This window comes from Copadichromis virginalis, linkage group LG15 (assembly GCF_057382275.1).
Source record: "Copadichromis virginalis isolate Kocher_CV1m ecotype Utaka linkage group LG15, C_Virginalis_male_GT1.1, whole genome shotgun sequence".
Classification (NCBI taxonomy): Eukaryota; Metazoa; Chordata; class Actinopteri; order Cichliformes; family Cichlidae; genus Copadichromis; species Copadichromis virginalis.
Window position 1 is genome coordinate 6,135,659 of NC_140632.1, and position 136,399 is coordinate 6,272,057.

Consider the following 136,399-nt stretch of genomic DNA (forward strand, 5'->3'; position numbering starts at 1 on the left):
TCAATGGGGATGTGGCGTACAACACTAGAGGCCAACTCCAAGCCCATAGCACAAGTCACCATCAAGTGCGGGATCTACCAAGGAGATGCTCTGTCCCCACTGCTGTTCTGCATAGGCCTGAACCCCCTCAGTGAGATCATTAACAAGACTGGCTACGGATACCGACTACAGAACGGAGCAGTTGTCAGCCACCTCCTGTACATGGATGACATCAAGCTGTATGCCAAGAGTGAACGAGACATCGATTCACTGATCCACACTACCAGGCTATACAGCAATGACATTGGAATGTCGTTCGGACTGGAGAAGTGTAGTCGGATGGTAACAAAGAGAGGGAAGGTAGTCAGAACTGAGGGGATTGAACTACCAGAAGGCAACATTGCAGACATAGAGGACAGTTACAAGTACTTGGGGATCCCACAGGCGAATGGGAACCATGAAGAGGCCGCTAGAAAAGCTGCAACCACCAAGTACCTGCAGAGGGTCAGGCAAGTCCTGAGGAGTCAGCTGAATGGTAAGAACAAGATCCGGGCCATCAACACGTACGCCCTGCCCGTGATCAGGTACCCTGCTGGGGTAATAGGCTGGCCAAAGGAGGAGATAGAAGCCACTGACATAAAGACAAGAATATATATGTGTAATACGTAGCTGGAGCAAGCTCCCAGGCCTCAGGACCTGAGCTTGAAGGATTGACCGCCCGCAGGGGCGAGTGGGGAATTTATATATATATATATTAAATTCATATATTTAATGTGTTCTGTATGTATCTACAACGTAGGAAGTAGTAAAAAATAAAGAAAAAACATTAAATTAGAAGGTGTGTTTCTCTTTAGCCTGCCCTTGGCCCTTGGAAGCACACTATAAAGACAAAGGCTTGTTTTGAGTGAGGCTTGATCAAGCACATTTTTAGCGTTGAACTGAAGAACAATGAGGCTCTGCAGCTGGAGTCAGGGGTGGGAGGCCAGCCAGGTGGAGCTCCAGTGCCAAGAAGTTTTTTTCCTAAGCTTTCCATGTCAGGCAGATTAAAACTATCCGTGGATAAAAACGCCCCCCGAGGGAGACATGTAAATGCGAGTCCCACCGGAAAAATACACTTTTACACTTCTACCAAAGCACTGTAGGCAGTGTTCAACATGGAGGAGAGATAAGTGACCGGTAAAAGCCCCTGTGACGTTGCCAGTGAGGTGGGGAAGGCTTTTTTTTTTTCTTTTTGAGATTCAAATCCAAACTGACATCATGTTGCTCCTGCCTGTTTGAACTGGTAGATAAAGAAGATAAACTGACACATTTTAAACAATACAATAACGTTTTCTTCCTGCACCTGTCAGCCAGGAACTGGTGCGCATACACACACAGCACAACAATACAAGGACAGAACATTGTGAATACAAAGAGTAGCTTATATCCAACAAATGAAAAACCGCAGCACACAATTAATTTCAGTGGACTGCCCTAACATGTGTGTTCTGTGCAGTTCATTCATTTTGATTTTTTAGCATAAAGCTCCGAACATTACATGTAAAACATGGAGTGGAAGTAAAGCGAATGAATTTGAGTGTGTTGACTTTTAACAACAAGTACCTTGGATCCTTTATAAAATGTATATATTATTATTAGATTATCGATCTTGGAAAGAGATGAGAATACCATCATGTAAATGTTTGTATCGTTAATACGTAGCTGGAGCTAGCCTTCGGTTGGCTTGGCATAAATACTAGAATTAAAGGTATAAGGAAAGGGCAACATCGCCTCAGGACAAGAAGGTCCTGGTTTTGGGTTCTTTCCAGGTACTCCAGTTTCCGCCCACAGTCCCACAGCACGTTAGGTTAATGGCTGACTTAACTGACCGTAGTACCGGTTGTACCCAGCCTCCTGCTGGGGTACGGGATAGGCTCATGCCCAACCATAGCCATGAGTTGGATAAGTGGAGCAAAATGGATGGGTGGTGGTATAGTGTACAGTCTAATGTAAAGCGTCTTAGATCCTCCCCTCAAACCTGGTTAAATGACTCTATATATACGAGATTTACGTCTTATCTGTCATCAATTTGAGAGGAGGTGGAAAAAAGATAAGCTTCGGGTATCCCTCTACATTTTACGTAGCTGTCGTACTATATATCAGGACGCTTTTTTGTCCGACATCATTGCGACTAATAGCCATAACCCCCGGGCCCTGTTTAAAATGTTCAATTCTGCCATCAATCCTTGCCCTGATAAACTAGACTTTGCCTCCCCAGCTCTCTGTGAGCAATTTTTCAATTATTTTATGAGGAAAATCTCACTTCTAAAAACCCCACTCTCTCATCTGTTGTGGTGAATCCTCTTCCTCCTGGTGGATCTCCGTCCAACTTCTACCAGTTTGAACCAATCTCACTTTCTGCTTTTAAAAGTTTAATTAATCGAGAAGTTCGAACTCTGCTCGGCTCACCGAGGTGACCGTAGTGCGAAGAGTGAAAAAGAGCCACAATCGTGCCTATCCCTGAGATCTCCACTACAGCTCAGATGGTGAGGTGGGTGGGCATGGTTGGGGTGGGGGTTGTGTTTGTGAAAAGATTTCGTATTAATTCAAAATTAAAGTTCATCCCCTCACTCGCTAGATCTATTTGTTTAATCCAAAGTTTGCATATGTATTGCATATGAACACTGAACATTTTCAGAATGCACTAAAAGAAACGATTTTGAGTGTCTTATTATCAGTAGTTATTATATATTATTAGGCATGGATTTTAGTGCTCGTATTTGAATGATCTTTAATTGCTTTGATATTCCTGGTTTAATCTGCTTTACACTGGTGTAATTACCTCAGTCTTTTATTGTCTGAAAGCAGTCAAGACTCAGAGTTTCTGTTTGTGCTTTAGTGTTTGTGAGATTTGACCCGGCCAATAATAATTTATAAATTTGTGTATTTTCGCAGTGCATTTAGGAAGGTGGGGTTATTATTTCAGAGTCCCCTGTCTTCATGCTAAGTTAAGCTGCTGCTGATCAGCCTTAAGAGTGGTGCTGTCTCTTCCATGAAGAAAATTATTATGACTATTGGGGAAAACGTTGAATTATACCTCAAATCTACTTTAGAGTGTTTGGAAAGTGTGGGAATTCTGTTTTAATGTCTCAGAAACAAAAAAAACAAATGTGTGCAGGTGTGTGGGTGTAAGTGTGTATGTGTGTGCGCACTGCAGGAGGTAAAGGGGTTAACGCCCCTCCTCTCCCACTGAAGCACAAGATTCTCACACCCAAAACATTCAGCTGATCTTAAGCATCTGCCATCTGCTTAGATAACAGAAATACAGTCTTTATATAAAAAACACATTTGACTGAATTCATACATTACAATACGTGAGTCCACAACATACACAGAAGGGGAGGCACAATCGTCACAGCCCTGCTGCTATCATGGGCAATTAACGGTCCACAGCTCTAGCTCACAGGGTTTTTGCGGTTTCAAATCTTTCCCCTACTTAGGTGGAGTGGGGGGGGGGGGGGGGGGGGGGGGGGTGATGGTGTTCCTCCTGCTTTATGGGGCCTATTTAAAAGCCCAGAGGTGCCACTCCTGGTCACTCCCAGGTTTTCTTCTTGAATTGGCTCCTGGCTGTTTTACACCTCCAGGAGGGACTATTATCCTGTCAAGGGGCTACTTCTCACAGCAGTGCGATGCTTCACCCCGTGAAAATCACACCCTTCTGCTTTTTTTGTTTTTTGGGGTTTTTTTTTTTGGTCTGTACCACATGGAGTTCACACACGGGTCTGACTTGAATTTACTGAGTCGCCATGAAAAGGCCCTACAAAAATAAGGCCTAAAAAGAGGAAACAGAAGTGAAAGGTGGCGATGACTTGTGAGTGGCCTAGGCATTAATCTGATAGGCAGTTAGACAGTTATTGGTGTATTAACATTTATAATGTCACACTTTAAAAAAAAAATTCACACTGTAATAGGTAGACACTTTACTGATGCCACAAGGGTTATTATAGTAATTATAGTGTTACAGCTGCAGGATAAAAAGAATACAATTACTGCAATAACAATATATTGATTGTCATTCTGTTGATGAGGTAACCTTGAAAAACAGTTCTGAAAACAGGTCTGGTATGCCAACAGTGATATTTCAGACTTCAGTGGTAAACGTGACCTACTGTTCCTAAGAGATGAAGGTGCAAGTAGATATGAGGAAGTGAAAATACTTTTAGGAAAAGGGTGTAGATCTTTATTTTACACACACACACACACACACACACACACACACACACACACACACACACACACACACACACACACACACACACACACACACACACAGTCCATCTTATACACATATACAACTGTTGCCTTATAGGCTTTTGTTTTCTCACAGAGATTATATTCAAAAGCAGTTCATGGAAAAAAAAAACGATGAGCCAACAAAGAACAGGACATGGTGTACATTTGAATCACTTGTAGAAACTGATGCGTGGACCCAAAAGTTTGTGAGTAGTGCTGCCCCCTAGTGGTAAAACTAAACAACTAAAACTTTTAAAGATGAGCAAATGCTACCAATATCTATGTAATTAATGAATATTGGTTTGTTATATTCTATTAATTATTTTTTTTGGGGGGGGGGGGGGGCAAAAACAAATACACAAAAGAGTGTGCTAATGGCGCCAAAATACACAAACTTGTATCATTTGTGGAATTCTAAGTGTATAAAAAAACTATAAGGTTAAATATTATTTTTATGATCTTACATTACAAGTTACATTTCAAGTTAAAGAATTTGACTTTTTAGGTTTAAACAAGTAGTCAAGACCAGTGTTTTATTTATTTTAAATTAATCATGTAACACAGTACAACATTATGACACCATTATCCTTGAAAGCAAAACATTAAGAAATGCAATGTATATAAAATACACCTAAGATGTATTAACACAAACAAGGAAGAGGCTAAAAGAAAAACATGGTGAATGACCTCAGGTGTTCCTGTATGACATGTGCTTCATTGGCACTTTGAAAGAATCTCCTGACAGCTTTTGTAGACTTTCACCAAGCAGTTCAGCCTTGGCTTTGAACTCTAAAGGGAAAAAAATAGAGTTAATTAAAAACAGGTTCCTATGAATGACACCACATCAACAGCCCTGCAGGTAATCAAGTCACTAAACAGGCTCTTGAGATATGTTCATCCTCACCTGAAACAATGGCACAACACTTGACACTGCATCGGGCTCTGAGGGGTCCTTCAACAGTACACAGAGGTAGTAGATGATCTGATGCTGAAATAAAAGCATTAGACGTTAATCCAATCTTCCGTGGCAAACTGTAGAATAACTACATGAGAAAATGTCAACATGTCACACAAGTACAGAGGCACAGGTTCACCAACACACCATGTAAATAGCTTCATTGATGACAATATCCTTGATCTTGCTCATCTCAATGAAAGTGGTTATCTCGCGGCCCGAGGCATAGCTGGAGGACACCTGGATGCCTAAGGAGCCAATGACGAGAAGGGACTCGTGGTCTACCTTCACAAAGTGGATGTGAAGCATCATGCCAACAAGGGTGACAAGAATAGCGCCAGACAGAACGGCAGTGTTCTGCAAGAGAGGAAAAGTATTAAATTAAAAATAATCATTGTAAATTAAATTTTTTTTGCATGATGCCAATTTGCAGGATACTAATGGTGTGGCATCCAGTCTATTCTGAGTCCAACAGAAGAGGAAGAGGAAATGCTGATAGAGAGATATCCTAGTGAATGGATCAGCAAACAATGGCCGATGCACCTGAAAAGTGACTTTTATCACCCACTCCCGGAAAGAAACCACGCTCAGTTGGAAAGAACAGAAATGATGTGAAACAAAACAACAGTAAACATCCAACTACTTTTTCATCACTGGAAAAGTCTCAAAGTGTATATATATTTATTCTTATTCTTACTCTTCCTACATTTATTGTTGTTATTTTGCGCTGAATGGAACTGGAGCCTCGTCATCTTGTCTCTCTATATACTGTACTGTAAATAGCAGAGATGACAATAAAGTTTACTTTAAATGATCACACTGGACGCTCACGTAACAAGCACAGCTTTGAACACAAAGAACCCAGAGCCATTTAAAAAAAAATGCTGCAAAATTACTGCACTAACTAAAAAAGTGCATCGTCTCGATCTTAGACCGGGCGACTAGATTGAGACTTTCTTGTAAAATACTGGCCCCTTGTGGTGGGAATTAGTGTTCAATTTTACAAATTCTGATTACAGCAAGTATCTTAAAGAAAGAAAGAAAGAAAGAAAGAAAGAACTGTATTCTGCCTTCTTTTTGCTGCTCCGTTTAGGGGTCATCATCACTGGACCCACTTCAGTTTGCCTACCAGCCTGGCATTGGAGCGGATGATGCCGTCATTCACCTCCTACATCGTTCCCTCGCTCACCTGGAGACCGCTGGAAGCACTGTGAGAATCATGTTCTTTGATTTCTCCAGTGCCTTCAACACCATTCTTCCCTCGGTTCTAAAGGACAAGCTGGTGAACTCTGGAGTGGACCATCACCTCACTACCTGGATCCTGGACTACCTCACCGACCGACCACAGTATGTGAGGACTCAGGGCTGTGTGTCGGACAGGGTCGTCTGCAGTACGGGGGCCCCACAGGGAACGGTTCTGGCTCCGTTCCTCTTCACCATCTACAGACTTCTCCCACAATTCCACCCAGTGCTTCCTGCAGAAGTTCTCTGATGACTCTGCAATAGTCGGCCTCATCACTGATGGGGACGACAAGGAGTACAGAGGTCTGACCCAAGACTTTGTGGACTGGTGCCAGCTGAACTACCTCCAGATCAACGCCAGTAAAACCAAGGAACTGGTGGTAGACTTCCGCAGGCACAAGCATTCTCCACTGCAACCACTGAACATCCAAGGTATGGACATTGAGGCTGTGGACAGCTACAGGTACCTTGGTGTTCATCTGAACAATAGACTGGACTGGACTCATAACTCAGACGCCCTCTACAGGAAAGGGCAGAGCAGGTTGTACCTGCTGCGGAGACTCAGGTCATTTGGAGTGGAGGGCCCACTCCTGAAGAAATTCTATGACTCTGTTGTGGCTTCTGCTATCTTTTATGGCGTGGTCTGCTGGGGCGGCAGCATCTCTGCTGGGGACAGGAAGAGACTGAACAGGGTGATCCGAAGGGCCAGCTCTGTTCTAGGATGCCCTCTGGACCCAGTGGAGGTGGTGAGTGACAGGAGAACGGCGCCTAAGCTGTCATCCCTGATGGACAACATCTCCCACCCCATGCAGCAGACTGTGACAGCACTGAGCAGCTCCTTCAGTGGGAGACTGCGGCACCCACAGTGTGGGACGGAGAGATTTCGCAGGTCTTTCCTCCCCACTGCTGTCAGACTCCATAATAAAGACTTTAACTGATCAAGCACACACATCCATACATATGCAATAATACTAAGTGCAATAATCCTTTCTGTCATCGTTGTATTTTTACTCAGTTGTATATAGTATTTGTATTCTATTTTTATCTTATTGTATATTTATTTTATTTTATTCTACTGTATATAGTATTTTATTTTATTCTATTCTGTACAGTTGTGTACTGTATTTATTCTTATTGTATTCTAATTTTTGCCTCATAACTCTTGCACTGTCCACTTCCTGCTGTGACAAAACAAATTTCCCACGTGTGGGACTAATAAAGGTTATCTTATCTTATCTTATCTTATCTTATCTATCAAACCCTATCCCGCCTATGTCACACCAATCCTCTTCATGTAAATCCATTAATCTTCTCTATGGTCTTCCTCATTTCCTCCTGCCTGCCAGCTCCATATTCAACATCCTTTATCTGATATATATGGTGGTGGTGGTGGTTACCACTGTTCTCTTACAGCAAGAGGGTACCACCACCCTCCATCTGGAGGGGGCCTTACTGTGTGGAGTATGAATGTTCTCCCCATATCAGCGTGGGTTCTCTCCGGGTACTCAGACTTCCTCCCACAGTCCAAAAACATGCAATTAGTTGGGTTAGGTTAATTGGTGATTCTAAATTGCTCAGAGGTGTGAATATGAGAGCGAGTGGTTGTCTGTCTGTCTGTGTTAGCCCTACGACAGACTGCGGACCTATCCAGCACCCCCTGCGGCACTGAATTGGAAAAGTGGAAGCGAATGAATGGATTGATTGATGGATGCGTCCGGGTCATGGTAGTCAAGGTAGCTTGGAAATATCACAGTGTCTCTGTAAACATCAGTCTATGGACACTCCTGCCACTGGTGTCAAGCCAGCCTCCAATTCGAGACTTGCAGTCAAGCCAGCCTCCAGTTTGTTTTACGTTCCCTGTGTATTCAAAGTATTACGGGAATGGATGTGGAAACCGGATTTCAAAATAAAAGCCAACTTCGAGTGAATTAACAGATATGTTAAGAACATAATAACATATAATTTAGGCTTTTTTTTTTTTTTTTTACAAACTCTAATGTTAGATCTATATGACACAGCCTTGTACCCTAATTGTGCCCTGTCACTATCAAGGCCATCTTATTTTGGATTTCAAAGTAAAAGCCCTGTGAATCTTCATTTTTGAACTACTCTTTCAATGACTTAATAATGCTCTTAAAAGCAAAAGTCGTATTTCCAAATACTATTTGAACTTTATATCAACACTTTCCAACCACAGTCTTTTTACAGTGATACCATATCAATATCAAGTCAGTCTGATTTTGCCTTTCATAGTAATGGCCCTTTGAAATTGTCCATAATTGACTTAATCTTCTAACGATTCAAAATGCTCTAAAATGAAAAATTCTTGTTTCCACAGGGTAATTCCACCTTAGATCAACAGTATACAGCCCCACAGTGATACCATATCAATATCAAGTCATTCTGATTATGCCTTCCAAAATAAAAGCCTTTTTAAATTGTCCATAATTGACCTAACTTTCAGTGATTTCAAAATGTTTTAAAATGGAAATTTCCTGTTTCCACAGGGTAATTCCACTCCAGATCAACAGTATACAACCTCACGATGTTACCATATCAATATCAAGACATTCTGATATTGCTTTAACAAATAAAAGCATTTTCAAACTGCCCATATCTGAGTTGCTCCTGGAACAATTTCAAAATGCTCTAAAATGGCACATTCCTGTTTCCACAGGGTAATTCCACTTTAGATCAACAGTATACAGCCCCACAGTGATACCATATCAATATCAAGTCATTCTGATTTTGCTCTCAAAAATAAAAGCCTTTTCAAATTGTCCATAATTGACCTAACTTTCAGTGATTTCAAAATGCTCTAAAAAGAAAAATTCCTGTTTCCACAGGGTAATTCCACCTTAGATCAACAGTATACAGCCCCACAGTGATACCATATCAATATCAAGTCATTCTGATTATGCCTTCCAAAATAAAAGCCTTTTTAAATTGTCCATAATTGACCTAACTTTCAGTGATTTCAAAATGTTTTAAAATGGAAATTTCCTGTTTCCACAGGGCAATTCCACTTTAGATCAACAGTATACAGCCCCACAGTGATACCATATCAATATCAAGTCATTCTGATTATGCCTTCCAAAATAAAAGACTTTTCAAATTGCCAAGATACGACCTACTCTTTTAAAGATTTCAAAATGCTCTAAAAGTGAAAATTGCTGTTTCCACAGGATAATTTCACTTTAGGTCAACAGTATACAACCTCACGATGTTACCATATCAATTTCAAGTCATTCTGATTATGCCTTCCAAAATAATGGCCTGTTGAAAATGCCCATAATTTACCTAACTTTCAGTGATTTCAGAATGCTCTAAAAAGGAAGATTTCAGTTTCCACAGGGTAATTCCACTTTAGATCAACAGTATACAACCTCACGATGTTACCATGTCAATTTCAAGTCAGTCTGATTTTGCTTTTCAAAATAAAAGCTTTTTCAATTTGCCCATATATGACTTACTCTTGGAGCGAATTCAAAATGCTCTAAGATGGAAAATTGCTGTTTTCACAGCATAATTCCACTTTAGATCAATAGTATCCAACCCCACAGTGATACCATATCAATATCAAATCGGTCTGATGTTGCCTTCCAAAATAAAAGACTTTTCAAATTGCCGATATACGACCTACTCTTTTAAAGAATTCAGAACGCTCTAAAAATGAAACTTGCTCTTTCCACAGGATGAATCCATGTTAGATCAAAAGTGTACATCCACACCATGGTACTACTTCAATTTCAAGTCATTCTGATTTTGCCTTCCAAAATAATGGCCTGTTGAAAATGCCAATAACTTACCTAACTTTCAGTGATTTCGGAATGCTCTAAAAAGGAAATTTTCTGTTTCCACAGAATAATTTCACTTTAAATCAACAGTATACAACCCCACAGAGATACGATGTTAAGATCAAGTCACTCTGATTTTGCCTTCCAAAATAAAAGTATTTTCAAATTGCCCGTAGACGACCTACTCGTTTAACGATTTCAAAATGCTCTTAAATTGAAAGATGCTGTTTCCACAGGATAATTCCACTTTAGATCAACAGTATCCAACCCGACAGTAAAACCATGTAAATTTCATGTTGGTCTGATTTCGCCTTTCAAATTAATGGCCCGTCGAATTTGTCCATATGTGATATACTCTTTCAATTATTTCAGAATGTTTTAAAAATGAAAATTGCTGTTTCAACACATATTGGGTTTTCATTTTGAAAAGCAAAATCAGACTCAATTGATTATGACAGAATTGAATCATAAAGATGATGTAAAAGGAAGCTGAAATTGCCACTAGGTTGTAATTGATAGTACGTTTATATTTTAAGTCTGTGGAAAGATGTCATGGTTGGTTTGCAAGCTGTTTTGTAATTTCTTTATTTAGAATGACATCTTTCCACAGACTTAAAATATAAACGTACTATCAATTACAACCTAGTGGCAATTTCAGCTTCCTTTTACATCATCTTTATGATTCAATTCTGTCATAATCAATTGAGTCTGATTTTGCTTTTCAAAATGAAAACCCAATATGTGTTGAAACAGCAATTTTCATTTTTAAAACATTCTGAAATAATTGAAAGAGTATATCACATATGGACAAATTCGACGGGCCATTAATTTGAAAGGCGAAATCAGACCAACATGAAATTTACATGGTTTTACTGTCGGGTTGGATACTGTTGATCTAAAGTGGAATTATCCTGTGGAAACAGCATCTTTCAATTTAAGAGCATTTTGAAATCGTTAAACGAGTAGGTCGTCTACGGGCAATTTGAAAAGTCTTTTATTTTGGAAGGCATAATCAGAATGACTTGATATTGATATGGTAACATCGTGAGGTTGTATACTGTTGACCTAAAGTGAAATTATCCTGTGGAAACAGCAAAATTCTTTTTAAGAACATTTTGAAATCGTTAAAAAAGTAGGTCGTATATATGCTCAATTTGAAAGGGCATTTATTTTGGAAGGCATAATCAGAATGACTTGATATTGATATGGTATCACTGTGGGGCTGTATACTGTTGATCTAAGGTGGAATTACCCTGTGGAAACAGGAATTTTCCATTTTAGAGCATTTTGAAATTGTTCCAGGATCAAGTCAGATATGGGCAGTTTGAAAATGCTTTTATTTTTGAAAGCAAAATCAGAATGACTTGATATTGATATGGTAACATCGTGAGGTTGTATACTGTTGACCTAAAGTGAAATTATCCTGTGGAAACAGCAATTTTCACTTTTAGAGCATTTTGAAATCTTTAAAAGAGTAGGTCGTATCTTGGCAATTTAAAAAGTCTTTTATTTTGGAAGGCATAATCAGAATGACTTGATATTAATATGGTATCACTGTGGGGCTGTATACTGTTGATCTAAAGTGGAATTACCCTGTGGAAACAGGAAATTTCCATTTTAGAGCATTTTGAAATCACTGAAAGTTAGGTCAATTATGGACAATTTAAAAAGTATTTTATTTTGGAAGGCATAATCAGAATGACTTGATATTGATATGGTATCACTGTGGGGCTGTATACTGTTGATCTAAGGTGGAATTACCCTGTGGAAACAGGAATTTTCCATTTTAGAGCATTTTGAAATTGTTCCAGGATCAAGTCAGATATGGGCAGTTTGAAAATGCTTTTATTTTTGAAAGCAAAATCAGAATGACTTGATATTGATATGGTAACATCGTGAGGTTGTATACTGTTGAACTAAAGTGAAATTATCCTGCGGAAACAGCAAAATTCTGTTTAAGAACATTTTGAAATCGTCAAAAAAGTAGGCCGTATATGCTCAATTTGAAAGGGCATTTATTTTGGAAGGCATAATCAGAATGACTTGATATTGATATGGTATCACTGTGGGGCTGTATACTGTTGATCTAAGGTGGAATTACCCTGTGGAAACAGGAAATTTCCATTTTAGAGCATTTTGAAATCACTGAAAGTTAGGTCAATTGTGGACAATTTGAAAAGGCTTTTACTTTGGAAGGCAAAATCAGAATGACTTGACATTGATATGGTATCACTGTGGGGCTGTATACCGTTGATCTAAAGTGGAATTACCCTGTGGAAACAGGAAATTTCCATTTTAGAGCATTTTGAAATCACTGAAAGTTAGGTCAATTGTGGACAATTTGAAAAGGCTTTTACTTTGGAAGGCAAAATCAGAATGACTTGATATTGATATGGTATCACTGTGGGGCTGTATACTGTTGATCTAAAGTGGAATTACCCTGTGGAAACAGGAAATTTCCATTTTAGAGCATTTTGAAATCACTGAAAGTTAGGTCAATTATGGACAATTTAAAAAGGCTTTTATTTTGGAAGGCATAATCAGAATGACTTGATATTGATATGGTATCACTGTGGGGCTGTATACTGTTGATCTAAGGTGGAATTACCCTGTGGAAACAGGAATTTTCCTTTTTAGAGCATTTTGAAATCACTGAAAGTTAGGTCAATTATGGACAATTTGAAAAGGCTTTTATTTTTGAGAGCAAAATCAGAATGACTTGATATTGATATGGTATCACTGTGGGGCTGTATACTGTTGATCTAAAGTGGAATTACCCTGTGGAAACAGGAATGTGCCATTTTAGAGCATTTTGAAATTGTTCCAGGAGCAACTCAGATATGGGCAGTTTGAAAATGCTTTTATTTTTTAAAGCAATATCAGAATGTTTTGATATTTATATGGCAACATCGTGAGGTTGTATACTGTTGATCTGGAGTGGAATTACCCTGTGGAAACAGGAAATTTCCATTTTAAAACATTTTGAAATCACTGAAAGTTAGGTCAATTATGGACAATTTAAAAAGGCTTTTATTTTGGAAGGCATAATCAGAATGACTTGATATTGATATGGTATCACTGTGGGGCTGTATACTGTTGATCTAAGGTGGAATTACCCTGTGGAAACAGCAATTTTCACTTTTAGAGCATTTTGAATCGTTAGAAGATTAAGTCAATTATGGACAATTTCAAAGGGCCATTACTATGAAAGGCAAAATCAGACTGACTTGATATTGATATGGTATCACTGTAAAAAGACTGTGGTTGGAAAGTGTTGATATAAAGTTCAAATAGTATTTGGAAATACGACTTTTGCTTTTAAGAGCATTATTAAGTCATTGAAAGAGTAGTTCAAAAATGAAGATTCACAGGGCTTTTACTTTGAAATCCAAAATAAGATGGCCTTGATAGTGACAGGGCACAATTAGGGTACAAGGCTGTGTCATATAGATCTAACATTAGAGTTTGTAAAAAAAAAAAGCCTAGATTATATGTTATTATGTTCTTAACATATCTGTTAATTCACTCGAAGTTGGCTTTTATTTTGAAATCCGGTTTCCACATCCATTCCCGTAATACTTTGAATACACAGGGAACGTAAAACAAACTGGAGGCTGGCTTGACTGCAAGTCTCGAATTGGAGGCTGGCTTGACACAAGTCTCCTGCCTGACCGTCATCATCGCAAACAAGAAGGGGCTCAGAGCAGATCCCTGATGCAATCCCACTCCACCTTGAAGCCACCTACGGCTCCTACTGCACACCTCACCACTGTCTCGCTGTCCTCAGAAACTTTGCACCTCAACCCCACAGTGAGAAGGATTTGTCAGTAAATCTGCATCACTTTGGTCTCGCCTTCATCATCTTACCTGGGTGAAGAAGAACACTGCATATGCCAGAAGCCACACGGAGCAGGTGTATACCATCACTTTGCCCATGGACACTTTTGGGGAGCTGATAATGAACTCCCTGCAAAAGCTGGAGTGACTCTGACAGTCCAGAGAGATTGGTTTACCGCTAATGTCAGTGAAGGCTTCGTCTTCCATGACGACTGAACAGCGAAACGAGGTGAATGAGCATAAAAGACGAGTGATGACCTTTGTATGGTGTCAACGCGGTTACCCTGTCAAGTTAGCATCGAGCTAGCATTAGTTGTTAACTGCAAATAGACAGGGTCAGCAGCACATTAAGACAGGCGGTGATAAATTTATAATGATGACGAAAAAAGAAAGCTCCTTAAAGTAATATGCTTTAAATGAATTAAAAGGGAAAAATAGCTAAAGAGCTGAATTAAAGAGTCAACTACAACTGTAGTGGTGCCACAATCCATCCCCACTCATGTGGCTGCACTGTTTTTCTACACCGGGGTGTCCAGAAAGGGTGGGGGGGCTCTCGCATACACAAAAGCAAAAGACCGCGAAAAAACTCGTTCATAAAACAACTAAATGTACTTTAATGCATAGAACAACTTGTAAGTGTAACATTTATTATTCTTCGTTTGATATCAACGAGATGCGTGTCAGTTTCAGCTTCTGTCTCCGTCTCAGCTTGTGCCTACGGCCCACGCTGGTGTAGAACAAAAGCAGACCCTATAGTCGCTGGAAAAAGCAAAGCATTCTGGGCAACGATTGATTTTTCGTCGATATCTCCGTCAATAACTCAAGCTGGTCCACAGCTTTCGTCAAACAGTCTGTAAAAGTCAAATACGGGGTATACGTTGGTGTATGTGCCATAAACAGGTTACAAACAGCTCGTCTTTAGTAAGCGCTTTTCCATGTCACTTGCAAGGCCTTCGTTTCCCAAAATGCTTTGTGCTTCCGTGACTTTTGACCTCTGGATAAAAACAAGCCGATCAGCTGATGTAAAAGCAGCAACATCTACAGGGGTCTGACACAATAACAGCTTGCTAACTTTGCCCCCCCCTCCAGCGTCAGCTCTCCGTGGCATTCGGCGGTATGGTGTTAGGTAGTGTACGTCTCCACTTTTAGACTGTGTCGATTCAGCAGGTTATTTAACGAGACAGCCGTCGGACTGGTAGCAACTGTTAGGTCAGTTGACTCAAAAGAAGGTTGTTTGTTTCAGGAGTGTCTCTTTGTGTGAATGCTGTTAGCTAATGACTCTTTACTACTGAGTTTGAATGCCTGTTTTTAGGCATTTTTAATGTATAGAACAGTGTGGGATACTCTCATGTAGAAAGTTAGCGTTACCAGAACAAGAAAACAGATGCCGGCCAGCTATTGTTAGCTACAGAGCTGTTGTGTCAAAAGGTAAACAAACTAGTCCGAGTTTTGTGTGTTTAATTTTGCTGTTTTAATAAACTGAATATCCCCATTAAAAAGTAAGGAGAGAGAAAAGGGGCATGGATTGCTATCGTTTTGTTGACAGTACTGCTCATGAGTGAATTTGTTTTTGGTTTTTTTTCAGTATTTCAACAAAACAGGTTATCTGACATCTGGTTATATAGATTCACAAGACGGTGCCATAACCTTGTGCCCTCTCCTGCAGTGCTTTTGCCGTCCCAATTACCCACAGTAATCCTTTATACTTGTTTTCACACCAGGGGATTCCTGACCTCACAGGTTTGAGATGAGTGGTCAAGGTCCAGCTGTAAACAAAGGAATGAGCACCATCCTGGTCTGTCAGGAGAGCTATGCCTGTGGGGGCTCGGACGAGGCTGTGTTTGAATGCGATGAGTGTGGCAGCTTGCAGTGTGCCCGCTGTGAACTGGAGCTACATCGGCAGGAGCGCATGAGGAATCACGACCGGGTTCGGGTCGCCTCGGGCCACGTTCCTTTCTGTGACTCCTGCAAAGGGGATGGCAGCTGCTCTGGGAGACTCAGAGCGGTGGTCCGCTGCCAGGGCTGTAAGATCAACCTGTGTTTGGATTGCCAAAAACGCACCCACGGGGGAGTCAACAAGAGGAAACACCCTCTGGTATCTTACCCACCTGCCAAAGCTCCTCAAGAGAACAGTGTCAGTGCTGGGGAGAGTGAAATGGAAATCCTCAAATCTAAACTGGAGAAGGTGCGCAGCTTCCTGCTAGTGGATGAGAAGGAGGAAATGCAGGTAAGCACTTGTTGAGGTACTCGGCGTTTGATGGTGTTTTATTAATGATGCGTTACAACGATTGAGCTGATCTTGTCTGCATTCTCAGGTGAAGGATGAGGAGGACTTTGTCAGCAGACTGGGTTGTAGTCCAGATGAGCTCCTCAAGGTGGTCTCCATTTTTGGGAACACTGGTGAGGGAAAATCCTACACCCTGAACCATACGTTCTTTCTTGGGAGAGAAGTGTTCAAGACGTCTCCCACTCAGGAGTCCTGCACTGTGGGTGTTTGGGCAGCTATGGACCCTCTGCATCGGCTTGTAGTCATCGATACAGAGGGACTGCTTGGAGCTGGTATGAAATTATTGATTTACTTAATATTATGAAACAAACGGGGGTAGAAGCAGGCAGGCATTCATGATTCTTTTTTTTTCTTTTTTTTAAACTCATCAGGGGCTAATCAGGGTCAGAGAACTCGGCTGCTCCTCAAGGTCCTGGCTATCTCTGATGTGGTAATCTACCGGACACACGCTGACCGTCTCCATGACGATCTCTTCAAGTTCCTTGGTGATGCATCAGATGCCTACCTGAAACATTTCACTAGAGAATTAAAGGCAACTACCAATCGCTGTGGTCTTGATGTACCGTTGTCCACCCTGGGCCCCGCGGTGATCATCTTCCACGAGACTGTCCACACCAATCTACTAGGATCAGGTACATCAAAGAAGTTTGTCTCATCTCAGTGTTTTTCAAAGATAAGCACACAAACCACTGCCTCAATACTTTGTCTCCATCTGTATGTGTACCCCGAATTTAGACGCGCCCTCAGAATCTGCTGAGCGCCTTATCCAGGAGCGTTTCAGGAAGCTGGGCTTATTTCCGGAAGCATTCAGCTCCATCCAGTACCGTGGGACTCGAACCTACAACCCTCCCACGGACTTCAGTGGTTTGCTCCGCAGCCTGGAGCAGCAGCTGGACAACAATACGACACGCTCGCCACGATCTGCCAGTGTCATCTTCAAGGCCCTGCAGGTAGCTGTGCTTACATTTAAGTATGTTTTGGCATAGCCAATGGAAATGTTTATACCTTTCCCATCTCCACCTGGGGCCTTCTTTCAGGCCCTGAGTGAGCGCTTCAGTGGGGAGATTCCAGATGAACATATGACCAGTAACTCCTTCTTTCCAGATGAATACTTTACCTGCTCCAGCATCTGCCTCAGTTGTGGGTGCGTGTCCCTGCTTTGCTAAAAAAAATATCAAAATTACTTTAAATCAGATTTCTACAGCATCATCACTGCCAGTACCTTTTACTTTTACTTATTTATAAAACTTGCTGACTTGCTGGGCACCAACTTTCAGGTCAGGCTGTAAGAGGAGCATGAATCACCTAAAGGAAGGTCTTGACCATGAAGCCAAACATCGCTGCCGGTACTCTGCACAGTACGACAACCGCATCTACACATGCAAGGCAAGTACAAATATACATCTACGCCACATTTGAAGTATACCTGCTTGACAAGGTTCTGAGCAACTGTGCTGAACTTCTCAGGCCTGCTACGAAAGGGGAAAGGAAGTCATAGTGGTTCCCAAAACGACGGCCTCGTCTGACTCGCCGTGGTTTGGCTTGGCCATCTACGCTTGGTCAGGGTGAGTCCTGCGAGTATAGAATGATTTTTCATAAATATCTTCATATGTCCCTTTAAAGTTTATGAAAAATTGAGCACAGTTGATATAACAAGTGTGTGGCACCTCTGGAATCTTTCCTCCCTGTGTTGAAACTGAGATGGTTTTGTCTTTTTACAGGTATGTCATTGAGTGTCCCAACTGTTCAGTGATCTACAGAAGCAGGCAGTACTGGTATGGAAACCAGGACCCAGTGGAAACAGTGGTCAGAACAGAAATCCAGCACATCTGGCCTGGGGTAAGGCCACGGTGAATTCACTTAAACCACTGAAATCTTAAAGCTCAGTTTTTGTTTTCTTTGAGTCATATGAATTTGGCCACTATGAGGCGAGTGGCTTATACTTTATGTAAATATCCAGAAAAGTAACGTCGCATGTTCTCCTGGATCATGTTGATCTAAGCATAATTAGTCACAAGTCTGAATATAGCAGTGCAAACGCCAGCTGGTAAGGCAGGCATTGTATTTCTGTCAGCACTGTTGTCAGTATTTAGTGATAATTGTGAGGGACGCTTGTATAAACACAACTTCTATGGCGTACTGTAATTATGTGTTTTTACACCGTTCTTTGCAGTCTGATGGCTTTTTGAAAGACAACAACAACGCTGCTCAGAGGTTGTTGGACGGAGTCAAATACATTTCTCAGTCTGTGTCTGAACTCAGCGTCAAGCCTGCCAAAGCGGTCACTTCCTGGCTCACTGACCAAATTGCTCCTGCCTACTGGAAACCCAATTCCCTCATCCTGGTATGCAACCAATATTTAGCTAACTATATATAAGGAATCACAGGCCCAGAATGTGTAGTTGTGAATGAAACATCACTTGTGTAACTAAAACATTTTCTTGGTGATAGCCCATGTTACTGTTATGTTACTGTTATGTTACTGTTATGTTACTGTTATGCCGATAAATCGCATTACTTATTATTGTGCCGTAGAAATGTCATAAATGTGGGGAGGAGTTCCAGCCCAACGACACCAAGCACCACTGCCGTGCCTGCGGAGAGGGCTTCTGTGACGCCTGCTCCTCCAAAACCCGGCCGGTCCCTGAGAGGGGCTGGGGTCTTGCGCCTGTTAGGGTCTGTGATGCGTGTTTCCACAACAGAGGAATTCCAACTGGTACACAAATGAGTCTCTCTGTGGGAGTTTAAGAGTGCGGTATTGTTTGCCGGGCTGGTTCAGGCGGTTTTAATGTTCACAACATGATATGATTTGATGTGTGCATGTTGTAGAGTTGCTGGACGCTGCGTTGGAGGAGGAGGGAGGCACCCTGATAGCGAGGAAGGTTGGAGAGGCTGTCCAGAACACTTTGGGGGCTGTAGTTGGTGCCATCGATATACCTCTTGGTAAGCATAGGATCTAAAAAATAATATAGCGAGCAAGAGAAACAACTTTAAAAAAAAAAAAGAGTGAGAGAAATAAAAACTTTTTTTCCAGGCCTAGTGAAGGACGCAGCTCGGCCGGCCTACTGGGTGCCAGATCAGGACATCCACTCTTGTTGCGAGTGCCAAAGGGAGTTCTCACCACGTCTCTCCATCCACCACTGTCGCGCCTGTGGGCAGGGCGTGTGCGATGACTGCTCCCAGGAGCGGCGCCCCGTGCCGTCCCGTGGATGGGACCACCCCGTGAGGGTCTGCAACGGCTGCAACCAGAAAACAGGGGAACTCTAGCAGGACTCAATGGAGCAATTAAAGATGCCAGCGTTTGTGGAAACTGGAATCTGCGACATCTTGAGTCTAACAGGTTTCATTGGGGGTATTTTTGTTTTTCTGGATGCCTCTAGACTGTACAGGTGGGACTCGTTTATTATTTGTTAGTGCTGGCCTCATGTAACATCAGTCCATCGATCGCTTTTCTCTTTAATATGCCTATAATTTACACTGTGAAGACAGGCCAGAGCAAGGCTTGAATATTATAAGGACAGGAGAGAAAAAGAACAGAGAGATGATCAAAGTGAGTTTTGTACAAGCTTGCTTACAAATGACTTCAGGTAAATTTCCATGTTGCTCTGTAGATCCGTTCAGATTTGTATTCTTGTACACTAATCCCTGCACACCCTCTACGTGATATGCTAGTACCATTAGCTCCCTTTTGCCTGGTTTGGAGCTACATATTTAAGCCTTTTAAAAAATACAAGTACTGACCTGTTTTTTTTCTTTTTCATAGCATTTCCAGGTAATCATGTCTTATTAGTTCTAAAATGGTTTGTGCAGGTGACCTGGATGTAATATTTAGGACCAGCTTTAGATAGAACACCTCAAAAGTCATCAACCACATTGAATTCTGATCCCTTTCTTTTGAAATACTGAGGTAGATTACCTCTAATTCACCCCTGCTAGAGCTACTTTTCTTTCGTTTTGGCTTCACAGGGACTATATTAGATCATTATATCGGAAGCCACTGATGTACTGTAGCAGCAAGATGCATTCCAACATATATAATTCGTAATTACTACTTAAATAGTCCCATTGATTATTTGTGGTTGTTTGTGAATTTGAATGGGCAGATTTAAAACAAACAAAAACAAGAACAGCCTTAATAATGCTGTCCATGTTAACTGTTTGAATTCTACTTAGTATGCACAGTACATATATGGGAAAAATGTTTACTTTAATAGGGAATTTTTTTTTTAATTGCCTCATTTTATTTTTAAATGTCATAACTGCGTATCAGGACAAATCTGACTAAGGTGGGATTCAATGCAACAGAAACTGCTTTATAGTGGCTGGATCACAGTAGGGACTTAACACAGTTGAGGTTTCAAACCATGTTTGGGGCTGGCCCCTCAAAACAGAGATCATTAGTAAGAGTAGTCTTTTACTGTCAGCTCAGGCTGCGTCGCTCTTCTTTGTCAGCAACTATCAAGGTTGCTTGTATTTCAACAGGACTGTACAGAGTATCTGACTCGATTACTATTAAATGAAGATGACACTTGATGCATTCAGGCTTTCTAATGAATATCTTGGTATTATGAGATTTGACTGTGTAAGATTTTTTTTTGTTTGTTTCTTGTTAACGAACTGGAAGAGTTGGTTTGCTTGTGATCAATCAGATAAGCTGAAATAACAGACTTCAACATGAATAATAGATTTATCCTGTCTCAAACAGAGATCAATGACTATAGATATCACATGGAACCAATCAATACCTTGTATTTATGTATGCTCATACATATGTATTAAACAGTGGAATCTTAAGGTGTCTGTGTATGGGTTGAATACAATGCAGTGGGATAAGGTTTTTAATAAACTTTACTGGGAATCAACAAAGACTATAAAACATGTTGATTTAGTAAACAAAAAGTATCATCATTTTCAAATTTCAATCCCAGCACCCTTATTTCCAGTAACAATCAAGGTTAGCTGTGTTTAAAATAAGTGCACTTCTTCTGTAAAAAGAACAGTAAGGAAAACCGAACTGTACCGGTGTGCACATGTGAATGCAGCACTTCCATTTCCTTTTGGCACAAAAACACGATCATGTGTATGATGAGGCAACTCCCATGAAATTTAAAAGCAGTTCTTTGAGGTCACCACTTCAGTCTAAATTTAGTGTAAATGGTTGTCACATAACATCTTTACCCAGCCACACTCTCAAATACACAGTGATACAGCTGGCCTCAGCACTCCTCATTCTTGGTAGTCAGTGTTGTATGGGAAGTAATAGAGGTCGTGTTTGACAGCCATGAGCAGCCCGGGGAGGCCCCTGCTGCCACCCAGGTTAGATGAAAACACAACACTTGGGATCAAGTCGTTTGCGGCCGGGTGGGGTGATGGGATGGTTCTCAATAGATGACCGTCCTTAAGGCTCCATAACCTTGTGTAGCAATCCTGACCCACTGTAGAAAGGATGGTAAACATTGAAACTGCACGCAAAAAAGGTTTATACCAGTGAGAGTATTGAGTGTTGAGAGTGTTTTATCCTCTCCTACCTGCTAGCAAAAGCCCTTCACACTCATTGACATGGATGGGAAGGTAGGCATGCTCGTTATGATGACCTTTGTACTCCTGCACTGGCTTTGTGCCTCGCACATCCCACAGCTTAATCTGCAAAGAAATTAGAAAACACACAAAGGCTCAACAGAACTATCCTTGAATTATTACCTTTTTCAAATTATTCCTTTCTGATATTTTCTACCACAGTTTGTCAGTATGGCCTGATGGTTCTGTGTTTACCAAGTCTTTCCGCATGAGGCTAAAACATAAGTAAAATACCTGTAATTAAGAACCTGAAAGTATTATCTGCTGTAAAAAAAAAAGAAAAAGAAAATTAAAGAGTCAAGTCAAGAACCTGACCTGGCCCAGCATGTCAGCAGCCAGCAGGTAGTTCTCATCCTGCAGGACGCGTACAGAGGTGATGGCTGACTCTTGATGGAAGCGACTGGCCTTCCAGCTGTGATCTCTGCGGCCGCGCTGTCGGAGGTCGATGCTGAAGATCTCCCCCGATCTGCAACCGTTAAACAGGACAGGAACCTGTGGACGGAAAGGTGTTCTTTTGCTTGGTGTTCTTACAGAGTGCTTCAACAACTTTAAAGTTACAAATGCCTCACCCTAAGGGCAAACTGCTGAGCCAGGACATCACTGCCGACGCTGTACGTCTGTGTTCTGCCCGTCTCTGCATCCTTCACAATCACTCTACGAGACAGGCCTGTCAACACACACATAAACATGATTATTTTAGATGTGTAATTTTCTCCTTTCTATAACGACAAAAATGTTTAGCTGCACTACTAACCAGTGCTGAACGTCTTGTCAAACTGGGGGTTGAGGCACCAAGCACAAGACCAGGCTGAGGATATCTTAAAGCTGCACAGCATCCCAGGCTGATCTGAAGGAGTACAAGAAGTAAGAGGAGAAGGGTGTTGAGGGTAATGGGGAGGTACACAACAACAGCAAAACTGCTTTCAAAACATATTTCAAAATAAAAGTCTTCTAGAATAATAATTCCAAGACTGAAGAAGCTTCTTTGAATAGTATGTTTTACCATACTGCTACCTGGGTCCTTCACAAATGAACTACAGAAGGGCAATGTGACTGCTGCATATTGCGCAAGAACCCTGACAAACCTGGGTTGGAGTTGCTGAAGAGGGAAGCAGGAAGTAAACTCACGCAGCCAGGGGTGTCTGCTACTCCCACCAGACACAGCCTGATAGTTACTTCAGTCAAGGACATACAAGTTTCACCAAAACAGTGAAGAGATGACACGCTGGGACACAGGTGTGCACTTTATAGAGCTAAAATGTTACCATTTTGATGATAGTCACCAAGTGTATTCTTTTAGAAACAACAGCAGTATGAATCCACAAATAATGCAAATGAAAAGGACAACTTATAAGTGATCTTTGTTGCCAGGTTAAGCCCTTTATTTGAAGGTTAAGTGAACTAGAGTTAGAGCTCTAATTAAACTGTGGAAGGATACAACACATGAGAATCGGGGTAATTTACCGAAGCCCAGCAGATGGAATTGACCTGAAACATGTTAACCAGATCAGAGTGATTAATATTATTTAAACAGACCAAATGTTTGTAGACACATCATAAAAACAGGCTCCAAGATTAATGTGAGTTAATTAATTTTTATTTCCTGCAGTGTACTAAATAGAAACTACAAAAATGCAAACATATTCTTTGTATTCAGGGAGGGTCTTTTATCTCCAAAGAAATGCTCCTACCTTCCGATTAGTGAAGTAGAGGTTATCACACATTTCCACAGACAGAGACCCCTTGCTGCTGCTGCTGAAGTTCATGATGCCATACTTGCAGCCGCCATGAGAGACATCGTTGACTGTGAACACTCGCTCACACGCCGAATCCCCCTGAAAAAGAAATGGCAACAAAGAAACAAAGCATATGCACATCATCAAGTACAGATAGAGGCCATATTTAAAGGTAACCTACTGTGTTCATTTCCAGCAATTAAGAAAAAAAAAAGGACTCTAACGTCAATGTTTAACATTCAAAACAATCTTTTTTGTTGTTGTTGTTTTTTTTAAATCATACACAGGGCCTTGGTGGACCCAAATCATCCTCTGGATGAAGCAAACTGTTCTTACTCCCTCTCCCTCCCTTGAAACCAACTATAACAAACATTTATTCTATTGAAACATGTGTTTTGCACTGTGTTTGTGTGTGTTCTCACCACTATGAGTCTGAAGTTGTCGGTGTTTGAGATGCTGTTGTCTGTGCTCTGGATCTCTAGTTTGTGGCGTCTCATTTCACTGACCTTCACCTCATGGACGAGCCTGGAGACAAACAGTAAATGGCCTGTATTTGTATAGCGCTTTACTTAGTCCCTAAGGACCCCAAAGCGCTCTACACTACATTCAGTCATTCTCCCATTCACACACACAACAGTAACCATAGTAACAGACTAGCACTGTCTGCAGACAATCTACTAACCCAGGATAATTGATACACTTTTCTCTTAGCTTTCTGACAGTGTCTCTGTAGTAATTTATGTATTTATTTAGACAGTTTGCCTGCAGGATAAAAAGAACTAGAAACTTCCTCATATGCATTTCATTACTTTTTGTTTTTCCATTTATTCATATCATTCCCAGTGATGCAGAGTATTTTCTTTGACTGCATTTATGCATGTTTCTCCATCTTTTTATTACCATTTAAAATAACTTGTCTAAATAGATTAGCATCATTATTAGTGGCCAGCAAAGCTCAGAAGAAAAGTCACTCTACACATGCAGAACTGATTAGCGTTAAAGTTTCTCTTTGTTTCCCATAATCCGTTACAGCTGTGGCTAGGACACGGGAAAAACAGTGTTATGTTGAGTTTTGCGTGCCTGCAGGGCTGTGACACAGTACCTGCAATAGGAGTGCTCAGGTAATACACCTAGATGTCGTTTCTGAAGTAGCAGCGAAGTGTTTAGTCCTCTTCTTGGTGCTTTCTGTAAATGACAAGGAAAATGTGCGTACATGTTTACGACCAAGGTTTCTTTCTTTACAACTTCTTAAACATTTATGTCCCGGATTGCAGAAAAGCATGTGCTTCTGCTAAGATCAACTATGATCTCAAGTGTTTTATTCCTACACAGTTTGCAGTTGTGCTCTAATGCTGTACTGTGATGATGTCATTACAGCTGCTGCCATAGCCATAATCCTTTAGTACACTGCAGGAGGTTTATGGTAAGCTTTCATCTAGAGGGCATAACTTTAGCATATCAGATGACTGTGTCTGTCTACAGCAACAGGAAAAAGCTTAATGGAATCTTAAAGAATAAATATGATAAAAATGCTAAAAGACAAAGAAGATTAAAAAGATTTGCCTACCACCCTTGATGACAGACTTACTTTTCTTGTGTTTTCATCTTCTGCCAACATCTTGTTCCTCTCCTTCTCTCTTTCTTTTTGTTGTAGTTGCTCTCTGGTTAGTGGGTTACAGTTGTTGTGCCCGGGCAACAGCCGGAAGTAACGGTTTTTCTCTGGGTCAAAATAGAAACCTGGCAGCTCTGGCAGGAGAAAAGGAGGCAAAAATTAGGCTTGTGCATCTTTCATTGCATCTATTTGATTTTCCAAGTGTACAACAAGAATTTTCCTGTCAATATCCTTCTACTTTAAGTGCTCCTGGACAAGACACTGCATGTAAAACTACTGTTTATGTACATATGTGTTCAATTTAAGTGTTGTGCTCTTCTGATACCTTTAATAATAAGAAATGGGGGCTTCCAACGCAAACGTGTACTTTCAATGCTGTACGTTACTGACCTGGTGCAGCACTGCTGGCGTTAGAAGAAGACGAGGAAGGCAAGGAAGAAGAGGAATGTGAGGCAGGTTGGTTAGCATGGTGCTTCTGAGATGGTCTGTGTGAGGGCCCTGCATCATCACGTTCATACCTTTGAACAGGAAACGCACACACACAACAATGATACTGACATACTGATCACTGTCATTACAAACACTGTATTCTAGTATGGCACATGCTCCATACTTTAACGTGATATAAGTGTCATTTAACGTAGCTACCACTGCTGTCGGTTTCCTCGGTGCCATCCACGGCGCTGACCAGCACCTTGTCGCGTGTGCGGTCGCTGTCCTTCTCGCCAGTTCCACTTCCTCATTTCTTATGGTTCGGTCTAGAAGTAAAATGGTCCTGACGGCGTGTTGCTTTTCATTCACTTCTCTGTGTTTGGCAGTCCAGGTGTTTACAGGCAGATTACCATCAACACCGTTGGGCTAACGTTAGCTGCACATCTTTCTACACACGCTTTGACACGTTTGCTGGACATTCACCATCGATTAAAGTAAACGACGTATTTATAGGTCGATAAACAAACTTTGAGTTGATACTGTGCTTGGTTTACCTTCTTAATAACATGGCACTAACGTGAAAGTAAGTAGTCACTAGCTAGCTAACTCCCGTGTAGTAACGTCCAGCCACGCCATCCCCGCCTCCACACGGCGTTCATTGGTCCATTGAGAACAATAATGTCTGACGTTCTAGACAGCTATTGGTGAGTTTCTCCGCGAGTAGAAAATTACTTTTATTTCACTGGATTCTCGGAAAAAGTTGGATATTGAAATACAAAATAAAGTGACTGTTTGACATATATACGCCCTTAACACTATATAATTTAAAGCGGCACTTACTTTAAATTACAAAAAAAAAATAAAAAAATTAATGTTTGACATGTCGTTGGATTTATTTTCCAGCCGTTAAAACCTCAACACCCCCCCCCCCCCCAAATAAATAAATAAATAAATAAAAATAAAAAAACATTAGAAGTGAGACTGTAATAGTATCCCATGCTACATAGCATTCATGTTGTGGTTTTCAATGATAAGGCTAAATCAAGTTAATTTCATGGTGTTATCACAATCTGGGGTCTGGGGCATTCATTTTGACAGATTTATCTGAAGCCACGCCTAAAGTCCTGATGCTGGTGTTGTATTGGCAGGGAGCACAGCGCACAGGACCGCATTGGCTGTTTTTTTCTTCTTTTTTCTTTTTTTCATAAGGGTCCCAAACTACACCGAGATTTGGAATATTACGTTATAGTCCTACAGGAAGATGGCGACTGTCATTCATAATCCTTTGAAATCGTAAGTACATTTCTTTTTTGTTATTATTATTTTAACGAAATTACTGCATCGTGTAAGATGAATGTAACGAGCTATTATGACTGTATGGGGATTACACGCGCTTTTAAATAAGTCTAACATTTAACACCTTTAGTATATACTTGGGCAGTCTCCGTATCTTCAGGTACCGTTGCCTAGTTGCTGTATTGTGCAATACGAATATAAAAGCATGCACTTATGCACGGTGTGCGAACGGAAAACATCACCAGTCCGCGCGCAAATGACTACATTCAGTTTCATTTATGCATAAAGTTGCGGACATTCCACTTTTAAAAATAAATAGAATTAAAAAAAACCTCGTCTGTCAGAAGTTTGCCTGCGCTCCTTGTCGGGGATATTTGTGTAGTTAATATAATGCATGTACTGACACAAAGCTCCCACTGCGCGACTCGTGCTTGTCTGAGCCTGACAAGCTCACGCACAGCAGGTTATTACATTAACTTTAATTTGTGTGCGTGGAGTAATAAACTGCTTAAAGCCGATCTTGGCGGTTTGAAAATGCATTTGTAGAAAAATAATGTATATGAGCATGGGTTTAAAAAAAGGTTAATGGGATGTGATCCTAAGTAGAGTAAAGATTTAGGGGATAAAACCAACTTTCATTATATCACAGAATGCATGTCCCCCCCGCCCCTGCTGCTGGCTGACGGCAGATGTTTACCACTGGTCATGTGGAATGCGCAGTGTTTGACAGTTTCTTGTGCAAGAGGCAAGTGTTTTATTAATTTGAACGGAATGCTGCTGCGGGTCCCTTAAAATAGATTCTGAAATGATGCTCTTATTTTGTAGAGCTCTTTATTGTTGTTGTTTTTGTTGTTGTTGACAACCAGAAACATGTCATACATGGTTACTGTGTGGAGGAGGGGGGGGGGGGGGGGGGGGGACTTAATGCTTCTGTGTTGTACCGAAACAGATTAGGCTGTAGGGAATGAAGGTATATGTGTTTGCTTTTGTGTGCATGTAGAGCAGCAGATTAGAGAGCGTCCCAGTATTTCAGTGTTTCGCTGGGTCCATCTGTTAACGGAGGTACACGTAAAAAAAAAAAAAAAGAAAAAGAAAAAGACAGGCTGATGCTGGGGCAGAGGGAGGGAGGGAGTCCCATCTGCCCTTTGCATGCAGCAGGGCTTTCTCAGATAGACACCCCCCACCAATCTAATATCTGCAAAAAAGGGAAAGCGATATGCATATGGACACAGGACCCCACCTACCACAACAGACATACTAGTATAAGCTCAGAGCAAAATATGAGAGGCAACTGTAATGAAAAGTGTATGTGAAGTGTAATGTGTTGGAATGTAAGACCCAATATCAAGTAACATGTGAGTTACAACCTTGGGAAGTAAAGTCGCGGTCTACGTTTTAGACAGAGTCTACTGTGTTTGAAACAAAAGGCCTTACTTCTGAGTCGTACTCAGGATGTGGCACGTTAATAATGCGCGCTCAGTGAGGACGTGGTAATAATCTAGCCTGCTCTCTTGTCAGTGCCCAGCTCTGACAGATGAATTATAACCATAAGGAACATGGCAGTAAATATGTCTGGCTTTGTGGACTCGCTCGCTCATGTTTAGCAATGCATATTTTCCTCGACTGACTCAAATTCTCATTTTCAAAAAGACTTTTGGTAATTGAATCCTGGGAGGCCGGGTGGGATAATGAGAAGCCGACATGAGAAGTATTCAAATAAGCGCTGCGATTCATATGTAGAGATGTGCATATCGCGCCTGTTACTTTCTTTCATTAGAGTTGGATTTGTAAATAAAAACCAAAGAGCTCAGGTGGGATGTGGATTGGTTGTGTTTGCACAAGGATTGAGAGAACTTGAACTCAGATTAGAGGAAATGTAAGAGAGATGTAGGGTTGTCAGTGTGTTTGGGGTCGTGGATTTTTATTGTGGGGTTTTTGGTTTTTTTTGCATGTCTGCGTAGACGTGCGCCCCTCCCCCAGTTCTTGTGAGAGGGAGCGTGAGTGAGTGATGGAGGTGGGTGGAGGGGTGTCTGTCTGGCTGCATTTAGTCCTGCTGCATACATTTATACTACACTCTGAGCGCTGGGTTGAACCCTGGCCTTTGTCTATCCGAGCTCAGGGAATGGGAATAGAATGGTTTCCAGGCACAGACAATTAAATGGACAGGAACATTTTTTTTTAAATGGAAACCTCCAAGCAGTGATCAATGCTTTATCTTTTTTTCCATGTTCTGCACATGGAAACATTTTTCTCTCTCTATGGGTATATGTGAGACTTTGGAGAGCTGAGAGATAAGCATGTGGTATCCTTTACAATACAAAATAGAATCTTTTATGTTGGACAAACATTTTATCCTCCACATTTCCTCCAGTAATGCTCATGCTGAGTTGAAATGACGTATGGGTCAAGCCATGTCTACACCTTCCACTCCTTCACCTCTCCTGACTTCTGGTGTCTCTGGTCCTCCACCCATCCCTCAGCAAAACAACAGCAAGAGCATCTAATTCAGGGTTTCCCCCCTTCTGCAACACCCTTTCCTCTTCAGCTGTTTGCCCTGCCTCTCTCCTTCTTCCCTCCACCTCAGACTGCACTTTGCACCTTTCCCTTTTACTCCCTTTGTGTGTCTGTTTGCGTACAGGCAGGAGTGTGTGAGTGTGTGTGCATGAATGTGCTCGTGTGTACGGTCATTTGTGTGTTTGGGAGAAAAATGAGTGTGACAGGATTTGAAAGGGAACACGTGTGCCCCAGGACATATCGAATCCCCACCCTGTACCCCGCCACCCCCTTTCCCTCCCATTCTGCCTCCTTGGCCCCTCCTCCTCCGTCTCCCTTCTCTATGCTTCACACTGCTCGACCTACAAAGTGCTACACAAAGAAGCCGATCAGTACCCACATGCTGTTGCCCCGCTTCACACATCCCCCTAGGGCTCCTACTTACTCCTATACTGGATTTGATCTCCTCTGACCATCTTTTGCTCAATATGTGGTTAACCTCCAGCATTCCCTAATGCTATTAACTTTCCTTCGAGATGCTGTGTATATGTTGTACTGTCCAGCACAGTCTATTAGAAAGATGCATCTGTGTAATGTTACAGAGATCATCCTAATTACTGTATTGTGAAAGCATTGCCCATACAGCTTTCCATTACCTCTGACTTGCGTCCAGGCACACAACATTTAAACAGTTCTGCATGTTAATGTCAGATAAGGTCTGAAACTCTGAATTTACTGAGTGAGCAGATTGTTGGTAACTTATGAGCCTCATCAGTCGATGACCTCGCTCTGTAACATTACATCAGGGGTCGGCAACCTTTCTGATGATGAGTGCCATCTAAAATCTCCTCAGAAGTCAATGTGCCATATGATTGCATTAGCAATAAATTTAATAACGCTCTATATTAACAGTTACAGACTATATAGAAAAACTTTATAGAATGATATTTGTTCGCAGATGTTTGCAGCTATCAGCAAAAAGTTATCAGCTATTTTGAAACAAAAAAAAGACACTTTTTTTTATCCATAACAAGAATTCAAATGAACTGTAAAACAGAAAATGCAAATGCTATTTATGGTCTCCTCACAACAATGATAAGAAAAATAACATGTGTATCTCTGTTAATACAGAGACACACATGTTAATGTGATCTATCCTCTCCCACTCAGAGGCACAGGTCCCCGAGTGTCCAGCATTCAGATGGCTACCTGAGGACACTCTTCGTGTGAGAGAAAATCTGCTCACACAGATATGTAGAGCCAAATACTGTCAATAAGGCCTCTGTAATTTTCTAAAGACAGTTAAACTTGTCAGGTAGTGATGTCCAGCAGGTGAAAATGCAAGCTCCATGAACACGCACAGCTGTGGATTCCAGTATTGTTGGTATATGTATGATTTCTATACATTTTACGTCAGATAAAAACTTTGGTTGTAAGATTTAGATAATTATTTAATAAAAACCAGACACTTTAAATGAGAATAAGAAAGAAAAGTATTTCTTTGTGCCCCACTTTCCCTGTTTGTGCCCTACCTGGAGCCCTGGCAAAACTTTTCTAGACCCGCCCCTGCACAGTTACCAGCTGTCAGCTAAATAGAAAAGGATCCTGGTGTTATTTGTCTCTCAGAAACAGTTCATAACTTCCCTTCAACTCATTCATGTCACCTAAAAGGTAAACCTGTTTCTCCATCACCTGTCCAGCTCTGATGATTCAGTAAGGACATCTCCTGGTTTCATCTTCATGTTTCCCTCTCACCACATATCCAAACCGATATCATGACCAGAAGCTTTACGGCTGTGGCTCCAACAAACATCAGCTGATACTAGAAATTAATATTAAATCAATTCTAACAACAGCTGATCAAGCTTAAACGTGCTGCTGAAAAGACACAGAATAACTCCAGCTTTGTGTCTTTTCTTTCATTCTAGCTGAAGTCCAGGACAAACTGTGTTCCTTTTCAGCTCAATACGAAATGCGTAATATTTTCTCTGAATATGTGACGATTCTGTTTTTTACAGGACGGTTGGCAACTCTACTAACTAACCTTATGAATAAAATAAAGTTCACTATCAGTAACATCATAGCACCCACCCAGGTGTATAGAAACTCCGTCATGCTAGCTAGCACACAGTACGAGTTATTGTAACTGACTGTAAAGTCAGCACAACGAAAATAAACTACACCTAAACTTGGTGTATATCTGACCCAGATAGACTGCAGGTCATAACTTCTTACCCAAAGTTCAGTTCACCTGACACTCGGACCTGCCTCCCATTTCCCCTCATCCACTTGCTGGCCTCTGGGAGCTGCGCCATAGCCACCACCAAACAACTGAGTTATTTTTACACACCGGCCAGCATCTGGCCAATCCACCACCTTTCATTGTTTATACCATTACCGTTACATCTTGCCTGATGGCCAGTCCAGCTTGTGCCATCAGTTAACCCTTGGCGTGTCAGCTGTGGCAGGCGTGCAGGGTTGCCGACCCCTGCTTTACATGGTCTGCCACTTCATGCTGTGGTTGAGTTGCTGTGTTCCTTAACACTTCCACTTTGCAATGTTACATGCTACTACAGCACCACGCTCAGATTCAGTAAACTCTTTATTCTTTCAGTAATGTTTGTGGATAGGTGTGTGATTTTATACCTGTGGCAACTGGACTGAAAATGCCAGAAATCAAAGATTAAAAGGTGTAGCCCAATACTTTTGTCCATATAGTGTGTACTAAAAACCTGGCCTTGATGGCCTTGATGACTGATATCCGCCCAGTTTATAAACTAGTGTGATAAAGAGCTGCCTACATCTCAAAATTCCAAATAACTGTAGTGAAAGAGCAACAGTTTAATCTGCTATGCATTCACACCTGCAAACATGCCTGCCCCCAGACACACAAACGCTCCGTCCAAAAGCAGGCTCAGACAGTTTAATATGCTGTAATTAGGGTCTCATTTTGTGGTTAAGAATTGGAACTATATTAGTCGGTGCTTGCTGGAGTTCACCTACAAAAATAATTTTTGCATGTTAGCAGATGCAATAATTTCTCATATTTGTGTTCAGAAGAAAATCAGCCCATTAATTTTACCATCCATTTTCTTCCACCTGTCCAAAACAGAATTGCGGGAAGGGGGCCTATCCCAGCTGTCATAGGGCAAGAGGTGGGGTACACCCTGGACAGACTGTCAGTCTATGGCACATGACACTTTTCTTATTTTATGTGACCATTCATAATGTCGTTTTGTGAGTTTATTTATTGCAAAAAATTGTTAAACTAAGCACTAAAGTGCTTTTAACTTTTACAAGCCAGTATAACTCACCCTTGTTAAATTAATGCAACTTAACAATTAAGCTTAAAGTTGAATCAGATGACCCTGAACCATCCCATAGTTATGCTGCAGGGGCATAGGCCTAGGCTGTTGGGGGCTTCCCATGATGCACTGAGCACTTCTTCTTCGCTTATCTGTTTTCACTCTCTGTGTGTTTATATACCACTACTGCATTTAATCATTAGTTATTATTAAACTCTTGCTCTGTTTCTCATAGTGTGTCTTTTGTCCTGTCTCTCTGCTGTCTTCTCTTTCCCCTCACCACCAAGTGGTCGCGGCAGATGGTTGCCCATCCCTGAGCCATGAGTTTCTTCCTGTTAAAAGGGAGTTTTTCCTTCTCGCTGTCACCAAGTGCTTCCTCATAGGTGGTCGTGTGATTGTTGTTGTGAATTGGCACCATATAAATAAAATAGAATAGAATTTATTTTTTCAAGTCAACAGGTTTGGATAATAAGTAAAGGCAGTTTATCACACATGGGAACGAAAGTGTTAAATGTTCACATTTGAGAACACAGGTCAAAATTTTGGGGGCCAATTTTTTTTCTTTTTGTGTTAAAAATGCAAAGACTATTAAAAACAAAGCAAATAATCGGCTGTGAGATACAGTAGCACATTATAGCAAACTGAGATGGGATCAAAACACCAAGAAAACAGAGAGTCTTGAGAGATTAACACAAATGTGAAGAGACGGATGACAGTGATTTATTTTGCTGTTGATGAGTTCTTTCAGTGGCTAAATATTCAATTCACCGAGGAGGAAGAGAAAGTGACAGATACGAGTAAGACTGATGAAGAGAAATGACAGGAGATATCCAAACACAAAGACTGATTAATGGAGCCTCCACTCCCCTTGGCTAAGGACTGAGTACCACATTAAATATTCATAACGTTCATTAGCCCTTTTTGGACTTCCTTCTCTAGCATGTGTGCGTGTCAGACCCTGTTTGCTCGCCTTGAGCTGAATGCAAATGAAATTAGCCCCTCAACTGTTCAATGATGTCTCCCTTTAACTGTGATACATCATTAATGGGTACCTGTGAGGGCAATAGCCCCTGATGTCCAAACACAGAACAAAGGATGGGATTGAAATGTTCTTTACCTCTGTAAGCTTTTACCGATAGACCTACCTGCGCCTATAGGTATAGAATGAAATAGTGATCCAAGACCAATGAAACCTATACTGACTGTTGTATACACAGCTCTTTTGTGCCAGCATGGAATGAGCTGAAACAGTCGTAGTGGTGCACACAGACACAAAAACACACTTAACAACTGCAGATTCCATCAGTATCCAGGAAGCTGGTGTCCAAGAGGAATGCGTTCCCTGACATGCAAAACTCGCCTTACATAAGCTCCATCACTGCACTCAGCCATACAGTTAACTCACGGTTGGAGCACAGAGCAATTGAGGATAGTCAAATCAAGTTTGGGTAAGAATGTCTCAGGACACGCAAGCCGCAGACAGAAGTCTCGGAGGCATCCTCATACACTATTTACTCTCACGTAATGAATACAACACACAGACAAATGCACAGCAGGCAAACGAGCTGTGCACGAACACTCACTTACGTAAGAGTTTATGAAGCCGCCCGGGGAGGTTATGCAGACGCTTTGTTGTCGGAAACGGGACAGAAACGTACAGGCAATATGGGATGACACGGGGGAGGGAAAAAAATGAGGGAGGAAGGATGAGGAGAAATACCCGTAGGCACACACACACACACACACACACACACACACACACACACACACACACACACACACACACACACACACACAATTCAATCTAGCCAACTGATAGTGACAGCAGAGATAACACTTTACCTCTGGGAACATGAGTTATGTGACAGGAAGTCTCTTCTGGAGATTTGGATTTGAGTGGATCACTGTGACTGCTGGTCTCATACTGTAAAAACACGTGTCACAAAAAGCACCAGCTGCATCCCTCATTTCTGGAGGTCTCTGCACAAAAACCTTAGTCAACATGAAGAGAATTATTCCTGATATAAACGAATTCCAGTCCACAGTCACCAGCAGATTTGAGTTAGAGAAATCTATAACACAAACAGCAGTTTGACTTATATTTGTGGACTTATGGGTATCACTTGTTGGACTGTTTATTGCCTGGTAGCAATCTTGGAGTTTCTGCTGGCTGCCTGTTTCTGAAAGGAGCTGCTTCTCTCTGACATTAATCCAAAGTCATTTTTGTAGCACTGTGGATTAGATTAAATATACTTTTGATAACAATTAATTCTCTGTCAGTGCGCCCCAGGGTGGCTGTGGCTACAATGTAGCTTGCCATCACCAGTGTGTGAATGTGTGTGTGAATGGGTGGATGACTGGATGTGTAAAGCGCTTTGGGGTCCTTAGGGACTAGTAAAGCGCTATATAAATACAGGCCATTTTACAATTCACAGTGAGCTTTGATGGGATTTCAGTGGCATTTCTGCAATTATCATTCCTTAATAACACGAATAACTAGAGTTAAATGTGATGATTTACCTGAAGTGCGTGTGTCAGGCAGTGCTGTGCATCCAGATATAGGACACAACAGTCCTTTGTATGTTTCCAGACATGTGATATGTTTTCCACTAGGACTTTTTGCCTCCCATAAAAAGCCATTTCTGTTACTGCATTTACATTCTACAAAACTATACCCTCTAAAGCTAATTGTTGGGCTAAATTTTGAGAGCCAAAAAGGTCACCAAGCAATTAAAGGTACAGATTTGCATGATTCCTTCTACACTGTGACGTGTGGTCAAACCCAGTAAAGAGGGTTCTGGGTTTAGACGAGCCTTTGTTCTCCCTGCAGATGCAACATGTGGGGAGTAAAACAAGGAAAACATCCTTGTCCAGATGCACCAGTATAGCCAAAGTTGAGGTTCACATTTAACAAATATGAAAAACATGCAGCTGCCATTTGTTCTACACATGTCCGATTGTTCAGTTTTCTCTCTTCCTATTCCTATTTATGTCCTCTTTGCTCTTACAAAGTAGGCACCCCCTTCTTACTTCTTATGTGACACTCACCCCCTCTTTTCCTTCATCTTATGCATGCACTACCTGGTTCACGCTCCACTGCTAGTCACTCCACTTCTTACCCTTCTCCCTTCCCACTATCCATCCCTCCTTCCTTCACCCTCTGCAACCTCCATCTCCAAACACTGCACATCTTTGTGAGATTCAGTGTGACCAGAGAGCTGGTCTTTGTCCAGCTTGGCATTCTTTACATATCTGTGCGCAGTATCCACAGACCGCCCGTCTTAGCTTGGCCAGTCAGAGAGACGGGTGATAGGCAGCCAGATAGACTATGATATGTAAATAAACAGAAAAACTGACGCTGTTCTGCTGCTTTCGATATGTTCCAGCCTAGCAACAGAAAGTCCTTGTGGCATTATGGAAAACAACCTCCTTGACACTAATTATGCTGCATTGGATTAAATGATCAGGGATTTCATGCTAAACAGAAAAGTCTCTTTTACATGTGTCTCATTTAAGAAAGACTTAATCATTAAGGGAAGCAAATAAATCTTGGTTTGTTCTCTCTGACTCTAATGATCTTAGCTGCAGAAATCCTGCTGTGAGACTGGGACTGTGTAGGTTATTGATGGTTCACATCCTGATTTGTATCCTCTTATCAGTCGATGCACATCTGTTTATAGCACATCTGTTGTGTGGACTTCATTGTGGCACACTTAGTCATCTACAAATTTGACAGCATGAAACATTTCATCTCCTAATCATTTCCTGTTATATTTGTCCTCACTGTTCTAATGCCAATCACTTTCAGTTCAGCTGCCTTTATGCTGTAAAGCCAGAACAAGTTTTTGTATTATACTAACACCCAGCTGATATCCAATTTATACTAGTGGCGTTAAAGATCCACAAATGTTAGCATTTAGTTAATAAGATATAAACAGTTGTTGTGAGTGACTCAGTAGCCACATATAATGCATTTAATTCAGATGTTGAATGAATGGGGCAGTTGATATAGAAGTTAATGCTAACAAACCTGATGGATTACACTGGAATCAAAGCTGTGTGTGCCTGTTTTCCTAACATGTTCTTCGTGTTTCTCTGTGGACAGGCTTGGCGACCAGTTCTACAAGGAGGCCATCGAACACTGTAGGAACTACAATGCCCGACTCTGTGCAGAGCGCAGCGTGCGCATGCCCTTCTTGGACTCACAAACCGGTGTGGCACAGAACAACTGTTACATCTGGATGGAAAAGCACCAACGTCAGCCAGGTGAGAAACACCGCAAAGGTTGAAAAATGTAGCAAAAGTTATTCATTCATTAAGTCTGCATTTGGAGATATCTGCATTTTTTTGCTTCAGGGAGATGATTGATGTCACTCTCGTTTAAAAATTCAACATAAGGCTACAGCTACTGGCTGCAGCACTGAATGCAAACAGTAGTAAAAATGTAAACTTCTAATCTGTACTGCCACTAGTGTGGATTTTTTTAGTCACTAAATACAGTATGTCATATGTAAAGACCTGATCAGGCTCTATTCACGAATAAAAAAATAAAAATCATTCTTGAGTAGGTGCACCATTTAACTCACTGGGTTAAACAAATAACCCATATGCCATGAGGCTAACGCAGCAGCCCAGACTTGAAACCGCCCCAGGCCATTTGGTGCATGTCTTCCTCTTACTAAAATAAATCAACTAAAAAAATATCTTGAATAAAGTACCTGGGCTATGGTTATACCTCTATAGCTACAAGTTGGCAGATATTAGAGCCCAACCAATTTATCAATGAGCCAATATTTTCGGCTGATATTAGCCTTGGTCTGATCTATCAGTACTGACATTTTTACCATCTGATAAATGAATACTTCAAAAAGTGAACAGACAGGAGAAACGGCTTTTATTTTGCATAGTTTGTCCAGAGGGCGCTCTGCAACATCCCTATCAGGCTCTCAGCAGACTGGGCAGTCACATTTCCCTAACAAATGTTAAGGAAATCTGTTCTTGTTTTGTGTGTCTGAAAGCAAAAAAATATCGACCAACATATCAGATTATTGGATTTTTAAATCACTAAATATCAGCATTAGTATTCGTCTTAAAAATCCTGTATCATCGGTGTCTAGGAGATATTACATATCAACTAACTGAACTTCATCAAATCTTGTGAGTGTAGTTTATGCTTTGTGTGACATGGCACACTATGTTTATAATAAACCTTTTTTTGGCCAATAAAGCTACAGTAACTCTTTTTGGAGCTGAAAGAACTTAAACTAAAAAAAAAGACTTTAAAAAGAACCACATTATTTGTTTGCTTTTGGGATCTGAATTATGATTTTGGCCAGAAAGAAGTTACTTTCTCAGATTTAAGAAAAGAAGGAAGAACAGCTCCCTTGACTTGACTATGAATATACAAACAGTCAGTCTACAACTCACTCACCGATACAGTATATCTGCTAACAAAAGTCAAAAGTCTGAATTACTGCTGGATTAATTTTTTGGCCAGAAACAATCACTCCTCAGGGAATATTGAAATGAGCCTGCCAGGAAACCAGTGCAGACTCCAGGAAATGACTGTGAAATATAGCATGTTAATTTGCGAGCTTTACAAGTTCTGGTAGGTGAATTTAGAGCTGGGCTAGCTATTAGCTTTTGCCTTCCAGTTTTTACGCTAAGCTAAGATGAACAGCCTCATGCTGGAGCTTCATCTTCACTGCACAGGCATGAGAGTGGTATCAATCTTCTTGCCCAACTCGCTGCAGGAAAGTTAATAAACATATATCAGAAAACACTGATAAATATGAATTAATGGATTTCCTCCATCAGTAAAAAAAAGTCTGCCAGCTCATCTTTTGTATATTCCCCGAGTTACTGTTTGCTGATTTATCCTTAAGCAGTTAGAATGCATTGTGCACATCTGGTTCTTCTGTAAAGGCAAAGGGAACAATCTGCTATTTACTGGGAGCTGGACACAAATAGCCTGCTCTCCATCTTGTATGCAAAGCCCTTCAGGCCACACCCTATACTTTGTGGCAGACCTAAGTCACATTATATGCATTTATTCTAGGTTTATCCCTCCCCCTCCATCTCTTGATTTTTATTCACCGCTCATGCAGACTTAAAACCCCTGTTTTTCATCTCTCCCTCCTACGTGGCTATTGGTGGAATACGATTAGGGTTTGAGAACAAACAGCATTTGACTGGAAAAAAGTAAAACTGCATCTTCTCAACATTAGCATACTGATGTATCTTTTGGTACTTCTCAGCTAAATGTCATTAAAAGTCTTCAAAGAGCTGCAATTTTAGCTTGCGAGTGATACATAGTCTCTAGAATTTGATCACAAGAGCTGGACCCCTCTGAATATATGGGGTAGTGCCTGAGCACTACTGAAATCATATTGCAACATATTAAGTGTCAGGAAAGACCAGGTCTCTGTGTGCATTACTGTGTTTGTGTGTTGCAGAGCTCAATGCAAGGTTTGTTAAAATGGTATGCTTGCCAGTGGTTGTTAAAATTCTTCCTGTGTGCCTGTGTGACTCTCTGTGTGTACATATATATGGATACATATGTGTGTGTGTGTATGTGTGTGTGTTTCCAGGCCAGGCAGCAGGACAGATGTATACCTACCCCGCTCGTTGCTGGAGAAAGAAGAGGCGACTCCACCCTCCCCTGGATCCCCAGCTCCGCCTGTGTGAGCTTCGACTAGGTGAGACAAACAGCACAGCCATGCAGTGAAAGTCAAGACCCACAGTTACGCAACGGAGCCTACTTTAATGCATTTTATTTTATTTATTCATGCCGTCACATAAATACATCTGTTTTATTTGTGGCCTCTGTGCTGCTGGGTATCTGCATGTAGCTATTGCGCACGCTTGCTGCCTGGCCATCTGGCTCGGGTTAGCTCGTCTCTCCTACCAGGTCTCCAGGTTCATTTTCTCCCTGGAATCAATGCCGCCTCTCTCTCTGTTCTGTGGCTATAGGCGCACATATGCATAGGCACACAAATACCCCCCCCCCCCCCCCCCCCCCACACACACACACACACACACGACTCTTGCTGCCCGTTGCACCACAGAAGCACCCTAACTGGGCCTCTATAATCATTTGTCCATGAGGCATAACAATGTAAGTGAGTCCTATGAGGTGGAAGTGTGTTCTCTCTTATGAGTGTGTGCATCCATGCATGCATACAGAGTGTGTGTTATAACGGGTGGGTTGGGATTTTAGCAAAAGGAATGCCCCCATCAGGAACCTGTGAAGGAGGGGAATGAAGGCAAGTCTTTGTTTCTGCTTTTCTACTCTATTGTTTCCCCTCTCGCTGTCTTCCAGATGCAATCTAATACTCTGGAGCTTTCCGCTAAGAATGACTTGCTTTGCTTTCAAGATGAGGACAGAGAGTCCTTCTGATGAGGAAAAAAAAACAACAAGAAAAAAACAAAAAAACAAAAGCTACAGCTAACCAGCTCATCAACCAACAAGCTTGCATAAAAACAGAAGAAATTAGAGAAGGTAACACTGTAGTTAAAGAGGCATGCAAAACTTTCGGACGCCGAGAGTAGAAGTGCAGAATTCTTGTCTTTTGTTTTTGAGATATCCTATTGTGTAGTTTGGACCAGATGTCTATCATAACAAAACAGAAGAATGTGAATTCTCCCCTCGTGGGCTTTTGCAAAATGCTTTATGTTTATTTAATGCTTCCTGAGCAGAGAGGTTTGTCTCTGTGAATACACAGAAGCCATGCCACATATGAATTCCTTGTTCTTGTAGAGTTTCGCTTTTCCTTTTTCACGTCCCAGGTCATGTTAGGGTTTCAGGAACCATTTTTCTGTCCTCTCAACTAGTCTTCTATATAGCAGGTTAAAACAAAACACATGAGATCTGTGTAGGAGCAGCAGAAGCCAAGATATCCTGACTGTGAAGTCACTATCAAAATCTCACAAAGCAACTCAGCAGCATCTTTCATCGGGACCACTTCTTTCAAACATCCAGAAACCTCTTTCTGTCACCTATTTTGATCCTCCAGAGGGAAAAAAGGTGTTGTGCAACTGCTTTCACAGGCTGAAGATGAGTAAACTGGACTTTACATGTGAAATTATTGATGCACACCTAAGAATTTAAATCCAGGCAACTTGTGCATGCATGTATTAAATGAGGCAATGTGTTCTTTAGCCCCAAAAAAGAAGGTAAAGACACGAATGAAGGACAATCTAGAGGAGGAAAGTGGGTTTCATGTACAGGAAGGAGGTTGTCAAAAGAGACCAAAGTAAAGGACAACATGTATGTGCTGGGGAGGGGAGGCAGAGTGGTGGTTGAATGAAGAAAACACAGAGGCAGTGCAAGCACAAAGTCATAGCATACAGAAAGACAAATGAGAGGAGGAGGAAGAGGAGGAGGGAAGACGCAGAGGTACAGAAGCTCTGTATTCAATAAGTGTCTTACATCCTCAGCAGCTGTGCTCGCTCCCTGCTTTTCTTATCATAGCCTTAGTTTCATTCGGCTCTCATCCTGGTATTAGAGATGAAAGGAGAGGACAAAGAGGCAGGGCTGCTGCAGCAAGTTCGTCTCTGTGGAAATGAACAGAGCAAAAGCAGGAACGATGAAGGAGATTAGATAGGGGGAGAAATAAAGAAGAATGAGATATATGAGAAATATTACAGGCTTAAAAGCAGTGAGTGTTTTTTAAAAATATATGTATTTGGCTAATTTCCTTCCCATAGCACGCTTGTCTTATCTTTTATTGATGTTGGATCTGGTAGCCTGCTTTTCATTATTCCCAAAGCTCCCTCCTTCCTCATAAAACCTCGTCCACCCCGATGATAATCATTCAACTCTGTCACCTACCATCTGTGCTAAATTACCACAACTGCACCTCACATAATAAAACGATAAATAAAATAAATGGACCAGACGACCTGTTAACGAATGACTTTGAGGCATTTAGGCAAAATGTAACTAAATACACGTGTAAGTAACCACAGAGCTTCTTTCTTCTTCCTCTGTATTTATAGGAAGATATATTTACTTTTAAATGCCGTCACTCTATTTTTCTTTAATATCATCATTATATGATTTTATCTTACCAGCGGCAGCCTGGAGAGCACAGGCCGACATGAGCTGCATGGCTCACAGGCGACTTCTTATGGTGGAATATATGTTTTCAGTTTAGTAGCTTAATCTAGCATACTGCAATAAAAAATGTTTTTACATTTTTTACAGATAGATTTGAGCATCACTGTGGTTCTGTCAGGAGATTTATACTGTACAGTTGTACTTGTAAGTGTCGAGAAGCACGAGGTGCAGTGTGAAAGGATGCATTCACATAAGAGCTTTACTTATAGCAGCCTTACACCCCAAGTGCTCCTTTCTGCCTGACCACAGGTTAACAGCTTTTAGCCACTTTAGTACGAAATGCCGGGATGAAAAAGTGGGATTAAAACACACAGGTTGATGCACACTTGCCTTGCTATACACAGACACATACACATGCCACCTCAAGTGGTCTTTGTTTCCTTTTTGTCATTCCCTCCTTCGCCTTCTCTCTTCAGAAGCAGAACTGGCTCCAAAGCGTGAGGGGGCACCGGGGGAGGCCACAGCCCTGGAGGCCCTACTAAGGGGGGACAACCTGCTGGAGAAAAAAAACAACCTCAGTAAGGAAGATGAGACATTGCTAGAAATACAGGTATGGTTAATAAGATAAGGAAGATTAGTATATGTCACCAGTAGGGGTCCCTTTAACTTCATGTATGCGTCTCATTTGACATCTTATTTGGCCAATGCCCGAAGTCCACTCTTCTCTGAGGTGCAGCCAGTGTAAAGACATGGATTTTTTTTTTCAATAAATCACAGCAGCATCTCAAGTTTTGTTTCTCCACCAACTTTCCCTGAAAATTGGCCAGGTAGATTTGATGTCTTCCTGCAACAAATGACAATGAAAACCCCCTGACAAGTAAATCAAACATTAACCAGGAGAATTGTAAATATGTCTGTATCTATATATTTCCAGCTTCCTGAGACCTAATGCTACCTCTGTCTAACCCCTGTCTTTCTGTTTGCGTTTGCACTCTGCAGAGAGTACTTGAGGCAGAGGAAAATGGGGATGGCTTCCATGACGATGAAGACTTTGAACTCGATACTCCGAAGAGAAAGAACAGAAACAGAGGCAAAGTGAGTGTCGAAAGCAAAAACAGGATTTATATATGACGGTGTGTGTTTTGAATTGTAATGCAATACAGAATACAATACAGAAAAATTGTCACATTACTACAAAATCCAAATAAGTTAAGACTCAACACCACCATCAACCTGAAAGCAGAATACTTTACCAGCATTATAGGATACAGTAAGCTTTTTTTTTTAACTTGTGTTGGAGGAAATAAATGGATGATCACGAGTGTCTTGTGTATCCTTTCAGAACCGAGGCTCGAGCCGCAGAAGGGCAGAACCCGTTAACATCGAGGACCAGGATAAACCTTATGTCTGTGACAGTAAGGGCAAAGAAAACTTCATTCTTTGTACATGTACCATCCTGCAATCGGTGCGATTACAGTCACTGTGTTTTCTCAGAGCAGAGATACTGTGTTCTCCTGAGATCTGGCTGTTAAGAGAAAAAACACGTGTATCAATATATATATATATATATTTTAAAGCCCTCTCTCTGTTGCTAAGAGCAGTCCTCTGCAGCATGAAGAAAGAGTTTGCTGTTAATCCAGACCTGACCAGCATGCCACTTTCGTACTTGGACAGAATTCCTCAGTAATGGATTGCCGCGGGAATTGTGGCTAGAGATACTGACTGAGCCTCAGACAGATGAATTTCATCCTCGTTTTTGTGTCTTGTTCTGTCTTTCCGATATTGTTTGCTTTTGTGTCTTCTCTGTTCCAGATAGATACAAACAAAAGTATAACTCAAAAAAGGCTGAAGAAGGTATCTTAACCTGTCTCCATCTTGTCTTTCTAGGAGCTTCTTGAGCTGTCTTTATGAATGGCCTTTTTGCTAGTGGGCATTTGGCGTCCTTGACTGACTGAATGCTAATGCTCTGAATATGTGCAATGCTTTAATTGCTTTAAGGTAGTCTAGGCATCCCTGTGCAAGCACTGCATGATGCTAACAGTAAACCTAATGCCTCAATGCTTGCTTGTTGCAAAGCATGCGCCAACTGATGCTTAAACACCAGCTCATCTAAGGGGTGCATGCTTAATAGGTTTCTCTATAGCTGTGTGCGATTCTTAGATAAGTGTTAGCACTGGTTTGATTTATTTCTATATATTTGAAAATAGAATTGATTGGTTAATTGTTGTTAAGGCTGAAATAGCTGGATCAATAATGCACCAGAGAGCTGTGTAATGAGAAACGTCTATAATGGCTACAAGGCCAGTGTACCCATGTAAAAAATCCTAAATGAACATGAAAATATCATAACAAGTCTAGGTCAGCGTTAAAAGTTTCAATAAACTTGCTTATAAAATACTTCTATGTATATATAGAAATATAAATAAATGAGATGATTTTTCTTTTAAGTCTTTGTCTTTCTTTTAACTTTGCTATAGTTCCACTTATTTACCTTAGGAAACATTTTCTTAGCAACAAATAGTTGTAGTTATTTCGCAGATAGAGGTTCCGCCTTACCGTCTTCCACTGACTCTCTAGGTGTTCACAGCAACTAACTTAGACCAGTGTCATACACTGATGTTTTCACCTGACAGTGTGCAGTTTTCATGGTTTTAACTTTCCTGTGATCTAAAAAAAAAAATCTGTAGTGTGTGGAAAGCGCTACAAGAACCGGCCTGGCCTGAGCTACCATTACACACACACTCACCTGGCAGAGGAGGAGGGAGAAGAGGAGAAGGAACCAGAGATGGCTCCGTCTTCTCCTCAGAGTTCAGAGAACCATAAACGTAAGTTGCTGGCTGGTATTTAATCATACTGATTAACGGGATATTTCCAGGTCACAAAAACTTGCACTTACTTACGAAAGCTCAGACTGAATGGAAGCTCGTGGACCATTCCCCTTATTTCTCCTGCTAACAGCTCAAAAGGGCCCTGATGGTGCTGTTATCCCCAACGACTACTGTGACTTCTGCCTGGGAGACCAGGACTCCAACAGGAAAACAGGACAAGCAGAGGAGCTGGTGTCCTGCTCTGACTGCGGACGTTCTGGTGAGTCCTCACTTACTGGTCATAGATGGTTTATGTGAAAACCTGAGATTTTGTATTTGCCTAAGCACTAATTGATTGAATTGCAATAGTTATATAATCCCTCCAGTAGACTTAGTAGAAAAAAGTGAATGCCATATTAGTGATTTCAGTAGGACAGCAAGAAGGCGTACTAAGAATGTGCCCATTCACTTTTCTGCCAAGAGTGACATGAAAGTATTGATACAACTCATGTGTCTGTTCATATACAGTTTGCACCATCTAAGCTTAACACTAAGTTAATGGGGACCATTTGTGCTCATTTCCAGCTGTATATTTTTATTAATTGTCTGTACTAAAGTAGCTTTGTATCATTCGTATTTCAGAATGAAAATTGTTATCAAACACTGGGCCTTTATGCCACCTCTTAGTTCATCCTCTGCCTGAAACAACCCACATTATTCCTTTTACGACCATCGTTCCTTTAAGCCAACTTTCTTCCAGTTGGCTTGTGTTTTGTAACCTGAAGGTTTCAGCAACTTGTGGGAATGGCTACTGTGCTCACAGCCAGATTTGTGTGCCTGCTAATAAAGTTTCTAACGAATGTACGTAACTCTAAGAAAACTCTGTACGTATGTGACAACAACAGCTCAGTAACTGGAGTTTAACTGGCTTTCCTAGTTGTTTTCCAACTTTGTTCCCACTGACTTAAGTGGAAAGACAATAAAATTTCTCAAGTGGAAACTATTTTTTTTATTAGTTAAGCGTAAATACTGAAGTATGAGATTTGATACCATGCATAAGGTTAGGTTTTATGCATCTATTACATGGTGTCCCTGGTGGGTGATGAGCACTTGCTTCACCCCCTGAAAGTCCCATCTGTTCCAGCTTTGCCATTACTGTCCTCCACCTGGTGGTCTTAAGCCTGCCCCCCTCTCCATAAGCTTAGGCTGCCCATGTGCTGTTACCTTGCCATGGAGGGTAGGCATGAGCACTTGAAGCTATATTGTTGGGAGGGTTTAACCCTGGCAAGGCATGGCAAAAACAGCACATGACCCTTTGTGTTTGGGGCTAGGCATCGGCTAACACCTCCATCTCATAAAAACTCCAGCAAGTTACAGAAACTTTCATGAGAACACAGTACACTTAGGTTAGCTTAGTCCAATTTAAAAGGAACAGTTAGCCTCGTTTGGTTCAGAGATAACAAAATCTCCTTTTTGGTTTTTAAACAGATTTAAAAAACAAAACAAAATGTGAACTTTAGGTGTGCTGGTAAGTTGTTGTTACCTCATGAAAGAGCCTGTAACCCCACCGCTCCTGCCCGTTCTACATTTTTATGCTAAGCTAAGCTAACTGCCCTCTAGCTGTGTGTGAGTTGTATCAATCACTTCATTGATCAGAAATGTGTTGTCTGCTAGACTCATACTTTACTTTAAGTCTTACTACACATCTCATTTTTGTTTCTCTTTACTTCCTTTTTGTCCACGATCTTGTTCATGTGTATCTCTCGCTTTCTTGCGATGTTTATCTTTGCCACACGGATTTAAATTGTGTTTCTCTATCGGCCACAGATGTGATGCAGTTTAAAAGTTTGCATCAAATATAAAGGAATAAATTACACACATATATTTAGGAGGGAGATGAGGGGAGGTACATGTTGTTACCCAGTTTAATGTAGTCCTTCTATATTTCAGAACAAGTTCCCCAAAAATTCAAACAAATCTGTACCTTCAGGTGATAATGTAGATTTAGATGCTTTTGGTGTGCAATAAAAGCTTTCAAGTGTCTCTTCAATGGGGTTGTCAATGAGCCTTTCAGATCATAAGAACTGAGAGCCAACCACAGGAAAGAATCATACGAATTTGCAGAATCTGCCGCTTGCTTCCATCCTGCATGCTTCTCCATGTCAGCCTCGTTCATCAGTAAAGACCTCTGCCTTTAGACAACATGCTTTCACTCTTTTGTTGCTCAGTTTTCATGCATTATCCTTTGGCACATGTGGCTGCATTTTTCCCCCTTTTTTCCCCCCGTTTTGTTTCCCACACTAGCCGAAAACGGCATCTGCTGGATATCTCAGCAAAAAACCTTTGGTTGAATCATTTCAGCAAGCAAGATGTTGTCTTACTACGGTAGAGTGTGCTAGAACAACTGGGAGACTGTGTGGCCTTGTCTGTGTTGCTCTGATGCTGATGTTTTCATGGTAGCTGGAAGAGGAGGAGCGAAGAAGGATGGGAGGAAGCGGAGCACTCTCGAAGAATTGTTCGGCAGCGCGTCAGACAGCGAGGCCTCCACGTTTCATGGCTTTGAAGATGCAGAGCTGGAAGATATTTCGTTCTCAGACAGTGATGTAGTTGCTGACAGCTAATAATGGGACAACTTGACTAGCTGAGCCTTCTGCCATTAAAGTTTTAATTGAGGGAACAATGAAAGACTCATGAGGCACATAATGGACCGCAGAAAACCACAGTGAAGACATTTCTGGAAAGTGTCTTGGAAAGGATGCAGGATATATATTCACATATGCTTCTGCTTGGGAATTTGTTTCTCATGGACACACTAACATATATTTTTTTACCATCCTCGTGGATTTTTCAACAGTTGAGCCATTTTCCATTTTTCATAAACAAAAAAATAAATAAATAAAAATGTCCTTACATTTGACTTTGCTTGCATCAGATAATCAATATAACAAACTATACATCTTTGCTACATGCCACTTAAATCTGGACCAAAAACGTTGATAGCGCTGTGGACTACGGACTAAGGAATTAAAAACATGACTTTTCCATGGTAAAATGAACACGTGACATGGGGGAGGGAGGCACTTGGACTCTCAAGTCACTCCACTAGCTAAAGAGGACAGTGAGCAGCGAGGTAAGAGCCAGTCACCACTCCATTATCCATTTAAGCCAACAGGATGTCTGTTAAAAGTGTCTCAGCGGATTTCTTCTCAACTGCAATTCCTTAGAGTAATTTGTGAGGACGGCAGTAACTCAAATATCTACACAGGTCACATTCCTTGTTATTTTACCCATGAGGCTTAGAGGGATCAGTGCGATCAGTGTTTTGGGCTTCTTTCCCAGTCCAGATATATGTCAGTTCACCCTTGCATATGGCTCATTGATACCCCATTGACACCAGTGTACTTATGACTGTCCTCTCATAACTGTGATGATGTGGGCAGGCTACAAAAAACAATGTTATTAAGGCAGGCAACAAGAGGACCACTTTACACATTTCTTTTTGTGTTGTCATGGTTGTAGTTTTACCAGAAGAGGATAAAATATGTCTCGGCTGTGTTTAACTGTGCACACATGATTCCATGTGTTTTGTTTTCATGTCATATAATCACTTGCTGTATACACTGTCAACACTGTCATAGAAGACAAAGACAGAGAAACACGCAGCCATCTGGGTGAAGAGTCAAATCCTTTTTTTGTGTGTGAACTAGATCACATTAGAGGAAATATTTCACAATGTTAGCCAAGTCATTTTATATATATATAGCACATTTAAACACAGCAGACATTGGTCAATGTGCTACACAGCAAGCAGCTAAAACGAAATGTAACGCATTTGGATGAACTAAAAACAATTTAAAGGCAAATGAAATGAAAGTTAAAACATAAAAAGCAAAACCACCTGGAGAGCGGCAAAAGGACACACACTGGCCACTTTATTAGGTACACCTGGTCAACAACCCGGTCCAATATGTAAATGATAAAGGTTTTTATATAGGGATTTTCTAATCTACCTGAGTAGAGCAGAAACAACAACATGCTTTTCTATCTAACATTCATATTCTGTTGGATGCTTCAGAGAGCAACTCTGGGTTCATTATTTTGTCCAATTTGGCATGCAGACTGGAGCAGCCGGGAATCAAACCAAAAACCCTCCAATTAGTGGATGACTTGCTCTACCTGCTGAGCTACAGCCACTCCATTAACGTAGACAACACAACCAGCTAAAGTTCAGGAAGACAGGGGATTAAAGTGATCTTGAATGCGCCATGTTTGCTGGTGCCAAACATGGTGCATGGTGGGTATTTCAGAAAGTGCTGATCCACTGGGATTTTCCCACACAGCCGTCCTAGCCATCACACAAAGCATCAAACCATGAAACAGACAGATTACAACAGCAGAAGACCACACCAGGTGTTACTTCTGTCAGCTAAGAACAGGAGAGTTAGGGTAGAATTTACATGACTTTACCAAAATTGGAAAACAGAACCATTGAAAGAAACGCTGCCTGGTCTGATGAGTTGAATTCTGCTTGGACATTCAAATGGGATACTTTGGTCCCCTTAGTACAGTTGCCATCTTATTGCCAAACATGTTCATGCTTTTAAGACCACAGTGTACCCATCTACTGATCCAGAAGGATAATGTGCTGTCACAAATTGCTAATCAGTGATCGGAGTTTGTTTGAACATGACAATGAACTCACTGGCCTTCACAATCACCAGACAGATGGCCAGTGTTAAAATTAATTCAAAACACGTAACTGTTACTGGGCAAAGCTGCTAGGTGAGTCACAAAATAAGAGAATAAGAATATAAAGCTAGAAATCAGTTTAACAGATCCACTTTAAAATCACTCCAAAACAGTTTGTAAACTTTTTTTCGGCAATCCACTTCTCCTGCCCCTGCTTCCCTTTGTCTTTGTCTCATCGTCCCGACACAGGTCATCCGACATGTCTGCAGTTCACTGAGAACATGATGCAGGCCGTCAGGACATACCAGTGGCAGTGCATCGAGTGCAAGTCCTGCAGCCTCTGTGGCACCTCAGAAAATGATGTATGTATCACAGAGGAAAACCTTGTGCCAACCTTTGTGTCTCCAGAAATGTCGGCTCTCACTTTGAATTGGCTGTGAAGCTGTGGAATGACCTTTCACCAGCTTGTGTGCAGCCTATCAGAGAAATAATACATATTAAATTATCTGTGTGTAGATATAGAATTATATGGAGCCAAGTACGCAAAAAAATTTGAAAGTCTGTAAAAATTAATTAAGATTTTAATTTTATATGCAATGTGCAACCAGCAAGCCCCTGTTTTATAATGTATTGTATAAAATAATGACAGTGACTGTGTGTTCATGCAGGACCAGCTGCTGTTCTGCGATGACTGTGACAGAGGATACCACATGTACTGCCTGAAGCCACCGATGACCCAGCCTCCTGAAGGTACCGCAGCCGAAAGCCACTCTGACAGCTTTTAGTGTACATCAGTGGTGCTATATTATTATATTATATGTTTGAAAGCTGCTACAGGCAAAGTCTATATATGGAAAAGATTTCAACCTTTCCTTCTCTCCTCTCTGTACAGGAAGCTGGAGCTGTCACTTGTGTTTGGACTTGTTAAAAGACAAGGCCTCAGCCTATGGAGAAGCATAAAGGACACACATTTTTTAAAGCACATGTAAACACAATATATATATATTTGTACAGATGCACTTACTGTTTGACATATACTTTCTCCCAGATACAACCCAACACACACACACACACACACACACAATACCCACAGATACACACTCCGGTGCATTAGCAGGCTCAGGGCTTAGTTTCCCGTGTGAGGCTCAGAGATCCTCTACCTCTCATAAAGCCAAGCAACACTCACAGATGCAAATGCCATACGCCATCTTAAGCGTAAGTCAGCTAACAGCAGATCTGCTGTTCCCTCGTTTCTCTACCTCACCTCTCAGCAGACAGCAAAAAGCAAAAGCAAGATTGATAATGGCCAATACGGTGTAGAACATGTGCATGTGAAGTACACGTTTATTTTAACTGCATTTCTGCATGTTTTCCCCCCTGATTTGGATTTATTTGAGTATGATTTGGAAGGTGTTTCTCCTAAAGTATTTGCTGAAGCTGCATCACTTCCTTCCCTTGTAGCTTAAGTTCTCCAGTGGGGGAACCTTGAGTGAGTTTGACTAATGTTTGTTTAGATTTCTCCTTCCAGCTCTACTCCTCTGCTATGTTTAGACTTTACAGTGACATTCCCACTTTACATCTGGACAGACTCAGTATTAGTTATGCCATCTTTCACAGGTTTTGTCAAGCTTGGTGAAATTTATATCCTGCGTTAAGAGGAAATGGGGCGATAAAACAGCCTCCACTATCATTCCCTTTGGAGCGTAGTGACTTTATAGCCACGTCTGTTTTTCTGTATTCGTTCAGTTACCAGGATACTGTGGTGCTCAGTAGGACACCTTACTAATGGTGAAATACTTTAAAAAGTAGAATTAAAAAATTATTCATCTAAATTTCATCTGTAAATCTGTGGTTCCCAAACCTTTTCTATCACCTACTTCCCAGCCAAATTATAGACTGATTGCATTTTATTAAATAAATACCTGAAATTTCTCATTAAAAATAAAATTTTACATCTTCAGTGAGCTAAGAATACAACTTCATACTTTATTTGACTGACATGTCAATGAGCCAGAGCTACAGGTTTTCTTCTCAGTAAATTTTGACATTAACCTGAATATCGTTAGCCTTGCTAGCATCAGAGCGCACTTTTGTTCTTTAAACAATTCCTTATTAATCCTTCTGTTTTTTATAGTTAATTTGAAGGGAACGCTTGCAGTGGTAGATTCACATATCACAGTTTAAACAATTTATTTTCCTACACTTTTGCTGAATTTGGTTTTTGTCTGAAAAAATAACTTCACTAGCAGCTGCTGCTAGCCAGCTATTTCATGCTAACTCCATGAGTTGATTGAACGTTTTAAGCTATTCAGCCCACTCATTTTAAAAGAAAAAACACCAAAAAAAGGGTTTAATCAATACCATCATGCCTACAAAGCCACAACTAAAACGCTGAAGCTAAGCTATCAATTTATTTTGACATAGAAGGTAAATGGATATGTTACTAATGACAATAATGAACATCTTCTATTTAGGAGCAAGGCTTAATTAAAAATGATTTCTGTGAAAAAGGTTCAATAACTAGCATTGTGATTTTAGCCTCTAACCATACATCATATCTTTAATTGGAGATTGATTATAACTCTTCATCAGACAGCAATCCAATCCATTTCTTATTATACTCAAGTCTTTCAGTGTTGCCTGTCCGGTTAAGTGCTTAGAAGTCCAATGCTGTGGACTGGTCAGCAGTAAGTAGTTGCTCTTTCTAAGCTTTGATGGAACAGCCTTTATTTTTTGAAAAATGTTCAGCTTTTATTGTTTCACTCTAACTACCCATACATACACAGGTATTTTGATAAACATAGCCTTTTCTATGCATTTTGACCTTTCATCCAAGGCACTGAAAATGGGAGCTTCGTCCAGGGTGAAGATTTTCAAAAAGTCACGTTTCTTAGTTTTTTTCCAGATTTTGTCCACTCTTATCATCTTTTTTTTTATATCAGACTTTGCTTTCTGCTAGTTTTTTTAGGCTCCATATTGTCTAACATTTCTATAAGGTCAGGTTTATACCATCACCTGTTGCTTTGGCAGCATGCTCTTTCATTTGGGTGAAGACATCTTTCAAAATGAACATCCATATAGAGGGCCTTTCCAACAGTTTGGGAACCACTCGTGTAAATTTTCCAATGCAACGTGTTTATAATGAAACCTTCATACATTATTATCTCTCAAGGAAGCAGCATATACTGTTGTGTCCTGTGTTTTGTATGCAGTTAAAAACAGAATATATTCTGGGAGTGCTGCATTTGTACAGCTGTGTGAATAAGGTTAATGTTTACTTGGTTCCATGTTAGACTGAGCACTAAAATCTGTGAAAACTGTTTATATTATGAAAAAAAGTTGACTCTCAAAAACGAAACACCTCAAGAGAAGAAATGAGAAAAAGAGAAAATGATCCTCAAAGTACACATAGTGTGCTTCTCCTGACAGGATATCACATTTTGCATTTGTGTTTTGTGTTATTATGTGTTTGTATTTGATAACACGTTTCCACTGACAATCATGAGGTAGCATAGACACATTATTAACACACTGAGGGTTTCACTGTGCTTTTCTCTGGTGAGTTTTCAATATCATTTGCGTCTTCCTTACACAAATGTCATGTACGGTGTTTTTGGGTGGGGAAGAGGGGGTGATGCCATCAACTACAGTGATCCAAATGTGTGATGTTTTGTTAAAATAAATGTTTCATTATTGTGTTAAAATAAAGAGCTTGATTCTTGTTTGCTTGTATATTAAGCATATAATGAAAATAGCCCGGTCAGTAGCAGACATGTTTCCAATTTCTCCTGTGGGAATACTCTCTCATTCCAGTGAACTGTTTTACATAAACTGACAATTAGACATTGAAGTACTAGCCAAGATGACTGTGTCTAATATGAACATGTCCTCCCCATCACATATTGCTGCTTTCCTGTCTCTCACCCTCTGTGTATGAATACTCTACGGTGAGCAGTGACAGAAGAATAAACTCATTTTCCAGTAGTATCAAATGAATGCTCACCTTATGAAATCACTTTCCACTCTCATCAATGATTATATTATATAGATAGATAGTCATATATTATAGATCCGTATAGTCATTGCTAGAAATCTTACTTGGTAGTATTTACATTTTTTTTACCACTAGGTACCAGTATTGGTCTGGAGTTGAACTCTGGATTTACGCTGCAGTAGACTACTCATTGTTGAATTCATGGAACACTTATTTCTTTAGATTTAGGCATAGGTCAAAATAGATCAGATCGTGAGATCATGCTTGAGCTAAACTATAAACCCATCTAGCAGAGCTTTTTTTTTTTTTTTTTTTAAATCATATCCTTAATTAAGTAGTAGAAGTAGCTGTACTACAGTGGAAACATATTGCTGGAAAATAATTATTTGTGGAAAAAAACTTAAAAAAACAAATCTGTGAGACACATTTTAGAACACTAGTTGAACTGGAGCCAAGAAATTACTTTAATGTACTGCCAAGTATACACCACAGATAAGTGCAACAAGTTGACCTTAAAAGCCAGTGACAAAACAACTTTGTTTAATGGACAAAAATGGACAAAAATGTCCATTAAACAGGAGAAAAAAATAATTTCAGGAGAAAAAATTAATACCGTTATGTATTTATCTTGTGTGTTTGAGTCAGCAGCTTGTATTCATCTCAGAGATGATGGACAGGAAAGTGCTTGTAGCAAAGCTGGGATTCAGGAGGAGCTGCTCCAGCACCTGTGCACCTTTTTGCCTTGTGTTTACTGAACACATGGCACCTTTCCACAGACGCACCAATGTCCCACCTGGTAGATCATCATCATGAGCATAACTTAAAATAAAATCTTAGCAATAATATTTTGTGTTTGCTTGTGTGCGTGTGTGTGTGTCCTACCAAGCAGACTGTCAATAGTCTTCATCCAGCTGAAGATATACAGTGTGTGGTTCTCCTCTGCAGTCAGATCAGCAATGTTAGGGGCGCTGTCGCCCTCCTAAAATGATAAGACAGAATGGAGAATGGACAAAAGCCTTCTCTCACTTTGTGTGTTTCAGAAAAAAAGAAGTGATGTGTAAAATAAACAGATGGAAAAGGTTGAAGATATGTACCTGTAAAATCCGACTTGGCAGAGGGGTTAGGAAAAGCACTGCTTTTTCCATGTTGGTCTGGAATCGAGCTGCTGCTACATATTCTGCTGAGTTCAGCCAGCTGTGAGCAAATGACACTTCTACAGAGGAATAGTGGCTCTGCCTGTAGGAGAAGCGAGAACACAGAAGCTGAGATTAAGGCTACGTTCACACTGCAGGTCTTAATGCTCAATTCCGATTTTTTGATCAAATCCGATTTTTTTGTCTGCTTGTTCACACTACAAATAAAATGCGACAGCAAACGCGCTCTAGTGTGAACGCTCAAAGCGGCCCGCATGCGCAAAAGAAGCTGTCACACACAACGAGCTCTGTTTAGACCCAGAGCAACAGTATTGTTTGACTGATGGCCCTTAATATGCAGACTTCGGACTTCGTTTCCCAATTTTTGCTTTAAGTTATTTTGTTATTTACATAATAATGTAAATAACCTAATAATGATCCTTATTGCTGTTTAAGAGAGGAGCGGTGCTTCAAATGATAGCTGCAGATTTCTGTCAGAATCTGCAGATTATACAGTACAAATAAAATGTTCACATTGTCTTCCCAACAGTTTCACTGACATCTACACTGGATGGCCAGGAAGCGTTCGCGATGTCTTCTCGGGCGCTTCTCTGGCGCTGATAATTGGCTTCAGTCTTGTGTCGGTGACGTAAAAGGCGGATTTAATGCGACTTGACCGTTCAAACAGCAGTCGCTTTCTAAAACATCGGATATGTATCGGATTCAGTACCACATACGAAAGTGACCCAGATCGGATTTGAAAATATCGGATTTGCGCCGTTCACACTGTCATAGCATGATCGGATATGGGTCGCATAGGGTCAAAAAAATCGGATTTGATGCGCTTTCGCCTGCAGTGTGAACGTAGCCTAAGAGAGCTGAAATTTGAGATAAATGTTTGGCTTTTTTGACCACTTGCAGGGAAAAACAGCAAGGCCTCGTCCTTGGTAGTTTTGGCGTGCACTGAACTATCAAAAATAGTTCAGTGGACAAATTTTTTTTTGTTTATAAACATTTATAAATAATAAGGATAGTGATCACTTTTGCTTTAATACTTTTTCCAGCATCATTAGTATTGGTAATAAGGGCATTGATGTTAAAATTTGTGCTGGAAAGAGTACTGACACTGCTAAAAATAACAAGACTGCCAGAAAAAAAAAAGATGAAGTAGATTTAGTCAATGTCATTGTCATGTATGAATGTGTGTGTACATGATTTGTAATATGTAAAAACAGGATGGGTGACTGGGGGAGGAGGGTATGTGTAAATGTTTACTAATGAAATGCATTAAAATGATAGATTTTATGATAGATAAAAATAGATACTTTATTGATCTAACAAGGGATGTTGTGTTACAGCAGTAGAATAAAAAATGAAAATGATATAGTCTACAATTAATAAGCAACATGGTTACAGTAAAAGTAAAAGAAATTACCTGGGATTACATGCTGCAGAGGCATAGGTTGAAGCCATTTGGGCGTCCCAGTAGACACCAAGGATAGTGTCTTTCTTCACATCATCAGGCAGAAGAGATTCACTAGTAGTCTTCAGACCCTTAAAACAATATGAACAATTAAAGGAGTACACCTATTTCAGCAATGTAGCTTTGTTGCTTCATAAAGCGGGTGCATTCAGGGAAAACAGACCCGTTTTGAACTATAATGGCACATGGCCCTGACTTTTTAAAATGTAATGTTTTCTACTAAGGGCAAAATAATACAAGTTCAGTTCCCCTTTAAAATTGCGGGATAATATGATGTGAATAGAAACTGTGTGTATATGTACCAGTGTATATCTGTGTTTCAATACCTGAAAAAAAGCATCCCACTTAGACATGGCATCAGGGTATTTAGCTTTACAGTCAGCATAAGTTGTACAATAGTCCTGTACTCCTGCAGGCACCTGCATCTGGACCTGGTAATGTAATAACATACATGATAATATGCACTATATAACATACATTATAAATAATACAAAATGGTCATATTCATTATTATTTAAACTGCAAATATTTGTGTGATGGCATGAAAAAGTGTCCTCTTCTTCTTCTTCTTATTATTATTATTATTATTATTGCAGTTGTTGTTGTTGTTGTTTTATTTTCAAAGTGTTCATTTTCAGTTTAAGATAATACCTGAGCTCCTGCTCCCATGAAGCCCTGTTGTGCAGCAGACAGAAAGGGAAGTACAGATGCAAAATAGTTCACACCTGGAGAAACATAAAGAGGTCATTTGTATTCCCCCTGTGTTTATTTTTTATGCATTTGTTTCTTGTACTTACAGGCCCACCAACTCTGGGTAGAAATGCACAAAGGCTCTGCTTCCAGGCCACAAGTTGTTGCACCCGTTGGATCAGCGAGACGCCCTGTAAAAACAACAGATCATTAGCTGTGGTCTTGTTTCTTTGTTAGTTACATTATTAGGAGGCTCTTTATTCAGTTTTGTACTACAAAGTTTGTTAAATTGTGATGAAAGGATTATTATTGACTTAAAAAAAAAAAAGAAATGATACTTTGACTTCACCTGAAGTTAACATCCATCCAAGCTGCAGTGGCAGTCCCCACAGCGGACTGTCAGTAGCATTTGTCCCCATGGATCCCATGAAGGGGTCTGTAGCAGCTATCATCAGCCGGTATAAACTCATGCGGTGAAGGTAGTTCCAGGGGTCTGGAACCAGAATCCCATCGTGCATTGGCAACTCAGTCACTTGGCTGGCCGTTTGTGCCCAAAGGATGGGAGCGCCATTTTCTAGAATTACTGCAGAGCTGCTGAGAGACACTGCACATGCCAGGACAAGGCCAAGGACCAGCAAACGAAGCATGACTGAGGTGTTGGGTCTGCAGAGAAGGACAGAGTCAAGAGCAGCTACTCTGGACTGAGAGTTTTCCCTTAAATACAGCATTTGTAACTTCTCTGAATATCAAAGTCAGTGCATGCAGATGTGCACCAATCACATTAGTCCATGTGACATATGGCTCACTGGACCCTGACCAACAGATAAGAGAATTTAAGTACATAGAGCTCAATTTTGTCCAAACATAGAATACTGAGTTCAGTGCAAAGTACATCTGTTCATTGTTCAAGCTGATTTGTTTACATGAACCCAAATCCACAACTTTTATAGTGATACAGTGATACCATCAGTAAATTGAATCTGGAAACACAAACCCCAAATAAATTCTAAGAATCCTTGGAAAAATTATACAGATTTTTACCCCCTTAAGTAGCCAAAGATAACACTTTTTATCTGGAAAAACTCATAAAATTTACTTTCACATACACTCACCGAAGACTTCATTAGTTACACCTTGCTCGCACCAGGTTGGGCCCCCTTTTCTCATCAGAGCTGCCTTAATTCTTTGTGTCACACACTCAACAAGGTGCTGACCATAGCCTTAGTTTTATGTTCTTGGCTGATAGGAGTGGCATCCAGCGTGCTGCTGGAGCCCATCTGCTTCAAGGTTCAGTGGTTATTTGAGATACTGTTGCCTTACTATAATCTTGAAGCAGTCTTTTTTCTCTTTTTTGGACCTTTCTTTGGAAACCCTAGAGATGGCTGAGTGGGGAAATTCCTAAAAGAGCCAGACCAGCCCACAACAACCAACACCTTTAAAGCCACTATAACCTTTCATCCCCATTCTGATCCTCAGTTTGAACTTCATTAGGTTATCTTGGCCTTGGCTATGTGCCTGGACATTTAGATATGGTCTACATGTCTATGCATGTAGTTGCAGCCATGAGATTGGCTGATTAGAGAATCACCTTAAGAATCAGTCAAACCAGTGCACCTAACAAAGTGCAGTATACTCCAGTGAGTCTGTACTGGATACAGAAGTTAAGACTGTTATTGATTTGGTTAATCTGAGTGAACTTTGATGTGCCTGATGTGTCTGGTAAACAGAACATGTCTCATAGCTTTATGTAACATCATAATGTGTTTTGTAAAATTACCACGGAGTAATTACCAATTACCATGGAGTAAACACCAAGAACCAAATTATAACTACAATTTTAAAAAGTTGAGGTGGTGTTAGCAAGTGAACTGTTAGGTAATACTATTTAATCCAGATTCTGCATTATTCTGAAAGCAAAGCCAATTTTATATGTAAAGTAGGGTAGCAAATTAAAAAGAAATATCTTTCAGCAATATGGTGGCATGTATGTATAAATGGCCTGTATTTGTATAGCGCTTTACTAGTCCCTAAGGACCCCAAAGCGCTTTACACATCCAGTCATCCACACATTCACACATACATTCACACACTGGTGATGGCAAGCTACATTGTAGCCACAGCCACCCTGGGGCGCACTGACAAAGGTGAGGCTGCCGGACACTGGCGCCACCGGGCTCTCTGACCACCACCAGTAGGCAACGAGTGAAGTGTCTTGCCCAAGGACACAACGACCGAGACTGTCCAAGCTGGGGCTTGAACCGGCAATCTAGCACATATAAACCACAGAAGGTGAACCAAAGTGCTTTAGAGACTGACACATTTACATTACATCCATCATTTGTACACAGTTCAGTTCTGGCCCATTAATGCATGAACATGAGCCCTTTGGTCTTGTTGGTGTGTCCACCGTGGATGATCTATTCTGGCTCCTTCGTGAATGTTCAGGTTGGGATCTGAGGAGTTTGATTTATGCAAATTAAGTGTCCAGAGCAGCTTTGTGGAGTGGCAAGATGCGCTGTCCTGCAATAGGAGGATGCTGCCATTGGAGGGTGCTAGTGAAATATTTGGTGGATAGACACCTGTAAAAGTAACATTCACAAGAATTTTAAAATACAAGGTTTTCCATGAAAACGCTGCATTGCAAAGAGATAATGAATGTATTCATTTCACCTGTCAGTTGTTTGTTTTTGTTGTGGTTAATCAGTTATGACCCATGTTAGCTGCAGGACCACTGTTTCTTTCCCCACCTTCAAGGACATTTCCCACAAACTCTGTATTCACAAAGCCACCATCATTGTGTATGATCCCCCACACACCTGACACAAACCTTTTACTCTCCTGCCGCCTCACAAGATGTACCAGAACATCTAGTCCCTCACTTCCAGTCAGTGCAACAGTTTCTTCCTTCAGGCCTCAGAAAGCTCAGTACTCAGAGTCTGGACTGGAAACTCATGCACATAGAAGTGAACACCCTACATGAATCAACTAGACTAGTAACATACATACACACTGAAGCACATGGACACACTTTACACATTCATACTTATATTGTTGTGCACATTTCTGCACACATAGTGCAATTAAATTTTACTTAATGCCAAATCAAAAGTAGATTTATATTTTAAGGTAAAGAACCTACAATAACAGTGAGAAAACTGCTACAATCAAATGACCCTCTATGAGAAAGCAAATTGTGACAGTGGGAATAAAAAACTTTCCATTTAACAGGAAGAAACCTCTGGAAGAACAAGGCTCAACAAGGGGAGGCCATCTGCAGTGACTAGTTGGGCACGATGGGAAGGAAACAGGCTAAAAAACACACTGTGGAAACCAACCAGCCAACTTTACCATGTAGAAAAACGGCATAGGTGTGAGGTTGAAATTGCACTAATTGTTTCTTATATAAAAGGGGATTAATTGTGCTGTTAAACGTCTTTACGTTCAGAGAAAGGGGCTTTTGTAAAGTTGGCCCACGATTTAAAAGGAATGTATTCAATTCAATGTGAATTCAATTTATTAGGCCGATTCTGGGCCCCGAGCATCATATATGACACCCAAGACCTAAACAGAATTATAATCCTTTTTATGGCTCTTACACTAACTAAAAGCACTGATGTTGTCCAGTGTAAACTAGCATTTTTGGAACTGATTTGGACCCCTCACCTGCCCACGAACCAGCATCTCACCTGGTAGCCTACAGCCGATAAATACCTAAGAATGAAAGATCATGAAGCACTTAACCTGTGCTGCGTCGTTGCTCTGTTTTTAAGAAAAGGACAGTTTTTTGTTTCTATACTTTTCTGGCCTGCATTATGTTACCGTTTGACACCTTTAATTTACAGCTGCGATCTCGCTGGGAGTGCAGCAGACATCATGTGACGGAGGAGTGGCCAAAAGTAAAAATCAGGAAGCACAACGACGCAAGAAACAAGTCACGAGAAAGGTAAAGTTCAAACTTTTACACAACTCAAGTAAACTTTTAGTCATTCTTGACAATTTCACTAACGTTTTAGACGACCAACGTATTTTTACGAGGTTGTTTCGTATTTTTAAGTTTTTTTGTTTTGTTTTACAACGAAAAGCGACAAACATCTTCATACTGACTTCCCTTGTAACTTCATGACTCTTAAACCCGCTAATGTTAAAATGAAGAGCAGTGTACAGGTAACATTAGGACAGCGTTAACCCCAACAAACACAAGTAGGTCATAACTAAGTATTTGCAGTTTATCCGTTCATGTTGATGGCATAAAAAAAATACTCTGGTGATTTCCGCATTTTTTCCTTGTTGGCAAGGAGACAGAAACAGAACATGCACGTTGGTTTAATTAACCCTAATCACACTTTAATTTTTAATTAAAGCAAACGAGAAATATCCTGTCACTGTGACAGTTTCTTAGCAGGTGGCTATTTGCATACTAAGTTTCAGTCTTTTTTGAGTCAGGAAGTCTGCATGAGGAGCTTGTGCTAAATATTCCCGGCCCAACACTCCTTCACTTCAGGTTGTACAGTATGATATGAGCACCTTTATCAGACTGTAGGACTTTCCTTTTGGCCTTGATAGCTGTTTTTTTTTTTTTAAGGTTAAAAGATGAAAATATTTTAATTCTGCAGCATATTTATAATATTTTATTTCACAGCATTGATATCAAATCATTTTAGCTGTAATGATCATTTGTGTGATCCCTCAATAATGTAAGTGTATTAGTTTCGCAGTGTTTTTAGTGGATAAGTACCAGCATAAAACTTGTTATTGTTACAGTATTTTTTATTGTTTCAGGTTACTCATGTTTACAGTATCACATTCCAAAGAAGCTGGACCTCTGAACCATTTCTAGGTCATGAGTTATATTATAAAGTGATTTATTTAAGCCACTCCTTCACTTTACTATTTCAGCTTCCATCCTTGCTCCTCTTAGCTTGAAGCGTAAGCTTACTGTGACTAATCACACACTGTACTCAGTGTTTGGGGGTGGGTCCACTGTATTCCTGTATAAAAGAAATAAACTTGCCTTCTCAGAGCTCTGAACTCAAATTTATTAAACACTGTGAGCAATGAGGACACCAGCCGTGTGGCAGGCTTTACTGTGTTGTGTGAGAATAAAACCTCAGACTGAGTTCATGAGTATTAAGAAGCACCCAGTGAAAGATAGTAGTGAGCTTCTCAACAGATATTTCTGGAGCTTTGCTTCAAGATGAAAACCTGTAGAAAGAAGGTGAAATGTAAGGGGGTGTCACAAACGTTGCATCATTTTTGGGGAGAGGAGATCACAGAAATCACTGTTTTATCTTGTATTTAATGCTGTACCTAATGTCAAAGACGCCATAAATAGAAACACAGTTGCAACATCTCTTCTTGGAAATTTGCAAAATACAATGATTATACTATATCTACACAAATGCTTTCACCCCGAAAGCCTCTTTTTTTTTTTTTTTTCCTTTTTTTTTTCTACACATGACAGTCACGAGAACAGTGAGCTGACTCCAGACGCTAATTAGATCTCACTGGTAACTCATGAGCGAGTCGAGTGAAGCCTGTGGTCTTGTGTGTCCTCGTAGGTTTCATCATGGCCTACCAGGCTGGGATTCCAGAGGAGCCCAGTGTTTTGGTTAACCAGATCAGCTCCAACATCCAGAAGATCACACTGCTGAGTAAGAAATGCACACATAAAAACGCATTATTGTCAGCCAGCGCGTCCAACACGTGGACACACTTCAATACAAATAAACAACATGCTTCTCTGTGACTTTCTTGCCAGCCTCCGAGCTGCAAAGGGCAATCTCTGTGCTGGGAACTGAACAGGACAGCAGCCAGCTACTACAGACGATGTGAGTTACTGGGGCTTGGTTGGATTTACATACCTGGGCTGTTATCAGAAGTATCTTAGTGAAAGTGTAAATGTGCAAGCGTAGAAAATGTTAGACTATTACAGCAATGTTTAATGCCGGCTAATTTTTTTTATATACTCTAAATTACTTCTGATTCCTTTTAAACCTATGCACAGTATTATGCCTACCATCCTTTGTCTTTGTAATGTCTGAGTACTATTCTCTACTTTAACAAATTCATTTTTTAATGTCATTAGTCAACAGAAGCAGCAACAAGGCAACCACTTGGCAAAGGAGACTGACCGACTGATGAAAGCTTTTACTGCACTCCCAGTCGGACCTGATCAGGTAATGAGTTTCTAAAGTCTTCCTGATCTAAAAGGTTTGTCACAGTCAAGCAAACCACAAAGAACAACCTCTCTTTCTGTCTGAAAAATAAACTCACTGGCACAAAGGCTGTAGTTCCTCACATGTCCCTGGGGCCTGGTTACAAAATTGAGTCAGTCTTCATAGACTCCCATGTTAAATGCCCAACTTCACAGCTTCACTGCAGAAATAAACGTGTTGACAGATTGAAACAAAAATGCTTTTGGCTTCTTCTTAGCTATAATTGTTATTTATATATCACATCATAGCGCTTCACTCTTTCATTCAAAGTGGTTACTTGTAGTTCCAAAGAAACCATGGCAACATCTAAATGTTCAAAATAGCAGTCCACTGACCAATGAACATTGTAATCCATCTTTTCTGTAGAATCTGTGGTACCATACCAGACTGATTAACTACAGACCATAGTTCTGACAAGTCCATTTGTTCATCTGTTTACAATATTTTTGTGTTTACTTTAGCGTCAGAGAAAGATACAGAGAGAGCGCCTGCTGAACGACTTCTCCGCTGCTCTGAACAGCTTTCAAAAGTCGCAGCGAGATGCCGCCAGCAAAGAGAAGGAGTTTGTGGCCAGAGTCAGAGCCAGCTCCAGACTGTCTGTAAGTAACTGCCTGTCATCAGATCACCAAGTTGTTGGGTAGAGCATTAAACGACAGTTATAAAATAGGTACTGTATGGGAGTATGAGAGTGGGGTGAAGCCACTGCTATAAATGTAAACACATATATTACATCATTGCGTAGATTTAGACGGAATTCAGGTCTTTTGACACGCGTGTGAAGTGCTGTTTAAGAAGTGTTGTGTTTTTCTGCTTAGCCATAAACTGGACGACACATACAGGCGATTTTTGTCAGCATAAGTGCTTGTGATGGATAGCAGAGGAGAATATGTTTGGTATCCTATTGAAAACCTACAGAAGAGTAGAGACTTGAAAATTAGACATTCTTGAAACCATAGAAAATAAAATAAAAAATGGTTTTATGCAAAGCTTTTTAGTAGCTTGTTTAAGCTTTGCACTAACAATCCAGCAAAACAAGTAGGTGCTGTACATCAAGGCTCACTGCCTTTTTCCTTTCAGCAGCAGATTTCACTAGTGTTTGTTCTCACTTTCGTGTTTCTTACTGTTTTCACTCTCTGCTTCCCCTCTCCCCAGCCTGCCGAGGCAGATGGTCACCATCGCTGAGTGTAGTTCTGCTGCATGTTAAGGGGGTTATCTTTCTCTCCCCACTGTCACAAAGTGCTCGTTCACAAACCTTGTTGGGTTTCTCTCATCAGTATGTCGGCTTCTGCTGAGAAATGTCTACTTTTTTATTTTTACAAAAATCCACATAAAATTGTTATTGCACTGTATTCCACCACAGTGCTTGCTTGAAATAGTCACAGCTGGTTACAGTTTCACTCCTCTCTTAAAATTGTTGTAACTGCAGGCGTCAGTTCAGAAGTAGTTTCACATGAAGCTGTCACATGATTGTGAATCAAAAAGTATCTTTAATTGTGATTGTTGTAGTCACAGATTCCCATGATTGGACCCACTCACAGCTGTGTTCCCGTATCTCACTCTTGCTTATCTCGCTTCACTCAAAGTTTTTTTTTTTTTTATCTGCTATGCTGCTGATAAGTAGGAACAGCGTGTTACTGCTGCTATGTTTAATAATTTATTTTTGCACAGTAAATAAAGCTGCAAGGTGAATTTATTCAACTTGGCCATGCATATATTTTAACAATGAAGTGTTCTGCAAATACTGAATAATTCTTTTTCTTTTACTTACATATTGCAGCAAAGGACATTCTGTACTTACTGAATCATTGCTATACCCATAATCAGGAATAGAAGGACCTCTGCAGATTTGCAACAATAAGACTTAAATGTGTTCAATTGACTTCTAGCAGGGTGGTCAGCCTGAAGACAGCTTTCGAAATGTTCCTCCTATACCGAGGTAAGCCCACTGTTTCTGAACAGTATTATTCTTTCTGCTTTTTATTATTATAGTAAATAATGTTTTAACTACTCTAGTTGCATCTGTATGCAGTGATTCCCAGATACAGGTTCAGGCTGACGCTGTCACTGAAGAAGATCTGAGACTGATCCAGGAGAGAGAATCAGCTCTAAGGCAGCTGGAGGTAGGGATCAAATTTCAACACCTAATATCTGTGCAAAGAAAATTCCACAAACACAAAGTCACAAACATACTGTAAGTGCCTCTTGAATATGGACCGGCTCTCTTGATTTTTAGTCTGACATCGTAGACATAAATGACATCTTCAAGGACCTGGGTGTGATGGTCCACGAGCAAGGAGACATGATAGGTAAGAATCTTTCAGTAAGTTAATGCTGACAGGTGTAACAGCTTCACATTGACAGTTTACGGCTCAGTGAGCAGGATTGTGCAGTTTCTACTCTTACCGCAAGTAAATTATGTATTTTGTTTTGTTTCCTGCAGATAGCATAGAAGCCAACGTGGAGAATACCGAGACCAATATCCAGAAAGGGGTGCACCAGCTGGCCCGAGCTGCAGGCCACCAGGTAATGTGACAGAGATATCTTAATGTATGATATGACAGAAGTGGTGAGGAACAGGAGTATGAAAAGACAGATGAGCTGTAATAAATGCTAGAAAAATGAGATTTTAACTTGGATTAGTAAAGCAAGACTGGTTGTTAGAGCCCGTTTCTGTAAAGCAGAATGTGTGCATGACTCTACATCATTTAATCAACTTATTAGTTAGATCATAAAGGAAAGAAAATTCAAAAACATTAAATTCCTTCTGCTTATTTTCTTCTAGCAAAGCTCCCGGAAGAAGATCTGCATTATATTGATAGTGTTGGTTGTTGTTGCTGTTGTAGTAGGACTAATCATCTGGGGCTCCCTCAAAGCCTGAGGGCTTCCTCCTCCTCCTCCTCCTCCTCCTCCTCCTGTGTTTATCACCATGGACCAAGAATGAAATTTCATTCTTAATCTTTTTCTTCTTCAAAAACTGACAGAGGGGAAAAAGATTGAAACACCGTCTCTTTTTTTTTTTTTAAGCTTTTTTTTTTTTTTTTTTTTTTTAATCAATTATGTTTTTAAGATATTGTAGTCCTCAATGTCAGGACTACAACCTTGTTTGCTGTGAAGCAAATCTAGCTCTGGTAGCTTTATTGTCATGATCAGTGTCTGATTTAGGCATGGTTTCCTCTGAAATGGAAGACTTATCAGATGAAAGAGGCGAGTATTCGTGTTTAGTGGCAGTCATTGTTGTTGAGTACGTCCTGCCCTAGCAATGTGGAGTCGCTCCAATAAATTGAATGTACACAATACACACAACGCTCCTGGGTGCAATAAGCAGCATGTTGGTAGGGGACGTTGCTGCAGCTGCCTCTTTTTGTCTGGTTACATATGCAAAATCCACATACTATAAGTTTCTCAGCAATAAAACAATGAAGTGCAGTATGTAAATTAAGTGGAAATGAACAAGCGCTAGGTGTGGGTTGCAGTAAAATGTAGCCAAACTACAGTCAGAATATTTAAAGCCTCTGAGGGGCAACAGTGTTTTTATCTGTTGTTTCCAATATTTCAAGTGATTTGATTTTTATTCAGTCTTATGTATAACAAAAATAAAAGCAAGTGCAACTTTAATCTTGCTGTTAAGACGTTAGACTACACTCCAAATAATAAGGGGAAGGGTTTGTTATTATGAGACCAATTCTGGGAAAATGGCAGCGCTGTGTAAAATGTAAGTAAAAGCAGAATGCAGTGAACACAGAAAACGTAGCCAACCATGAAAAAAATGTTTTACCCAGCGTCCCATTTTTTTTTTCTTTTTCCAATAATCATGTTTGTACATTCAGTAGGGACTTATTTCTTTTAGCTTGTCAGGGAAATCCTTTTCATTTCACTGCCTGTCACACAAAGGATTGAAGTAAAATATTCACAGTAAATAGTGCAAAGTCAAGTAATACACAGTGAGAGCATTTGTAGGTTATTTGGCATTCACTTGTGGTTCTCAGGAAAAGGCATCTAATTGAGCAAATTACGTAAGAGCTGAAGGAAAGTTGTCACTATTTTCTGTGAGAACTCTCTTATCCCTTGTTTTTAAAAACAAATAATTAGACGACCGATCTTAAACCAAAATATACTAATGCAAAGTATCCTAAGTTGCCTTGTATTAGTAAACACTAACACTGTTGTTGTCATGCTTCTGTATTTGAACCCGATGGAAAATTATGTGTGTGTGCGTGCGAACTGTCTTCTATTTGCTAAATAAAAATTCAGAATCTGAAGTGTGAAGAGTGATTTTTAACCAAAATTGTAGGATACTTGAAACTAGATTATGCACTTTCTGAGACTGTTGTACTGCTACCAAGTTGGAGGTAGAAAGCTGAAGTGAGATAGCAAATTAATAATTTTTTTGAAATATATTTTTAAAACTTTATTTTGATTCATTTTCCTTTTCAGTAACAAATGGAAGAAAGAGGGGGGAAAAGGGAGGTGGAGGTGGGTGGGGTGGGGGGTTGAACTTAACCCATGAACAGTTTGGATTGTTTTGTCTTATTCATCTTCTTCTTGATCTTATGACCTCTTGGTGATTTGCCTCCCGTCATACTAGAGCTGAGACAGATTCATTGTCAACTGTGACCTTTTTATTTTGAAAATCGAAGCACTTTGTTAATGACTTGAATTGACATTTTAAATTTCACAAAATAAAAAAAATTTCTTGGTGGGGAAAAAAGCTGAGATTTCACAGCCTCCTATTCAGTTCCTGTAACTATCCCAGGGCAGTTTTGAAAGAGTTCGGTGAAAAACAAAAAAATCCACAAAATTTAGAGCAGTTTTAAAAAAAAAATAATTATTTATTATTATTATTATTATTATTATTATTAAGGATATGTATGAGAGAAAGACAAGAAAATGATGATAATCAATACTTAAGTCTGTGATGATTTCGATTTAAACTATAGTATGACCTGAAAGTTTAATATAAATTGGTGTTTACTGTATGCCCATACTCAAAATCACAGACAGCCAGATGAAATTTAAATCTACCAATTACTCAATTTCAAATTAGTCATCACCAACTGCCCCATATGCCTCCACATATGTCAATAGTTAGTTACCATGGTGAGAGCATTTTGTGTAACAGGCTGCAACCAACTGTTGACTTTTGCAAAATGGGCTTGGCATTCCTCTTGCACAATGCCTCATAAAAATCAAACCTGTAATTCATATCAAAGCGTTTTAAAATCCATGAGGTTCCCAAGAAGTTGCTTTGCAGATTCATGTTTTTGTGTTTCATGGAACCAAGATGAAAAAGAAAGTAGTCAAGAACCAGTTAAACGTTGGTTCCTCTGGTACTATGGTAAATATTTGCAATTATTTTTGTGAAAGCTTTAGATTTAGAGTACAAAGTGGTCATCATCTCATTTCTAGGGAATCTAGTATTGGAAATTTATCTGATCAAGATCTGAGTCTTGCTACCTGTATGTACCCAGGGTTGAGTGTAAACTTTGAGTGTCTTTTGAGAGCTGGTTCTTATTTCTTGGTGACAATACTGAGTCAGCATTTTTTCCAGATAAGGGTGGCCTAAGTAAATGTTTCATTAAAGGCTGGGGTTATGCCAGACCCAGTGTTGTTTACATAAAAGTGAATGTCTCTGATTTCACAAAAATAGCATTTAAATATAAATAGTGAAGTGAAAAACAAGAAAAGAAAAGAGGACTAGTAATAGATCTTGTGGTACACCTCATGGGAATTTTAATGGAAAACATCTTCAAGTGTACCTTGAAAATAGTTAAAAATCCGCGTTATATGGTAGGTTATATGATATTCTTGTTTAATGTAAACAGGAGGAAATAGCATTCAACAGAGGATGAGATCAGGGAGCAGTTGAGGTAGCTAGAATATTTCAGAACAGACAGTGTTGGAGTTGGACTCGGATGTGGAAGTAACAGATTGCTGTGACGCAGAAAGCAAAAGTTTCCATGGCAGAGCGAGTGATGAGGAATACTGGACACTGTTGCAAATTCATCACTGAGGCACAGAAAGAGTTGAACTGAGCGTCAGTAGGACAGGGAGTATTTTGAGCTGTTTACACACACAGAAAGTAGCAGGTTGCTGCAAATAGCTGAGCAGAATTTTCCTTCCCAACAGAAACCTCCCAGCTGTGGAGGATGAGGAAAGTTTGACTGGGTACAAAGTTACCACAAGAGAAGCTGGAGATTTTTAGCTTTTGGAGGACAAATTAAAGGACTTATGTTTAAAAGGATTTAACTTTTTGGTGGAAGTGTTAATGCATATCATTTTATAATAATATGTGTCTAGAAAAACAATTTATCACATAAGTACAGCTAACAGGAGCAATAGTATATGGAAATTACACTCTTTCGCTCAAAAGTTAAAAAGTGGAGATAATAACCTCCTCTGGAACAGACAATGACCTCACTGAAGCGAAGTTTGTTAGTGCGTCATCAGAAGATGGACCAGAGGAAATAACAAGTTGCTATTAGCTTTCCTTTTCTTTTTTTTCCCTGAAAGAAGCTGTTTGAAAAAACGTAAATGGAAGAGAAGGTGGCATTGCTTGTGTCAACTTTTTTTTTCCAGAGACGGGAGAAGAAATTTTGATCATTGTAACTCAAATTCTGAATTATGCATTGCCTAGTTACATTAATTCACAGAGCAGAAAACTGATATACATTTCAACTGGTCCAGAGTCACGGCCGAACCAAAGTAATAAATATTAGACTTCCAACAGATCGAGGGACATGAAAGAGAACATTGTTAAAAACATGGAACTCAAAATTGAAGCCAACAAGAAGCGGCAGAAATGGCAGTTCCTCTAATGGCCTTTTGAATGTTTAGCTCCAAAATAAGCTTAGGAATTTGAGGGTTATGTACAGTACCTATCTGAAATACTATGACTTGAAGTCTGTCCAAGAGGCCTGTATTTCTGTTTTAGGGATAGAAATGACGGTTTATTAATCTAGTAGGAATCCCTAATTAGCAGCTAACATGTACATGGATTTAAATTGCTCAGTTCAGAAACCGTGGCTGAGGTCAGAGTGGGTGTGTCCACCATTTATATCCAGTTTATAGTCCCTAAAAGCTCCAAAAACACTGGAACCTACATTTCCTACAATTCACCTGATCCAATCTTTTGTCAGATTTACCTGGTTTGCTTTACACAGATGCTTTTAGACTCATTAAATCTAGGTTTCATTGCATTTTTCCCAGATGCAGAAAACAAAACTGTTTTCATTAAGTGAAGTCATTTGAAATGATAACACATTTCTTTATGTGTAAATTTAGGTGCTCACCACATTCAAAGCACTTTTCACAGCAGGTACTTTATAATATACATTACCTTAATGATAATGGGTGTGTTTGGTAAAAAGCCCATTTCTGAATTAGAAAGTAGGTAATTATTGCTGCCAGCAGGGGGCAGTGTTGTATTGGCTGCTATAAAGCTCATAATATACCACAGTGCAATGACCTTACTTTTTATTTTTCAGTGGCATTCTAATGATGTTATTAGAGTGGTATGTTAATGTGCTTATGAAACACTTTTTTCCAGAAACAGAACAGCTACATAAACACTTCTGCTGCCTGCTGTTTTATAGTAGTGCTCACATGCAGACAAATCATTATGTAGTGACACAATTAAATCAGGCCAACCAATCAGGGCTCTGATCTTTCCTTAAATTAGATCATCTGTGTATGATCCATGTTAGTTCACTTGAATCAAAGTTCAGACTGTCCCCTAAAGAAACTACAATTTCGAGCCCTTCAGTAGCCATGCAGTGCATTGAGTGTCCTTGAGATGGACAAAGTGTCCCCTCCTGATGTAGGGTGCAAATCTACTAATAAATACTATTATCCGATGGAGCAATGGAGCAGTAGCTTATTTATCTTTTCAACTGAAATCTTGTTAGCAGCAGACTTGTTCCCATCATAAATCAATCGTATTTTTATCCACTTGTTTTAACCTCCTTTTGTCCTGTCCGTTGTTATGGCTCATGCTACCTCTTGTCCATTCTACTTTGTTATTAAATGCATCAGTCAGCCGCAGCATTAAAACTACTGATGGGTTAGGTGAATACGAGTGATCGTCTTGTTACGATGCACTGTTCTGCTAAGAAACACTGGGTCTAGCATTCTTGTTAATGTTACCTTGACATTTACCACGCAACCTGAACATTGTTAAAGAAGCGCACCCCACTCTGAGGGTTCAGAGCTATCATGGTAGGAATATGGAGACCTGCACAATGTTAGGATAAGTTGTACATAACTTTATTCATTATTTTTGGTTTCATGAGGATCCAGTCTCTATTTTGAAGGTAGTCAGGGTTACTGACAGTATTTTCATTGCTATTAAATCTCATGGATTGCTGAAGTTCATAACTCATAATCAGAAATTAATTTCAAATCATCTAAAGTTCAGTAAACAGAAGAATAGATAAGTCAACTCAATTACTTTCTTGTCTCAGTGTCTTCACTCTCTTTCTGCAATCTCAGGTTGTCTCTGTAATGTTGAGATAAGGACTTTGGACTTTCTAAATAAAGTTTGTGTTGCATAACCTCTCCTTAAGCATCCCAGTCTCCATCCACTTGTATTCCTCGAGGGGGTCCAGAGCTGCAGAGGGCAGCATTCCACCCAATATCCCAGGAATGTAAACTTTACTTTGGAGTCTAGCAGAAGGAATGCAGAATGTTTGCTGTCAAAATGTCCTCTCTGCGGTGTATGAATATTAGAATAAAAAAGGTCATAAATAAAGATGAGGTACAGCTCTCACTGGTGGGATGACAACTGGCACTAGAACAGAAAAGCATGCTGTGGGTTAGGGGGGAGGGTTGGATTTGGAGGCTTCTGTGTATTCCAGTAAATATTGATGTTTTTTTTCCTGAGGAGGAAGTAGCTCTCAGTTATGTGACAGGATGTTCCAGGCTGAGGTGAAACCGCTGCACTCACCTGCTGTTTCAAAGCTAAAAATCGAATGTCACACACGCCAAAGAGTGCACCTGTGAAAAACTGTGTACCTCCCTGTGCTGAAAAACACAACAAAGAAATGACATTGAGACAAAGTAAATACTGTGTTTTTGAAGTCTAACGGCTTCTCGTAAAAAGGCCACAAGGAGCTTGTGGTAAATGCTTAAAAAACTTCAATAACCAATTGGTAAACACCAAACCAGGCTGATATTTACCATCAGGGATCAAAGAGGCAGAAATGTAAGGGACTTTCCTTTTTAGTGTCCAGGTTAGTAAGAATAAGGGACTGGCATCGTCTGGCTCAGATGTAGGGCTAAAAGATTACATTTACCAAGCTGAATTTAGTGTTTGTTTGTTTTTTAATTTTAACTGACATACTTTGTTTTTGTTTTGTTTTTTAAACTTGAGTTGATTAAAAACATAGTACTATTAGCAGTATTTCTACTTAAGTATAGCTTTACAGGCCTCTTTGTGCCAATGACAGTGTGCCACTTCTGAATCTGAATCTGAATTGTATGTATGTTGTATGAATGGATGTGTACTTAAATTAACAGTAAGACATACTTAAACATTGAAAATACTAAAAATCACCACCTGATAGAGGGTGATGGATAAACTTAAAGAGTAACTGTAAGTAACTCTACTACTAGCTTTTTAGCTTCTTTCAGCTTATTTTTTTTATTTTAAACTGCACTAATTTGCTGTTTTGTTTTAGTCTCACTTGACTTCTGTAATTTATTCTGTCTGCAGCAGACAGTGAGAAATTTTCTTGAAAGTTGCAAACCTCAATCGTACCTTTGCAAACTGTCCTCGTTTTGAGCAGGTTCTGTACTAGTTATCATACAAGGCTTAAGTGTGAGTTAATGAAGGGGAAAGCTTAGCTTAAAAGAGAGAGAATATTTAGCTTAGCTTACATTATGAAAAAATAAGCTACCGCAGACGTACTCATTTACAAAATGAGGGAATGTATGTGTTAGCATACAGGGCTGTGTTCCTTGGGCCTAACAGGAACATTACGCTGATAACGATTGGTTCCATTGTGACCAGTTACACTTATCTGCTAAGTTGGTTGTTACAATCACCAGATTCAGCAACTCAAAGCACTTTGGCAGAATGGGGAAGAAAGGGGATTTACGTGACTTTGAACATGGCATGGTTGTTGGTGTCAAATGGGCTGTTCAAACAATTTTTAGAAACTGCTGATCTACTTGGATTTTCACACATGACCATCTCTAAAATGGTCTAAAAAAAGAGGAAAATATCCAGTGAGCTGCAGTTCTCTGGGAGAAAATGCCTTGTTGATGCCAGCGATCAGAGCAGAATGACCAGAATGCTTTGAGCTCATAGGAAGGCAACAGTAACTCGAATAGGTAAAAATAAATAATTAAAGGAAACTCATTACACTGATTACAAATAGGGTATACAGAAGAGCATCTCTGAATGCACACACATCAAACTTTGAAGCAGATGGGCTACAGCAGCAGAAGACCACACTGAGTGGCACTCCAGTCAACTAAGAACAGGAAAGTGAGGCTAAAGTTCACACGGACTCACCAGAATTAGACAATAGATGCACGATGGCACTGTGGTTAGCCTCCCGTGCCCCTGAAAAAGCAGAAGTGAAAGGATGGATTCTTGGAAAACAGTTGCCTGGTCTGTTGAATCTCTATTTCTGCTGTAGTTGGTAGGGTCACAATTATAATAATAATGCTTAGATCAACAGCTAATCATGGTATAATGGTGTGGAGGATAGTTCTTAGCACACTGTGGGCACCTAAATACCAACTGAGCATTGTTTAAACATCAAATTCTACCTTAGTATTGCTACTGACAATGTCATGCCAATATGGACCAATATCCCTGAGGAATGTGTCCAGGAATTTACTGAATCTATGTCACAAAAACTTACAGCAGTTCTAAAGGAAAAGGAGAGTCCAACCTGGTATTAGCGAGGTGCACCTAATAAATTGGTTGGTAAGTGTGTATAATTCATCTTCCAAAGCCAGGAGCATGATCAACTTCTAGAGTCCTGCTTACCCTGCAGACATACTTGATTGAGTGGATTTAACTGTCAAATGGGCAGGACGTTCATTTATTTACTCGTTAATAAACAAGAAGCAAAGTAAAGAAGGATTTCTTCAACCTCCCCTTCAAATGTCTTGTGTGAACAAGTGTGGTTTGCTCAGCTCAAATCACCTCCTATATATGTAGGAGGCTGTTTGAACAGAGGAATGTCACCACGAGGAAAAAATGCTGGAAGACAAACTATGGCGAATTCGTATTACACAACAGACGTCATAGCCTCCAGCCGCCTCGCTGTTGGAGGGAATGAAGGATGAATGATGAGGGAATGGATGGAAGAAGGCAGGGAGGTAATTGAGGAATGAATGTGTGTCTCCTAGGTGGCCATGTTGTTGTCCTGGAAGGATGTGGGCACCAGTCAGACCACACACACACACACACACACACACACACACACACACACACACACACACACACACACACACACACACACACACTAGCACCATGGCCTCGCCAGAATCCAACTCTTGTTATTGTTATGTAGTGGTAAGATTTAACTTCATGGTGGACCATTGGAATTAGAGTCTGGATCCTGGTAGATATTTGATTCTTGGTTTCCATAATGGCGGGTAATAAATTGTGGGTGTATGTCACGGTGGGAGTGTAGGAATTTGGCTCTAGTTTCTAGTTCCTGTTGAACCACAGTTACACTTAAAATATTGAGATGGTATACAGTCTTCCATGCTAACTGCATGGTTTTAGGCGGTCGGGGAAACAAATCCACACCATTTTCTGTTTCCTCTCATTCCATGGTAGCTCATTGGAGGGCTAAGAGCAAACCAGAAAATATAATTGTAATGGAAAGGAAAAGAATGAGGTAACCTGTACGCTGCACACAGCCTTATGGAGAGTCCTCAAGAATATGCGCGGTCATTAGAGTTACTGACATTAAGTGTTTACATGTGTATAATGAAACACCTCTTTCTCTCTCCTCCCCAACCATTTTCAGAGACTGAAAAAGATGTTTAAAAAAATACAATTTTAAATCATTTTAAACGTCTCGTGAGTAAGAATGTGATTCCATGTTTGTGGATTCCATAGACTTGAGTCTCAAGTGAGATATACCTGTTAATGAGCTTCACTGACAGGGGTTTTGACGTCAGAGACGGAAAGAGCTAACAGAGGAAGAGGTGTTAACAGTGTGTGCACAAGCGTGTTTGAGGAGGCAGGTGGACGGGGTCAAGGGTTAAGAGGGTTCGATGGGTGGAGAGATGATGGTGATCGAATGAATGGTGCTCCGCAAACACAGCTTGCTGTCACGAGCATGCTGGAGATGTGTGGACATCCACGAAACCGTGAGAGAGGAATAAGTGGATGAGTGTGTGAGAAAGGAAGAGGAAGGAAGAGAAGGTTGACGGAGTGCTTACGAGAAGGAAAGAGTGAAGGAGGGAGGCCCTCAGTTTACTCACAGTGTTGTGATAGATTCGTCATGTTTCCACAGCAGGGGGATTCTCAGACTGTTTGTTTCCATTTTATCGTCTGGTATTTACCTTTAACTGTAAAAATGTAGCTGTGTGTTAAAGATCAGGTCTATGAGAATAACTGAGACAAGACTTCAAATGAATTCTGTACATTAAGGAAAAATACTTGTTTGGCCATGTGATGAGAAGTGATATAACAGTGCTGAGAAATAAGTTTTTGCATATATTTTTTGCATATTTGTCATACTTACATGTCTTCAGATCATCAAACTCATTTTAATATTAAAAAAATTACCAGAGTTTCTAAATGATGATTTTGTTTATTAGGTGAAAAAAAGCTATCCAGACCTTCCTGTGTGAAAAAGCTAACGGTGAGATGAATTTTATGTCATACATGAAATCAGATGTATATACATGTCACAAGATGAGCTCAATCACACTGAAAAGGTGAAACGAAGATAAAAGGAGAAGAGGTGACATTCACTACCAAAATTAAAAAAAAGAAAATGTATGAGATACACAGTACTGTGCAAAAGTCTTGAGCCATCCCAAATTTATTTCTACTTATCCAGGTAAATTGTAAATAGGTGGTAAATGGAAATGCAGTACATAAGCCAAAATAAAGTTTGTACAATTCTAATCAGCTTCAAAGTCCATATTTGGTATGACTGCCTTTATTCTTCAACACAACTCTCTTAGACTTGTCGTAATCTTCAGGAATTGTTCTCCAGGCTTCCTGAAGAACATTTAAAGCTCTTCTTTGGCTGCTGGCTGTCTTGTTTCACTATTTTTCAAGATGATCCCACACTGCTTCAATAATGTTGAGATCTGGGTTCCGAGGAGGTCAGTCCATGACTGATAGTGTTTAACTGTGTGCTTTTCTATCCAGGTATGCTTTCCTGCAGTGGCCGTGTGTTTGGGATCATTGTTATGCTGAAAATGAAGCTGTTGGCAATCAGATGCTTTCCAGATGGCATTGCATGATGTCTGTTTCTGATGATACTTTTGTGTGTTCATAATTCCATCAGTTTTGACAAGATGCCCAACACCACTGGCTGAAATACAGTCCCAAACCATGAAAGAGGCTCCACCATGTTTTACAGATGGTTGCAGACCCTCACTGTTGCACCTCTCCTTAACCTCCTCCATATACGAACAGAACCCACATAATTCTAACTAAACCAGCCTCAGGAAATAAACATAAAGAAACCAAGAATGAAAACTGTATAAATTGTAACAAACTAATCATATAAGAGAAACACTGAGAAACAGAAAAGAAAGTCCCAAACCCACAGGACTCGGTAAAAAACCCGGGATCATGACAAGGAGTTTATATTTTTGCAAAGCCTATACCTTTTCACATTTTTTTTAAATTTTTTTTATTTGTCGGTGACTTCAAGCGGCAGTTTAATAAACCAGTAAGACACAACAAGCCAAAAAGAATCAATGTCAGACTTCAGCTAAATTCATCCCCATGTTTCTGCACTGACTGGTTCAATCCGGCCATCAAAGGCACAAATCTGCCACCACATCAAGCATTTCTTTTTTTGGTTCTCAGTATAGACTTTTGCTTTTTTGCCTTAATTTATCCTGGGAATATTTGCCAAGTACACACAGTCTCTTTCATCAACACCCTTCTTCACACGTACAAAGTTACACACATTCATACCTGGCAGTTGCCCAGTGCAACCACAGTCTTCTACTGTTCGTCCAGTGAGCAGCTCCATCAGAGCAATCTGGAGTTCAGAAAATTGCTCAAGGGCATTTCTATGGTATTAGTTAAAAAAGAAAGAATCAGGTCACATTCACTTCCCAGAGCTGGATTTTTCTTGGCAAATCCAAGACCTATCTCAATTTTCATATCAGCTTTCTTGTTTAAAGTTAAGACTGGCACATATTGGAACTAGTCCCTTTGTATAATGAGACATATTAAAAAGAAAAAACTCAGTGAAACTCATCCAATCAACAGTAATTTTTAAGCCTCAGCTAATAAAAAATATTTTATTAATTGCGAGAGCCAAATTTTAGATCAGCAGATTTAGAACATATTGTTAAACTTGGCAGTGAAAATCTGTAATCATACTGATACACATTTTAGGCCTAATTTCTGTTGATTGCGCTCTGTAAGAAGACTGCTATATGCTAATTTAAGCATGATTATGACATAGACTGTATGTAAAAGATGGAGATAGCCAAGACCTTTGACAATATTTTTTGCATATACATTTGTAAATGTATCAAGTTGATAAGGTATATTGGCTATGATGTTAATAATTAGCTGACAAACTAATACTAGCTGTAAGCAAAATATTTTATGTAATAAAAATAAATAATAAATAAAACAAAGACTAGAATTTGACTAGAGAACTAACTAAACATGTTGTGTGGTTGAAAAACTAAATAAACTAAAATAAAAAAAATGAAACATGTCCTTAGTTCTAGTTTTACTTTTTACTGTTTATTCATAATGGTCAACAAAAGCAGCATGGGGATTGTTTTATGCAGGTTTAAAAGGATCTGACTGACTAAATGGCTGTGAGTGAATTACCTTCACAAAGTGTTGTGTCCTATTGTTACCATCATTCTGGATTTAAATCATATTTCTATCACTTTCCTCAATTATTTTCTCAATTTGTGTTTGATCGATGTAATTGTTACAATGTAACAATGGTTCTTGGCAATAAATCCTACTGTTAAAAAGCCAGTTTATGTCCGTTTAAATGGTGCCACATTTGTAAGGAAAATGCATTTGAGGGTTGAGCAGCAGAGTTGAGTATGCACTGACTCTTTGAGCTTGTGGTACCCCAGGTTGATTGACAGTGCTGCTCAGCGACAAGTCCAAATTCTGCCTATGGCAATTAGATTGTAGGGTCAAAGTGTGGGGAAGACACAGAGAATGCTGTGCTGATTGCTACACAAATACAGTAGCAGCTTTTGATAGTTTGGTGCAGCATCTCCATCACTAGAAAAACAAGGTTTGTAATCTTTGGAAGCAATCTGAATGCATAGAGATATGAAGATGAGATTCTACAACCAGTGGCACTCCCACATCTCCGCAATTGAACCCTGTACTCAAAGATTCTGGCACTTGCCTCCACAGAGTGGGTTTTATTAGAAACTACCTCCAGAATTTGGGAGTTGAGAAGATGGAATGACCTGCTGGCACTCCTGATCTTAATTTCACAGAACTTGTGGGATCAGTTTGGACATGCTCTTTGTGCGAGAGTGGCCAACACAACCACACTGCCCGAGTTGTGCAAAATGGTGGTTGAAGAATAGGATGCCATCTCACGGCAGTGTGTGACAAAACTGGCGACCAGCATGATGAGGAGGTGCCAGGCTGATGTGGCTGTGTATGGATCTTCCACAAGCTACTGAGGCCCATGTTTTATAAATGAATAAATTCTTAACTTGGCAATATGTCTTATTTCATCTAATCCCATAAAAGACACCAATCATGAGTCAATAGCTGAATAACCTGTTTGGCACTGGCAGAGAAGATATGGCAAGTTTCAACAGTCGCATCCCCTTAAATCCACATACTCAACTCTGTTGCTCAACCTTCAAATGTATTTTGCTTACAAAAGTGGCACCATTTAAGGTGAAATAAACAGGCTTTCCAATGGCAATCTAAAAGTGACACTTGGATGTTCATTCTCAGTGAGCGAACCGTTCAGTGCTCATCTTTTCATAAGAGCCATCCTTTCACGCAGCATGTTGCTCTGCTCAGACCAGTCTGAACTGCCCGTTGCTAGGACAGAGCCACTTCAGCATCAAACGATATTTTTAATCAAGTGGTCAAACGCTATTGCACAAACATTCTAAAGTAGCTTAGGTCAACAGCATCCCAGAGCCTGTTCTGTTAGCTGGAATGCTCCCGTATGCAGTGAACAGGCCTCTCTTTGTGTTTCAGTCCAGCAGCCTCACGCCACAGCGCACCGCTCTGGAATCCTGTTTGTTTTCTTTCAAATTTCTCAACCTAGTTCCCTCCGCTGTAGAGGCGCAGTGTACTTTGTGTATGTTCGTACTCTGTTTTAAGATGCATCTGTGTTTGAACCAGCGTAGCAACAGTATGGCTCATTGAGCGTGCGCTCATTTTAAACTGGTGCCAGAGTTCATATGCTTTAAAGTGGAATATGCTGGAAAGTGAGAATTTTACAGGGTTTTGTGCCTGTGTAAATCCAGTCAGCCCCAGCGCTGGTTGTTAATGTGAAGGATAGCAGGTAGAAGCGTACTGGATTGAACTCAGCTTTCCGTGGCCAGCAGGCCTGGTTTCTAATTTGCAGTGCAAAATATTTGCTCTGGTAGTTTCCTCCCTCTGATCGAAGTACCAGGGTTCATGAAGACTTGACGAAGTTCTACCTTAAAAAGACACTTTCAAAATAAAATTCAGTTTGTTGTTTTGCATTTCTGTACTCCCACACATTTCTAGTCAATCCACTTATCTAACCAGTAATCTGCAATTATCCACAATACAGAGGACTTGCTAACACCCTCCATGCTGACTGGACAATCACCTCAGGCCTCCTCTCTCCCTCTTTAAGTCCTTCTCCCCTCTTTATCCTGGTTTTTCACTGTTGGCTGACCAAAACCAGAGGAATTCATTATCCAGGAAACTTTGCAGAACAGTGTCAGCCAAGCAGGGCAAGGCTATTCTTCTCTCTCATGCTTCCTGACAATGAAACCATAGCAAACAATTGCCCTGTCAGTACTTCTAAACAGGATGACCACTGTTATCTTATCATCCTGTTTCAAATACTGACAACACCATTTAATGTTTGGAAAAGATGACACTGTGAAAATGCCTTTTAATTTTCATTTTGAGCAAAGATATTCTTCTGAGATTACACTTCAGCTGAATTTACAGCAAAGAGGTTGATTTATTTCAAGAGCTGATTAACTCACTCTTAACTAGATAAAGATTTCTACAAAAAAACCCAGAAGACTTATCTCGACAAGTCTTCTTAGGTCTTATCTTAGGTCTGGAAACCTCCCTCTTTGAAAGGGGTAGATTACAACCTGGACACTTCACCAGTCTGCCAAACAGAAAGAAAACCATTCAGAGTCACACCTACAGGCAATTTAGAGGTGGCACTTTATGCAACCTGCAAATCTGGCACACACATCAGATAAACATATGCACTGAATAGACAATACAAACAGCAGTTTGGTCCAAAGGTTTCAAAAGACAGAAGTTTTACATTTGCTTCTAAAGCTGTTCCATCTGGATATTTTACAGTCTCTTAGCAACAAAGCATTGCATGTTTTTTCCTGTGATATCAAGCAAGCCCTTCAAACTAGTTTCCTTGATTATGATTTGCTTAACTCAAAGAGAATGGCAGTGCTTTTTTGCTCAAGAAACACACACTAACACACACTTGTTCAAAAAACAAGGTGGCTTATGTAACGCGTGCTCAGCATTCTTCTTTTCGATGATCTTGTTGTCTCACATTGTGTATGGGAACATCAATCTTTCTGCTGTCATTAGAGCATTTCTCACTATGATGTGTTTGACTCCGTTTCAAGCTTTTTAAGACTCCATTTCCAGTAAGCCGAGGAAATGCCTTTTCTGGGCTGTCCCACTTAAATGCCACATATAGGCGGCCCCTTCTAATACTGCAGGGTAAGCTGCTCTGAAAAGCACCTCCAAAATACTCTGCAGGGCGGTGTGTCCTGAACGTCCCGCACCTGCATAAACACATCGAGCCAGGAGAGCTGCCTGCCGCCTTGCCAGGCACGCTAAACCACATGTCCAAAAGGCAGGAGAATAACATACCTGGGAACAGTTACCGTGAGAAGCGAAGGTATCGTAGCATATAGTTAACCGCAGAAGGTCGCACTCAAAAGGCAGGAAAGGCACAACCTTCAGTTTATACAGTACATGCTTAATGAAAGTCCGCTGGCCAAGTTTGGTTTAAGTGTTTGAAGTACAGACAAAAAATACCCGGTAACAAAATACAGAGGACTATATACAATATGTCACAGAGTGGAAAAATGAGGGGAGGAAACAGATGGGTGGAGGAGGCAAACAAAAGTGAAAGTGTTAAAATTGATAATTCAGCATAGGGAATGTATAAAGGTTATAAAGGAAACGTTTTGGGAACAGTAAGTGTACCTGAGACAGGCTACGTGTTCATGTTGCGACAGAACACCTTCCTGTCAGATGTGCTCTGTAAAAACTCTGCTCACCAAGACAACGCTTCATAGTCACATAGCATCACATGACACGTTGTAATCACCTAACTATCAAACCCTTCAGTCATTGTACTTGTGAGACCTCACAAGGACCCTGGTCCAACAAGCCACCAGGGTTTTAGATTTGAAGAAATGCTATTACGAGGTTATTTAGTCTAATGTTTAGTCTTGTTTGCCGAGTTTATAAACATTAACTGGGAATAGCGAATGGGAGGTGACCCCTTTCTTTTCCCTACAGAGTACCCAGACAGACTGTAAACATGACACTGATCTCAGAGAGAAAAAAAAGAAGCTGAAAATAGCGATTTAATACAGTGAATTTTGTTTAATAAATGAGTATAAATACGGAATTATAAATCGTCTGCAGTCATGTCTACAAAATGCATTAGAACAGCTGCAAAACATCCACTGATTAAACAGATGGAGTGATAGTTCCTTCCTGCGTCATTGCCTTCATGTTTGCTGGTGATGACTGAATACAGCTGTAGAAATAGCAGTGAGCTCACAGTTGATGATTCATTCAAAGTATTTGGGGAGTAGAAGATAACAATGATGCTTTTAGGTGGATTAAGACTTGTACAAGAAATCAGCCTTAAAAGAAAAAGAATGCTACAGTATGAACAAGTCAGAAATGTGTTGAAGGGGAATGTATTATATTTATTACATGTATCCTGGTTTTGCAGTCACATGACTATTAACCGAGTGACTATAACTTGTTCACCATTTTGGACATGTGTTGCTGTAGAGTCAAGTGAATTAGGCCCCATTCACACAGACCTATCGGCAACAAATGTGTATTCCTTTTTGGGCAATGGTTGCTGGAGGTCTGCAGCAGTTGCTAGGTGAAATTGGTCACAAACAGGTATATGGTGCTGCAATGAAAAAGGCATTATGATCTCTTTGGTCTTTATCAGACTGGTTACTCATAGTTTCCATGGAAGATGGTAATTTTTCTACCAACACCTGCTAACTACTACTAAGCGCTAAAGTGCGAGATAAACCAGAAAGAAAATATTAACCTTCAGTGTAAAACTTGCACCTTTCAAAACATGTTGGTTGCAGGGCTAAGGCATAACTTTTACTTTGAAGGCTAACATTCTTCATTTTTCATTTGCATTTTTCAAGCATGACTACAGCTGGACTGGTAGTTTATGACTGTTTGCTGACAAGTTGCAGTCTCCATGCAAACCACAGGGGACTGCAGTAATCTAGTAATTTACTAGTAAACAAGCAAGCACAAGGAGGTTTTTGGTGAGTTTCACCTAGCAACAGCCACCAACCTCCAGGAACCTCAAGCAATATATTTAATTAGCAAGCAGATATTCTGTATTAGGTAAATTTAGTAACTTGGTTCTGAGGACAGTTAGCTTGGCTCAGAATATAATAAAAAGAGGTTTTTGCACATTCACACACTCTTCTTATGGTCTGCATGTTGCTCTTCTGACTTTGTTAGGGTTAGCATCCTGGCAATAAATCATGTTGTTAAACAGTTTAGGTCACTATGTGCAACTAAATGTCACGGTACTGGGTCGTGTGGCCCAGTGTTTGAGTTTTAATGCATATTTTTGTATTCATTTGTGTTATAGTTTAACTCATCTAGTTGATTTCTAGGTTGCAGTTTAGTCCTTTGTTTCTTAGTCCCTTTTGTCATCTCTCCCTGGTCTGTGCATCTACCTGTCATGTTTCATGTCTGTGTGGTTCTTGTTGTCAAGTTCATGTCATGTCTATGTCTCTGTGTTTCCTGTTTTATTTTTTTATTTTATTAGTCTGGTGTTCTTTGTTCATTGTAGTTAGTGTTACTCTCCCCTATGTTGTCATTATGCTTCTGGTCAGCTGTGTCCTCATGTGTCTCCACTTCCCCTGATCACCTCATGTGTGTATTTAAGTCCTCAGTCTTCCTTTGTTCGGTGTCGCATTGTCTGTTTAACTTTCCCCATGCTATGTGAGGTTTCAGGACTCTGTGCTGGTCATGTTCATATCGCTTACGTGTATACGTTTCATAGTTCTTTCTTGTTCCAGCACAGAATCCTGTTCATAGTTTTCTCAGTCATATGCATCATTGTCACCTTATCTTAGCCTTCCCTGTTGTCTGAGTTAAGTGTCAGTTCTTAGTTTTCCCAGTTCAGCTTCTAGTTTTGTCTTGCCTCGGTGCTTTCTGTTATTTTCCACATTAATCAGCCCAAATAAAGGCTTGCGTTTCATTTCAACTTCAGTACTGTCTCCTCTTCTGTCTGCACCTGGATCCTCACACTCCCACACACCAAGAGTGTATAACACTATACAAAAAATTTAATCTTGCAAATAATGACAACACGAATTTCCATCATAAATCTAAAATTTCTTACCGATAACCAGTTTTCCAAGTTGTTTTAACTTTAGGCTCTCTTGATCCATGCTCAATCATCCGGGTAAGGAAATCCCAGAAAGTTGTTTCTGTTCATCTGGATTTAGCATTTTTAGTGGAAGAAACGCATATTAATGAACTGATCTCACGGCTTATTGTTAGTCAGTGGTGCTAGTTTTGGTCATTATGTAACCAAGTATGCACCAAGTCAAGTGAGACTGAAGAAGACCCTTGGATGAGTGACGAAATGTTTCTCCCACTGAAAAATCTTAATCCAGAAGAACAGAATCGACTTTCCGGGGAGTTTAGGGTCCATTCATGTTGGGAACACATTTTTATGCACCACAATACACATAGTTAGCTTCACACAAAGACTGAACCAATGTTTATAGGAGGAAATATGACTCAGACAGTACAAAAAAAACATGAATGAGGCCACCGTGACATCACCCACTGGTTAGCGAAGTCAATTAAAAGTCTGCTGCTATAAGCTACAGTGGATAATCTTCCTCACTCTATTAACGACAGTAATATATAAAATGAAACTCGTGTTTTTTTTAGTAAGATCTGAAACTAGAAATTTAGCCCATAAAGTTATGAAGAAAGTCTTTACTAAGGCCACGGAGTTCTTTAGGCACTTCCACAAAGGCTTCACAAGCTACATCCATCTGTTATACCATTTATGACTTGAATATATTTGGTCTTGTTAAGCCAAGCTAAGCTAGCTACCTCTGGCTACGATAGATAGCAAACAAACGTGAGACTGCGATCCATCCTCTCACTTAAATCTCAGAAAGAGGGCAAAAAAATGTTCTTCAGAAATGTTCAAATAGTTTCTTTATGCTGTAACATGCAAAAACACAATTAGCACTTCACAATGACACCTCAATGGTTTACATTTTTTAACCACTACACTATTGTAAGACTTGCCCTTAATCACTCCTGCTTAGAATGGAAAACATGTTTCTTGTGTCTGTGGTGAAGTAGGAGAAACTTGTGAAACCTGGGTTGTCTGCAGCTGGCTTGACAGTTTGCTGACTGATAACTCCTTCCTGCGTCATCACTTCCTCCTCACTTTGCTGAGGAATCCACTGTCAACTGGTCCATGGTTGCTGTGAAAAGTGTGGTGGGAGGAAAAGATTTTCCACTGTCACTCTCAGCTTTGGTACAGGTATGATAATGTGAAGAGCATTCAATCAGCACACAGTCATGTGATGAAAAAATTATTTCACAGTCCTGTGAAAACTAAGTACACCCCCACATTTTGATAGCTTGTAGAAGCATCTGTAGCAGCATTAACTTTAAGTAAAGGTTTTCTGTATAATTTATCAATCTCTCGCATCATAGTGGATGGATTTTGGCCCACTCTTTTTTACAACATTGCTTGAGTTCATTAGGATTTGAGGCTGTTTGTTTATGAACATCTTTCCTATAAGGTCCCATTAGAGCATTTCAATCAGGTCGAGGTATTGTCTTTGACCTTGATTCTTTTTGTTTTCAGCAATTTTATTAAAGATTTGCTGCAGTAGTTTGCATCATTACCCTGTTGCATGACACAATTTAGGTTAAGCTTTACCTGTCAGACAGATGGCCTCACATTTGACTCCAGAATACTTTTGCATACAGAAGAGTTCATAGCAAACTCAATGACTGCAAGGTGTCACAGTCCTGTGGCTGCAAAAAAATCCCAAATCATTCACAAACATCCACCAAAATTCTTGGTACACGGTATGAGATGTTTGTGCTGATATGCTGTATTTGGCTTTTCTCAAATGTGATGCTGTGCAGTATTGCCAGTTTTAATATTCTCTCCCCAAATAGTATAATTTACCCAATATCAAGTCCAAAAACACAGCAAAATCCATTGAGGACAAAGCGCAAGGAAGCAGGACCAAATCAACAAAAGGAAACTGAAGTTAAATGCACACACTGGTAGTAAGCAAGAAGAATAGAAACAACAAGACTGAAACAAGAGGATGACAAGGAAATAAAACTGACAGTGAGGCAAAAGAAACAGGGACTCCTTGATAATTAAACAAGGATATACCCAAGGCAGAGATTAAGGAATTAAATATATAGCTACAGCTCTAAACACAAACTGAAGCTAGATTTTCAAAGGCAGCATTAGTACAGGTTAAGAAACCTAAAGAATAAACCAAGAATATGACCAACAAGGAACTGTATAGTACCTTAAAAAGAGTACAAAACTCAAACCCCTGGTATGGTCATAAACACGAGAATCGTGACTCAAAATAAAACATAGCTAAGGTCAACGATGGACCCCATCCCAGAAGCCAAAATAACAATACAAATAAATCAAAACTAGGCCTCCATGACAGTGGTCTTTTCTCCTTGACTCAAAATTAACACACACCTGAATGCTCCAGCGCAGCGAACTGTCAAACCCTGGATTTTATAAAGGTGTTTACACTTGCCGATGAGCAAGTAATCAAGTACATTTAATTAACGGCACCTGGCTGCTGCTTACCCTCTTAATTCATATGGGAATAGACTTAGTGGACTTTTTCCACATGACTGTAGTTGGAATTTGTTTCCCATGTTTATCCCAGGATCTCACATTCTCCCAGTGTTTGTGTTAGTGCAGTACTTATACCTATTATTACTTTTGTATTACACTGAAAACTACAAGTTAATAGAGTAAATACTCGCTATTTTGTTTCGCAGATTGTTAGATCTGTGAGAAATGTTAAATTCAGCTGTTGTGGTAGTCATTTGAAAGAAAACCTGATAAGTTTCAGCGGTTGATCTTTTTGAGTTTAGGGGAATGTAAAAACAGACCAGCTGTGACCTTCCAGTTAGACAATCACAGAGCATCAGGTTGCCAGCAGACAAACAGACAGATGCAAGGCGAGGGTGTAGTCTGCAGTCTGACCTTGCAGCTCGCAGACAGATGGAGAGAAGCCTTTTTGCTCCAGACGCTAAGACAGACTGGGAGGGGTCCTCATAGCCACTGTGCGAGACTGTATATCTGGAAACAATTAGTGCTGATGGGAACCCTGGCCAGATTACTTCTATACGGCGCAGCACAATTCTGTTAGGAGCTTACAGTTTGCTCCTTTGTACAAAGCATTTCACTGTTCCAACACTTTACTTTTCCCACAGCTGAGAGCATTGTTTTATAATCCTTTATTTCACTGAAAGCACATTTATGTTTATACTAACAGCTTAGCAGAAGGGGAAAAACCCCAGAAAAGTCATATTTTCACAGCCATTTATGAAATTGAAGTCCTCCTCGAAGTAATCTTTCACTTTTTGTCCATTCGCATTAGTCATGTGAAAACAGTGTTCACTTCTGCAGCATTCAGCACTAACAACTCCATCAAAAGACAAACCTGCTGTTGACTTTGACTGTACTTTCACCTCAGACATCGCACAGATGCTATTTTTTTGACATCAGTGCCAAAGAGTCCGACCAGGTTTCACTAGTAAAGCCAAAAAGCACGGCAGTGCTGAGAGGCGCTCATAGCACACTTCAATAATAAGACTGTCTGTGGCTTGAAATTTGCTATTTCACATTCTCTTTGTGTTAGAACCTTTGGGCTAGTTTTCTGTTTAAACCACAAGCAAAATACTTGAAGATGAACTTTTTGAAGATGAGTCATTAGCCATGCAGTACTATGTGTTTTGTATTACATAAGAACATAGACAGGGAGTACAGGCACAGGACAAAGTATTTAAAGACAAGAGTCCTGTGCACTGAGGACTGGTTTTGTACACCGAACTTTATGTTTTAACATCAACAGTACAGTATATTATATCTTTAAAGGTTCCTTCCACCTACTTTATACATAAGTCAGTTTCCATGGAGAGTGCTTCCCAGCCTTAGAAAACTCATTACTCATTACTATTCTGCCTGTGTTTATCATGTCTCCTGGCTCTGGAGGAGTTTTGTTAAGTCTTAGAGAATAATCCTAATGATGACATAAGGGTTTTCTCAGCTTGGGTTTTGAGCTTACAAATTTAAACACAAAGTCTACGTTCCAAACTAGGGCTGTGGAGTGGAAAAGCCATGCTGACCAGGCAGGGGGTGGTCTAACTAAACATGTGAATTACACTATAGCAAGGCATTTTTGAAGACTGACCTAAGAACTCAGCTTCTACAAGAACATCTAACGACTGCAATGGAAAATCCCCTGAGGTACTATTTTATTATCTAGCTCCATCTGGAGCTGTTCTGGAGCTTTCGACCATATCTGTTCATCAGCAGGTTTCCCCAGTTGTGATGTACTTGTAGATATTGAAATATATTATATACTTATATTTATACATAAAAATTAGCAATATGCAATTTCTGTAAACTGCAAACTTTACCATGTAGAAAGTCCCTAAGGTATCCCAGAAGCCATGTTGTCAGTGAAGGGGCTAATACCATAAAGGCCTTCATAGGTAGCAGGACATATGTGGCTTCCTCAGGCCAACCTGGGTGGAACCCATAAGACCCAATACAATACAATAAGTACAGTTTTTCCCTGTCAGTGCAACCTGGCAACCCACAACCTGACTGGTTAGGCAGTTAATCCTGAATTCACAGAAAGATTGGCTGAATGCTACTATCTCCCCTGTTTAGACAGAGACTAAACACAAAGAGTAAATAATTGTTAGTTGAGCTATTTGCGTGTCTCTTTGAGTAATTGGCTTTTCTATAGTTGAAAGTTAAATTAATCTACACTTCCAGAATCAGAAAAAACGGCAATTGAACCGCTGTAGAAACACAAACAATGCATCTGTCCAGCTGCAGACAAGCTGAACAATTTGATGATGGTTATTGCAAATCGTTGTCTAGGTTTGGAAAGAGGTGTTGTGACCATGCACAGTCTATAGCAACACTAAAATAGCAACAATGTACAAATTTAAATCCAGAATATCCTTGAATTTGAAACCTAAATGTTGTCTTGTTTGGACCCTACAGTTGGCAGACTGAGCAGGGTTGGCAGGTCAGTGAAGCCTAGGAAAGGCCGGGTGCTTTGTGGACTGGGCAACAAGAAGGGACCTAAACATTCCCAAAAAGTGGCTTTAGACACATGGAACATCGACAGACCTTCAAAGGAGCCGATTGAGGTAGTTTGGACATCTGACAAGGTCAGGTGTTTCAGGTATGTTCAACTGGTAAGAAATCCCAGTTCAAAATGGATAAATGGATACATGGACAGATGGAGATGTGAGATGATCCAAAGCAAGTCTAGTCAAGCTAGTCAGTCAACAGAAGCTGCAGTTGTGTTATCGGATAGCTGAGATATAGATGTATAGATATATTTTCCAGTGTTTTGTCTATATGTACTATTGATGACTTGATTGAGAAAGTAATCAGTACAAATGATTGGCGGCAATGACTGTTATTGACTGTTAAATGGAATTTGGGAAAATAGTAGCCAGTGTCAAGATTTCACGTTGGAAGTATTATGACCACAACATGTCTAAAAGTTATTACTCCTTGCATGTGGGCTGGTTCTGCTGCTTATGTAGGGCTTTTCTACTCTAAATGAGCACTCAAAGTGCTTTAAACAACATCCCTCATTCATACATGCATTTTTTTTCCAGCCTAAGTAGAAAAAATATTCTATGTAACATTTACACACATCAGCAGTCAATGGATTCACTGGAGAGCAAACTGGGGTTCAGAATCTTGTTCAGGGATACTTTGGCATGCAGACTGAGCAAATAGGGATCCAACTACCAACCTTTCAATTAGTGGATGACCTTATTTGTCGCCTGAGCTACCGTCACCACAAGTTGCAAGGGAATCCTGCAATAACTTTTTAAATTAAAACCTGTTTTCACCTTAATGAATGGGGGTCTACAAGATGTTGTATGTCTATTCATAAAAGTCAAATAAGCAGCTGCAAACAGGTAAACAGCATTAAATTATTTCTATGTTTGAATGGGTGTATTGCAGTAAATGGAGATTTGTGTTACCAGCATTTGCTAAATAATCAAATTCGAGTCAACAAGCTATGTAGCAGGTACACTATTTATCTAACAGTAAACAAACTTTTAAAGCAGCCCTAAGCTTTATGTGAATCTGTATGAGAGCACGGTTTCCTTCTGACAGCCAGTAAATAACCATCCAGTAAAACAGACACTAAACAAACACTCCTGAAACCAGTTTGACATCTCAGGCACCCTCAGTGTGAGAGACTCGAATAGATAGAAAAACACTGAGTTGGTTTGATGTTCAGGAATTTTTAAGGTAACATCTTGACCTGTGTCGCTGCACATCACAGAGTGAAACACCTGTCTGGGAAGTAGAAGCCCATGAAGCAAAACGTCAATTTTTTTTTAAACGCTTGAAGTAACATTTACCTTGGCAGCGAATGAGACGAGGCAGTAGCGTGTGATTAAAGGAGATGTTTTTATTCAAGGCTTTCACGGGAAGCTAATTAACCGAGGTATGCAGTCGTGTGCCAGGCTAATAGGGGGAAGCTGCCGTTCCTGCAGGGAAGCAGTGGCCTCAGAAAGCTAAAGAAGACGTGTTTACATTCACAGCCTCCTCTGTGTGAGCCGCAAGATGTTCAATTCAAACTATTCACGACATGATTTCCCCCCCCCCAAGTGAAAAACGAAGAAAAGCTTGGATGTGGTCAAGCTCACTTTTACTGCAAAATGAGAAAATTTGGCAGAGGAGAGCTCGAATTATTTCTCCTTACATGGTGATAAAGGTTACTTTGAAATGTAGTATAAGCACCCAAACAGGAACTAGTGCAAAGTTACCCTTTTAATAAGTGGTCAGATAATTCCTGCTGAGCAAAGCTGCTGGGTTTAGTTTGGCAATATCAAACTAAAAGCATCTTGTTGTCAGGGGGACTGAAGATATTCTCTCTTCACTGTACACTATATATTAAAGATAGATATGGGTCTCCCAAAGTAAAGCTACTGTAAATGTGCCTTAAGCCTGCATTCTTCTAGTGTCCATCAGGGGGCAGCTCCTGAAGTGCGACAGTATAGAAGTCTACTTCTCCTTTGATCTCCGACCTTATTGGACACTTTCTCCAAATTAAACTGATTGTATCCATCACTAGTTTAAGATAATTAATACTATATTATGTTAATTTTTAAAATATTGATCCCATTTAGAGTATAACAGGGTAGAATTTAGAGCACTGTTACTTTGTGATTGACAAAATTGTTATTACATGCATTTGCAGTGTCCTTGGTCTCTTATGCAAGACCAGCACTTGGTTTTAAAAACACAAGAGGGTTGTCAGCCAAAATGCTGAATTTGAATTTACAAACGTAATCAGTGATGTCACTTTGAGGGTCTGCGGTGTTCACAGAGGGAACATGGTCGTCTCAAGTCAATAGGAATGGCTTTTCCCATCACATCTGGTAGACTTGAAGGACAAACTGAGCTGAACATTCTTGTACATTTCCACTCACTGCACCACCGTGGTGTCAGTGAACAACACTGGACTGGTACTTTCACCACCAATCACACACACATAAACACATGTGCTTTCACTCTGTCTCTTTAAGCACTTTGTCTGGCATTCAATAGAAACTGAGAGAAATGAGTGGGGCGCCCTGACCTTCCTATTGGTTGATGACCCGCTCTATACCTCCTCAGCCACAGTTAATATTCAATCAGGTTCTTTTTACAAGGACGTAGGATAATTATTCACCTAAATCTGATAAAGAAGTGACCAAGTGGGTTTTTTGTATTTTGTTTTCTTTTAAGTGAACAATTCTTTTCATCTCGGATCTTTAACAAATTTTCAAATCACTCTGAAGGAGCTGCCTCTGCTGTAGTTATAGCACAGTGTGTGGCCGGGCTGATGCCATATTTAGAAAACTATCATCTGTTCAGGCTGGTCCATCTTTAGGGCCACAGAGACTTGATGACCCCTAGAATTCACAGTTTTTTTAGCTGCTGCTGGCATTTGTAGGTCTGAAAAGTTAATTCTGATCAGTAGTGATGGTTTCATGATGGTGTAAAACTTCCTGGCAGAACTGAAGTCAGGTTGCCAAAATACCACCTGGTTTCATCAACCCTCATAGCTCGGCATGAGGTCCACAGGATGAAGCGCTCAGTGAGAACCCAGAGAGTCAGAGATTATTTCTAAGTTTAGAAACCCGCTCGACCTCCAGCTGAGAAGTCACAGAAACAGAACAGATGCTGTACTGGACCCACATGTAGTTGTGTTTAGGTGAAGACCATCTGACTTCCACATCCATGTGTGTGGCAGTAAATCTCGAGCTGTGATGAGCTTCTGTTGTTTGTTGAAAGAGTTATAGCCCAAAATTCTCATCTGTGTCTCTAGTCTAAACAATTTCCAGGATGCAGGATTTAAACAGGCAGTTTCCACTCTCTCTTCCTTTGACAGCTCAGAAACTCATCCGTCCTCCAGTTATATCTGTACAGATGTTCCCAGGCTCTCAGCTTATTACTATAGTTTCCACCTGTGACACTATTTTGCAGCTAGGGAAAAATGCTTTGTCCACAGGAGATGAAAATGATATCTTCCCTTTCCCTTCTACCCAACTTAATGATTTATGAGAAAATTTGACTGAAAAATGCAATCTACCTTTCAACTATGCCTCTTTGGCATCAAATTGTCAGTATATTATACTTAGGTCCATTACCCCAAGTAATATTAAACCCAACTATTTCATGCAGGCTGTGCCTGAAAAAGATTAGGTCTCATGCATGTTTCCAGGCCGAACATTTTCCCCCAGCGCAGCCTTTAAATAGACTCAGTTTCCAGCTTGACAGTTTATCTGCCCACCAACCCCATTGTTAAATATCCACAAATCATACCAGGCTCCAGATCCATTATTGGTCTCCACTGCTTGTCTCTTCATAGACAGCCTTCAAAGGGTTTCCATCGGTTTTCAACCTTTTCTGTCAGTAATGGACCAGTCCCTTCTCCATTGTTAAATATCTACAGATCATCATCTAATTCATTTAAAATTTCCCCTCTGAGTGTTTTTGCAGACTGACTCCAAACTGTGAAACAAAGGAGCAATTTACTGTTCCAGCAAGTCTTCATTAGCCTGTTTGCTTTGCTGCTGAAACAAAGACACTGCAAATGACATGTTATGCACTTATTCTGCTGTTGTGATCGAGTTTTGCCTTCCTTGTGGAGTGGCTGTGCGTGCAGCGTTGACGCAAAAGTATGTGCACCGTGCTTTCGGAAAGACAATTAAAATGCCCGACATCTTAATTAAGTGCAAAATAATAATAAGGTCTCTCTGGGTTGTTTTCAGCTTTTACGCTCTCGCCATCTCTCTGCAGTCAGCCACCGAGTTCAAAGAAGCAGAAATATGCAGGCAGGAAAATCATTTTGAGATCTTGGCTTCATGTTCGGTTTAGTGGTACATAGATGGTTTGTTTGAAGGCCAAAGCCATGGAACATTCCTCGAATAGTCTGCCAGCTACCACTAATGGAATTTAGTTTAATGGACAGCTGAGTGGAGGTAACACAACTACAGCCTGAAATGTGGACAAAGTTTGGGAAAAACATACTGGATTTGCCAGCATATGCGTATAGATGCACATTTATAAAGTGAGCATAAATCAGAACAAAAGCTAACTCTGACCTTCATGACGGCTGTAATAGCATGCATTAGTTTTAATTAGGTGTATCTAACAAACTGGCAACAGGGTGCAGCAATAAAGTCCACTAAGTACTTCTGCACTGCTTGGATAAATGCATCTACTAAACCTCATGCACTTTTTTTAAACAAGCAAGAAATGGAAAGTACATAAAAGCAAACTGAAGGCCGACGCTTTTAGGTGCAATGTGTGTACTGAAGGTGTTCGTAGTGTATCTGACCTGGTTCGGAACAAAAGTGAAACCTCAGGACAGAATGTTTTGTGCGACTGCTAATTTTGGTTTTTATATTCCTGTTTAACTTTGAAAGTGCTGGGAAGGCCTACTATGACTGCAGTGGTGCTGAATGCAGACAGTGTCCGCGAAGCTTGGAAAAGGTGAGGAGATGCCCCACGGGACACAGAGGCCTGCTCTGTGTCGTCAGCACCAGCTATGAAGTCATCAACCGTGGTGTGATAGAACACACATATGAGGTGTTTAAGAAAACTGGGAATTATTTCCACTTTCCAGAGGTGGCTAAATGAGGAAAGCGTTGTTCCCAGAACCTGACGTAGGCGTATGAAAATGTAGCGTGGTCAGACACTGAGTCTGTCATCGCCGCAGATCCTAAAGTTGGTGAGCTCCCAGCTGACATGCTTCTGCTGCCTTGTGATGTCACACAGTAAGAATGAATGAAGCACGAACGTAATGAGGCTATAACGAGCAAGCGGCGACTAGAGTAAATCTGGACTGTAAGAGGCAGGCCTTGACCTCAAATTACTACACAGGCCACATGATCTTATGTGATGTCATGGCTAAAGTTTAGTCTAATTGTGAGGCTGGATGTGCAAAGGGTTATTTTGATCTTTATCTACAGTACCTGGCAGTTTTGGTTCACTCTCGTCACTCTGATCAGCATCATAAAATAGCAACTAGCATCCAAACACAGTGGGAAGTTTGACAGCAAGAGTCAGATATGAGGCAGACATAACTGAAGATATGCTAGTTTCACTTAAAGCAGGAGTCGGATGTTGCTAAAGAAATTAAGTGTCATGTAAACCACATTATTTTGGGCTCTCCAAAATTGCACAACAGAAGATTAGAAAAACGTTGCCTGGTCTCACGAGTTTCAATTTCTTGTGTGACATTTGGATTTTTTGCACTCTTTAGAGCCATTAATACCAACTGAGCATCATTTAAACACTACAGCCTACCTGAGTGTTCTTGCTGACTGGGCCCATTAGTTTATGACCACGTTGTACATATCCTCTGATGGCTTCTGATGGCAGAATCCAATAGAGAACACTTTGGTGGGACTGGAGTTTCCCATTATGGATGTAAAGTAACTCTGTGGTCCTATCATGTCAACACGATCCAGAATCTCTGAGGGATGTTTCCAGCACCTAGCTGTGTGGCATGATTTAAAGTTTTTCAGAAGGCAAAGGAGGGTCCAACCTAGTTCTAGCAAAGTAGTTGGTGAGTTATTTAACATCTAACATTCACTCCAACTATAACAATCAAAAGTAAACTAGTGAACTAAACAACAGATTTTTCCACTGTGTAAAATTGTCAGTTAGCATACAGACATGTTTAATAACAGTGGTGCTAAAAAGTACAAAGCTCTCCAGACTCCCCTGTAACACCACCACAGCTCCATTATGGATTCTAACCAACTCTCCGAGGCAAATATCTCAGTCTATACTTAGCCCTGACATATCTGAGCCTGCCACACACAGAGCCATATGTTTCCTTTGGCCACCACAGCCATCACGTCCACACATCCAAATCTGCAAAACAGGGAGAACGCAGCCAGTTGGCCTGCTGTTATTCAGAACGAAAAAAGATTCCTGAAGCTGACAGGCCACAGTTAGTGAGCGCTCGCTGTGACAGCATCATAACAACATCCAGAAAGATAAGTTTCCTAACCTAGGCCCAGGGTTACGGTGGCTGTCCAGGACACAGCTGACCTTAAACGAAGCAGCATTCATTCATTGTACTTTTGTTACAACTGCAAACATCTTCAAACCACATTTCTAAAAAGCAGCTTAAAAACTGCCTGTGACGCATGAATCAGCCTGACAGACTCTAGATTACTCCGCACGTCAGATAACAAGATAACAATGTCAGTCAGAGTGTTGTTTGTGGCAGGAGTCTATTTCTCCATCAAGCTGTTTCCTTCAGATATCCCTGAACTTGAATTTAGGTCCTGAGGCTGTAATGACTGACAACACACACACACACACACACACACACACACACACACACACACACACACACACACACACACACACACTGTTTCTGGTCTGTTTAAACAGACCAGAGACTCATACACACACCACACTTTCTCTCACAACTGTGGTCCAGGAGTCCCTACTGTACTGAGCCAGCACAGAGAGAGAACATATCCTTATTAGGAAAAGAGCAGACGCCCTTATATGGGGAAACTTCCTCTGTAGTAACAGCCCAGTCTGCTGGCTTTCTCACTCACATTCTTTCAGCTCCAGGTTTCTCTGGGAGTTTTTCATTTCCGATTCGCTGGCTGGAGCAGGAGCAGGGCGGCCTTTCAGAAGAGTCTAGCCTGGTGTGTGATCCCCCCTTTTTTTTTTTGAAAAAAAAAAAATACACAAACCTCCGTCTCGGCCCTTTCCTGCAATCTCCACTTTGGGGTTTGATGTAATAAAATAAGCCTGGCCAGGGACATGGCACACCTGGCCTTTCAAGTTTCTCATAGACTAAACCTCATTAGGCAGGTGAGAAGCCTTTGTTCTTCTCGTATTTGCCTCATGGGTCTTCGTGGGCCAGGCTGCACTTTCACTGCAGTCAGGATTTGTAATCATCATTTATCCTGACTAAGACCAAATGCAGTCAAAACTTCTTGTCAGATGTGAAACAAAATCTCCGGCCTTTTCAGAATCCTCTGAAAAATGTTGTCTTTCGGGAAGTAAGAAAAGCCGCCTAAGACTCAAATCAACAAACATCCATTTCGGGAAGTGCCACTTGGACTGAGAACATTAGTCTTTGTTCCCTTAATACTTGTCCTGCATACCTTGGCTGAGCTGCTTATTCAGCTCAGGTAACTCAGAAAACTGACCATTAGGATAATGAGCAGGATGTACACTGGATGCATTCTTTTAACTGTTTGATGAATATTGGCCAGGTTGCCAGATAAATTTAGATTTAGCCGTGGTGTAAAAACTTTCTATCTTTTTAAATAACAAAGCAAAAACAGTGACAGTAACTAAGTCACTTTTGCCACTTTTGCCACAATATTAACAGGCTGTGTTTATCACCTGTATAGGTTAGCAAGGTGCATTCAGGGACTCTATGGGTCTGATACCTACTAATTACCACTTACTGGCCCACTCACTCCTAGACATGGATAATGTTAAGTCCTAATGTAGTTGACAAGGGTAAAATAAAAAGTGCCATGCAAAAGTCTTTAACCGTCCATCATTTCTAGATATTTTGCTAGGAAAATCATAATTAACTCAGCCTGAACTCTCTTAGGCAAACCTTCTTTTCATGTTTGTATTTCAGTAGTCTTCAGGAGTAGTTCTCCAGGCTTCTTAAAAGACATTTAAAGCTCTTCTTTGGATGTTGGCTGCCTTTTGTTCTGTTCTCTTTCAAGATGATCCCACAGTGCTTAAAAAATGATGAGGTCTGGACTCCGGGGAAACCAGTCCATCACTGACTGTGTTCCATTGTGTGTTTTTCCATCCAGGTATGCTTTTATTACATTAGCAGTGTGTTTGGGATCACTGTCATGCTGAAAAATGAATCTGTTGACAATCACCTTCCAGATGGTATTGCATGGTGGATCAAAATGCTCTGGGTGAAATGCAATCCCAAATCCTGATAGAGCCTCCACCGTGTTTTACAGATGGCTGTAGACACTCATTGTTGTACTTCTCCTGACCACCTCTGTACATCTTGTTGATTATTTTAATATTTGTTGATTCTTTTTTACCAAAAGCATGAAAATTAGAGACCTTTTTACACTGATTTTCAGTTTGGTTCTTAGGTAACTTGACACTTCTCTGTGTATGATTTCCTTCAGAACCACTTCCACTTCCACTGAGAGCATCTCTGAAGAGTTTTAAATGAATCATGAATGAATCACCAGAAGGGCCATATGCATCTCTTAGGTCCTTTTCCTCAAATTTTGTTAAGAACACACTGCACATCATACCAAGATACGGCAAGTTTTCAGCTACTAGAGCTTTGAGAATCACCTTGTTGGCTAAAAATTTTACTATTTCATGGTTGTCAAACTGTGTTATGTGTGGAATATTTTGCAGATCCAACAATGTAAGAGATGGGACTGAATGATGCATTTTGAAGCTGCTAGTAACAAAGTGCCTGAAGATAGAATATAAAATTGGTTGTCTGTTATGTGTAGACACAACACTGGTTCAGCTATTGAGTTTGGTGCCCTTGTTGTGCTTGTGTATTTTTTCCTCATAAAACAGTCAGGTACAAAGAATGGATTGATAATAGTGAAAAAGCACCCAATCTCCAAAGAACCTTTGAAAGCCCGAAAACCTGTTGTGAAGACTATGCATCCACTATCTTTACTGGCCAATGAAGCAAAGCAAAGTACAGAAATGTTCACCAGCCTGTTGCAGGGCTAACATAGAGATAAGCAATGATTCACATTCACAGCCAAATTAAAAATCCTAATTAACCTAACCTCATGCACTTCTTTGGGAGGAAGATGGCAGAAAACCTGCAGATCCTGCAGAAAACCCACGCAGACACAGGGAGAACATGCATATATGCAACTCCACACAAAAAGGCCCAGTCCTGTATTGACATTCAGGACCTTCCTGATGTGAGGTGCTCACCACCCCTCCACCATGCTGAACTGCTCTTGGTGTCAGCCTCATGTGGTTATATGTGGAACTGCAGGTTCTGTCACTGACAGTTGCCATTATTAGCACAAAGGGCAAATTTTCAATAATAATAAGCCGGTAATACTTTTAAAAAAATCACAACTTTTACTCATAATCAGTTATTTCTGTACTTTGGAACTGGCACTGTTACTCAAGCAAAGAAACCTCTCTGAGTTGCTCCACATTCGGATGAGTCTCTATCTGCAGAACAAATTCACTGAGAGAGTCTGGAGGGAATCAGGTCAGGTATATCACGTACAGCACATGAGGAGGGATTCAGAAACAAAACGCTTCATTCACGGTAATGAGTTCTTAATGATAATGTGTTTAAAAGAGTAGCTAATAATCAAATCTGCAGTCCAGCCACTGATGTCAGTGCACAAGAATGCCGCTGCAGTGTCTCAGAAATAACCACATGGGCATAGAAGACAAAGTCTCTAGACAACAGCTGCCAGGTCTCTGTGCTGGAACAAGCACCTTGACAAATAACCAGCTCAAGTTATTGACTCAAATGAATTTCCTTTCACTAACCGCTTGCTGTTAACGTACTAAAGTACATGCTGTCATGTGCCTTTGAAGCCAGGGCTGAGGAATGCTGTTGTGGGCTTAAAGTTTTAACCACATATTAAACTTCTTGGAGTTTGTTTAATTATTGTATGTTTCTGCTTATGAGCTTCTACCTGTTTTATTTCCACTGTCCTTCCTCCTCATCAAGTTATTTGAGGGTTCACTTTTGAACTGTTGCTGCCTTTCCCCTTTTCTTTCTTTTTGAAAAATTAATATTTATAGGTACTGGCTGTCTGTTTGTGAAGTCAGTCTTTAGGAATTCCCAGTGTGGGGTCTCAGGACTGTAACCAGACTTAACCTCCCAATCCAGATGAAAGGTGCTCTGAGAGAGAGACGGTGTTGTTTGGCCGAGCAGCAGAGCCTTGCCTTCAGACAGCAGGAATGTGGGATGTCTGGAGTGGGGGGCAGGAAGCGAGGAAAGAATGCCAAGTATGTCCATGTTTGTCCAGGGCTGGCTCTCCATTCAGCCCCCAGTGACGTGCTGCGAGGGCCAGCGGGTATAAAGGAGGCTCCACTCTGCAGTCAGAACTCAGATCAACTCTTCTACCGAAGCTAAACTCTAGCTTTCACCAAGAAAGGAAAAATAAAAAAGACAGTGAGCCGGAGCAGCAGTTGGGAACAAGACAAGAGATCAATTTGATCAGAAAAGTTTCTCAAGCTCAAAACTCTGACGCTAAAGGACGACTTTTTCCGAGAAGGTGTTTTTGGAAGAATCTAAATTAATTACTAAAGACAAGAGAAGATGGTTGCTGAGATGAAGAAAATGATTTTGCTGCCTCTGCTGTGCATCATGCTTTCCTACATGGTAAGTCAGAAAAAAATAATTCATTTTAGTGTTTTGGTGTAGGCTTTGGCTTTAGCTGGACTTGAATGGTGAAGCCAGTGCTTTAAACTTGTCTTAAGAGCCAGTGTGTTGGATGTGTGTCTGTGTTTCTAGCACACAACGTGGGCATGATATTTACCAGAGAATGTGTCTGTGTGTGTGCCTGTTTTCAGGCTGCAGGTCAGGAGTGCAGCGGCCAGTGTTCGTGCCCGTCCACCCCTCCTCAGTGCCCCCCAGGTGTCAGCCTGGTGCTGGATGGCTGTGGCTGCTGCAGGGTGTGTGCCAAACAGATGGGGGAGCTCTGCACTGAGAAAGACGTCTGTGACCCGCACAAAGGCCTCTACTGTGACTTCGGAGCTCCCAACAACAGACGCATAGGAGTTTGCACAGGTGTGCCACTCATGGCTGATCTTTTCTATGACGTCTGCAATAAATCCAATGTATGAAGCAAATCATGACCCTTCTCTTGCAAATTCTACTTGACAGCTCGAGACGGAGCCACTTGTGTGTTTGGCGGAACGGTGTACAGGAGTGGAGAGACTTTCCAGAGCAGCTGCAAGTACCAGTGTACCTGTCTGGACGGAGCCATCGGTTGTGTGCCTCTTTGCTCCATGGACATCCGGCTGCCCAGCCCAGACTGCCCCAACCCAAGGCGTGTGAAAGTGCCTGGAAAGTGTTGTGAGGAGTGGGAATGTGGTTCTTCCGACACAAAGGAGAATGAAACTCCCACCACAAAAAGCTTCATGGGCCCTGTTTTGTCTGGTAAGTGTCTGTTTTTGAAGAACACAAGGCTACAGCAGGTTACAGCATAATTAGCACAGTTTTTCTAACCCAGCGTTTCCTCCTGTGTTTACAGCATACAGGAAGGAGGAGACCTATGGCCCAGATCCTTTTATGATGAGAGAGAACTGCCTGGTTCAGACGACTGAATGGAGCGCCTGCTCGAAGACATGCGGCCTGGGAGTATCTACCAGGGTCACCAACGATAACCGTGAATGCCGCCTAGAAAAACAGACCCGGCTGTGCATGGTGAGACCATGCGAGTCTCAGCTGGAGCAGAGCATTAGGGTGAGTTCTCGTTAAACAGCACCACACTCGTGACCTTTGGGCATATCAGTAAAAGAAACCCTGCTGAAGTTGCTCTTTCCTCTTTTTTTCCTCCTGTAGAAAGGGAAAAAGTGCATCCGTACTCCGAGAGTCTCCAAACCCATGAAGTTTGAGATCTCTGGCTGCACCACCACCAAGTCCTACAGGCCAAAGTTCTGCGGCGTCTGCCTGGACGGCCGCTGCTGCACCCCACACAGGACCACCACCCTGCCCATGGAGTTCAAATGTCCTGATGGAGAAGTCATGAAGAAGCACATGATGTTCATCAAGTCCTGTGCCTGCCACTACAACTGCCCCGGGGAGAACGACATCTTCGAATCCATGTATTACAAGAAGATGATGGGAGACATGGCGTGAGCCGCTCCTGGACGATAGGCGCTTTTGACTTGAAAACAAACACAACTCCATCTCATTTTGCAGCTCAGTATATATGTTTATCATGTTTTATTTTGCCATTTTCTCATTGTAAAAGTAGCCCAGGCGCTCGTCTTAGTGCCTGTATGTTTTGTACAGCTGATGAACATCAGCCTCATAGACTCAGACAGAGGGTTGCTTAGCAGCTCCAAAAGATCCCTGCACTATAACTTCTTTTTTTTTTTGACAAACCTGCTGTCAGGTTTCCGCCCATTTCCCTTGAAAGCCTTTTTACAAACCCGTCCATTTTACTGTGTGCATTTTATACCTTATCTAAATGTTGACCTCCTCTCTAAATGAGGTGTCTAATAAGTCCCTCCACCCTCCCAGTCCAAGACCAGACCTGTAAACTCTAAGCAGCTGTAGAGGGAGCATGCAGTCCACAGCAGGCCAGTGTTTCCCTGTCCAAACAGGTCTGAATGTGTCCTTGTATGTGTGTGTCTGTGTGTGTGCGTGTCTAAATTTTAGCCTTGTCTGTGTGTACGCTTTTCACTGTGCTTACAGAGTAGAGGAAAGGTCAGAGTTTCTGCCCTGGATGAGAAAGCAAGCAGCATGCTGAGTTTAGGGTTAGATAATGGAGTACAGTGGGCTTTGCCACGGCACTGAGAAAAGAAGAAAAAAAACATTTTGACTATTACTGATTCAGGTCAGAAGGAGGGGGAAAAAAGCATCTACAGGAACAAAATGTCTATTTTGTACAAAAATAGAAGAAGAAGAGACTGGAAGAATTGTAATTTCATTCCTTTAAAAAAATACTGATGTATATACTTTGTATATATGTGTACAGTTTAAGTTAATTTAAAAAGCCAAAATGTTTTCTGTGCTTCAAAATGTATCAGTGGTGTATTTTTGGTTATTTTTTACTATTTTATTGAGAAGTGTGACAAAAATGTTACATGTTTGACTTTGTAGCTGGAAATAAAATCTTATATTTTTTATACAAACATGAACTGGTCTGTCTTTAACTTTGATCCGAGACTGAGATCCAGCTCCACAACGGCTTCATTAGCTCTTGGCTTTCAGCCGACATTTGAAAGCACATTTAACCGTAGCTCTGCTAAACTGTTAGGTTTTGACACCATATGAACTCGTGCATCACTCACTCAGAAAAAAAATAGCCTCAGTCATCGGAGCAGGCCTTCAGGCTCAAGTGATTTAAAGAGGCGTTCAACATAAAGGATGTCTTTGTTTAGCTAATTGAAGTAATCTATAAAAATCCCTCCATTTATCTACGACATGGATGCCTTACATATTCGTGCTGGTTTTATGCAACATGGTGCAGTGCAAGCACTCAAGAAAGCTGTGTGTCATGCAATTAAATTATGTACATAAAAGCAGACAAATATAAGAGAGGATGTTTTAAGTTTAATGGCATATGCATTTATTCATGTGTTTTCTAGTTATTTTTGTAACACACATAAAGGAAAATGGAAAAGAGTCCATGCAAACATGACCATTGTGCATTTTAATCATGCTGTTGCGTTTCTCGCCTTTGAAAAAAAAAAAAAGAGGTAAGAGATGGTCTAATGCTGCCATCTGGTGCCCTTTCACAACCTTAAAAACCCTGAACTATATTTGTAACAGCTGGCTGAATAGTGTAGAGATGCAAAGTTCCAAATATAACTAATACAAAATATCCAGTAAACACTATCCCCATTGTCACTGTTATCTGTGATCTCGGATTATGTTCAGTAACTAAATTTTTCTGTTGAATTTTCTGTGCAAAACCTACCTTCAGATGCAGTATTCAGGCTTTCCAAGACTGCATTTGTCTGACTGTACATGATTAAATTTCGAGTCATGCCTACAGTAGCTATATTTACTCGAGTTGCCAAAGAAAGCAGAACTTTCTCCACTGCCCACATTGTGTTCTTGACTCCTTCCAGTCCATGTTTCGCTCGGCAGCTCTTGACATATTGCTGTTAAAATGCAGCATTTAAAAAAAAACCAGCTAACACTGTATGATAATATCTACTCTAGATATTTTCTTCTTAATAGTAACAACCAAAGAATTTTCATATTGCTGCCAAAACAAAGGTTAAATTGCCCGTTGAAAAAGAATGTGTCAACAGCCTGTGTGTCATGCTGATGATTCATGTTGTCAGCGTTGTCGCCCACAAGCAAGCACAGACTGTATCTACACTTGTAATTTAAGTTTGCAGTGGATCCTATAGGTTTGTGTGGGTTGTGTAGATCAATCTATACAGTGTGATGGTCCTGTAATGACTCTTAATACTCTCCCTTTAATATGTTAATAATAAGCTGACTTTAGAGGCATGAAAAACAGTCACCAAATAGAGAATTCCAGATAAACTATTCAATTTATTGATTTTCTTACATAAATTCAGTACAGATCACACCCCAGACATTAATCCGCTAAAAATCACTTACTGCCTTGGCTTGATTTGCATCAACTGCATCTATGACAATCATCTAAGTCTTCTCTATCTTTAACTTTGTAAGTAAATGCGCATTCCAGAAAGAGCTTTGTACATGTATACATGCCATTACTGTACAACCTCACCTTGTAGGTGTATACCTGGATTTGCCTTAACCTTTCACAATGAATCAGTGCGCACCGTTGAGATAATCTAAAAAGCAGAAGAGATACGTTTACAGAAACAGAGACGTGATTGTCGGAGAAAATGAAGCTGAACAAGTCGCCTTTCTTCGGAAATCTTCTGAAATGTTACGCACGCAAATGCACGGTACGCGCGCACTTGTGTGTTGTTAGTATGCACGTCTAGCTGCAATGTGCATCTACTGTATGCTACTCTATGTGAACGTCACGAGTGAGGCTGCGGCGGTCGGGCCTCCTCAGGAAAAATAGCGGAAAGACAAAAATCTTGTCACACATTCACACGCTCTGTGGAAACCAGGCAGCTGGTAAAGCGGAGGAGGACGAGGAGGCAGAGGAGGTTGCGGTGTCAAACTTTGTTCCAATTTCTCTCTCTCCCTCTCTCTCTCTCTCTCTCTCCCCCTTTCGATTTCTCTCAGCCTCGCCGCAGCTCATGGAGTTTCAGGGCAACATTTTCAAGCTCTGACTCGATGGCTGCCAGACTTTCAATCTCAGGCTCCTGCAGGTATAATGAGAAGGCAGCGTGTGAGAGAAGGGACACCAGCAGTGCAAACAATCATATTTATTCGTGGCTCGAATGTCCTATCTATTAGAGAGAGCGCAGATAACGTCCAGAATGGCATCCTTTACCTTCAATTTAATAACAACTGTGTTGCAGTTTGCATCCATCAAGGCTATTGCAGTGTAAATAGCTTCCTTTCAAGATATTGCAGGGAGTCAAGCTGTAGGAAGAATCCTGCTTTAGAAGCAAACAGGTAAAACATCCTGAGGAACAATTTCATTGCATTCAGGAAGGATTTCCTTCTTACTTGCTGAGAGAAATCCCTCATATCTAAATATGAATGTATCATTAGACTAGAAACAGCCATACACTGTATATCAAAGATGGATGCAACTCCTAGTTCTAAGAGGAACATTCTGCATTCTTTCTAATGGCCAGCAGGGGGCGACCCCTGTGATTTCAAAAAGAAGTCTGGTTGGGCAGATATCTGATGGAAATCTAGACTTTGGTTCCTTTGATCAAGTTTTCTGATGCATCTGTGGTCTCAATCACTGGTTTCACAGCTTATTGAATGCGACATGATGTTCTTTGGTATACTCTTATAGCTGAACAACACAGAACGGAGATGTCCATCTCTAAGATCTATGGTTTAACTCCCAAAAAGATAATCAAACACTCCTTGTTGTTTTACCCCCAAAATGGAGGGAGTACGTAATCGGTTGTTTGTTTGTCTGTTTGTTAGCAGTCTAGCGTCCACAGTTTTCAAGATTTAATGTTCACATTTTGTTTGATGGAAGACACCCAATAACAGCTTGAGATGATTTCACTTTGGTGAAAGTTATGTCGTAGTCAAGCTCACACCAAATGTAAAAAAATCAGTATAACTTTAAACATATTTCTTTATATCTTGTCTTATCAGCTTTACAACAATATGTTTGGACTCTTTATTTTTCCAGCACGTCACCTTACAATGCCACAGCGATGCTGTAACAGGCTGACGTCACCATGTTGTAATAAAAACATCATAAAACTTTTAAGTAGTTTAAGTATCCTCTTTATGCTCTCGGTGTTCTTGTTTGTGTCATTATTAATTAGCGGTTTTATTGGAGGTTATATAAAAACAATTTCCAGTTTTTATTTTAAGCCAAGTTGTGGCTTGCTATATCTCCTAGGCATGTGGAAAGATTCCTTTAAGCGATTTAGCACTTTTTATTTTTGTTTCTCAGACCGTGAATCTCACAAAAGAAGGGGAACGAGCACCTCTGACTTTCTGCTGGCGCTCCCTTCTTCCTCCAACCCCCTCCTCTCCTCCGGTGCTCTTCGAGCAATCATCTGCAGCTCCTTCTCCTCTGGACTCTTCTGAGCATTTCTTTTCTTCTCCTCCTTTTCCTCCGCTATCTCTTTTGAATGATGAGGCACTTCATGTTGCTCCTCCTTTGTGGCTGCTTTCTTCTTCAGCAGCAAAGGCTTGGTTGCCTTGGTCCACCGCTGTAAGCTCTCCCTGTTCCCTCGCTTTGTCTCCTCCTGACGTCCTTCCTCTTTGCCCTTGTTTTTATGGAAGAGTGAGAGCCTCTTGGTCATCTCTTCCTCTTCATCGGATGTTTCGTCTTTTGATTTCTTTCTGCGTGCGTCTCTCTTCTCATCCGATCCATCATCTGGGAATATGAAAAGAATAAGATTTATTTTTATTATTTTTCTCACTGAAACACCTCTGCTAGGCCGCTGCCAGAAAAGTCTCCACCATCAGCAAGATTCCACTTCTTGTAATGAAATATTTCTTGCCAGCTGGCAGCACTGGACCTCAGTAGTGCTAGCAATGCTTTATGGGAATTATCAGCATGGCTGAAGCGATCAGATGACTTGGCTGAAGCTTCATTTTGCAGAATCAGTATCACTATTTCATTGTACTCAAAATAAAACAATTTCTCTGTTGAACATTGCAGAGATAGAACGAGCTGATTGCAGTCTTGATAACTTTAGAGAGTACGGCGAGATGACTGCAGTTGTAACCGAGCGCTTGAATTTTCCAACAGTGAGCTACTCATTCATTCCTGTTGACGAGCTGTCATTTTGCCAGCCGTGCTGGCCTCGCTCCCCTGCGAGTGAGGGGGCTGAGATTCATCATGTAGATGGAAGTGCTTCCATCAATCAGCCAGCCCTGAGATAGCAAGCAGTTTCCATTTACAAGGCAGTTTTAGTTTCACCGCTGTCTCTGTCTTAAGATCCTGCTTCTACCATTAATGTTACATCTTTTCATTTGCTTTGAGTGGCCTGTGTTATCAAAATAAAAAACTCGACTGCATCTTTAGATGCCAAACTCTCGATCTCCTTTTCCAATTTCCTTATGCTACTTTTACTTTATAACACATAAATTTCAAAGAAGGACCAGGAAATGTGTGCTTGCCTTTGCTCTCCTCTTCTGAAATCTCCTCTGCTCGCTTCTTGTCATAGCCTTCTTCATCTTCCTCCCTCTTTTCATCCTCGCCCTCCCGCCACTCCTCTGCAGACTCAGAGACGTGGCTTCCCGGGCTTTCATCACTCTCCCGTTTCACCTGCACTTCTTCAGCTTCATTGTCCCCCTGCAACTCGCCGTCTTCCATGCCTGCTTCCTTTTCATCTTTTCCAGCTCCCGTCCTCTTGGACAGGATAGATCGTTCGCCGGGGCCTCCTAAAGCCTCCAACATGGATCGATCTGAAAATAGGGGAGAGTGGGGATTTAATTTACTAGAAGAAATTGATTTTCTAGTGATGTTAAAAGAAGGCGCTTACACAAAAGTACTACAGTTTATTATGGGGTTTATTGTTGTTACCCCCATGTTTTTGATTGACAGTAGGAGGCATATGTAACCCAGACAATTTAAAAAACAAAAAAAACAAAGCCCATTATCTTCTTCTTTGACCACATTCAAATTGCTATTCTTGTTTTTCCTTCCCACCTTACCATTGTGTGATTGACTTTGGTACTAGCACTGATTTAAAAATAAAAAATAAAAAAAAAATCTAGGTATGCTGTTATGTGGAAGGACGTCATACATGTTCTGATTTATTTCCCTCACAGAGCCTCAGCAGAAGTTAAATCTACCTCAGCACTTTTGATGTGTTTTTAGCGCGACTTTGCTGAAAAACATAAATAATGGAAACTATACATCACTGTCACAGCTGCTGCATTTAACCCACCGATTAGATACGCCATAAAAAATAAGAAGCATAACCACATGATGTATAGGAAGGTCCAGCTCACCAGGGACATCATCTGTAGCCTGAAGGGTCGGTGCTGCTGCTGTAGGCGTATCAGCTCTCCCCCGACCACCTTAAATGAAAATGAGTCGCTCGAGCCTTCCATCATTCTTATCTTCATGCACACGTAAACGAGATGAGTAATCCGTGACTCACCTTGAGCAGCGATCTCCTGCATCTCCTTCAGAAAGTTTTGATGACGAAGGATAGTAACAAGTCGGTCATCTGCACACACACACACATTAAAATGCAAACATAACAGTGAAGAAGAAGAAGAAAAAAAAAATAGCAGATAAAAGGCAGGGAATTGATGCTGTAGGGGGTAAATCACAGGTGTACATCTTTCCCTTTTCACTGTTTTCAAAGGATTCAGAGACACGTTTTTGTGGATTCATCAGAGTTAATTGCCCTGGAATTTACTGCTTTCAAAGCAAGAGCACAATTAATCATTTGGCCCACAGAGACTCCCACAGCAGCAAGCGAGCACTTGGACTTTCTGCTGACCCACAAACAGCACTGCATATAGCATGCAGCAGCAGGAGCAAGAGACACTGTACTGTATCATGTTCTTGTATCAATCAGTCATCTCTCTTTTCCTTTTACTCCTCCTCTCCATTCTCCTTTCTTTCCATCCCCTACGGTGGTGTACAGTTTCCCGCTCACAGCACCCGCTCAGTAGCAAACGCTCGATGAGTAAGGCTGTGATCGATTTTTTTTGTGTGTGTGTGTTTTTTTTTTTTATACAACAAGGACGACATCAAGGTAAAACACCATCTATGTAACTGAATCGTCTTTACCGAGTCTGCAGCAGACTTTTACCCAGCATTCACTGCATCAATCCATTAACCTTATGATCAGAGCGCTATGCACGCGTTACGAGAGAACGGTGGATTTCTTCTAAAATACAGCACTTTTCCAGCAAGGCCTGGCCTCTTAATCCGCTCTTATATGGGAATGACAGCTGTGAGGGTGGGGATGATGATAATAACTGACCAGGGAAATCTGTATAAATCTATAAACAGGGAGCGACCTCTACCAGTGCCCTCGCAAATCGGTAAAGGTTAGAAATGATGTAAACATACATCCATTTTTGATTTTATTCCCATGGGGCCAAATCAGAAAATATGATATCCCAAGGCATTTAGCATAGTCAGATTAAGAGAGCCATCAGTTTTGTGATGAGCAAGCACTTGGCAACAGAGGGGAAAATACATTATAGCTGATTAGACCCTCAGATTAATGGAATGTAAAACTAAAACCTAAAACACTGCCGCGATGGGGCAATATGAAGGAAACGCACTGTGTTTCTGCAGCATGTTTAAGATATGAGGATGTTAAGAAAAGGTCAGCAGAGAGGATAACACCATCCAACAGTCTGGGAAATGTTTTTATGTGAAAATCAAAGTTTTATTGGTGTTTTTAGATGGGACTAGATAATAGCCAGACTGTGGGTTATCTTACAGTCCTTATGTGTGTGCAGCCTGTGTGCAGTAGAAGAAGCGACATGCTTCAGTTTTAGGTAATATTCTAACACGTAATTGCAAAATCAATTCTTTTTCATTAATAACTCATTTTTTATGTGCATGTTGCCTGTGCTAATTTAAGCTATCAATGTAGTTGTTTGCAGCACTGAGCCATGCTAACAGCCCCTTTTAATAATAAAGGACATTTGATTATGCTCAGTGTTGCTGAACTGTCTTCCTTCTTTTGCTTACCTGTCTTCAGTGTGGCCAAACACTCCTGACTGACAGGCATGGGGTGTGGCCTCGATAGGACATCTGCCAGCGCCTCCACGATGCATTTCATCACCTGTGGATGCACACAATCCAGAATCAGAGGAGAGACAGTCCCCAAATGATCCCAAAAAAAGTGAGAATTACAGTAAAACAAGCTGCTGTTGCAAGCAAGATGAATTAAACTGAATCAAAAGCAGCATATGAGTCTGAGACTCTTTGAATGCAGCTTGTGTGCTAACTTAGCCACTAATTGAAAGATATAAATCTCTTTAGATGAGGGATCAAAATTATTTCAACTCCCATTGCGCCAATACTACATCCATACATAATTTTTCACATTTTTCTTCTTCCTTTTTTTTTTTTTTTTTTTTTTAAAAAGGTGCCCAGCTTCTTCACAAAAGACCTTTGAAGTGATCCACATTTCCCTTTTGCAGTCTTGTCTCTCCAAACCTTATTCTGGAAAGCTCTCTCTCCCTCCCTCCCTCTCTGTCAGTGGATTTAGCATCCTCAAAATCATGGAGGTCAAGGCTCTCCATTGCTCTCAAATTGCTTTCTATTGATTTTTACAAAGGCAAATGTGGGTTTGCCTCACAATGAAGGTGCTTAAAGCTTTAAATTATTGGGATTAAACATTTCTAATCACTGCGTGCCTTAAGAGTGCAGCTGGAGAGCAGCTAGAAGGCAATGCAGTGGATTTGTATTATTTGTCATACTGACAAGAAGAATATCCCTGAAGTATCGATTTAAGAAGGTTAACACTAACCTGTACTAGTTTCTTTTTTGCTTTTTGCTTTTCTGTTGCTCCAATAAAACTAATATTAGAATAGAAAATGTTACCAAAAACAATAAGAAAATATTTACCTTTACGTCCTCATTCTCCAGCTGACTCGAAGTCACTGGCAATGAAAGGACTGCAAGAGAACAAGAACACAGAGAGAAAAGAAAATCATGCATGTTTATTTGTTCACATGCTTTTCATAATCCCTACAGCTCCTTTGTGTGCGTGTGTGTGTGCGTGTGCGCTTTTCTTTCCTCACTCGCTGTGTTACTACAAGCCTCTGGTTGTTTTAGTAACGAGAATAATTGTGCCAAAGGCGCAGGTGAATTCATTGCAATTAAAGATGCGCTTGTCGCTGTCCTCGGTGCGGAACCCCGGCAGTCACAATACTTAATGCAGATTTCCTTCAACCAACCGTCTGTGTCTTCATATCGCTCAACTTCATCAAGGTTTAGCTGTCTGTTCTTTTTCTTACCGCAGCTAGACAGGATTGTCAAAAGGAACAGTCCTCTCCCGATCATGTTTGGAAACGAGGCGAAGTAGCTCTCCAGGAATAATAAAAAATAGCGAAGCTTTTATCAGAAGGTTAGGTTTCTTCCCTGTAAATCAAAGTCGGTGAATTAGGGACGCATTCTGAACAAAACTTAGCCGCCTTTCGGTATTTCTGGAGAGCTAGATTTTCTGCAGCATCGGTGACCCGACAGCCTCCGTCCTCTCCGGTCTCTCCACCAAGACCTCGCCGCAACAGCACCCTTTTTATAGCGTGAGCTGGAGAGAGGAAATGACATCATCCTGGGACAAATAATTGCTGTTGTACCTGATCATACCTCGCTGGTTGTCAGGGCGTGTGCCAGTTCAGAGTGCCTCAGGTATAAAAGTGAGCATCTCTATCCCCGTGCGCTGTTTGAGCATCGATCATGTTTTTCATCCTTTGTATGGTTTAACTGGAAGCATATGTATTTTTAAATTAATTTTTGGTTGTGTAAACTTTAGCTTTGATTCAAAAGGTTTATGTTATACATTTGATTTTGAAAAAAGCAACAACCGCACAGGACAAAGACACACAACAATGAAAACAGGATAGGATAAAGGGGGTAGACAGATGGCGGGATTTTAAATAAGTAACAAGGAATATGAAGGGTGATGATCATCATCCTGATACATATGTTTATCCGCACAATTACCACCCACAAAAATATGGATGTATATCTGAACACATACCTATAGCTATATGTATATAAATATATACACCAAGCACTGACATGTGAAGTAAATATTACTGATTATCTCTTCATCATGGCAGCTGTCAGAGAGTAAGTGAACATTTTGTTCTAAAAGTTGATTTCTTAGAAGCAGGAAAAATGTGCAAGTGTAATTATCTGAGGAGTTTGACAAGCTGATGTTCCTGGTCTGCTGTGGTCAGTATCTATCAAAAGTGGTCCAAGGAAGGAACAGTGGTGAGTCAGTGACAGGATTGTGGACGGTCAAGACTCATTAATGCTCATGGGGAACAAAGGTAAGCCCGTGTGGCCAACAGATGAGCTACTGCAGCTCAAACTACCTAAACAGTTAATGTTGGTTCTGATGGTGTCAGAACACACAGTGCATCACAGTTTGTTGCGTATGGAGCTGCATAGCTGCAGACCAGGCAGGATGCCCATACTGCCCCCTGTTCACCAAGGAAAGCACCAACAGTGGACAGATGAATATCAGAACTGGACCATGGAGCAAAAGAAGTCAATCTGATGGTCCGATGAATCACACTTTCTTTTACATCACGTGGGTGGCCGGATGCGTGTACCTCACAGGGGAACACCTGGCACAGGATCCACTGTGGGAAAAAAGCAGGCTTGTGCAGGCAGTGCGATGCTTTGGGCAATGTTCTGCTGGGAAACCTTGGTTCTGCCCTCCATGTAGCTATTACTTTGATACGTACCACCTACTTAAGCATTGTTGCAGACCCTCCTTCCTTGGAAACAGTATTCACTGATAGCTGTGGCCTCTTTCAGTAGGATCATACTCCCTGCCACAAAGCAGAAATGGTTCAGGAATGGTTAGAGGAGCACAACAGCAAGTTTGAAGTGTGGACTTCAAATTCCCCAGATTTAAATCCAGTTGAGCTTCTGTGGGATGTGAACCCCAGAATTGAAGGGGGAAGTCTGCTTTTCCTTCACATCTTGTTTAAAGACTATTTGATCTGGGAGCTGGCGCCAGTCCCCCTCGATCCTGTACTGGATAAGCAGTCAAGAGAATGGATGTATTGTAAATAAATGATAGTGTCTCTGTCAACATCACTGAGTGATTCCCCATAGGACAAAGAGGGATTATCAAGCTGTATTTACTGATTGTGCCGCTTGACTGCCTAAATGTGTTGCCTGGTGATATTTTATTAAAAATTATTGCTGCCATTGTCCAGATTTGCTCATGTGAGCATGTGACCCAAATCAAACTGAGCTATGTTGCAAGGTCTGTTCATATTTAGGAACAATGCAGTATTTATCTTTCTAGATTAATATTTTATAATTACAGCATACAGTTTATTGTGCCTGTTGATACAGATAAAACAGACAACCTCTTTCTCTGAGCCAAATACACAGCCTTCTTCACACATCTATTGAATGAAGCACTCTTTTGGTAACGCCTACAATAATTTTCACCTATTTAGACAAAATTTATCACAGTGTAACACATTTAATCATCATGCACAATGCTAACTACAGAACGCAGGTGTTAAATACAACTGCAGCTGTCATTAGATACAAATACTCAGAATTGAGTATGTTTTGCTTCTGTTGTTATGAAACTGATATCAGGTTAGTCCAAAGTGCATAGCAAGAAACACTGAGTTGAAGGTTGATACCAACTGTGGATGAAGAGGTAAAAGATCTTTGTCTTCCTCTTCTTTTAGCAGCTCCCTGCTCTGCATATGCCCAAACCATCTCATCCCTGCCTCTTTATCTTTGTGTCTAAACCACTTGACCTGAGCTGTTCCTCTGATGTACTTGTTTACAATCCTGTCCATTCAGGTCACCTCGAATGAAAAACACCTGTCTTTCTGTCAGTGCTACTGTCTCCCAACCATGCATCACAGCACGTCTCACCACCAGCTAGTAAACCTTCCTTTTCACTCTTGCTGCTATCCTTCTGTCACAAATCACCCCTGATACTAGTCTCCAGCAAGTTCCCCTTCCTGTGCACTAATCTTCACCTCTTGTGCACTGTCTGTTGCTTTGGATGGTCGACCCCAGCTATTTGAACTCATTTACCTTTACTTCTACTCCTCTACTCCCAGACTCTCCTTCACCTACTTCCTGCTCTCGCTACAGATCACTTATTCCACAGAATCTCCTGGCAGACCGCGTCTGTCAGTCTGTTTTTCACCAAAGAAAACAAAAAGGAGCTCAAATGCAATCCCTGATGCAATCCCACCCGCACCTTTAACCCATCTATCCACGTCATCACTGTCCTCATACATGTCCTGCACCACCCTGACATACTTCTTTGCCACTCCTGACTTCCTCATCTCTTTCTCTAGATCTACCAACAGACAGTGCAACTCATTCTGACCTTCTCTATTCTTCTTCATCAACATTCTTAAAGCAAACATAACATCTGTAGGGCTCTTTCTCAGCACTAAGCCATACTGCTGGTCATCAGTATACTTCATCTCCAAACCTCATTTCTCCCACAGTCTAAAGACATGCATCATGTTAGGTTGTGAGTATGGATTGCTATCTCTCACAATTAGCCGTCCAACAGATTATCAACCCTGCCTCTTTCCCTGTGACAGCTGGGATAACCTCCAACAACCTCTGCAGAAAACGGATGGAAGGTACTATGGGGTCCTAGGCTAAAACTTTTCCAAGTCACCAAATCTCTGTTTGTTTTATTGCCCCTCCCAACCTACATCAGCCACACTGAAAGTCCCCACAATTACTTATGACTGCAATTTGTTTTCATCTGTTCTTCTGTCATCTCCTTCTTGTTTCTGCTCCTTTAATGGCTTGCCACAGTGGAGCAATGTGCGTTGACCAATCTGTATGCAATTATCCTGATCTGCATAAATATTTGCCAAAATATATTTTATACCAATGCCCTTCCTAAAGGATGATTATAATTAGAACACAGTGAAGCCTGTAAATAAGGTCCCAAATAGCACCCCAATTAATTTAGGTAATTAGACCAAATCTGCCACCCGTGTAACCAATAACAACACTGAAATGGGTAGTGATGATTTATCTAATTACAATAACTAATTTTTTACTTTAAATTTCCTTTTTGCCACATTTTACTGATAACAAATTAATTAAAAACATGACATGAGAGAAATGTATTTTTTTGATTTCAGTAAACCCATCAGGCTTTTACTAAGAGTAAAATAAAAATATCCCTATTAATAGTCACAAATAGTTCCATCTGTTGTGCCACCCGCCTAAATGCACACAACTCTCTCACCTTGGAAAAGCTCGTTGATGGATCCCGCTGCTGTATGAAAGCTGCAGGTGTGGAAAAAACTCAGAGAAAACATCTTCAGGGCTGGATTTTTTACAGACGTTTCAGCGTGCGAAAGATACGATGGAGCAAATAGAGTTGGGGGTTGTTTGTGATGTTGGAGGCGGTGGGTGTGTGATCTGTGTCTGATTCACCTCCTGACCAGCGGTCTTGTCACATCAGAAGTGTCAGAATTGGCAACCCTGCACCAAGTGAAGCTTTATTATTGTTTTTTTCTCCCTTTGAATTTTAATAAGACCTTTTCCCTGAGCCTCCTGAGATCTGACATTAAATGATGATACATTAAAACTGCAGAAACAGTACCAGCATTTTGTCTCCATTTATAAGGAGCAGACATGCACACTGGAAAATTCTAAAACTTCCGGATGTGCATGTCCTCATGAGGTCATTTTCATCTTGTTACTGACATGTTCATTAAAAAACAAACAGAGCAGAGGTTTCTAAAGTGGGAGGGGGCGTTTGGACTGTTTGCAGTTTCACATTCACCGACATCCCAAAGATCTCATTATGCATTCAGAGAAACAATAAAGGCCAATCTGCATCAGAGCTAGACCAGAGGATCCATATTTGTCCCGCGTAAAGTGCCGACGGCTTTGTTTAAACATGAAGACTGTTTCCTTTGAATACAATAAAAGGGTTATAATGAAATCTGAAAGCTACAAGCACTAACTGAAATTCGTCAAAGAGAAGCATCCAAGAAGCAACAAAGTAAACTGGCACAAAGCAAATAAATTTGAAAGAGTTTGGGAAAAAATACATGTTAGGTGATTACAAATAATTACCTTTCTAAACTCAAGGGTTATGCGTTTTATTATAAGAAAACGTTAGAAAAGGGAGGCTTTCCCCATGCAAATATGATTGTTCCTACATATATGACACATGATATACTTATACAACCCAGCTGCACCACACTGAGTACATATCATATGCTTTTCCTTTCCATTCTGGAGGTAAATTGCTATTTCTGAGCACATTAAAGTAACCTGAGATTGCCTTAATATAGTTTCCACCTGCCTTTGTAATCACACTGATTCAATGGAGTCGGTGAATTCTGTATTGTAGGCTCTGTTTAACCAGAGAGTACAATACAGCCATCTGCACTGGATGATTACACCTCAGCTACTGACGCCAACCGCTGACATTTTGCGGGTAAAAGATAATGACTCCACTGCTCAGCACCCAGCAGCATGAGCAACACTTAGTGTTTTTTTGTTGTCGTTTTTTTTTTTTTTTGTTCAGTGCAATGACTGATGGTTTGCTTTCCCTCTTTTAGTGAAGAATAATAATAATATTTCAGGCACCGGAGGATGGAGCAGTGAAAGTGGGCCAGCAGCTGCCTGGAGATCTGAGGAGCGGACCTGTGACTAAATCTTCCCCTGTTTGAGAAGTCAGAGCTGTCTGGGGAAATCTACAGCAGATGATATGAATGACAAATTTTCATGTTTAAATCATTTTTTTTTTCACTGAGCTGATCGAGGCACATTGCCAAGGTCCCTCTGCGTGAGTAAGCGTGCAGAAACAAACAAGCATAAAAAAGTTTTGTTTTTTAAAAAGGTAAATCTGAGTAAATTAATGAGTCTGAAAACTTTTTTTAAAAAAAAGGCCCAGAAGTTTTTAAAGAGGCAAAGTCGTTAATATTTTATGTATGAATGTATAAAAGTCACACGAACCAAAAGTAGGTCGTCATGCTTTGTTAATTACAACATTTGCAATTTGTACAAAGCAAACTTTTTATTAAAAATACATATATGCTCTAAGTCTGCTCCCCAAATGGGGGAGAAACAGAAACATCCCACTACCAGGCATGCGGTCTAACTGGTATATCGTCTTTAGCGCAGGAAAAGTTATTTAAATCTCAATTAAAAACTGTAAAAGGGTCTATTAGAAAGTCACATTTCTCAGTTCAGTTCACTTTGAAGAACAGTTCACAACACCAGTCATCTCCAGGCACTTTATTTAGTAAAAATCTGGCAATATTATAGAGACAACCCCCAACCATCTGAAGCTCCCCTATCCTCATCTCGTCCATCTCCAACATCCTCTGAGATTCAGATATTTCGGCTGCATGATTGCAATGATTGTTTGTTGTCAAATCTGTCAGTTTGCAGTCATTTCCTCCATGCTGGTGAATGGCTAAAAAACTCCTTTCGCCCTCTGTGTGTTTTGCGTCGGGAAAAGGAATTAAAAGCTACATAACTCCAAACTGTGCCAGGAGGAGCAGCAGGAAGATGACTGCTGGTGATGGAGCGTCAGTCTGGAGGGTAGGTTGGTCTGACTTGGCTGCGATCGGTCGAGTGAAGATATATGGGTGTTCCTACGTATATGATATGTAATATAATAACTGTAAAAATCAGATATTGAATTAAGATTTATCACAACACAAATAATGCAGTACTGCAGAGCGTTTTGAGAAGCGTGACGCACCGTAGCCTCTTTCCCAGTCTTTCAAACAGCTCTGAGTTGCTGGTGAACTAAAATTCATTTTTATTTCACCAAGCACTCATTTATTTTAATGCAGTGTCATTTATATGCACAGCAGCATGACAAAGCAGTAACAGAGTGTTTTGAGAAGCATCTAAAGCACAGGAATCATAACAAATGGAGAAAAAAAAGGTTCCACAGCGCTAAACTTCCTTGAATCAACAGACTTTTAAACAAACATTTTAAAACACTTTCTGAAACCTAATTTCACTGGAGGAACGTTTAGTTAATATTCAATTCTTTAGACCAATCAGGCCAAACAAAGTTGTCAAATATGGAAAGCTAATCTTACCATAGGCGGACAGATGAGAGTGATGGGGTCAGAGAAGCTGCTCACAATCGTCTTTTCTCCCTCGGGCTGAAACTATGAGAGAAGCAGACATGTGTATTTGAACAATTACACAGTTCACATTCATGTGAATCCTACACAATAAACCCTGAATGACTCATTGACCTTTAGCCTCTTGTGCCTTTAAATCAAATACAACTTATTGTTCACCATGTTGTTCCACAGTCCCTTGGCCAGCTCCTCATGTCCCTTTATGGTAAAGTGGAAGCAGTCGTGAGTGAAGAAAGTCATATCGATCTTCCCGTTCTGCTCAGAGAGACACAAAATACACTGCGGTATAGTTTTAGTGATGGACAGCATTGTTGGTGAAACATGACTCGTGAGTTTCTCAGCCAAAATGCTACAGCTGTCACACTGGGGATCACTGATGAGTCAGTCATCGCCGCGTGATGCTTCGCACCGATTGGTCTGAAAGCAGACACTTATGTCACACTGATAGGCGTGAGATGGATTACCGGGAGGCGGGGCGGGTCCGCGTTCTTCAAAAAGGGCTGGAGAACAACGGCGAAGTCGTCCCTGAAGAAGCGGTCGCTGTACAGCAGCTTCTCGAGTCTTTTCTGCAGATGAAAGCAGCGTGAGAATCAATTTGTCTCCCATTCTCCTCGCTTGTGCTGTTACAATAACAGCAAACACACAAATTACAGTGAGAGCTGCGAACATGAAATCAGCATATAATGTTTTGGGTGCAATGTACCCTGTTTGCACATTAAAGTGAGTTATCATTTGGGACAATGACAAGGCAAATTATTATGGAAGATACAGTCAAAATGCATTTTAATGGGCATTTCTTTAAGCTTTGTTTCCTTCCAAAATAGTTCTTCTTTCAGGCTGGTAGAAAACAAATGTTTAAAATACATTTCTCTGCACTCTGTAAATTAGATATTTATACAAATTAGTGCATGTTTAACAAGGCAGTTTTGGTATTCTATGGCAAATGGGCTCTATAGTGCCAGGCAGTGAGCACAGAGGACATCTGTTTGAAGATGAAGTCTGTTTATGATTGTTTGGTCACTGCCATCCACACCATCCTCTTCCTCTTTGCACAAAGGAGGAGATACCAGTCCTGTAACTGCCTGTCTCCTGGAATCTCCTCCGTGCTCTTGAGACTCTGCTGGGAGACACAGGAAACTGCCTGTGCAACCTCTGCAGGGTTCAGGTATCACCTTATGTACCAGTAGTTACACTGACCCTAGTCAAATGCTAAACTAGTGAAAACACAGGAAGAAAAGATGAGGAGTGACCTCCACTGTAAAACCATTGCTGTTTTGGGAGTTGTGTCTCTTTGTTGTCCCTCTAGAGCACCTTTCGTTAATTTCATTAACACTAAAGCAGCTGAAACTGTTTAACAACCCTCTCTGTTACTTTTAGCTGACTTGATGCTATACTCTGATTAAAACATTTTTAAGCAGTGCATGTATATTTATGGCGGTTTTTCCTCATATACTGACCTAGAAATCTCATCTCCGATAGCTCTTACATACAACAGAGTGTGCAGTTCAAGATTCTGCAGGTGTTTTACAGACGAGCTTGTTTGTGCAGCCTAACATTCAGAGTCTGCTGTACAGAATGAACACGTTGTTCCTAAAAAACATGGGATTTTTTTTATGATGCATAGAGGGATCAAAAAAGAGTCCATATTCCTTCTAATGTGGCAACCAAATGAAAGAAGAATTTATCTCCTGTACCATCTTTCCTTATATAATACATAATCTTATAACATGAAAGAAGTAAAGTGCACCTGGAATTCCAGATTGACCTCCACCAGCTCCCGGAGTTCAGGAGATCTGGCTACTGGCTCTATCAGGCACGAGCAGAAAGACCTAAAACAAAGTCAAAAAGTAAAAAGTTCAAGAAGTGTCAATCAAGCCAGAGTTTAACTTGTTCTGAGAGAGAAAGAGAGTGATCACCGCTGGAGCAAACACCCTGGGGTGGGCTTCTGCACCTCCCTCAAAGTCTGCATGGGGAGGATCTGAACCACGTTCACAATCATACGGGGAACCTGAAGCACAGCATGAAGACCTGCACTGTGGTGATTCAGCACAGCACTGACCCTCAGTCTCAGCAGACAGTAAATCCAGGGCTAAGCCTGATTTCGTTTATCTTCGACTTTACCTCATTCATAAGCATTTCCAACGAGACAGTCATATAGTGGATGAAGTTATCTACTGAAAAAAGAGCCTGGAAGTAGAGGAGATTCATCAGAGGTAATAGAAGAGGCAATATTCCATATATAGAGAGAGATTTTCTATTGAATTAAAGATAAGAGACCAAGACAGACTTTATCTTTGCAGTAATCACAGATGTCATTCATGCCCATGAGAATAGTCAAAAGCTTCCAGTCCTCTTCAAAGTTGAGACCCTAAAGGAAGAGACGACAGTCCCGTTACCTCTCCCATCCCTGTGCTGTATCATTACTGAGAAAACAAGGCCTCGCTTTACCTCGTAACCTCTCAGTGTGTCTATCAAATGTCTCGTCTGACCGGGGAGATTGCTACAAAATAAAGAATAACATGTTTCCTAAAGTGAATTAGGTCACAGCTCAGTTATTTTTGTAGAAGAATATAATTTGTTAGATTAGGCAACACAAAAGTAAGCGAAGGTCTTACAAGGTGTTGTGTCCAGTTACGGCCAAGTTGAAGCCCGTTTCACTGATATGAGCCTGCATCCCATGAACTGTCTTTCCAGGAGAAGCTCCAAGCAGACTGGGGTTAAACAGCTTGATGATATCTAAAAATGACAGCGTCAAACAGGTAAAGAAAATGAGCTGGACTTTTCTCGTTGTGAGTTTCATGGAACGATACAGTTAAGAAACAGCTCGGACACAGCAGTGACAGCTTACTTGCCAAAGTAATGACATCTTGATATGTCCCATAGCCTCCAATGCTGCAAGCAGAAAGGAAAGCAATACCAGCAGCAGAACTGTTAATGTCAGTTTAACCTTGTTTCTTACAGACTGACACTCTCATGGGGGAATACAGTTTCTAACATGTTCCTGATATGAGATCAGTCTGCTTCACATCATCCTGATTGTTATTTGTGCGAGATTTGTGACAGGCACCTCCATGACACGTGACGAAACTCAATGGGAATGCCGAGGACAGTAGTGGCGTTGGCGCCGATAGCCGTCTGGAAAAGAAGGGGCACAGCATAGAGAGATCAGGAGCCAAGGAACAGAAGAAAAGCAGTTTTATGAGTAAGTGTTTGTGTGGGTGGTTTGTCACTCTAATTTAAACGGATCCTATTATGCCTTTCCAAATTCTCTGCCGTATACGTGCAACGCTGCCGAATCAAGGCTCGGGATGAGAACTATTATAAACTGTGAGTCATGCAACGATACACAAAGAGTCTAAGAATACAAATATAGAGGAGATGATAACAGGTCCCCATTAAAGGGCTGCAATTTGGGCATCTTCTCTTAGATTATGAAGATGTGCCGTTCTCATAAAAGCACAAAAAGAGATAATAACTAAGCTGACTGCTCTTCCGTTGGTGCAACATTTGGTTAGTAATGCAGTTTAAAGTTTATTTCCATCTCATTTGCACTCAGTCTTTATCCATCACTGTAAGCGTTTTAGCTCTTCTCATGATTGCAGCTGCCTTCTGCTCAGCAGGACTAAGCGAGTATGCAAAATGAATGAATCAACGGTCAGAGCGAGTCTATTTTTGGTCGACGTTACACTGTATCATCGGCACAGCAGAGGAAGCAGCAAACAACATATAACACCTACTGTCAGAGAATCCCCCAAGGCGGCGATGACTTTGATATCTGCGGCCTTCACAAATTCAACTAGACAAAAGGGTGGAAGGAGGGGTGGATAGAGGGAAGGTAGAGAGGGAAAGAAAGAGAAAAAGAGCGTTAGTTCAAACTCTTGAACAACACAAGATTTGAGGTCAGCAGGTGACACCTGGACAGACCTGAGGAGGGGACAGAGGGAGAAGGACTCATGTCTGAGCACTGGAACACAGGATGCTTGAAGCTCACTGGCCGGGTTTTCTCTGGAAACTCCTAAATAAGTAAAAAGAGAGAAGCCTCGCTGTCACATCGAGACCAGTTATGTTTCCTTATGAGTCCTTATAATGACAAAAGTTTGTCTTCAGGGACTGACAATTGTTTTCTTCTTTTTTGAGCGTCTTCCTACATCGGAATAAACTGCTATAAATGTCTTAAACAGTTGCGTAAGTTTAATACTGTATATGTTGATGCATTTGTGGAGAAAAAAGGGAAGCTCATGTGCAAAAATCTTTAAAAAAATCAACTTTAAAATCTTCAAAAAAATCTTATTGCATTAGAACGTTTTAGATACATTATATTGCCATAAGTATTTGCTCATCCACGTTCATGCGCATGTGAACTTGCATGACATCCCATTCCTAACCCATAGGGTTTAATATGACGTCAGCCCACACTTTGACGCTATAACAGCTTCAGCTCTCGTGGGAATGCTTTCCACAAGGTTTAGGAGTGTTTATGGTAAATTTTGAGCATTCTTTTAGAAGTGCATTTGTAAGGTCAGACAAGAAGACCCGACTCACAGTCTCCACTCCAATTCATCCCAAAGGTGTTCTATTAGGTTGAGGTCAGGACTCTGTGCAGGCCAGTCAAGTTCTTTCACACCAAACTCGCTCATCCATGTCTTTATGGACCTTGTTTTGTGCACTGATGAGCAGTTATGTTGGAATAGGAAGGGGTCAAACCCAAACTGTTCCCACAAAGTTGGGATGTGGAAGCATTAAGAGTTCCTTCCACTGGTGCTAAGGGGCCAAGTGCAACTCCTGAAAAACAACCCCACACCATAATCCCCCTCTACCAAACTTTACACTTGACACAATGCAGTCATACAAGGACTCCTGGCAACCGTCAAACCCAGATTGATTTTTTGGGAGCATTGGTATTGTGGTACTTTAATACATTTTACAGCATAGCAAGTCTGAAAAACAAACAAACAGGATAATAGCAACTAAATAACTGACAGTAAGATCAGGCAAAGCTTAAATTATATTATGATGTGATCACTGTTTTTGTCCTTGTCACATGATCTGTAAATAGTGTCTCTGTATGTTTTTACTAACTTGTGTGTAACACCAACCTGCCAGAGGGTCTGCAGATGGAAATTAGCCCAAGGCTATAATCTGGCATATTTACATTTGTTAAAATGTTCATTAATATGTATTGTCCCTCTTTCTAAATAAAATAAATATAAAAATATTTAATCCAGCAGAGCACAGTGTTTGTGCATTAAGATTCTGTTGTAGATTACAGTAGGCAAACCTGAACATAACTTTCACTGCTACCGTGGAAACCTCATCTTCAGTACCTTGTCGGACTGCGTTTTTATTGATCGATCATTGTTTCACTGTCTTTGATGCGTTAGCTGTGCACAAGTTCAGGATGCCTGCTGGGCCATGTGGTTAGTCTGGTGTGACACGATGATAACCTACTTTTAAGAGAACGGTTAACAATTGCTATATATTGTTTTTTGTCTTTTTAATAAGCCTGTCAACGAAGGCTTTTTGCTGTTTAAATGACGACCAAAATTTAAACTTTGTGTCTAACAACAAAATAAACCCTCAGTGATAAACATAGGTGAAACAGTACCTTATTGAGGGCCTCCTTGCTGTAGTGCCGAATCCCCTCTTCATACTCCAACCACCAGTCATTTCCTTTAAAGGGATCATTAACTGAAACTTTTCAAACCACTTTATAAGCCACTGATAAAGCTCATCTTTAATCAGCTAAATAAGCCCTAGTTCAAAGGTTTTTGGTCTTGACTTTGGCCTTGGTGTATATCTATAAAAACAGATGGTTGATATAAACCCAAACAATCCATTAAAAAAATAAATAATAAAAGGGAGGGCCCCGTTTCAGAGGCTGTTGTTACAATAAATATAGGCACACAGCCTCACGTGGGAGGTGCCTTCCTGCTTGTTCTAGCACTTACCTTTGACAGAGCAGGACGCGAGCACACACGTTGCCACAGCGATCCAAAGCCACCCCATAGTATCGCGTATGGACCAGTCAATGGGTCACCCCTACACACTGCACAATGCGACCCTCAGTTTTCACAGCATTGTCACTTTGTCTCAGCCTCAATGGCTGAGCGACAACCAACAGGTCCAATGAGAAGCGGCCGCTCTCGCTGCTGATCAATGTCAGCAACATTGCAGTGTTATGTCAGACATTTAAAGCCAAGCAGGGCACAAGCCACTTATCCGAAATGATCATCGATCCAAGCATTTCGGCAATCAAACATTCAGAACATCTTTGAAATATCCATATATCATTTATTAAATTTATAAACGCGTTTTAATGGTTAAAAAAAAAAAAGAAGAAGAAAAAAAGAAAAGAAAAATTCTTCTCTGTAACTTTGCCCAGTGTTTTATTTCACACCAATTGTGAGTTATGTGGGTGCCGATGTGAAAGCAGGAAACAGTTTGGACTTATTTCTAATCATCCTGCAAACAACACTACGCTCTCCTTCTGGGGTTCAATCATGCATATCTATTGGCAGTTAAACACTAACTTTAGTACATTTTGTGGAAGTGAACAAATGAGAAAAAAAAAACAAATGAAGTGAAAAAACAAAAATAAAAAACAAAATGAAATTTCAGATCTTGGTTCCAGAAATGCTGCATGGTCTAACCGTGGCTTCGTTTGCTTTTCAGCGCAGCCTCGGATTCATGTCCGTCTGATCTCAGAAGTGTAGGCAGATTTCCAACTTGGACGTTTGGTGAGGGGGTGGAAATTGTCACGACAGCTGAAGTTTTAGAACAAAACAAAAGGGAAAAAAAAAAAAACGAAATGTGATCCACTTCCTCTACTGTAGAAACAATGCAAGGTTTAAGTTGTTGCTATCTTTAAGGCTGCTCCAGATAACAGTTGGCATTTAAAAAAAAAAAAAATACTAAGCTGCCTTTCAAAACCAGCAACAATAATTAAATCAAAGAACAGTGTTGGAAAAAAAATGTACACATACTGTAGTGTACAACTTCCAAAAAAGTTTAAATTCCTCTCGCTTGCTTTTTAAATTAACTTTGATGTTTCTGTACACATTTTAATCCCCGTGTGCATCAGCAAACATCACCTACTTCACAGCCCAGCTTTTCTGTCAGTGAGAACTTCCCAAACTATTGTTCTTGTACTGATGACTCAGCATAGTTTTAGTATATTTAGCACTTATTGATCTGACAACATGTCACCCAAAATAACTAATGAATGCAAAACTGCAAAGCATAAAGGAATGCAAAATTTGTTCACTCATCAGTTAGCTCAAAAAAAAGGCTAAACTAAAAGTCTGCAAGGAGATCAGAGAAGACATGCAGAGAACCAGGACTTTCTTTTACCAAGTAGACCAGCGCTAGAAATGAAAATGATTTTACTTCACATTTTCCACCCAGACTTTTTTTAAATACTGAACAAAATTGGGAATGAAGCTGTCTAACGAGTGTAATTTTCTCAGTTGAGTTCGTAATGCTTTTGATCTGGCAACCACAAGACTAATTCCATGTTGAGGACAAGGGGGGAACGTCTGGCAGTATCCTGAGTCAAAAAGTACCAAGTCCAAACACTCTCTACTGCAGTGTTGTCCATTAACACCCACAATGTGTCGGTTTCAGCAGAAGACCAGCATATTTTAAAGGAAGAAAGAGGTGAGACTGAACAGTTCAGCAGCCATCATCAAGCCTTTAAAAAAAAAAAAAAAAAAAACCCACACACACATGGCGGGGAACAGGCAGAGTGGGCGAGGTGCTCAAAGTAGCAGGTATTCAGCTACTGGTGCTCCATGCAGTGAGCCTCTTGTCCATCTTTCACCACCCTCACTCCGTCTATCTCCCTCTCAGTGCTGCTCCTCCTCTTCCTGGGCCGGGCCCTGCTCTGGTGTTTCTTCCTGAGCCTGGGGCTCGGCCTGGGCCTGTGGCTGTTCCTGAGGCGGCCTGGGAGGAGGCGCTGGGGCAGGTGGGCGAGGTGGCACTATGATTTGGTGTTGGCGCTGTCGGTAGGCGATGACTGTGCCTAGCAGTAGGGCGATGACCGTCATGAGGTAGAGATCCCACTCTGGGCCCAGCAGCTGGTCCAGATCCACCTGAGAAATCAGCTCCTTCAACTGCGAGAAGTCGCAACCAACAAGGAGGAAAAAGAAACATCATTTTTCTTTCTAATGAAGAATCTCTGAAACTATCTGAAGTACAAGACGTGTTACTGAAAACCATACGGTTAGCATGACAGCTTGTGAATTCAGGAGGAAATACTCACATTAAGATCCTGCAGGTACTGGAGAGCATAAATCAGGCCCAGTTTGCACAGAGCTAGAAAAACTGGAACCTGGGCGTCAGGACTGGCCTCAGCAGCCATGTCATAAAACCGTTTGGCTAGGTGGATGTCCTGCAGCAAAAAAAACATGGAAAATTTCAGAATTAGAAATCAAATTAACAACCACACTGACTTTGCTAAATGACAAAGCGCAAATTTGTGACATGTTGAGAGCCAGGTGATGTTTAGTGAGTGCTCACCTGTTTGATACCCAGGCCTTTCTCATGCATGTAACCCAAGTTAAACATGGCCTGTGCGCTGTGCTGCTGCTCAGATGCCAACCTATAGTGAATGACAGCCGTCTCGTAGTCCACGTCCGTTCCGTAGCCATAGAAATGATAGTCTCCCAGTTTTATCCTTGCCACGGTGTAACCTTACAAGGACAATTACATGTGTAAGATTTGGTTTTATATGCAAACAGTCACGGCTAGAAATCTTCTGTGAACCAGCTTAGTGTTCACCACTCAGTATCTCACACTGATACACAAAGACAGGCTGAGCTCGATTATCATAAATTACGATGCATGTGACCCCAGAGAGAATCAGTGCACCCTCAGCAGCTATGGCTGCTCAGGCATTAGCCTGTTCCACTGCACTTAGATAATATATAGCTATGGAGGATGCATGAGACACACTGGAGCTGTGATGCTCACTGTTGCCATGGCTTTTGTTATTAAGGTTGTTGGCTGTGACACGCTTGTTGATAATAAGTGCAACACAAACTATGTGCAGTGGTGTGTGTGTGCTGTAAATTGAGCTGGTTGTGCTGGCTGAGCATTGTAGTGAAATGTCTCCATTTCTGAAAGGATGTGGAGTTTTGGTACCACGTTGGTTACACCTGATAAAACCACAGTGGGGTCAAATTCTGTACAGCGCAATGAGACTTTCTTTGGTAACAGAACTGTGCTCAGCTAGCAGGAGTTAGACATCCACAGCAGCACAAATTCAACCACAAAAGGAGCCAAAGTTTGACTAATAACTGTTTCACACAGCACAGCACAGCCAAGCAGAGCAGCTGCAGCTGTGCTCACAGCCAGTGTCTACACAGCATCACAGTTCAATCAAGTGAAATGTGCAATAAGCAATACGTTCCCAAGCTAAACATCATGACGCATTTCCCTAAACTTGCAGTGCACTTTGACTCTACTGCTCCGGCGCACACACTGTTCACACTGACGAGGAGACGGAGCTTGTTTAAACTCACCTTGCGCTGCAGCTCTTGTCCAGTGGAGCAATGCACGAGGGTAGGTCTCATTCTCACTGAAGATCCTTGCCCCTTCTGTGTGGCATAATTCACACAAACACATGAAAAATTAAAACATTTAAAATGAGACCTGAATCTCTCTCTAACAAAGGTAAAGAGCGTAGCAGGATCATGACACTAGCATTTAAACATGGCTATAATATTGCAAGTGGTGCACATAAATTAACTGCTAAAAGCCTGCACTACCATGGTTAAATACTAATGTCTTGGTTTTTCTTACTCTGATCCAGAATGAAGGCCACGTTGCTCTGAGCCACCTCGTAGCCCTGCTCAGCCAGCAGCAGATACTGAACCAGCGCAGCGTCCATGTCACCCTCCTTAAAGCTACCGTACGCTGTCATCAGGCGCTCTGACCAGCGACCACGCTCACACACATTTTTGAAAAGCTGCAAACAGGACACAGACACACAGTGTGATACACATCTCCAATTTGTATTGAAAGTGCAGATAAAAGCCACTGCTGTTAATCGATAAATGTTTGAGGAGACACCAAGTTGGAGAGACAATCTCTTAACAGTGAAAGAAGCAGCAGATTTAGGGTGGACTAACCTCTACAGCGGTGTGGCAGGAACGCATCACACCAGTACCAGTAGCATGCATCTGGGCCAAGTTGTAGAAGGCCAGGATGTGCCCAGCCTGTGAGGCCAGGTTGAAGAATTTAAGAGCCTGCTTATAGTCACGCTTCACGCCAATGCCATCTGGGGAACAAGAATAGGAACAAAAATGTTATTATGTGAAGAAGAGCGAAGACTGAGGACTCCTAAACAGACAGCGGGCGAGAGGAAAACTATGAAAGAATGCAGTGAGACACTGAAGGACACACTGAGCTGTAAAACTCACTGTAATACATGGTGCCCAGCTGGAGTTGTCCATCCACCCAGCCCTGCTCTGCTGCCTTCTGGAAGTATTTGAGGGCCAGCTCGTAGTTCTGGAGACAAACACACAACTTTTCAATAGCTGCTTCAGCAGGAGAGACACTCTGACAGCTTGCCATCAAAATAAAAGCCTGTTATATAAAACTGTTTTTCTTTGTTGTTTATATAAAACTTTATTTCAACTCCAAGTGCCTAAAAGTGAAGGTGAGATCTTATCTATATGTACAGATCCCATCAAAAGATATGAGACACGCTTAAAAAAATATATAAATAAAATATCTTACCACTGGCACACCTCTACCATAAAGATAGGCCATCCCCAACCCACTCTGTCCCACCGGATTACCCTGGAAAAAAAAGTAAATGAATATGTAAAAACGATTACTGCATGTTAATATTTAAAGAAAGGGTAACAGAATTCAGCTGTGAGTGAGTGAGCAAGCTCAGAGTGAATAAATTACCCAGTTTAGTCTACAGCGTTATCCTTACCAGGTCAGAAGCCTTCTTGAAGTACTGCAAGGCAGTCTCATTATTCTGAGGGAGAAACTCACTGCCTTCTGAATACATCTGAGGAACAGACAGTCACAGACATAAAAGCTAAATTTTATACCTTAAACACAAATACACTGCCCTCTGTGAAAACATCAATGCCAAGCTGGTTTTATTCTAAAAAGTCTCTATAACCAAACTGTCTCTAAGGTCAACACAACACAGTGTTAAATAGATGGAAAATATGGCATTAAAAGCAAAAAAGAAAAAAGAAAAAAAAACTGCTCTTATAAGAAATGAAATTAACAAGGTGATGAATGGAAAATTTTATAAAAAGAAAGAAAAGAAAGAAATATCTGTTTAAAAAAAGAAGAAAAAAAAAGGTGACATAACAGTGAAGTGAGTGAGCCTCCATCTCACCCACCTTTCCAAGAAAAGCCATAGCATGTGTGTTGCCTGCATTGGCTGCCTGGTTGAAGTAGTCATATGCCCTCTGTTGGACAGAAAGCAGCATAAATGCATTTGACAGAGAAAACTCACAAAATAAGCAAAACAAATAAATAAAATACAGTGAGCGAAATCTATGACAAAGATACCTGGTGATTCTGTTCTACTCCACGTCCTCCATGTAAGTGCAGCTGACCCAGGCCCACCTAAGTAAAACATTCAATTAGTAATCAAATAAAAACTACAACAAGGCTTCAGACTGATACTACCCAGCAATGACACATTATGTAGCCCTTTCACATTTAGACATTACATAACATGCATAATCCAAGTCTGACCCAGATTTCAGTTCTTATACAATAAAGTAAATTAGTGCCATCCATTCAAGCTACTTCCCATTCCTGCCCACAAGAAAAAGCAAAAATGCCATATAAATAAAGAAATAATAATAATAAAAATGTGTGGACATGCAACTATATTGTGTAGTTTGTTAATTCCCCACAGTCAGGAGCTTTCACAAAAGGCAGAACAGTGAAGCTGATCACAAATTCAAATGTTTTCTTTGCCAAACACGTGTAACGAGAACGATTTCTAAACTGACACAAATAAACACATTACAAACATTTTGACTGCGTGTTCAATCAACCACTGGCTCAGGTATGTCAAAGGAAAGGTCACATTAGCTCCCAATACCAGCAATAAATTATTTTTTAAAAATTTGACCACTTTACCTGAGCTTGGACGTCCCCTTTCTCCGCTAGAAACTGGTAGTACTGGATGAGGTCTTCCTCCAACATCCCGCTGGTAGATCCCGGGTTCTCCACCTCATCGAGCAGTCTGATCCTCTGCACCGCTGAGCCTCCTGTCAGGGAAACATCGCTGGCCACTAAAGTTGGCAGAGGAAAGAGTGTTATTAGCCCAGCAAGAACTATTACTGCACTAGAATATAATAACGCAAAACACTTACCCTGATTTGCTACAAGCCTATAATGCGTTAGTGCTGACTCACAGCTTTGGGGAACACCCACCCCTCCCCAGTACCTGTAGCCCTAATAAAACAATATAAGGAAGTGTAATTTTTATTAAAGTATACAAATAGCATGACTGCAGCATTTCTTCACTGACAGAAAAATCTGCTTACCAGAATCATGTGAGCGAGCAGGTTTCCACCCAGTGCACCAAAGGTGTAGTAAACCAAGGCCTGAAAAACAGAGAACATGGCAGAACATAAGTAACTACTGACAAACCCATATACTGTAAGACAAATCTACAGAGCATAGACGTACCTTAGCTTGACTTGAGTTAACTCCGAGCCCTGCTGCATACAGAAATCCAAGAGCCTGAAGAAAAGTAAACAGAGCAGAGTGTCACAGAGTTGCTCCTCTCAGCACAAATAACCTGCAAACAGGCTTCCAACACTTTTCTCAAGAGACGTGTATAATTATGAGCGAGATCATTACCATCTGAGCTTTAGGTGAGCCCTCCATGGCAAGCTTCTCAAACATTTCTCTGGCCTTGGTAATATTTTGGTTCATGTAATCTCCAAACAGCATGGCATACGCCACCTTCTCCATGGCTTTCTGGTGGCCTTTTTCTGCCACTTTTAGCAGCTTTTCATATAATCTGAGAAAGATAAGCAGAGTAGGCACAAGCGAAATTGAATCCACGTTCACATAAAAATAATGTGTACATGACAAACAGTGTGATAGCTAAAGCAAATAAGGATGTGCAAATGGAAGGCACGCAAGCGCTGGCTGGTAATAAAACACGCAAGAAATGGACATTGAACCCAATCGACATGTAAAATAACATCAAATTTTGTCTGTGAAATAAAAAGATGACCAGAAGGCAGTAGTGGGAATATGCATTTTAACTTAAACAAATAAAAAGAAAATTGGCAAAAAAATGTAACCTTGCCAAAATCTTCAATTTGAATAGAGCATCTTTACTTTTGTTCCTTTTCTGATTTTTATCTTAAAACAGAGTGTGGGCAAAAACTGGAAAGCTTCTGTTTCTGCTTCATCTAAAAAAAGATTTCAAATCCACATGCTTTCTATAACTCTTCTTCAAGAGTCAAAATTAGGCTGACAACTACCAGAGAAATAAACTAAAAGTAAGCCACTCACTCTTTTTTCTGAGTCTTCCTGGTGGTGGAGTTTAGCATGCGCAGGACAGTCTGATACTGCTTCTCTGCTTCCTCAGCCTGAAGCCTCTGCTGTGCCTGTTCCTCCGCTGAGGGAAAGAGAGGAGAAGCCAATCAGACTGTTTAGAGGAAATAAAAGGTTTTCAAAAGGTTGGTAGCAGTAGCAGTTATGCAAACAAAGTCATAATAATATCTTCAGGCTGGTTTCAGTAGTCGTTTAGTTCTACCAAGACTGTTACTGAGAAGAACAAAGAATGATCAGTGACAGTTTAACACAAGAATTCATGTGTTAGGGGAAAAACATTTAAGGTCACAGTGACCTTTGATGCTGCACATTGTGTACATATGCTAAGTTTTTGGCTAATAACAAATTATGCATTTTTGCAACAGACTACTAGTAAAAAAAACATGCTCTTTACTGAGTTGTGTCTTATGTGTAGACAAATCGGTTCATCTGGTGGCCTAAACAACCAAATAGGAAGAAAAACAAAAACAAAAAAATCCTCTGAAAATGGTCAGGTACAAGAGCTGGACTGAAAATGAGTGAAAAACCAGCCGAGTCCAAAGAAAACATTTGAAAGACCTTGAGAAAGCCTGAAAAACTATTGCTCAAGATCACTTTAAATATTAAAAGCAGGTCTGGCTCCTTGGAAGCAAAACATAATGAAATGAGGGCTGGCTCAGGACCTGTACTGTACAATGCAATATATTTAATACCAAAGTGCCGTAATGTGACTCCATTTTGGCTTTAAAATGAATCACAATATTTCATTTGTGAAGGTTTTAGAGTTTTTGAGTTTGAAACTCACTCTCACAGAAACCCCATTTCTTATCCTGGTCATAGTCGTACGTCGTGGCACACCATAGCCGTCCATCCCCCCGCCCGTCAGTGGTACACTCTATGTACTCTGTCTCCTGGAAGAGGAAGGGGAATATGCAGGGTTCTCCATGGGCTGTACCTCCATTCACCACAGGAACTGTATTTAAAAAAAAAACAAAAAACACCCATATATAAAATTTACTTGATTGAAAACAAACAAACTCTGGCTGTTTTCCTTTAAAATACTGGTGGACCTGAGGTCTAAGTGAAAATACATTTTTTTCTTTATATTCTCAAATCTTTTGGTTTTTGCTGCACCATCAACTTTGGTGTGGAAAAATAACAAAGAGACAGAGGAGTTGAAACAATTACCATAGAGTTGCAACTTTACACACGCAATTACGTTAATCTGAATACATCTCCTTCACACAAGTTCAGTAATACAACTGTGCAATGAGCTAGCAGGGTAATTACAAACAATCCCCAAGTGAAATGATGTAACTGCACTGCAAGAGGAGCCACAGGTGCGAGAAGCTGTTTAGTGTCTCACGGGGGTTTAACCGTTTATCAAATGTGGCTCTACCCTGAAACCACACTCAGCTTAGCTCAGAGTCAGGCAAAGTGAAAACAGGTTAACATGTTAAACACTAAACAAAGCTTACAAAGGAAAAAAATCATAAGAAAGAGCTTGTTTGCAATGCTGAGATCATGAGACGTGTGATAACACCACTACGAGGCACTACTACAAAAAGAAAGATTTATAGGTTCAGACTAGACATCGTTAAAATATATCACTAAGCTTTTCCTTCCATGTAGCATGCTAACATCTTAGGCTCTTTATTTTAAGAACGCATAGGGAACTATCTTCTGACAAAACATTTAACACTTTAAAGCAATCAACGATAAAATTTGAAGCTCCAAGTCCCAAGCTGAAATCGCACTTCTTTACACTGTTATAATCAGATACCAAATAGCTCAACGGCCCATTAAAGTAGCTACATTCAGCAGTCATGACCATTTTTGGGCCATCCTGAGGGCTCTTAACATGCAAACACTTTTAAACACTGATAACATTTTCTAATGTAAAAAGTGGGGATTAGAATATCAAAGCCATCACTGGTATAGCAGGAGATGCTAAAAACTAAATTTCTAATAATTAAAACAGTAAAAACATCAGGAAGTATTTAACAACTTTGACATCTCAAACGTTAATCAACTTATTGTGATTGTTTTTCACGCCTTTGTTGTGTGGATGTTTTAAAATCTTACACCTTACCCTCTTTAGGTTTTTCCTCAACGGGAGGAGGTGGGTCAGGTAGGTCCTCCTTCTCCTCTCCTTCTAGACCCTCCGAAGGGGGCTGTGTTTCCTCTTCAGGATGGGAGTGATCAGTGGTCATAGAAGTACCTGCCACAATTTCTGGTGATAATCGAACATCTTCCTCTTCAGAGTCTGGGTCATGGTAGGACTGGAGAAATCAACAGGAGGTTATTACAAAGGATTACTTAAAGGAGGGAAATTACGCTGTATATAAAAACAATGCCTTTGCATGAGGCTCATTTGCAAAGTTAGCAGTGTGTTCAATTTCTTTTTAAGTTGAATGACTTCTTACTTTAACTTTTCTAGGCAACACGTATACAAAATCGTGTGTTACATATAACTCCCAAGAGACCAGCTTGCAAATGAGTCTATGATCAGCATTAACCATGCACCAAAGAGCCCATGACACACCTTTAACTCTGGTGCTTCGTCCTGGTGTTGCTCCTCATCTAAAAAGCATTAATGTTGCAGCAGTGAGAGATGTGTTGTTTTGATTCAGTCAAAGAAATGTAATAGACGAAAACAGGTGCTGTGACACTTTAAGACACGCGTATAGTGAGTGTTACAACACCACCGGCATTTCATACTCACCAGCTGTTACTCCTTTGCTGAACACTATGAAGAGAATACCCCAAAAATAAAGTCTCCTTGCTGTTTTCAAACACTTCTTATAGCCCATTGTTGTTATTTAACAAGCTAACAATCTGCTAGCTGTGACTACTGCTATTTCTATTACTAAACATCCAGTCGCAGTCTCGGGTCACACTACGAGAAGTAGCATAAGTAAACTCCCTGTCACACACTAGTCTGAGCCGTATTCCCTCTAGATGCCAGCTTGTTTAATTTTAGCTACTGTAGCTGTTTAACAAGCTAATAGATCCCAATGTGAAGCTAAGCTAGCAGAGTAGCACCTGCTGAAATGACGTAAACCTAACAAGCTAGTTTTACATAGCCGCAACAAAGGTTAGCAAGACAGCGTTAATAATATATGCCCGCTGTTCAACTGCTCGGCCCAAAAACTGGATGACGAGTACCTCTTGACACTTCAAAATATCCACGTTTAGGGACGAAAGCCAGTAGCTTTACCCTTTGATATACACCACCCAAATACTACTTAGCGTTGAGCCCACACTACTGATCGCCACTTCCTTTTCTTGTGAGTCGACCAATCACATTGCGCCTAGATTGACAGTAGCCAATGAATAGGGGCCAAAGATATGTCAGCGAATCGGATGCGTACACAGTTATGTTTCCAGTTTAGGGGCTTGTCCACGACACCAAAACACTTTAAGGAGATAATAATAATCTGGGAGGTAGAGGGTGTTGTTTGGACATGCTATTAGTTAGGATAAAAATATGCATTTTGAAGTGCTGAAGGTGAATATGTGCAAACCTGAATGTAACTACAATAAAAAGGGAAAACCCGGACATTATGGCATTGAATGTTTTCAGCTCCCGGGTAATCCCATGTTTACTATTTAAACACATTATCCATCTTGAAGGGGAAAATAATAATAAAGAAACTGCTCTCGGGGAAAGAATAAGGGAGAAGAGGAAAATCAGGGACAGTTATCAATCAATCAATCAATCAATCTACCATAGGCCATGCTATGTCAATAAATCTCTTTTTAAATCTCTAACTATAGTTATTCCTTATACTTCAGGCTCTACCTTTCTCGAGTATCTTGTGCAGAGTGTCAGTACTGATTCCTGTTACTTTTGCTACTCTGGGCAACTTTAAAAATTGTGGTTAAAGCAGTAACCACTGGTTTTACTAATCCATTACAGTCCATTTGCTTGGTCTATGCCATTAGATACCTAAAGCCATTTTCTGGCTTTTGTTTGTATTCAATAAGAAGTGCTTTCTGTGATATGATAATATCAAGTCTTTTATTAATGTATTACTTGTTTCTTCTTAGTTATATCAATGTTTTTAATCCGATCAGTCCTGTGTTTGTGCTGCTCGTTATTCCATTTTAATAATTGTGCAAAGTTTTTTTCAGTGTCTTAAATCCCTTGCAAATTTAGCTTTCTTTTAACCTGCTTTTACATTTGCCATTATCTTTGATTATTTTCTTTAAATCACTTTGCAACTGCTGTTTTTGGAGCTTGCGTCATAAATACTGGTTAGTTACTTTAGTGGGTTTCTTTCTGTAAAGCACTGGCATTTGTGCTTTAATATTTCGTTCATAGTGTAGTGGTTTAAAACTCTTATCACATATCAACTGCCATTATGCAAGTTTCAAAAGAACATCCTTCCTCAATGTGACGCTGAAAAACTTGTTTATGCGTTCATTACATCTAGGCTGGATTGTAATTCATTACAAGAGTACTGACAAGGATTAGAAAGAGACAACATATTTCTCCTACACGTCTCCTTAGAATATTTCTCCCACACTGACTTTTTTCTCTGGCTCCCCGGTAAAATCAAGAATTGAATTTAAAATTTGTCCCCTCACATACAAGGTCTTGAATAACCTGGCTCCATCTTATCTTAAAGACCTCATAGTTCCATATCACCCTCTGTGTTTTCAGACTGGTGGCTTACTTCTGGTTCTGTTTGAAAGTAGAATGGGAGGGAGAACCTTCAGCTTTCAGGCTCCTCTATTTTGGAACCAGCTCCCAGACAGACACTATCTCTACTTTTAAGATTAGGCTTAAAACTTTTCTTTTTGATTAAGCATATAGTTAGGGCCGGATCAGGTGACCTTCCCTTAGTTAGATAAGATAAACCTTTATTAGTCCCACATGTCCTGCAAAAGGTAGGCAGCTGGGAGCTTCCAATGATGCACTGTATTTCTTCTTCACTTACCTTTTTCACTCACGGTGTGTTTATACATCACTTTGCATTTGATAATTATTCTGTCTCTCTTCCACAGTGTCTTTTGTGCCGTCTCCCTCCCCTCACATCCAACTGGTCGCCACAAATGAGCCTGGTTCTGCTGGAGGTCTCTTCCTGTAAAAGGAAGTTTTTCCTTCCCACAGTCAGCAAAGTGCTTGCTCACAGGAGAGTCTGATTGCTGAAAATTTCTCTCCATTATTTTACAATCTTTACAATATAAAGTGCCATGAGGTAACTGTTTTTGTGATTTGGCACTACATAAATAACACTGAACTAAATCGAGCACATTTACAAACAAAAGGTTTTTGGTTCAATTCCAGCTGGAGAAACAAATCCTCTTTGCAGGGCATCTGGGGTAAAAACTCTTCTAAATCAAACATGTGGAACTACCTGCTGTGGTGACCCCTTGTGACAAGGGAGACGTCAAAAGTAGCCTTTAACTTTCTGGTTGATCAATAAGTTTCATGAAGCTTACA

At 40.6% G+C, this 136,399-nt stretch overlaps 10 protein-coding genes across 18 annotated transcripts; 4 read left to right on the forward strand and 6 right to left on the reverse strand.

Moving 5' to 3' along the window:
• Positions 1-4,245: 4,245 nt before the first annotated feature.
• Positions 4,246-14,587, reverse strand: pigh (phosphatidylinositol glycan anchor biosynthesis, class H). The gene is made up of 4 exons (XM_085431508.1): positions 14,113-14,587; positions 5,354-5,563; positions 5,156-5,239; positions 4,246-5,040 (listed from the first exon to the last, which is right to left on the reverse strand). The coding sequence occupies exons 1-4, from the start codon at positions 14,287-14,289 to the stop codon at positions 4,966-4,968; spliced, it is 546 nt and encodes a 181-aa protein (XP_085287634.1). The 5' UTR covers positions 14,290-14,587; the 3' UTR covers positions 4,246-4,965.
• A 324-nt stretch (positions 14,588-14,911) lies between these two features.
• On the forward strand, positions 14,912-21,801 carry zfyve1 (zinc finger, FYVE domain containing 1). 5 transcript variants are annotated; one of them, XM_085431510.1, is made up of 13 exons: positions 14,912-15,510; positions 15,804-16,309; positions 16,398-16,641; positions 16,741-17,001; positions 17,105-17,319; positions 17,407-17,513; positions 17,647-17,755; positions 17,837-17,934; positions 18,091-18,208; positions 18,543-18,713; positions 18,905-19,085; positions 19,199-19,312; positions 19,404-21,801. In XM_085431510.1, the coding sequence occupies exons 2-13, from the start codon at positions 15,830-15,832 to the stop codon at positions 19,634-19,636; spliced, it is 2,331 nt and encodes a 776-aa protein (XP_085287636.1). In that variant the 5' UTR covers positions 14,912-15,510; positions 15,804-15,829; the 3' UTR covers positions 19,637-21,801. The 5 variants fall into 5 exon arrangements, with proteins under 5 accessions (XP_085287636.1, XP_085287635.1, XP_085287638.1 ...); XM_085431509.1 differs by having other exon boundaries at positions 14,912-15,291; XM_085431512.1 differs by having other exon boundaries at positions 14,912-15,213.
• wdr21 (WD repeat domain 21) lies at positions 21,200-26,395 on the reverse strand. Its single transcript, XM_085431514.1, has 13 exons — positions 25,943-26,395; positions 25,685-25,812; positions 25,271-25,428; positions 24,785-24,867; positions 24,105-24,207; positions 23,638-23,781; positions 23,385-23,434; positions 23,032-23,111; positions 22,701-22,793; positions 22,516-22,613; positions 22,262-22,438; positions 21,898-22,012; positions 21,200-21,804 (listed from the first exon to the last, which is right to left on the reverse strand). The coding sequence occupies exons 1-13, from the start codon at positions 26,035-26,037 to the stop codon at positions 21,596-21,598; spliced, it is 1,533 nt and encodes a 510-aa protein (XP_085287640.1). The 5' UTR covers positions 26,038-26,395; the 3' UTR covers positions 21,200-21,595.
• A 402-nt stretch (positions 26,396-26,797) lies between these two features.
• Positions 26,798-53,092, forward strand: dpf3 (double PHD fingers 3). 3 transcript variants are annotated; one of them, XM_085431515.1, is made up of 12 exons: positions 26,798-27,019; positions 36,926-37,086; positions 39,411-39,518; positions 42,358-42,491; positions 42,881-42,976; positions 43,224-43,296; positions 43,694-43,735; positions 44,569-44,706; positions 44,840-44,968; positions 49,627-49,739; positions 50,046-50,127; positions 50,270-53,092. In XM_085431515.1, the coding sequence occupies exons 1-12, from the start codon at positions 26,988-26,990 to the stop codon at positions 50,335-50,337; spliced, it is 1,176 nt and encodes a 391-aa protein (XP_085287641.1). In that variant the 5' UTR covers positions 26,798-26,987; the 3' UTR covers positions 50,338-53,092. The 3 variants fall into 3 exon arrangements, 2 of the variants coding, with proteins under 2 accessions (XP_085287641.1, XP_085287643.1); XR_014915081.1 differs by lacking the exons at positions 50,046-50,127; positions 50,270-53,092 and adding an exon at positions 47,149-47,818 and having other exon boundaries at positions 49,627-49,688; XM_085431517.1 differs by lacking the exon at positions 43,694-43,735.
• A 719-nt stretch (positions 53,093-53,811) lies between these two features.
• On the reverse strand, positions 53,812-57,434 carry leg1.1 (liver-enriched gene 1, tandem duplicate 1). Its single transcript, XM_085431518.1, has 8 exons — positions 57,027-57,434; positions 56,785-56,868; positions 56,639-56,712; positions 56,314-56,418; positions 55,940-56,058; positions 54,466-54,607; positions 54,254-54,350; positions 53,812-54,164 (listed from the first exon to the last, which is right to left on the reverse strand). Exons 1-8 carry the CDS (start codon positions 57,403-57,405, stop codon positions 54,013-54,015), a joined length of 1,152 nt encoding a protein of 383 aa, XP_085287644.1. The 5' UTR covers positions 57,406-57,434; the 3' UTR covers positions 53,812-54,012.
• Positions 57,435-60,538: 3,104 nt separating this feature from the next.
• Positions 60,539-65,922, forward strand: stx7l (syntaxin 7-like). 2 transcript variants are annotated; one of them, XM_085431519.1, is made up of 10 exons: positions 60,539-60,620; positions 62,236-62,328; positions 62,436-62,505; positions 62,763-62,853; positions 63,354-63,491; positions 64,779-64,828; positions 64,922-65,012; positions 65,126-65,198; positions 65,333-65,415; positions 65,675-65,922. In XM_085431519.1, the coding sequence occupies exons 2-10, from the start codon at positions 62,244-62,246 to the stop codon at positions 65,768-65,770; spliced, it is 777 nt and encodes a 258-aa protein (XP_085287645.1). In that variant the 5' UTR covers positions 60,539-60,620; positions 62,236-62,243; the 3' UTR covers positions 65,771-65,922. The 2 variants fall into 2 exon arrangements, with proteins under 2 accessions (XP_085287645.1, XP_085287646.1); XM_085431520.1 differs by having other exon boundaries at positions 64,782-64,828.
• A 33,498-nt stretch (positions 65,923-99,420) lies between these two features.
• On the forward strand, positions 99,421-102,190 carry ccn2a (cellular communication network factor 2a). Its single transcript, XM_085431523.1, has 5 exons — positions 99,421-99,705; positions 99,897-100,113; positions 100,210-100,485; positions 100,580-100,791; positions 100,891-102,190. The coding sequence occupies exons 1-5, from the start codon at positions 99,643-99,645 to the stop codon at positions 101,185-101,187; spliced, it is 1,065 nt and encodes a 354-aa protein (XP_085287649.1). The 5' UTR covers positions 99,421-99,642; the 3' UTR covers positions 101,188-102,190.
• A 1,351-nt stretch (positions 102,191-103,541) lies between these two features.
• Positions 103,542-110,827, reverse strand: LOC146691635 (uncharacterized). Of its 2 annotated transcripts, XM_085431521.1 has the most exons (8): positions 110,551-110,826; positions 110,159-110,208; positions 109,277-109,370; positions 107,718-107,786; positions 107,566-107,634; positions 106,729-107,016; positions 105,585-105,979; positions 103,542-104,321 (listed from the first exon to the last, which is right to left on the reverse strand). In XM_085431521.1, exons 1-8 carry the CDS (start codon positions 110,594-110,596, stop codon positions 104,238-104,240), a joined length of 1,095 nt encoding a protein of 364 aa, XP_085287647.1. In that variant the 5' UTR covers positions 110,597-110,826; the 3' UTR covers positions 103,542-104,237. The 2 variants fall into 2 exon arrangements, with proteins under 2 accessions (XP_085287647.1, XP_085287648.1); XM_085431522.1 differs by lacking the exon at positions 107,566-107,634 and having other exon boundaries at positions 110,551-110,827.
• A 5,621-nt stretch (positions 110,828-116,448) lies between these two features.
• Positions 116,449-123,414, reverse strand: LOC146691636 (phospholipase B1, membrane-associated). Its single transcript, XM_085433492.1, has 16 exons — positions 123,357-123,414; positions 123,014-123,078; positions 121,333-121,423; positions 121,146-121,204; positions 120,476-120,543; positions 120,257-120,300; positions 120,024-120,144; positions 119,857-119,908; positions 119,696-119,776; positions 119,530-119,595; positions 119,325-119,416; positions 119,156-119,237; positions 117,873-117,974; positions 117,568-117,663; positions 117,361-117,432; positions 116,449-116,901 (listed from the first exon to the last, which is right to left on the reverse strand). The coding sequence occupies exons 1-16, from the start codon at positions 123,412-123,414 to the stop codon at positions 116,776-116,778; spliced, it is 1,275 nt and encodes a 424-aa protein (XP_085289618.1). The 3' UTR covers positions 116,449-116,775.
• Positions 123,415-125,108: 1,694 nt separating this feature from the next.
• On the reverse strand, positions 125,109-134,232 carry sel1l (SEL1L adaptor subunit of SYVN1 ubiquitin ligase). The gene is made up of 21 exons (XM_085431524.1): positions 133,673-134,232; positions 133,493-133,530; positions 133,040-133,229; positions 131,753-131,920; positions 130,927-131,032; positions 130,261-130,423; positions 130,087-130,140; positions 129,942-130,001; positions 129,768-129,849; positions 129,532-129,686; positions 128,950-129,006; positions 128,778-128,846; positions 128,354-128,431; positions 128,149-128,211; positions 127,830-127,917; positions 127,539-127,687; positions 127,210-127,375; positions 126,930-127,004; positions 125,926-126,098; positions 125,669-125,797; positions 125,109-125,519 (listed from the first exon to the last, which is right to left on the reverse strand). The coding sequence occupies exons 1-21, from the start codon at positions 133,758-133,760 to the stop codon at positions 125,253-125,255; spliced, it is 2,418 nt and encodes an 805-aa protein (XP_085287650.1). The 5' UTR covers positions 133,761-134,232; the 3' UTR covers positions 125,109-125,252.
• Between the last annotated feature and the right edge of the window lie 2,167 nt (positions 134,233-136,399).

Bases quoted from the DNA above. Each gene is read 5' to 3' on its own strand.
- pigh (XM_085431508.1), bottom strand. From the start codon at position 14,289: ATGGAAGACGAAGCCTTCACTGACATTAGCGGTAAACCAATCTCTCTG. The intron at 5,564-14,112 runs GTAAGATGATGA...CCTCTCTTGCAG, and splicing joins CAGTGTTCTTCTTCACCCAG to AACACTGCCGTTCTGTCTGG. The intron at 5,041-5,155 runs GTGAGGATGAAC...TTTTCCCTTTAG, and splicing joins GTGTTGTGCCATTGTTTCAG to AGTTCAAAGCCAAGGCTGAA.
- zfyve1 (XM_085431510.1), top strand. From the start codon at position 15,830: ATGAGTGGTCAAGGTCCAGCTGTAAACAAAGGAATGAGCACCATCCTG. The intron at 17,320-17,406 runs GTAGCTGTGCTT...GCCTTCTTTCAG, and splicing joins TCATCTTCAAGGCCCTGCAG to GCCCTGAGTGAGCGCTTCAG. The intron at 17,935-18,090 runs GTGAGTCCTGCG...GTCTTTTTACAG, and splicing joins GCCATCTACGCTTGGTCAGG to GTATGTCATTGAGTGTCCCA.
- wdr21 (XM_085431514.1), bottom strand. From the start codon at position 26,037: ATGAGGAAGTGGAACTGGCGAGAAGGACAGCGACCGCACACGCGACAA. The intron at 24,208-24,784 runs GTACTGTGTCAC...GTTTGTCTCCAG, and splicing joins CCTGAGCACTCCTATTGCAG to GCTCGTCCATGAGGTGAAGG. The intron at 23,112-23,384 runs GTATCCTTCCAC...AGTAACTATCAG, and splicing joins TACCCCGATTCTCATGTGTT to GCTGTGTCTGGTGGGAGTAG.
- dpf3 (XM_085431515.1), top strand. From the start codon at position 26,988: ATGGCGACTGTCATTCATAATCCTTTGAAATC. The intron at 43,736-44,568 runs GTATCTTAACCT...AAAAATCTGTAG, and splicing joins CTCAAAAAAGGCTGAAGAAG to TGTGTGGAAAGCGCTACAAG. The intron at 44,707-44,839 runs GTAAGTTGCTGG...TCCTGCTAACAG, and splicing joins GAGTTCAGAGAACCATAAAC to CTCAAAAGGGCCCTGATGGT.
- leg1.1 (XM_085431518.1), bottom strand. From the start codon at position 57,405: ATGCTGTATTTAAGGGAAAACTCTCAGTCCAGAGTAGCTGCTCTTGAC. The intron at 56,419-56,638 runs GTATTATCTTAA...TTACATTACCAG, and splicing joins TCATGGGAGCAGGAGCTCAG to GTCCAGATGCAGGTGCCTGC. The intron at 56,059-56,313 runs GTATTGAAACAC...TATTGTTTTAAG, and splicing joins AGTGGGATGCTTTTTTTCAG to GGTCTGAAGACTACTAGTGA.
- stx7l (XM_085431519.1), top strand. From the start codon at position 62,244: ATGGCCTACCAGGCTGGGATTCCAGAGGAGCCCAGTGTTTTGGTTAAC. The intron at 63,492-64,778 runs GTAAGTAACTGC...ATTGACTTCTAG, and splicing joins GAGCCAGCTCCAGACTGTCT to CAGGGTGGTCAGCCTGAAGA. The intron at 65,013-65,125 runs GTAGGGATCAAA...CTTGATTTTTAG, and splicing joins CAGCTCTAAGGCAGCTGGAG to TCTGACATCGTAGACATAAA.
- ccn2a (XM_085431523.1), top strand. From the start codon at position 99,643: ATGGTTGCTGAGATGAAGAAAATGATTTTGCTGCCTCTGCTGTGCATC. The intron at 99,706-99,896 runs GTAAGTCAGAAA...GCCTGTTTTCAG, and splicing joins GCATCATGCTTTCCTACATG to GCTGCAGGTCAGGAGTGCAG. The intron at 100,114-100,209 runs GTGTGCCACTCA...TCTACTTGACAG, and splicing joins ACGCATAGGAGTTTGCACAG to CTCGAGACGGAGCCACTTGT.
- LOC146691635 (XM_085431521.1), bottom strand. From the start codon at position 110,596: ATGATCGGGAGAGGACTGTTCCTTTTGACAATCCTGTCTAGCTGCG. The intron at 110,209-110,550 runs GTAAGAAAAAGA...GTTCTCTTGCAG, and splicing joins GACAATCCTGTCTAGCTGCG to TCCTTTCATTGCCAGTGACT. The intron at 109,371-110,158 runs GTAAATATTTTC...GTGCATCCACAG, and splicing joins TGGAGAATGAGGACGTAAAG to GTGATGAAATGCATCGTGGA.
- LOC146691636 (XM_085433492.1), bottom strand. From the start codon at position 123,414: ATGGGGTGGCTTTGGATCGCTGTGGCAACGTGTGTGCTCGCGTCCTGC. The intron at 121,424-123,013 runs GTACTGTTTCAC...TTACTTATTTAG, and splicing joins GCAAGGAGGCCCTCAATAAG to GAGTTTCCAGAGAAAACCCG. The intron at 117,664-117,872 runs GTAATCCATCTC...CTCTCTGAGCAG, and splicing joins CGGACCCGCCCCGCCTCCCG to AACGGGAAGATCGATATGAC.
- sel1l (XM_085431524.1), bottom strand. From the start codon at position 133,760: ATGGGCTATAAGAAGTGTTTGAAAACAGCAAGGAGACTTTATTTTTGG. The intron at 129,007-129,531 runs GTAAAGTGGTCA...TGTTTTACTTAG, and splicing joins AAGGGGACGTCCAAGCTCAG to GTGGGCCTGGGTCAGCTGCA. The intron at 125,520-125,668 runs GTGAGTATTTCC...GACTTCTCGCAG, and splicing joins AGTACCTGCAGGATCTTAAT to TTGAAGGAGCTGATTTCTCA.